This window comes from Symphalangus syndactylus, chromosome 8, assembly GCF_028878055.3.
Source record: "Symphalangus syndactylus isolate Jambi chromosome 8, NHGRI_mSymSyn1-v2.1_pri, whole genome shotgun sequence".
NCBI lineage: Eukaryota > Metazoa > Chordata > Mammalia > Primates > Hylobatidae > Symphalangus > Symphalangus syndactylus.
Window position 1 is genome coordinate 24,133,294 of NC_072430.2, and position 116,840 is coordinate 24,250,133.

At 43.1% G+C, this 116,840-nt stretch overlaps 1 protein-coding gene and 1 long non-coding RNA gene across 3 annotated transcripts; one reads left to right on the forward strand and one right to left on the reverse strand.

Annotated features, from left to right (window-relative positions):
• The first annotated feature begins 1,580 nt into the window (after positions 1-1,580).
• LOC134737288 (uncharacterized) lies at positions 1,581-38,927 on the forward strand. 2 transcript variants are annotated; one of them, XR_010122019.1, is made up of 3 exons: positions 1,581-2,579; positions 25,315-25,650; positions 38,762-38,927. It is a non-coding gene; the product is annotated as an uncharacterized lncRNA (long non-coding RNA). The 2 variants fall into 2 exon arrangements; XR_010122020.1 differs by having other exon boundaries at positions 25,315-25,411.
• Positions 28,745-77,791, reverse strand: GOLGA5 (golgin A5). Its single transcript, XM_055288354.2, has 13 exons — positions 77,509-77,791; positions 74,399-74,972; positions 64,976-65,203; positions 62,419-62,638; positions 61,554-61,677; positions 60,176-60,379; positions 55,503-55,673; positions 52,199-52,327; positions 47,426-47,524; positions 38,741-38,966; positions 36,898-37,003; positions 35,100-35,163; positions 28,745-29,343 (listed from the first exon to the last, which is right to left on the reverse strand). The coding sequence occupies exons 2-13, from the start codon at positions 74,940-74,942 to the stop codon at positions 29,263-29,265; spliced, it is 2,196 nt and encodes a 731-aa protein (XP_055144329.1). The 5' UTR covers positions 74,943-74,972; positions 77,509-77,791; the 3' UTR covers positions 28,745-29,262.
• Between the last annotated feature and the right edge of the window lie 39,049 nt (positions 77,792-116,840).

Below are 116,840 nucleotides of genomic sequence, written 5' to 3' on the forward strand. Positions count from 1 at the left end.
TTAACAGCTCCCATTGGTGTTATACATTTGCTACAGTTGTTGAGTCAATATTGTTACATAATTATTTCTTAAAGCCCATAGATTACCGATTTCTTGCTCTTCTTTTAATCATGGTAAAATATACATAACATAAATTTTTGCCATTTTAACCATTTTCAATTGTACCATTCAGTGACGTTAACTCACTGAATGGAGTGAGGGAAAAAACCAATCCTCTGTCATTCTACCTCTTAAAAAATAAAAGAAATTGCGATATTCTCTTGAGTGGGGGTATTGCAATATTCCCTTGAGTAGGGGATATCACAATTTCTTTTGTTTTTTAAGAGGTAGAAAAGACATAACTCAGTTATGTCTTTATTAGCAGCATGAGAGAACGGACTAATACAATTTCTTTTTAGCGTTCAATAATATTTCATCGTCTGGATACATCACAGTTTGTTTATTCAAAAATGAGAAATTTTTCTTGATAAAGAATTATGTTAAATTTTAGAAAATGAGAAAATCTAAGAAAGAAGGGAAAAAACATTCGCACTGTTGTGCAACCATCACCAGGATCCATCTCGCAGATTGAAACTCTGTATCCATTAAACAAAAGTTCCCGCAGGCTTCACTCTAGGTGTACATTCTGCAGGTTTGGACACATGCATAATAACTTGTAGCCACCATTACGGTATCATACAGAGTAGTTTCACTGCCTTAAAAATCCTCCTAATCATTCCTCCTTCCTCCTGCCCAAACCTCTGGCAACCTGATCTTTTTTTTTTTTGAGACATAGTCTCGCTCTGTCACCCAGGCTCGAGTGTAGTGAGGGGATCTCGGCTGACTGCAACTTCCCGCTCCTGGGTTCAAGCAATTCTCTTGTCTCAACCTCCCAAGTAGCTGGGATTACAGGTGCCCGCCACTTGCGCCTGGATAATTTTTGTATTTTTAGTAGAGACGGGGTTTGGCCATGTTGGCCAGGCTGGTCACAAACTCCTGACCTCAGGTGATCCACCCGCCCTGGCCTCCCAAGCAACCTGATCTTTTCACTGTCTCTATAGCTTCGCCCTTTCCAGAATGTCATATAGTTGGAATCATACAATATGCAGCCTGCTCAGGCTGGCTTCTTTCACTTAGCAATATGAACTTCAGGCTCCTTCATGTTGTTTCATGGCTTGATGGGTACATTTCTGATAAGGTTTGGCTGTGTCTCCGCACAAATCTCACCTTGAATTGTAATAATCCCCACCTGCCAAGGGCGGGGCCAGGTGGAGATAATTGAATCATGGGGCTGGGTATTTCCCATGCTGTTCTCGGGGTAGTGAGTAAGTCTCACGAGATCCGAAGGCTTTATAAACGGGACTTCCCCTGCACAAGCTCTTTTTCCCACCACCATGTGAGACATCGTTTTGCTCTTCCTTCATCTTCTGCCGTGATTGTGAGGCCTTCCCAGCCATGTGGAACTGTGAGTTCATTAAACCTCTTTCCTTTGTAAATTACCCAGTCTCAGTTCCGTCTGGGACTAATACAATTTCTTTTTAGCGTTCAATAATATTTCATCGTCTGGATACATCAGTTTGTTTGTTCAAAAATGAGAAATTTTTCATGATAAAGAATTAAGTTAAATTTTAGAAAATGAGAAAATCTAAGAAAGAAGGGAAAAAACATTCGCGCTGTTATGCAACCATCATCAGGATCCATCTCGCAGATTGAAACTCTGTATCCATTAAACAAAAGTTCCCACAGGCTTCACTCTAGGTGTACATTCTGCAGGTTTGGACACATGCATAATAACTTGTAGCCACCATTACGGTATCATACAGAGTAGTTTCACTGCCTTAAAAATCTTCCTAGTCATTCCTCCTTCCTCCTGCCCAAACCTCTGGCAACCTGATCTTTTTTTTTTTTTTTTTTTTTTTTTGAGACAGAGTCTTGCTCTGTCACCCAGGCTGGAGTGTAGTGAGGGGATCTCGGCTGACTGCAACTTCCGCCTCCTGGGTTCAAGCAATTCTCTTGTCTCAGCCTCCCGAGTAGCTGGGATTACAGGTGCCCGCCACTTACGCCTGGCTAATTTTTTGTATTTTTAGTAAAGACGGGGTTTGGCCATGTTGGCCAGGCTGGTCTAAAACTCCTGACCTCAGGTGATCCACTCGCCTCGGCCTCCCAAGCAACCTGATCTTTTCACTGTCTCTATAGCTTCGCCCTTTCCAGAATGTCATATAGTTGGAATCATACAATATGCAGCCTGCTCAGGCTGGCTTCTTTCACTTAGCAATATGCACTTAAGGCTCCTTCATGTTGTTTCATGGCTTGATGGGTACATTTCTGATAAGGTTTGGCTGTGTCTCCGCACAAATCTCACCTTGAATTGTAATAGAGCCCACCTGCCAAGGGTGGGGCCAGGTGGAGATAATTGAATCATGGGGCTGGGTTTTTCCCATGCTGTTCTCGGGGTAGTGAGTAAGTCTCATGAGATCCGAAGGCTTTATAAACGGGACTTCCTCTGCACAAGCTCTTTCTCCCACCACCATGCAAGACATCGTTTTGCTCTTCCTTCATCTTCTGCCGTGATTGTGAGGCCTCCTCAGCCATGTGGAACTGTGAGTTCGTTAAAACTCTTTCCTGTATAAATTACCCAGTCTCAGTTATGTCTCCGACTAATACAATTTCTTTTTAGCGTTCAATAATATTTCATTATCTGGAAACAGCACAGTTTGTTTATTCAAAAATGAGAAAGTTTTCATGATAAAGAATTATGTTAATCTTTAGAAAATGAGGAAACCTAAGAAAGAAGGGAAAAAACCAATCCTCTGTCATTCTACCTCTTAAAGACCATACTGTTAATACTCTGCTATATTTCCTTCTAGTGTGTGTATGTGCATGCACACATGTATATGCATGAATGTGTGGACATCATTTTGGCTTGACTTGTAGCTACAGTCACATGGACAGAAAATTTTTGATTCTTCTTTTTTCATTAATTATCACTTGAAGTCCCTTCATACTGTAAATTCTTCATAAGCATTTTTTCTTGTGCTTTTTTTTTTTTTTTTTTTTTTGAGACATGCTCTTGTTGCCCAGGCTGGAGTACAATGGCACGATCTCGGCTCACCGCAACCTGGGTTCAAGCAATTCTCCTGCCTCAGCCTCCCAAGTAGCTGGGATTACAGGCATGTGCTACCATGCCCAACTAATTTTTTTGTATTTTTAGTAGAAATGGGGTTTCTCCATGTTGGTCAGGCTGGTCTCGAACTCCCGACCTCAGGTGATCCGCCCACCTCGGCCTCCCAAAGTGCTGGGATTGCAGGCGTGAGCCCCTGTGCCCGGCCTTGTGCGTTGTTTTAAATGTCTGCAGTGATTTCCCTTGAGTGGGGATATCACAATTTCTTTTATTTATTTATTTATTTTTTGAGACGGTGTCTTGCTCCATCGCCCAGGCTGGAGTGCGGTGGCGTGATCTCGGCTCACTGCAAGCTCTACCTCCCGGGTTCACGCCATTCTCCTGCCTCAGCCTCCCGAGTACCTGGGACTACAGGCACCCGCCATCACGCCTGGCTAATTTTTTGTATTTTCAGTAGAGACAGGGTTTCACCATGTTAGCCTGGATGGTCTCGATCTCCTGACCTCCTGATCCGCCCCCCTCGGCCTCCCAAAGTGCTGGGATTACAGGCGTGAGCCACTGCGCCTGGCGGATATCACAATTTCCTAACCATGCGTTTGTTTCTGGACTTTGGGGCTGTTTTCAATTTTGTGCTAATATAAGTAAGTTTATCCTGAGCTCTTGGTCCTTAACTAGTTGTATAGATCCCCTCCCTCCACCCTTCCACTTGCTAGGAAGTAGAGTAGCTGAGACAGAGCATGAATGTTTTTAAGACATCCCCAAGATTTCTTTCTTTTATAATACTTTTTTTTATTGTGGTGGAAAATACATAACACAAAAGTTACCATTGTAAACCATTTTTAAAGGTGCAGTTCAGTAGTATTAAGTATATTTACATTGTCATGAAACAGATCTCCAGAACTTTTTCTTTTTTTTTTTCTTTTCTTTTTTTTTTGAGATGGAATCTCACTCTGTCGCCCAGGCTGGAGTGCAGTGGCGCAATCTCGGCTCACTGCAACCTCTGCCTCCCAGGTTCATGCCTTTGTCCTGCCTCAGCCTCCCGAGTAGCTGGGACTACAGGCGCCCGCCACCATGCCCGGCTAATTTTTTGTGTTTTTAGTAGAAACGGGGTTTCCCTGTATTAGCCAGGATGGTCTCGATCTCCTGACCTCGAGATCTGCCCACCTCAGCCTCCCAAAGTGCTGGGATTATAGGCGTGAGCCCCCACGCCTTGCCTCCAGAACTTTTTCATCTCGCAAAACTGAAATTCCATATCCATTAAAACAGCAAGTCCTTGGCTGGGCGCAGTGGCTCATGCCTGTAATCACAGCACTTTGGGAGGCTGAGGTGGGTGGATCATGAGGTCAAGAGATTGAGACGGGTAGATCACGAGGTCAAGAGATTGAGACCATCCTGGCCAACATGGTGAAACCTCGTCTCTACTAAAAATACAAAAATTATCTGGGCATGGTGGTGCGCGCCTGTAGTCCCAGCTACTCGGGAGGCTGAGGCGGGAGAATGGCATAAATCTGGAAGGCGGAGGTTGCAGTGAGCCAAGATCTTGCCACTGCACTCCAGCCTGGCAAGAGAGCAAGACTCCATCTCAAAACAAGCAAGCAAACAAACAAACAAACAAAAACAAAGGAACCAAACCAGCAACTCCTCTTTTCCCCCACTCGCCCAGCCCCTGGAAATCACCATTCTACTTTCTGTTTCTATGCATTTGACTATTCTAGGTACCTCATATAAGTGGAATCAGATTGCCTTCCACTTAGTGTTTGTTATTTTGTGACCGGCTTATTTCATTTAGCATAGTATCCTCAAAGTTCATCCATGTTGAAGTATGTGACAGGATTTCTTTGCTTTTAAAGGCTGAATAATATTTCTGCTGTGGTCTGAATATTTTGGTACATCCCACCGCTGCCAAACAAAAATTCATATGTTGACACCTGATCATGAATGTGATGGTGTCAGGAAATGGAGCCCTGGGGAGGTGATTAGGACATGGGGGCAGAGCCCTCATGAATGAGATAGTGTCCTTTATTAAAGAACCCCAGAGGGACTCCTCACACCTTCCAACATGTGAGGATACAGCAGGAAGATGCCATCTATGAACCAGGAAGTGGACCATCATCAGACAGCTCTTTTGCCTGCCACCATGCTGGCACCTTGATCTTAGACTTCCCAGCCCCCAGAACTGTGATAAATAAACTTCTGTTGTTTAAAAGGCACCTAGTCTAAGGTATTTTGTTCTAGCAACCTGAATGGCCTAAGACAATTCCATTGTATGTATATATCACATTTTGTCTACCCACTCATCCATCAGTGGACATGTGTGTTTCTTCTTCTTTTTTTTTTTTTAGACAGAGTCTCATGCTGTTGCCAGGCTGGAGTGCAGCGGCACAATCTCAGCTCACTGCAGCCTCTGCCTCCCGGGTTCAAGTGATTCTTCTGCCTCAGCCTCCTGAGTAGCTGGGATTATAGGCATGCCACCACATGCGGCTAATTTTTATATTTTTAGTAGAGATGGAGTTTCACCAGATTGGCCACACTGGTCTTGAACTCCTGGCCTCAAGTGATCCACCCACCTTGGCCTCCCAAAGTGCTGGGGTTACAGGCGTGAGCCACCGTGCCTGGCCATCTACCTCTTGACTAGTGTAAATGATGCTGCTATGCACATGGGTGTACAAAATCTGCTAGAGTCCTTGCTTTCAATTTTTTATAATATATATCCAGAATTCAGTTTGCTGATGTGTTAGTCCATTTGTGCTGCTGTAACAAAATACTGAAGACTAGGTAATTTATAAATAATAGGCATTTATTTTCTCAAGTCCAAAGTCAAGGTGCTGGCAGGTTTGGTGTCCAGTGAGGGCTGCTCTCTGCTTCCAAGATGGTGCCTTCTTGCTGGATTCTCACATGTGGAAGACAGCAAAAAGGCACAAATGCTGCATTCTCACATGGCAGAAGAGATGGAAGGGCCCAGCAGTTCTCTGGAGCCTCTTTTATAAGGCCATTAGCCCCATTCATGAGTGCCCTGCCCCCATGACTTTATAACTCCCCAGAAGGCCTCATCTCTTAATACCACCACAGTGGGGACTAAGTTTCAACATGAATTTTGGAGAGACACAAACATTCACACCATAGCAGCTGGATCACATGGTAGTTCTATTTTTAATTCTTTTTAAAAGAAACTTCACACTGTTTTCCATGGCACTGCACCATTTTGCAATCCTACCAACAGTGCACAAGTGTTCCAATGTCTCCACATTTTCCCTAACGCTTGTTATTTTCAGAGTTTTTTCTTTTGTGACGGGGGTGGATTTCCTTTTCAGAGCTGGAAGGGATCATCTGGTCAGTGATTCCCAACCTTTATGACTTTTTGACTTTGGACCCATGTTTCAAGAGATTTTTGCCTGTCAAACAAATTTTACCAAGAAGATTCATTCTTCTCTTTCTTTTTTTATTTCTTGAGACAGACATTTGCTCTGTTGCCTAGGCTGGAGTGCAGCGGCGCAATCTCAGCTCACTGCAACTTCTGCCTCCTGGGTTCAAGCGATTCTCAGCCTCAGCCTCCTTGTAGTTGGAATTACAGGTGTCTGCCACCATACCTGGCTAATTTTTGTATTTTTAGTAGAGATGGGGTTTCACCATGTTGGTCAGGCTGGTCTCAAACTCCTGACCTCATGATCCGCCCACCTCAGCCTCCCAAAGTGCTGGGATTACCGGCGTGAGCCACTGCACCTGGCCTCCCACTCAGGTTTCTGATGTTGGCCTCCTGAGTTGAAAACCTGCTGGCAGAAGGGATGGGGCTGTGGGTGTGGCCTCCATGCACAGAGAGCAGTTGGGCTACACCCCCCCCCCCCGCCCCGGGACTCGTGCCCCTGTCCTGCCCGCATCCAGCCTGCTGTGCCCAGGGGAGACCCAGCCCTCCATCTGCTGCCCCAAATAGGCAAGCTGCTCGCCCTCTTCCTGCCAACTGAGCATCCTAATTACACAATAAATACTAATTGCCCATGACTAGGCTCTTCCACAGTTGCAGACATTAACCAAAGTCACACCTAACAAGGCTCACCATTAATTATCTGTGATCTCTGCTCCAGAATTTAATTGCGCTTTGGCAGAAATACCAATCCATGTAGGATGACTGAGGAAATAGAGCTTGCAAAGATGCCCTCTTCTCATCAGGTGGCCTGGCAAAGCTGCTCCAAGCCCCCGGGATTTTCCCAGTGCATACAAGGAGATACCAGGGAAGGAAACAGATGCCAGTGCCTGCTGTATGCTGAGAAAAACGAGGCATTGTCAAATATATCATTTCATCAAATCCTTGCAACCACTGCAGGAGAAGGGTCCCCACTTTACCGGTGAGGAAAACTCAGAGACCCAGTGACTTGCTAAGCAATTTGCAGAGTCGGGCCTGAGTTGCAGGCCCGTCCATTTCCACTGCTTGTTGCTGGAGGGACAGTCTTCATGATGTTTTTTCTGTAATCTTGAGCTTATGTAGTGCTTTTCTTTCTCCACAGCACTAAAAAGAATTATTACATCTTGGTCACATGTGTGTTTATTAAGAAAACAAAACAGTGAAGTATCTGAAGCCTAGAAAGCTTGTGATGTACACACAGCCACACACCCAGGTTCACACTCTCAGTGTCATTGTCAGGAAGGCAATGGAGTAGGTGGGTAAGAGACTGGCCCTGATGTTAGGCTACCTGGTTCAAGTCCTGTCTTTATCATTGACCTGGCTTTATCAAGGCAACCTCAGTCAGGTTAGTGGCTCTCCTCACCAATGGCACTTAACTGTTTGGGTAGTTAGAAAGATCAAATGATATATTTATAGGGCATGGCACCTGGGACTTTTCATAATTTCCCCAAGATTTCTTCCTCTGGAGCCATACCACACTAGCTTGTGGCCTTTATTTCAAAGTCACTTTGATAAATGTGGGGGTAAATGGCCCCAGCGATTCATGATTCCCCTCCCTGACTTTTTGTAAGATGGTTTTTTGGCTTCTTCCATGAAGAGGTAGAACCTGTTTCCCGACCTCTTGAAGCTGGGCTGGCCTTACACTTTGACCAACAGAATGAGACAGAAGTGACAATATGCCAGTTCCAAGCCTGGTCTTGCAGTTTTCCTCACTCTCTTGGAGCCCTGCCACCCATGTGAACAAGCTCAAGCTAGCCTGCTGGATGGTGGGAGACACATAGCCTGTTACCCCATCAACTCCAGCCAGTGGCCAGCCAACTCAGATGTATGGGTAAGGCCACTTAGATCAGTCAGTATCCAGCAGACCTGCCAGCTAACTGTAGACCATGAATAAGCCCAGCTAAGATCAGCTGAGCCTGGTCCAGATGAACAGATTGTCCTACTGACTCATGAGCAATACCATTGTTTTACATCACTGAGTTTGGAGGGATTTTGTTACACAGCAGTAGCTAACTGATATTGCCATTTATGTAACTTATTCTCAGGCAAGAATGGTGATGGGGCACAGTATGGTTCACATTTCACATTCCCTACTGCTCAGGCTCGGGCAAAAGTAGATAGCCCAGAGCAACCTGAAGGTAGATCATGGGAATCATCCTTCTTATTCTCCCAGAATCTGGTATAACTCACTTCAAACAACCATTTCTTTTTTTGGTCTGAAAAATGTCTTTGTTTCATCCTTATTCTTAAAAGATACTTTTGCTGAAAATAGAATTCTAGGCCAACAGTTTATGCTTTCTCAGACATGGAAGGTAATCATGCCCTGTCCTCTGACTTCCATTATTGCTCATGAGAAGTCAGCTGTTAGTCTCACTGAAAGCAGTCTCTCTTTCCTCCTCGGCTGCTTTAAAGATCTTCTCTTCCAGGTGCGGTGGCTCACACCTGTAATCTCAGAGCTTTGGGAGACCAGGAGTTTAATAGCAGCCTGGGCAGCAAAGCAAGACTCCATATCCACAAAAATAACATTTAAAAAATTAGCCAACATGGTGGCACAGGCCTGTGGTTCCAGCTGCTTGGGAGGCTGGGGTGGGAGGATTGCTTGAGCCCAGGAGTATAAGGCTGCAGTGAGCTATGATTGTACCACCACACTCCAGCCTGGGTGACAGAGAAAGACCCTCTCACAAAAAAAAAAAAAAAAAGGAAGGAAGGAGAGAGACAGAGAGGAAGAAGGAAAGAAAAGAAAAAGAAAGGAAAGGAAGGAAGAAAGGAAAGAAGAAAGGAAGGAGGGAAAGGAAGGAAGGAAGAAAGAAAAAGAGAAAAAGAAAAAAGAAAGAAAAAGAAAGAGGGAAAGAAAGAAAGGGGAAAAAACTCGTTCTCTGTTTTTGTGCAATTTCATTATGATTTGTCTATACGTGGATTTCTTTTTATTTATTGGACTTCTTAAATCTAAAGTTTGATTTCTGTGTTAGTTAAAATAAGTAATACTAGCTGCTGTAACAAACAACTTCCAAATCTCAATGACATAGTAGAATAAGAGCTCATTGGGTGATCATTAGGTGGCCAACTATGCAACTGTCTTCTGAACAGGCGGCCTAGGGACCTAGGTGCCTTCCATCTAATGCAGGGGTTTTCAACCTGGAGTCTGCTGCTGGATCTGTGGGAAGCCCATAAATAGAATTTAGGGAGTCAATTAACTTAAATGGGGGAAAAAAATTACATTGTTACTTTCTTTACTCTCTAAAATTTAGCATTTGGCCAGGTGCAGTGGCTCACACCTGTAATCCCAGCATTTTGGGGGGCCAGTGCAGGTGGATCACCTGAGGTCAGGAGTTCAAGACCAGCCTGGCCAACATGGTGAAACCCGTCTCTACAAGAAATAAAAAAATTAGCCGGGTGTGGTGGAGGCGCCTGTAATCCCAGCTATTTGGGTGGCTGAGGCAGGAGACTTGCTGGGGGGCAGAGGTTGCAGTGAGCCGAGATCGTACCACTTCACTCCAGCCTGGGCAACAGAGTGAGACTCCATCTTAAAAAATTAAATTAAATTAAATTAAATTTAGCATTTTATATAATTATGAATGTAGACAACAAACCACAATTTTATGCCTGTGAATTTGTTACCAGTGGAAATTGCAAATATCTTAAATTATTGTTTACATTTATTTACAACTTTGAAACTATGGTAGTATTAAACCTACCAGGGAATTGCATGTAATCAAAGTCTTTCTGTCCATGGACGCCTGGTTCAAAGTAGCTAGCCCATTACTGGGCAACTCAATACTCAATAATCATTCATTCAAAAATGGTGGCATTGTGTCTTTCACATTGGTGAGCTAGTCCTCTGCTGTGTCCAGTATCTTCTATCAGTGATTGCTGATTGGTCAGCACATGGAAAGGAAGAGAGTCAAGACCACTGTTTAATGTTATAAAAGCAAATTAAGAGCAGCCCTCACCCTGATATGTCTTTGAAAAATACTATTTAACTTTAACTTTACTACATTTTAAATGAATGGTCTTGTTTTTTAATGTGTTAATAGAGACGTGTATATGGTTTTTTTTTTTTTTTTGGTCCTTTTTTTCTCTTGGATGTCTGCTTCTTTTTCCACTGAGTATCTCATTGCAGTTATTATACTTTTTATCTCCAGAGGTTCCATTTGATTCTTTCCCTTTTTTCTGACCATTTCTTTAATAGATTTTAAACTTTCCTAAACATCGTTTCAAGCTCATATCCTGCTATAAACTAAATGTTTGTGTCCTCCCCAAATTCATATGTCGAAGTCCTAATCCCTGAAGTAATGGCATTTGGAGGTGGAGACTTTGGGAGGTAATTAGGTTTAGATGAAATCATGAGGATGGACCCCCATGATGCTATTAGTGCCCTTATAAGAAGAGGAAGAGACAACAGAGCTCTTGCTCAGTCTTTGCCATGTGAGGACACCACAAGAAGGCAGTTAGCTATCTACAAGTCAGGAAGAAGACCCCCACCAGACACCGAATCTGCCAGCATCTTGATCTTGGACTTCCCAGCCCCCAAAAATGTAAGAAATAAATGGTTAAGCCACCCAATGTATGATATTTTGTTACAGCAGCCTGAGCTAAGACATATCCCTAACACCAAGAATAATGCCTGGCAAATAACAGGTGCTCAATAAACAGGCGCTGGATGAAAGAACACCTGTTACATGGTATCACGTGTGCATGAAGGCGGGGGGCCAATGGAGGGGAAAGTGCAGGCCCTCCTGTTGAGGACTCCACAGGGCTGAGGCAGGTGCAGCCACACTCACTGCTTACCATCTGTGGTTTCCTCATGTATAAACAAGGGATAATAATTATGTTTCCTTCCAGACAGTAGTGGGGAAATTGATTATGAATCACAGCAAACATTTATAACATTGCCTGGCAGAATTTACTAAGTGTATACTCATTAGTATACTATATATTACTATAATACCAGTAACTATTTCATTTTTGTTACAGTAATTGTTGTTATACACCAGGCCCTGCACTACACACACATCATCTTACTGAAACCCTTATAACCACCCAAAGCAATGGACATCATTAGCCACATTTAACATGAGGAAATGGAGGCTGTGAGAGGCTAAGTAACTTGCATTTGTTCAAAAAACAGTAGCTATAGTGATTATTATGTTCCTAAGTACTGTAAGAGTGAGAGCAAGTTCTGTGAGGGGTGAGGAGAAAAGGGTGGCTTTCCATAGGAGACCACATGTGATGCTGTCCCTCACACAGAGTTGCTTCATTATCCTCCCCTCTAAGCCTCCATTACCCTGTGGCCTGGGCAGCTTTGTCCTGCACAGATGGGGTCAGCACTGTTGAGTGACATGTCCAGGCCCCCAGCACAGTCAGAGCCCAGGTCTGTATGACAAGATGAGGCTCCCTCCCTGCCCAGGTGCCTTGGCATACTCAGCAGTGGAGACACCAGTGGCCTTTCAGAAACCAAACACGGCCTGGAGTGAGCCAAGGCAGTGTGTGGAGTGGGGTGGGGGTGAGAGAGATGAAGGCATGGGCAACCTTGGCAAAGCAAGCAGCAGGAGGGCTGGGGACAGTTCTGGGTAGGAGGGGCCCTGGCCAGGTGCTCTTGGGGAAGGAGACTGATATGGTTTGGCTGTGCCCCTATGCAAATCTCATCTTGAATTGTTACTCCCACAGTTTCCACGCATTGTGGGAGGCACCTGGCGGGAGGTAATTGAATCATGGGGGAAAGTCTTTCCTGTGCTGTTCTCACGATAGTGAATAAGCCTCATGAGATCTGATGGTTTTATAAAGAGGAGTTCCCTGGCACAAGTTCTTCCTCTTTGGCTGCTGCCATCCATGCAAGACATGACTTGCTCCTCCTTGCTTTCCACCACGATTGTGAGGCCTTCTCAGCTATGTGGAACTGTATGTCTATTAAACCTATTTTTCTTCCCAGTCTTGGGTATATCTTTATCAGCAGCATGAAAAAGGACTAATACAGAGACTCTGCCCTGGAGGTGCAGGCTGTGTAGAGGAATTCGTGGGGAGGGATCTGAACCTTGCACCCAGCTCCCAGGCTGCAGAGCTCAGCGACCCTCTGGGCTGGAACAGGCGTCTCCCATTTCCTTCAGGGTCTGTTGGGCCCCAGCTGAGTTTCCATGACCTCCAGCAACTCCAGTCTTGGTGTTTTTTGTTTTGTTTTAAGCAACTACAAAATGCTTCCCATATGTTGTTTCCAGTTTCCCCAGGAATGAATCTCAATTGGGCTTGGAAGCCACGGAAAAGGCGATCTTTACCTAATATGGCTGCAATTTCAAACTTCCTGTGGAGCATGAGACCAAACTGCATCAGAGCAGGATTCTGCACACTTAAAGATCATCCTTTGTCAGGCCACAGAACCTCTGTCATATACAGGGACAAAGGGTGAACGTTCACAGAAATGTTCATGTCCCAGAATTCCGAAAGGTGCTTCCCTAAGCTTCCACTTCTCACCAGTGCAGAGGTTGAAGCTCTTGGGTATTGAGAGGGTTCGTCCCCTGGTACCCAGCTGGTGGTGCTCGCGGGGGTGGGGGACAGTGTTGCTGCCTCTGAAAACTGAGTTCATTGAGCTCCATCCATGACTATGCCCTAGATGTGTGTCCCTGCCGGCCTTTGTCACCATTCATGTGATGGAAGGACCAGAAGCCAGGCACCCTGCAAGGTGCTGGGGACACAACGATGATCACAATGCAGTGCCTGCCCTCAAAGAGCACCCAAGTGGTGAGGGCTACAGCCAAGGAGATGCCTCCAATGTGGGTGATGGGAGTGGGGTGGAGGGTTATCTGCCTGGGTTAGTGGAGCGCACCGTGGTTTCTTGTTGCAGTCTTTACTTTTCCTTTCCAGCAGGCATCGCAACCCATCGCATTGGAAATTGCACATTTATCTGTTATTTAATTTGCCTCCTCCCCTTAGCTATGAGCTCCCTGGAGGGAGCGACAGATTCTGTTTTGTGCGTGACTGTAGTCCTTGTGTCTGGCACATGCTTGGCACATGGCTAGTACATGGTTGGCTTCCAGGACACTTTTGGATAATGAATGAATGAATAAAGTTGGGGGGGTGGTGAGCATGGAACGAGTGTGTAGCCAGCAAGGGTTTGGGGGTGGCGATGTGGTGATTGAGCTAGGATAAGACTAAGCCAGTGAGGAGGATGCTTTTCAGGTGCATGTGACGTGGATGGGTGGTTATGGCATGAGAAGCTGGGGTGCTTGGGTGAGGCTGTCATGAGAACCCTGTGGTGTTGCTTTCTCTTCATAGAATGCTCTCATTTGCATTTCAACCCATCCATTTGAAGTCTTTCTCCCTTTCAAAACCCAGGTTGAATGCTGTTCCTCCCGACAGCCATGTTAACCCTCAGAATGAAGTACTTAGGCTGAGTTGGGGGGATGGGGTCCCACTACCTGTGGCTTATGCAACTATGGAATGGGAACTGGAGGCTTAAGTCTTGCCTTGGTCCTGTTCTCCCCTGTAGCTGTTTTGCCATGGGTAGGGGGAATACATGTTCCCCTGGGAGCCCTTGGGTCCTGAGAGAAGAGGGTGCAGCAGGTGCTGACTGGTGGTGGGGCTTTGGACCTTCGAGCCTCATTTGCTGGTGATGACTTCAGCAATGTGTCTGCCACAGGACGATCCATGCCTAGGAGTGACCATTTTGTCTCAATTTAGTCCTCCCACTCCTGGATCACGCTGTGCATATTATCCATACATTAGGAGAACATCAATAGTATTTGCTTAGTTCCTCTTTTGCTGAGTCTTCCCATTATAAAATAACCTGATTATATAAAACATGCTCAAATTATCAACAGGAGACATGATATTCAGCCTGACCCGTTAATCAAAGACATGAATATTCCCTAAGGAGAACCAAGCTGTCTATGGATATGGATTTGCAGAGCTGCCTCTTCACCTCTCCTTGTTGTTGTTGTTGTTTTTTTCCTATTTTTTAATTACAATGCTACTGCTGGTAAAAGAGCACTAAGAATCTGATTCACTTCTGGTAGGTGGGCAAATTACCACAGTCTTTCTGGAGGGCAACTAGGTGATTTGCAAAGAGAGTCTCAAAAGTATCTCCACCCTTTAACCCAGTTATTCTAGAATGTATCCTAAGACACTCATTCTCGATTCAAAACAAAATTTTATGCACACAGCCTTTTATCACAGTATTATTTTGAATAGTGAAAGATTCTTACTCTTCAGAATACTCATTATCACTAAAATAGTGAAGTTGTAGTCCAACCACTTCATGGAAATATTATGAAGCAATTTAAACTGGTGGTTAGCAGCCTTAAAAATTGTGTGGAAGATTCTAAAGTGAGGTCCTTGGATTCTAAATACCATTCTTGGCTGGGTGCAGTGGCTCATGCCTGTAATCCCAGCACTTTGGGAGGCTGAAGTGGGTGGATCATTTGAGGTCAGGATTTCAAGACCAGCCTGGGCAACATGGTGAAACCCCGTCTCTACTAAAAATACAAAAATGAGCTGGGCGTGGTGGTACATGCCTGTAGTTCCAGCTACTTGGGAGGCTGAGGCACAAGAATCATTTGAACCCAGGAGGTGGAGGTTGCAGTGAGCTGAGATCACACCATGCACTCCAGCCTAGGTGATAGAAGGAGATTCTGTCTCAAAAATTAATAAGTAAAATGGTGGTTAGCAACCTATAAAATTGTATGGGAGATCCTAAAGTGAGGCCCTTGGATTCTAAATATCATTCTCTGCTAAAAGGAATCACAGGGCTTTCTGCAGAAATGGCTGATTCCAGGTCCAGATAAGGGAAGAACTAGATTTGATTGGAACATCTTGGCATGCAAAGAAGCAAAGTAAAGAAAGCAAAGAAGTGCTTGAAAACTAATGGGGAGAGATCAGGCCACAGGTTGAAGAGGCTCCCACTGGCCAAATCTGGGACAATTTAAATATCAATAATGGCTGGTGCAGTGGCTCACATCTGTAACCCCAATACTTTGGGAGGCAGAGGTAGGAGGATTACTTGAGCCCAGGAGTTCAAGACCAGCCTAGGAAACATAGTGAGACCCCATCTCTACAAAAAAAAAAAAAATAGCTGGGTGTGGGGGTGCACGCCTGTGATCCCAGCTCAGTTGGAGGGGGGGATTGCATGGGCCCGAGCTCAGTTGTTGAGGGGAGGATTGCATGGGCGGGGGGTTGAGGCTGCAGTGAGTCATTATCACGCCACTGCACTCCAGCCTGGGCAACAGAGCAAGACCCTGTCTCAGAATAAATATCTACATAAGAATAATGAGGATAATGATTTTAACATATTTAATTTAACAGAAAATCTGTAAGTACATAGTGATAGTATTTTTATTTTTATTTTTATTTTTATTTTTGAGACGGAGTTTCACTCTTGTTGCTCAGGCTGGAGCGCAATGGCGCGATCTCGGCTCACTGCAACCTCCGTCTCCCGGGTTCAAGCGATTCTCCTGCTTCAGCCTCCTGAGTAGCTGGGATTACAGGCATGCACCACCACGCCGGTTAATTTTGTAGTTTTAGTAGAGATGGGGTTTCTCCATGTTGATCAGGCTGGTTGCAAACTCCTGACCTCAGGTGATCCACCCGCCTCGGCCACCCAAAGTGCTGGGATTACAGGCATGAGCCACCGCACCTGGCCATGATAGAATTTTTAAAAAGGGGGAGTAGAGAGAGAAAATAGCCAACTAACAATAGAAGGAATGATGATAGAACTAGAAAATCACCATTTTGCATCTAAAATAATTCAGACAGGGATCACCAGTGCATTCTAAGATTGCCGAAAGTTTGTTAGGGAATAGGAAATTTGCAAGGTCTCAAGGTGTCACACATTTATTGACAAAAGAGGGGAAAATACATCTTTATAACAGAGATAACTAGAAGAAACCATTTTAACCAAGTGATCAAAGTTAGCATCACTGACATTGCATGCCTCTTGAAGTGACATAGTGATTCAACATCACCTATGTAGTATTCTTTCCAAAGTGTTGAACTTGAATCTAATCACAAAGAAATAAACAAATTCTTAGGTTATAACTGGCTCATGCTCTTCAAAATATCAACATATAAAGGACAAAAAAGGGAAGAAAGAGAGCTGTTCTAGATAAAGGAGACAGAAGAGAATGATAATCCAGTGCAATCTTGGGTTGGATCTTGGATCAGAAAAAAAATTAAACATAGCTCAGAAAAACATTTTTTGGATTGTTAGAAAAATTTAAATATGGACCATATATAATATCATTGCACAATGTTAGATTTGTTGGATGTGTTAATGATTTTGTTGTTATATAGGAGGCTACTTTTATTCTTAGGTCCAAGCTGGAATATCCTGGGATGAAGTGTCATGAGGTCTATAATTCACCTTAAGTTATTCAGAAAAAAAAAAGAATAGCTGGGGTAAAATGTTAACAATGAAGTCTAAGTGAGGGGCATATGGATGTTCATTGTGTTATTTTTTCAACTTGTCTGTAATTTTTTTTTCTTTTGAGACAGAGTTTTGCTGTCACCCAAGCTGGAGTACAGTGGCACAATCTCAGCTCATTGCAATGTCTGCCTCTCAGGCTCAAAGAATACTCCTACCTCAGCCTCATGAGTAGCTGGTACTACAGATGCGTGCCACCACGTTCAGTTAATTTTTTAACTTTTTTTTTCTGTAGAGACAGGGTTTCATCATGTTGCCCAGGTTGGTCTTGAACTCCTAGGCTCAAGCAATCCACCTGCCTTGGTCTCCCAGCATGCTGGGATTGCAGGCCTGAGCCATTCCACCTGGCCTTCATGTTTATTTTCATAAACATGTTAGAAAGTTTATGGGAGGTATTTACTGTAATACTGTTATATTGTTACATCAACAATGGATACATGGATATGTATCCAAATGAATATGCAATTCCATATTCCATTGTATGCAATATGAAGATACATATCCATGATCTGGATGGCTGCTGTTTTAATTCAGCTTCTGTTCCACCTTCTCCACCCGGCAGCATCCTTATTTTCTTTCTTCTTTTTTTTTTGAGATGGAGTTTTGCTCTTGTTGCCCAGGCTGGAGTGCAGTGGCATGTTTGCAGCTCACTGCAACCTCCGCCTCCTGGGTTCAAGTGATTCTCCTGCCTCAGCCTCCTGAGTAACTCAGATTACAGGCATGCCCCACCACGCCTGGCTAATTTTTTTTTTTTTTTTTTTTGTACTTTTAGTAGAGATGGGGTTTCTCCGTGTTGGTCAGGCTGGTCTCCAACTCCCAACCTCAGATATCTGCCTGCCTCCGCCTCCCAAAGTGCTGGGATAACAGGTGTGAGCCACTGCTCCCGGCCCCCTTATTTTCTTTTAGGGCTCAGCTCTCCCCCTTTTGGCTCATGAGGTCTAGATAGGGCATATGAACCACATCCACCTGTCCCCAGGGACTGGTAGGCACATGTCTTAAGTTAGTCCAACCAGACCCAACAGATACCAAGCCCAGGGCTTTTTGCTGGAAATACTGGGAAAAGGCAGCATACTTTTCCCCTGAGGCCACCGAGCTGACTGGATGTGAACTAAATGATGTGGTCATCTTTGGGAAGTAGCTGCCTGTGAATTAAGCTGACACAACAAAGAGCTGAAAGGAGAAAGTTTGCAGTGTTTGAGCCACTGAATGTAAACATACGTGAAGTTAGGTTAAACTGGGTTTCCCTGCCAGTGTCAGTTGTGTATTTCCTACTTAAAACCTGAGGAGTCCTGACCACTGCAGAATGGAAATGTATAGAAAACATAGTTTCCTCCCACCGCATAACGAATCACCTCAAGTTCAGCAGCTTTGCTTAAAACAACACACACTTATTATCTCACAATTGCTGTGGGTGAAGAATCTGGGCGTAGTTTAACTAGGTCCCTGTTTTTGGTTTCACAAGGCCACAACTAAGATGTCAGCCAGGCCTGTGGTCTCATCTGGAGGCTCAACTGGGAAAGAATCTGCTTCCAAGTTCATTCAGGTTGCTGGCAGAATTCCTTTCCTTGCACTTGTATTACTGAGGGCCCGGCTTTCTGCTGGCTGTCAGCTGGAGGCTGCCTAAGGCCCTAGATGCTGCCCATAGTCTTTTGCCACACGGGCTCCCCAGCAGGGCTGCTCACTTCATCAAGCCAACAGGAAGGGTCCAGCCAGCGAAGATGTAATCCTCTACAACATAATATAACCATGAGCCTGACAGCCTATCACCTTTGCCATAGAATGTAACCCAGTCTTAGGAGTGACATCCCCTCACATTTGCCATATTCTATTGGTTAGAAGCAAGTCACAGGTCCCATGTGCACTCATAAGGAGGGAATTACATGAAGGCATGACCAGGAGGCAGGAGACTACTGGAGTTCAAGTAAGGGTCTGTTCACCACTGATGGGATGGGAAGAATCCACTTAGCAACTGCTACACCTGCCCTTACCCACTGCTAAGCACTTACTTACTACTTGTGAGTACTAAGTAACGTACCCTGGTATTTATCCCCGTTCTTCCTAATTTAACAGTAGTTATCACTGGAAAATGGGAAGAAGGTGCAGTGCTGAAGAGCACTAGAACTTTCTGCTCTGCGTATGGTATTGTTTGGGATCTTTACAGTGAGCATGTATTCATGTGTTATGTAATTTAAAAATGCAATTGAAAATGAAAATCGTATATTCAGTATGGCTTCAACTAAAAGCTGCTCTCCCTCCACTTCCAGACCTTCCTACATACATACACATTCACAATTGGAAAAGAAAAAAAAAAAGACTGGAAGGAAACAGGCCAAATGGGACAATTTATTAGTCTGGAGTGTTGGGTCTATGGGTGAATATTTTCTTTTTTGTGTTTCCCACAGTTAAGGAATATAATTCAAATAATCAGAAGAAAAAACTCCAAGTGATTTGAAATACTTTTTGGGTCCAATTTTATGGCCAAAAATAAAGAAAACCCTCTTGTTTACCTTCTGCAGAAAGGCAATTTCCTGCTTAGGTGGCTGATGAAGTGTCTGTTCCAAGATCTCAAAGAAATAAATCAGATGTCAGCAGGGAACCCACACCTGCTTCCTCTCACGCTGATAAAGAACAATTAACTCTCATTAGAACGTATCTGGCTTTGTCCCAGAACTAAGCATTATTTGAAAAAATTGGCAGGTTTTCTCCCTGCCTAAAAGCTACTGGAAGGTCCTAGTCAAGATGAGAAATAGAAGATTCTGTGCCAGACAGATTTGATACACTGACATGTTTAGTAACCAAATAGGCCAAACCCGTGGCTGTGTGAAAACAAACAAAACATATGCTTGATCTCATTTCTACTGCTAATTGGAGGACCTTGATGGGTCTTTGGATCTGTCTGCTTGTCTGTAAAATTATAGAACTGAATATGAGGAGCTTCTATCAGAGCTGACTGAAGACCACACTTGTAGTCAAACAAACAAAACAAAACTATGAAAATTAGGAATTAGGTTTATTAGACTTGCTGCAGCAAGGGAGACCGTGTACTCAAGAACATCTCAGTAACGGAAGATGATAGGGGCCTTTTTTTTTTTTTTTTTCCCCCAAGAGATAGGGTCTCCCTCTGTTGCTCAGGTTGGAGTGCAGTGGTGTGACCATAGGTCACTGTAATCTCAAACTCCTGGGCTCAAGCAATCCTCCCACCTCAGCCTCCCAAGTAGCTAAGACTACAGGTGTGCACCATCACACTAGGCTCATTTTTAAATTTTTTGTAGAGACATGGTCTCACTGTATTGCCTAGGCTGGTCTGGGACTCCTGGACTCAAGTGATCCTCCCATCTCTGCCTCCCAAAGAGCTGGGATTATAGGCGTGAGCTGCTGAGCCCAGCTGACAGGGGCTTCTTAAAGGGTTTTTGCTTGTGTTGGAACATTGTGAGGGAGGATAAGTAATGGGGGCCAGTTCTGAGATGGATGTTGTTGAGAAGCAGGAGCAATTTGGTGACTGAGTAGCTCAATCATTGTTATCTAGGAGGGTTAAAATGGGGGCTTGAGTTGTTATTGGCAAAGGAGCAGCAGTTGTTCAGAAAGGGGCAATGCTTACTAGAAGAAGGGAGTGTTTAGTAATTTTTGTGTTCCCAAGACTGGCCTTGTCAATGTCTTGTTCTGAGTATTGTTTATATTCTGCTGGACACATGGTTGATTGTCTAGCAGGGCCATTTTTCACTATCTCAGCTTCATTCGACTTTATAAACATGCCATCCAATAAAACTCAAATTGGAATGTACTTTACAGCTTAGAAAATGTTCTTTTTCCCTATGGGGGACTTCTTTGTGATGGTGGCATTTTCTCCATTTTTAACAACAAGGAAATTGAGGGTCAGAGATGGTAAGTGGCTTCTAAGGACCACAGCTACTTAAGCCATCAAGTCAGAAAATAGTAGCATTCAGCTCTAATTTAGTCCTGGTTTTGAAAATTGTTCATTTGACAAATCTGTACTGAGTACTTACTAAGCTCCTTGCACTATTCTGGGCTCTGAAGAGACAACTGTGATAGAGTTCAAATGTCAAGCTTGGAGTCCCGCTGGCAGGGTGGAAAGGGAAGAGGCAGCCCCGTGAAGCACAAGGACTGTGATGAGGGTGCTGCAGGAGCTGCTCACCAGGGAGGGATGCCACGCCCATATTCTACGGCTGCTGTAACAAATTACCACAAACTTAGTGGCTTAAAACAACACGAATGTATTATCTTGCAGTTCTAGAGAGCATAAGTCTGGAGTGGGTCTCACTGGGCTAAAATCAAGGCGTCAGCAGGGCTGCATTTCTTGTGAAGGCTTTAGGGGAGAATCGTTTCCTCATCTTTTTCAGCTTCTAGAGGCCTCCTGCAGTCGTGGCTCAGAGCCCCTTCCTTCTTCCACCTTCATGCCAAGAACGGCATTACTGCAACCTCTGCTTCCCTTGTCACATCGTCTCTGCTTCTTCTGCTTCCTTTTCCATCTTTTAAAGGATCCCCGTGGGTTAATTCAGGATAATCTCCATATTTTGTGATCCTTAACCGTATCGGCAACACCCCCTTTGCCTTATAAGATGACATATTTACAGGTTTCAGTGACAGGGGCAAAGAAGGGCACTTGCATCTTTGTGGGGAAGCATCATTCTGCCTACGAACACCAAGGCTACTATTTTTTTCTTTTTGCAGGGAAAGATGGAGTTCTGATTTCACAAAGTGGCATCTATGCTGACATTAGGAGGGGACAAAAGCCAAGAAGGGAAGGTCTGGAGGAAGGGAGAAAGCTTGGTTAGTGCACTGGTGGACACACTGGTCAGCTATTGTTAGCTATTCCTAATTTCAGGAATCCACAAAAGCAAAGATTTACTTTTCATTCCAGCCACATGTCCACTGTGGACATGCTTCATTCCAGGGCCTAGGCTGAAGGACAGCCCCTATCTGGGACATGCTAAACTCATGGAGGAGGAACAAGTTAGGTATCAAAGCCACAGATGACTCTTACAGCTTCTGCTGAGGAAGGGAACTGTTCCACTAATATTTCACCACTAATATTTGGCTGGTGAGTCAAAGCAAGTCAGGTCATGTGGCCAAGGCTGATATCAGTGGGACAGGAAGTAAAATCCTCCCACAGTAAGAGGCAGTGAATAATCAGAATAGTAATAGACTAGCATAGTGTGCGTCAAAGCAAGTCAGGTCATGTGGCCATGGCTGATATCAGTGGGACAGGAAGTAAAATCCTCCCACAGTAAGAGGCAGTGAATCATCAGAACAGTAATAGACTAGCATAGTGGTCAAGAGACAAGGGTAGAATGAGATGTGGGGAGTGGCTTGAAAATCATGGGGTAGTGAGGGCCAGGTCATGCATGACTTTAAAAACCAGTTTCCTCTTCACAATAGCCAAAATATAGAATCAACCTAAGTGCCTATTTATGGATGAATGGATAAAGAAAATGTGGCATATACACACAATGGAATATTCCTCAGCCATAAAAAGAATGAAATCCTGTCATCTGTAGCAACATGGATGGAACTGGAGGTCACTATGTTCAGTAAAATAAGCCAGGCACAGAAAGACAAATATTGCATGTACTGACTCATATGTGGGAGGTAAAAAATTGGATCTCATGAAGATAGAGAGTGGACTGGCAGTTACCAGAGACCAGGAAAGGTAGGGGGAGGAGGGAATGAAGAGAGGCGAATTAATGGATACAAATACACAGTTGATGGAATAAGACCCACTGTTTGATAAATCCATAGGGTGACTATAGTTCACAATAATCTATTTTACGTTTTTAAATGGCTAGAATATTTAGAATATTTCTAGCATAAAGACAAATATGGTGATGAATGTCCCAATGACACTAATTTAATCTTTACAAATTATATGAATGTCTTAAATTATCACATGTACCCCAAAAATATGTATGTTATTTATTGATTTAAAATTTTAATAAAAATAGAATGTAGGCTCCATGAGGGCAGGAAATAGGTCTCTGCCTTATCATTCTAGCCCAGTGTTTCTCAATACTTTTTTTCATTATTACTACACCAATACAGTCTTTTTTATTTTTTTTGAGACAGGGTTTTGCTCTGCTGTCCAGGCTGGAGTGCAGTGGCATGACCACAGCTCACTACAGCCTCAACTTCCCAGGCTCAGGTAAACCTCCCACCTCAGCCTACTGAGTAGCTGGGACTATAGATGCATGCCACCACAACCGGCTTTCATTCTTTTTTTTTTTTTTTTTTTTTTTTTGTAGAGATGGGGTTTCACCATGCTTCCCAGGCTGGTTGTGAACTCCTGAACTCAAGCAATCTGCTTATCCTGGCTTCCCAAAATACTGGGATTATAGGCATTAGCCACCGTGCCCAGCCCACACATACAATCCTAATACCACAGATATACTGTTACATACCACATGCATATCTGGGCTCTTTATAGATAAAAACAGTAAGATATCTTTACCCTCCTAGGGAATTTAACCCCCTTGGGAGTGACATCATCTATGTTGAGAATATGTGTTCTAGTCCTAATTAAGTAAGTTTTAATATGACTTGTGCCATGTTTATGAATTAAAGCAAATTGCTAGTAGTTAAGTTTATTTGAAGGTGGTGTCTTTGGAAGTGATTAGGTCCTGAGGATGTATTATGAATGGGATAAGTGCCCATAAAAGAGGCCCCAGACAGGAGAATGGTGTGAACCTGGGAGGCGGAGCTTGCAGTGAGCCGAGATCGTGCCACTGCATCCAGCCTGGGCGACAGAGCGAGACTGTCTCAAAACAAAAACAAAAACAACAAAAAAGGCCCCAGAGAGATCCCTCGCCCCTTCTGCCATGTAAGATTACAGTAAGACTGTCTAAGAGGAAGAGGACCCTCACTAGACACCAACCCCGCTGATGCCTTCATCTTGGACTTCCCAGTCTCCAAAACTGTGAGAAGTAAACCTGTGTTGTTGATAAGCCAGTCTATGGTCTTTTGTTATAGCAGTCAAAACAGACTAACACAACTATGAACATCTATGGCCAGCAGTATCTTCAGGCCATCTTTTGCTTTTAAATTCTTACGGCTTTTCCCATTTTGGGGGAAGCCCTGCCAAGCGGCCCGATCTAAATCCACACTATTGTCAACGTACCTAGCCAGTTACAATTTCTCTTCTTTGCTATGGTTTTAGAAACCAGATGAGCTGTATAAATAGGATAGATGCTGAGTGAAGGTCTAGGAAGCTCTAAAGACTTGTGCATTAGCTTAGTGCTTTGCTCGATTCAATGAAGTTCAATGAACATCAAGTGCAGGCCAATTATGTGCCAGAAACTGTTCTAGGTACTGGGGATACAATAGTGGCTAAAAAAGTAATGTCATTCCCCTCAGGGGATCAGAAAGGTCTGAAGCCATTTCAGCTTATGAGTTCTGGCAGCACAAGAGCGGTGATGCCAGGCAGTGAGTCACGCTAAGGTTGGTCAAAGGATGGAAGATGTTTGCCTTCAGACACGAAGGGCTCTACTCTTGATTTCATTTTTTGGTTTGTCCCTGACTTGAATAAAGATGAGTTGACTGTGAACGTGGAGACCAAAAGTTTTTGGGGAATCTACAAATTCACTGATTTGGTGTTCTTAGTACATAGCAAAGTACCTCTTCAGGTATAGCCTGTTCTCCACAAAATGAATTCTTACTATTCAGCATTTGCATGTGGAACAACTGCAGTCTGTAGATGCCCAAATGTAGATTTTTAAAGGTTTTCTCTGTTAAAGAAGGTAGTGGTTCAGGGGCAGAGGGGGTTACCAAGCAGAAACAAAAAGCGATTTTTAATACAAAGTCCTAACGCTGGCCTACTGGTCCCTACAGGGTTGGCTCCACCCTCCTCCTCTCCTCCACTTGTCCCCTTCCAGCCACTCTGGCCTCCCTGCCAGTCTAGTTCTTGAACACACTAAGCACGTGCCCACTCAGAGGCTTCGTGCTTCTTGCTGAACCTACTGCGTAGAAATCCCACCCTGTGTTTCACATGGCCACTTCATTCAGGCCCTGCCACTTCTGCAGAGAGAACTTTGCTGGTCACCCTCCAACCTACTCTACACCTTCGCCCCATTCTATTTTTTTTCATACACTTAACGCTGAGTGACGTGACGTGTACGTTTGTAGTCTTGTCTTTCCCACTTCAGTGAAAGCTCCGCAGGGGTAGGGACTTTGTTGTTGACCACTCTATCCCCAGTTCCAGTACACAGGGTCCTCATAATTCCAATTACTTTGCAGTCTTAATAGTGGTTTAAAACAAAATTATTTCACTACCCACTTTTTTCCTTGAGACATCTTCTATAAATAAGCCTTCCATATGTAGCATGTTTGTTGCTCAAGTGTGCTTATGAAAGAGTTTCACTTATTTTGAGGTGTTTGTGTCTTTATTGTTCTGGAAAGCAGATCGCCGATTAGAAGTATGAAGTTTGGGGCCAGGCGCGGTGGCTCATGCCTGTAATCCCAGGACTTCAGGAAGCAGAGGACAGCACATTTACCTGAGGTCAGGAGTTTGAGACAAGCCTGGACAACATGGCAAAACCCCATCTCTACTAAAAATATACAAAAATTAGCCGGGCATGGTGGCAGACACCTGTAATCCCAGCTACTTAGGAGGCTGAGGCAGGGAGAATTGCTTGAACCTGGGAGGCAGTGGTTGTGGTGAGCTGAGATCGTGCCCCTGCACTCCAGACTGGGCAACAGAACAAGACTCCGTCCCCCGCCCACCAAAAAAAGAAGTATGTAAGTTCAGAATCATTTAATTCATGTTCTTCTCATTCAGGAAAGAATAGGAATACAGTATCAGTCTCAATGTGTACAGAACAGCCACTAAGACACCCTTCTCATGTATTTCTTTTTTCTGGCCAATTAGAGCCTGAAGTCCCTTAGGTCTTTAGTCCTTAACTACCCCTTAGGCTTTACCAGTCCTTTCCTTCTACTTCCTACCAGACCAAGACACCCATACCAGCCTTTTCCAACACTCAGCTGGCCTCTTGCACCAGGGAGCTGGAGTCCAGCAAGACATATTTAAGTAGCTTCCACCTCCCTGCCCCACAGGGTGAGATGGGTCTTAGTTTTAAGGTAAAGCAGACCTGCCCTGACCAGACATTCTATTCCCTCATTTACACAGCTAACAGGGAAAGCCTATTTCCACCATATTTTAATAAAATCCATGCTTTTTCTTTGAAGTTTTTGTTCCATAGCAAAAAATATGGCATTTTCTTTTTATTTTTTAAAAATACGTTACCCAGGCTGGTTTCAAATTCCTGAGCTCAAGCAATCCTCCCACCTTGGCCTCCCAAAGTGCTAGGATTACAAGTGTGAGCCAGCACAACTGGTCAAAAATGGTATTTTTCGGTAAGCACAAAGTCTAGAGAAAGGGAAATTTTAGAATAATCTTATTTTCCAATTGACACCTATAAATAAAAAGCAGTACAAGAGCTCTGATAATATGTATGTGTAAATATATGCATACAATTTACAATGTCTTTAAATAAATACATTGATTTGAGAAGGAAAAAAACTCCACTCTCATGCAACCCCTTTAATTAGGTCGAGAAAGTTTTGTGTCATCTGAGGATAAGTGAATGGTAGCACTTTAAAAAACTGCCTAGTTTGTTAGTAGTCAAGGTTCCTGAAACTGAAACCCAATTAAATATTTAAGTAACTGCAGAAAAACAATCCCGGAAGCACACTGTCAAACTATTTTCAAAGCCAAGAATGTGTAAAGACCGAACAAAGGATTTAGAGACATCTCAACAAAAGCCAGGAGGACATCCATGGAGATGGAAAGTCTGGCAATATCTGATGATGAAGCCTGTGCTGTTTTCTGTTTGAAGTTTGTAACCTGGTTTTAATCACTTTCCAGAAATATTTCCAAATTAGAAGAGAGGGAAAAAAAAAAAACCCAAACCTTTAAAATATAGTAACAAGGCCAGGCGTGGTGGCTGACTCCTGTAATCCCAGCACTTTTGGAGGCCGAGGTGGGCAGAGGACCTGAGGCTAGGAGTTGGAGACCAGCCTGGCCAACATGGTGAAACCCCATCTCTACTAAAAATACAAAAATTAGCTGAGCGTGGTAGCACATGCCTGTAATCCCAGCTACTCGGGAGGCTGAGGCAGAATTGCTTGAACCCAGGAGGTGGAAGGTGCAGTGAGCCAAGATCGCACCACTGTACTCCAGCCTGGATAGTGTGGGACTCTGTCTCAAAAATAAAATATATTCACAAGACTAAACTTACTTTATTCTGTTTGAGAGCAGCCCTGACTTAACAGCTTAGACAGTGATGGGCTATCACACCTGAGTTAAGACTGTGCCGTTAAGTCCTGGACAGACTTAAGTCATGTGCCTCTACCTCCAATCCCAACATCTGCTTTCATATGATGGGGAACTTTCTGCATTTTTCACCCATGCCAAGTTGAAAAAAAAGGCCCAAACACACCTAAGATGACCTTTAAAACTTCATTTTCCGATGAAAAATAAGAAACACATCTAATAGTGTACCAGAGCTTCTGAAGAATTTACAGGGCTTCTATGTCAATTAAAGTCACGATGGAGACACATTTAAAGAGCAGAAACTTCAGTCACGCTTTCGGTGAGGCACCAAGCAGACTTCCAAGATGTTCCCCTGACAGGAAGGACTATACCCTTGCACAGCCCAAGATCCACATATATTAATTACCTATGAAGAGAGTAGCCGGGTGACAGAACAACTTAACAATTCAGACATGTAGGGCCAGGTGCAGTGGCTTATGCCTGTAATTCCCACACCTTAGGAGGCTGAGGTGGGAGGACTGCTTGAGGCCAGGAGTTTGATACCAATCTGGGTAACATAGTGAGACCCTGTCTCTACAAAAAAAGAAAAAAAAATTAGCCAGGCGTGGTAGTGCATGCCTGTAGTCACAGTTCCTTGTGAGCCTGAGGTGGAAGGACTGCCTAAGCCCAGGAGTTTGCAGCTGCAGTGGGCTATGATGGTGCCCCTGCACTCTAGCCTGAGTGCCAGAGCAAGACCCCATTTCTAAAAATTAAAAAAAGAGAAAGTTTAAGTTGGAGGATGTATAGATATAAAAATTAACTCAACATGGATCGTAAACTTAAACGGAAAGCCTAAAAGTATAAAATTTCTAGATGAAATGGTAGGAGAAAATCTTCGTAACCTTGGGTTAGGCAAGTTTCTTTGATAGGAACACAAAGTATGAACAAGAAAATTTAAAAACTGACAAACTGGACACCTCAAAATTTAAAACTGCTCTTTGCTGGGTGTGGTAGCTCAAGTCTGTAATCCCAGCTACTCGGAAGGCTAAGGCAGGAGGATCACTTGAGTCCAAGAGTTTGAGGGTGCAGCTAGCTACAACTGTGCCACTGAACTCCAGCCTGGGTGACAGAATAAGGCCCTGTCTCTTTAAAAAATAACATGAAGATGAAAATGAAAGTCAAAACAGATAATACATTGGACCCAATGTAAAAGAGACAATGGACATTTTCTTTGAAAATGTCTCATTTCGAGAGTATCTCTGCACTAGAGTACCTTAAAAAAGCACAGGTTGCTAAGGCAGGTTTGATTCCTAAACGCTACAAGCAGGGGTTATGAGTATCACAAGCTAACTCAACGTATAGGCTGGAGAAAAGGAAAAAGGGAGGAGGAAGGCAATGAGTGAGTGAATAAGAATCCAAGGAAGACAGCACAGGGAGATGGAAAGGGCAGGACAGGAGCATCCATTGGGAAGAAGTGGCAAACACTAAGAATTACTTACAAGTGACTTCTGCTTTCTGTCTGGCTCTACTCACTAAAGTCCATCTGGAAAGGTCTTGTTTAATGGGGATGAAAAACCATTATTTTATAAAAGGAAAATGCATATTTTTCTTTTATTTATGTATTTATAAAAAGATTTACACCAGTCAGGCCTGTAACATGTACAAAGTAAATCTCTCTTTGCAAAGTTAAATACATGAAAATCCAAAAGCAGACTGAATTATAAAAAAAAAACCTTTTTTATTTTTGTCACTAAATACAATTAGTTTCCCTGATTATAACCCATAATCAATGTCACCTAACATACAGATGGTCTGTACAGAGGTGAACAACCCCAGCGTCTTTCTCTACATATATATTAGGACCACTAAACTCAGAAAAAGCAGAGCCGAGCTTGTTAAATTACTGTTCTAGAAACTCTTACCATTTAAAGGAAATTGGAAGATTTAGGTAGAGTACTTATATAATAACTTAAAAAGTTAAAAGCTTGTAGTGATAAAATAATCTTGTGCACTGTTCTCAGAAATTTTAGGCAGTTGGCCTTCTTGCAGATCCCAAGTCTAGAAAAAGACAACCAATCACTGCAACAACTGGGCTTGGTTCATTTGCCATATGGTTGGTCGTGGTGCATTTCTGGTGTGTAAGTCAACAGAACAATCATGACCCAGAGGTGAAGCAAAGCCTAGAAAAAGAAAAAGCAATTTGTGGATTAGCCAATAAACCAATCTTTACCAAAGGCCCACTGTACACTGAGGGTAGGCAATATGTCTTACCTGCCTCTGTATCCCTTATGGGACACACATGAAGGAATGAATGAAAGAAACAACCAAATGAGCTCAGTGCAATGGAGGGTAATAAAGACTTGCTACTCCTACAGAATTCAGTTGAGAGGGGTCAGCTCTGAACTTCAACACATTCAGAATATGCACGTGTATGCAAAATAATCAGGTGATTATAATGCAGAGTGATTAAAACTGCTAGATACACATGAAGTTGTTTAGAAAACACTTTTAAAACAGTTATAGTTGGTATTTTGAAAGAGAGTTTAATCAATGTTCGGTGAAGACGAGATGGGAAAATATTCTAAACAGGAATAACGTGTCAGGTTTCAGAGGCTGACGTAGGGCCCAGAACACGATTCATAGTGACAAATTTAATTCCCTCATGGTAGTACTGAAATGATACGAGATTCCATCATTAAGCACCTCACCACTTTGTAGTGTGCCAGAAATCACATCTCATGGGCACCATCTCATGACAGTGCCCGTGTTACTCATAATCACTAACACCTGGGACATCAACCCCTCGGGGCATATGCTGAATGCTTTCTGATGCCATTCAATTTTTTTTTTGTACTCCCCACACTTTCCTTCTTAAAAACTTATTATGGTCTGTCTCTCTCTCTCTTTCTTTCTTTCCCAGGCTGGAGTACACGCGTCCGGCTCCCAGGACTCCCCGGCAATCCCTGGCCTGGCGAGCAGGCTGCCTGGGATTGCCGCCGCGCGCCACCACCCCTCCCTGGTTTTTCTCCTTTGGCTGGAGGCGCGGTTTCGCCATGTCGGCCAGGCTGGTCTCCAGCTCCTGACCTCGAGTGCTCTGCCCGCCTCGGCCTCCCGAGGTGCTGGGGCTGCAGACGGAGGCTCGCTCACTCGGTGCTCGGTGTTGCCGGGGCTGGAGTGCGGTGGCGTGGTCTTGGCTCGCTGCAGCCTCCGCCTCCCAGCCGCCTGCCTTGGCCTCCCAGGATTTTGGGATTACAGCCTCTGCCCGGCCGCCGCCCCATCTGGGAGGTGAGGAGCGTCTCTGCCTGGCCGCCCATCCCCTTGGTTATGAGGAGCTCCTCTACCCGGCCGCCTCGTCAGGGAGGTGAGGAGCGCCTCTGCCCGGCCGCCACTTCGTCTAGGAAGTCAGGAACGTCTCTGTCCGGCCGCGCATTGGGATGTGAGGAGCGCCTCTGCCCGGCCGCCACTTCTGGGGTGTGAGGAGCCCCTCTGCCCGGCCGCCCCGTCTGGGAAGAAGTGAGGAGCGCCTCTGCCCGGCCGCCCCGTCTGGGAAGTGAGGAGCCCCTCTGCCCAGCCGCCACCCCATCTAGGAAGTGAGGAGCGTCTCTGCCCGGCCGCCCCGTCTGGGAAACGAGGAGCGCCTCTGCCTGGCCGCCCCTTCTGGGATGTGAGGAGCGCCTCTGCGCGGCCGCCCCGTCTGGGAAGTGAGGAGTGCCTCTGCCTGGCCGCCCCTTCTGGGATGTGAGGAGCGCCTCTGCGTGGCCGCCCCATCTGGGAAGTGAGGAGCACCTCTGCCCGCCGCCCCGTCTGGGAAGTGAGGAGTACCTCTGCCTGCCGCCCCGTCTGGGAAGTGAGGAGCGCCTCTGCCCGGCTGCCCTTTCTGTGATGTGAGGAGCGCCTCTGCACGGCCGTCCTTTCTGGGATGTGAGGAGTGCCTCTGCCCGGCCGCCCTTTCTGTGATGTGAGGAGCGCCTCTGCCCGGCTGCCCTTTCTGGGATGTGAGGAGCGCCTCTGCCCGGCCACCCCGTCCGGGAAGAAGTGAGGAGCGCCTCTGCCCGCCGCCCCGTCTGGGAAGTGAGGAGCACCTCTGCCCGCCGCCCCGTCTGGGAAGTGAGGAGCGCCTCTGCCCGGCCGCCCTTTCTGTGATGTGAGGAGCGCCTCTGCCCGGCCGCCCTTTCTGTGATGTGAGGAGCGCCTCTGCCCGGCCGCCCTTTCTGTGATGTGAGGAGCGCCTCTGCCCGGCTGCCCTTTCTGGGATGTGAGGAGCGCCTCTGCCTGGCCGCCCCGTCCGGGAAGAAGTGAGGAGCGCCTCTGCCCGGCCGCCCCGTCCGGGAAGTGAGGAGCGCCTCTGCCTGGCCGCCCCTTCTGGGATGTGAGGAGTGCCTCTGTGCGGCCGCCCCGTCTGGGAAGTGAGGAGTGCCTCTGCCTGGCCGCCCCGTCTGGGAAGTGAGGAGCCCCTCTGCCGGGCCGCCACCCCATCTAGGAAGTGAGGAGCGTCTCTGCCCGGCCGCTCCATCTGGGAAGAAGTGAAGAGCACCTCTGTCCGGCCGCCCCGTCTGGGAAGAAGTGAAGAGCGCCTCTGCCCGGCCGCCCCGTCTGGGAAGTGAGGAGCACCTCTGCCCGCTGCCCCATCTGGGAAGTGAGGAGCGCCTCTGCCCGGCCGCCCCGTCTGGGAAGTGAGGAGCGCCTCTGCCCGGCCGCCCCGTCTGGGAAGTGAGGAGCGCCTCTGCCCGGCCGCCCCGTCTGGGAAGTGAGGAGCCCCTCTGCCCGGCGCCACCCCATCTAGGAAGTGAGGAGTGTCTCTGCCCAGCCACCCTGTCTGGGAAGAAGTGAGGAGCGCCTCTGCCCGGCCGCCCCGTCTGGGAAGTGAGGAGCCCCTCTGCCTGGCCGCCACCCCATCTAGGAAGTGAGGAGCGTCTCTGCCCGGCCACCCCGTCTGGGAAGAAGTGAGGAGCGCCTCTGCCCGGCCGCCCCGTCTGGGAAGTGAGGAGCCCCTCTGCCGGGCCGCCACCCCATCTAGGAAGTGAGGAGCATCTCTGCCCGGCCGCTCCATCTGGAAAGAAGTGAAGAGCACCTCTGTCCGGCCGCCCCGTCTGGGAAGAAGTGAAGAGCGCCTCTGCGCGGCCTCCCCGTCTGGGAAGTGAGGAGCACCTCTGCCCGCCGCCCCATCTGGGAAGTGAGGAGCGCCTCTGCCCGGCCGCCCCTTCTGGGATGTGAGGAGCGCCTCTGCCCGGCCGCCCCATCTGGGAAGTGAGGAGCGCCTCTGCCCGGCCGCCCCTTCTGGGATGTGAGGAGCGCCTCTGTCCGGCCGCCCCATCTGGGATGTGAGGAGCGCCTCTGCGCGGCCGCCCCGTCTGGGAAGTGAGGAGCGCCTCTGCCCGGCCGCCCCTTCTGGGAAGTGAGGAGCGCCTCTGCCCGGCCGACCCGTCTGGGAAGTGAGGAGCCCCTCTGCCTGGCCGCCACCCCATCTAGGAAGTGAGGAGCGCCTCCGCCTGGCTGCCCCGTCTGGGAAGAAGTGAGGAGCGCCTCCACCCATCCGCCCCATCGGGGAAGTGAGGAGCGCCTCCGCCGGCCGCCCCGTCCGGGAAGTGAGGAGCGCCTCTGCCTGGCCGCCCCGTCCGGGAAGTGAGGAGCGCCTCTGCCCGGCCGCCACCCCATCTAGGAAGTGAGGAGAGTCTCTGCCCGGCCGCCCCGTCTGGGAAGTGAGGAGCACCTCTGCGCGGCCGCCCCGTCTGGGAAGTGAGGAGCACCTCTGCGCGGCCGCCCCGTCTGGGAAGTGAGGAGCGCCTCTGCCCGCCGCCCCGTCTGGGATGTGAGGAGCGCCTCTGCCCGGCCGCCCCATCTGGGATGTGAGGAGCGCCTCTGCGCGGCCACCCCGTCTGGGAAGTGAGGAGCGCCTCTGCGCGGCCGCCCCTTCTGGGATGTGAGGAGCGCCTCTGCCCAGCCGGGAAGTGAGGAGCCCCTCTGCCCGGCCACCACCCCATCTAGAAAGTGAGGAGCGTCTCTGCCTGGCCACCCCGTCTGGGAAGAAGTGAGGAGCGCCTCTGCCCGGCCGCCCTGTCTGGGAAGTGAGGAGCCCCTCTGCCTGGCCGCCACCCCATCTAGGAAGTGAGGAGCGTCTGTGCGTCCGCCCCGTCTGGGAAGTGAGGAGCGCCTCTGCCCAGCCGCCCCTTCTGGGATGTGAGGAGCGCCTCTGCCCGGCCGCCCCATCTGGGAAGTAAGGAGCGCCTCTACCCGGCCGCCCCATCTGGGAAGTGAGGAGCACCTCTGCCCGGCCGCCCCTTCTGGGATGTGAGGCGCACCTCTGCCCAGCCGCCCCGTCTGGGATGTGGGGAGCGCCTCTGCCCGGCCGCCCCGTCTGGGAGGTCTACCACGGAGGCCAGAAGCAATGTGGGGGCTGGACGTGGTGGCTCACGCCTGTAGTCCCAGTACTCTGGGAGGCCGAGGCGGGTTGATCACTGGAGGTTGGGAATTCGAGACCAACCTGGCCAACATGGCGAAACATATGAAAAATGCAACTGACCAACCAAGCGACAAGAAAACAGGTCTACCCTGGAGTCATACTCTAATTTTTTCTATTTTCCTCCCTTTCTGATCCTTTATCCCACTTTCTTTTTCTTCCTCTTCCTTCTCCTTCTTCTTTGTCAAATAGAGGATTGAGTTATTATCATTGATCCATAAAAAAAATAAAAACTTATTATGCCAGGTGCAGTGGGTCACGCCTGTAATCTCAGCACTTTGGGAGGCCGAGGTGGGCGGATCACTTGAGGTCAAGAGTTCGGACCAGTTTGGCCAACATAGTGAAAACCCATCTCGTAAACAGAAAAATTCGCTGGGTGCAGTGGCGCACGCCTATAGCCCCAGGTACTTGGGAGGCTGAGGCAGGAGAATCGTTTGAACCCGGGAGGCGGAGATTGCAGTGAGCCCAGATCATGCCACTGCACTCCAGCCTGGGTGACAGAGCGAGACTCAGTCTCAGAAAAAAAACAAAAAACAAAACAAAACAAAACACAAAACCTGTATTTAAAGGAATAACTCTTCCCTCTAGTGGATCACAGAGAAATTTCTTTTTAAAGAAAATAAATTTCATTTTGTTTTAAAGAAATTTCTTTTCGAGAAAACAGCCCATCTTAATTCAACCCAACTACTTTTAGACATACCCACTCCAAATAGTTAGCAGCCTTTTTAGGCACACAGTACACACAAAATGGCATCCCAAACTACTGTAACCATTTTACTAGAGGTAAGAAATCTGGGAGAAAGTAAATCAACCTTGAGGCTCTTTTAGAAAATAAAGCAAAACACATGAAAACAATTAAAGCAACTTGGCAACATCAAGATAAAAAATTATTTTGTATTCAAATTGTTTTTATCATTAGAAGGGCTTTAAAATGGAGGTAACTATTAGACTGTGTTTATTTGTAGGAAAAGCCTTTGAGGAATTTTATGCTAGACATAATGAATTGTCAATTTATACTCTACCAAAAGAAATCTTAATTACTAAAACTGAGTTCTCTCTTTCCAAACTGTCTGCTGGCTTGGTGCATTGGTGCATTCCTGAAATCCCAGCACTTTGGGAGGCCAAGGTGGGAGGATCACTTGAGCCCAGAAGTTTGAGACCATCCTGGGCAACATGGCAAAACCCTACCTCTACAAAAAACACAAAAATTAGCTGGGCATGGTGGTGCACGCCTGTAGTCCCAGCTACCTGGGAGGCAAAGGTGGGAGGATGGCTTGACCCTGGGGGGTAGAGGCTGCAGTGAGCCAAGATTGCACCACTGCACTCTAGCCTCAGCAAAAGAGCCAGACCCTGTTTCAAAAAAAAAAAAAAAAAATTGATTGCTAAAACATCAGTAAGATCAGTAGCCAAAAATCAAACAAACAAACAAACAAGTTAAAAATCAAGTGCAGCATTGTTTTTTCAAACAAGTTTACTTACCATATATATAATTACAAAAACTCGCGCTGTGGGGTATCTTCGGAGAAAAATTCCCAGGCGAATACTGTGTAGACACAGGTGTGGGGGAGAGCGGAGAGGGGAGAAGAGAGTCACAGTCAAAACAAATCTTCCTGCGGTAATGTCTAATGATGCTGATAAATTTCACTCATTTAAACTATTGATGTGGCTACCACAGAACAATTTTTATAGCAGACTGTTAAATGATTACTTGAAATAATAATATAGAAATGTCATAGAGATAAACAAATACTTTTATCATTATTTGGGGCTTGGCTGTGAAACTTCAGCACAGGTATTTCTCTTAAATCTATAGGCACAGTTGTAGGAGGCAAACTTGATCCCTCTCTAAATCTTTTTTTTTTCTTTTTTTTTTTTTTTGAGATGGAGTTTCGCTCTTGTCACCCAAGCTGGAGTGCAATGGCGCGATCTCCGCCCATGGCAACCTCCGCTTCCCGGGTTCAAGCAATTCTCCAGCTTCAGCCTCCCGAGTAGCTGGGATTACAGGCATGCCGCTACCACCACGCCTGGCTAATTTTTTTGTATTTTTAGTAGAGACAGGGTTTCACCATGTTGGCCAGGCTGCTTTCAAACTCCTGACCTCAGGTGATCTGCCTGCCTCAGCCTCCCAAAGTGCTGGGATTACAGGTGTGAGCCACCGCGCCCGGCCTAAATTTTTTTTAGCGGAATTAAAGAAGTTACGAAAGATAAGGTGGGTGTCAACTATGTGACGGGAAAAAAAGAGTCTGGTTGGCATTAACCTGCAAATAGCTAATCTAGAAGCTTTTGTATAGATACATGCTTCTAAAAGGTACAAAGCTATAAAAACTCATGCATTTGAATAAATAGTTTGGAAGCAATATGATGTCCAGATCTATTACGCCTCTGCAACATTTTTTTCCCTATCAAGACAGGTACACATAGAAGCAATACCCCTTTCTGCTTCTTTCATTGCCACTAGCACAATGTCTTGCACATAGGTTCTCTAACAACTACGTATGTTGAATAAAGGAACAGTTGAACTAGATGTGCTTAATTTGGACATAATGGCTATGGCATCCTAGTTCTGAGGCTTCAGTCATCTTGGTATATCATTCTTCTTATTTTTAATACAATAGCTCAATTCTGACACAAAAAGGTACAAAAAGATTATTATGCCACAAATCATTAAAACTTTTCATTATAAACACTACAAAGAAAAAGGGTACAGTAGGTTATTTACACAAGAATCTTATCAAGGCTATATGTAAACTATTAAAATATTTTTTTGATAAGGTAGATGTCTGCTAATATACAAAATTTACATATACATAAACAAATTTTGTTATTTATATAAAATATATAATACAATGAGTACTGTTCAGTTATATATAGTAGCATCTTTTATTCTAATAGCATGATAAAATTCTGGGATAAAACATTCAAATGGATACTTTTACATGAAGTAGAGGCTTTCTCAATAAAATTTAATGAAGTTTTTAAAAACAGAATTTATTATAGAAAGAAGAGATACAGTCAGGGTTAATCATCTTCAATAAAATGTAGGCATTGGCAGACCTCTTGACCTAATCTGATGACACTGAAATATCATGAAAGGAATAAGTCACTTTGTGAAAGTGTAATAAAACTAAAATAAAAGTGTATGTAAGTGTAAAATATCATGAAAGGAGTAAGTCACTTTAAATATAGACTCTGACTGATGGGAGTCACTATGATTGAAACCCTGAAAAACATAAAAACAGCTGATGGTCCATCACTCATCCCTACTGGCACTGCTTACCTGAACTGATCAATTGAACTAGCAGCTTTGCGAACTTTTCCGTACATTCCTGCCAGATTAGTTTCTGTGTCATTAAAAAGAACAGGAACATTTCGCAGACGAGTGCCTGTTTAAATAAGAAAATAAATTAGTGTAGTGACATAAAAATTAACTAAGACAATTATAATTGGAAATACACTGTATTACATGTGGGAGGAATTTTCAAGGGCAACTTTCTAAGCATCACCCCAAAGTAGATGAAACTATAAAGAAAGGACAGATAAATCTGATGACATTAATGTTTAAACGTCCATATCCATAAGAAAAAATTTTAAAATAAGAAAATGATTTTAGCAAAAATTAAGAAATTTACAAATACTAAGCATTCACAAGAGTCAATATTAATGGGCCCTTTGTTCCTATGCGAGGAGGAGTGAGGCCGGGTGGTCTTTCTATGAAGCAGAGGACTCCCAAATGTGTACTCCAGCCCAGAGGCTTCATCCTTTGCCAGACTCATCCAACTGCCTATTCGCTTCCATCCGGATGTCTAACGGGCACCCCAAAGCCTGCCTAAGACTACAATTCAGAGTTCTTGTCCTAGCTGTCAACATGCCTCAGCTGCCATTTCCCTGTCTCAGGACATCACAATTCCAATCCTTCCATCTGCTCAGGCCAAAACCCTTGACTCCTTTCTCTCAAACTCCGTATCTGATCTGCCAGCATATTCTGTCATCTCACCCTTAAAATAAATTCTCAATCCACCCTCACAATCCCACTCAGTTCTAGACTACCATCTCTCACATGGACTAATGCAATGGCTACCCACCCACCTCTGGCCTCCTCTCGCCCTGTCTCCCTGCTTCCACTTTTAGCCCTGTGCAATCTATTCTTGACACGGCAGTCAGAGGCAGCCTATTAAAGTGCAAGTCAGATCAGTCCCCCCTCTCAAGATCCTTCAATGGCTTCCTACCTCATTCAAAGTAAAAGTCCCCATACAGGCCTCAACGGCCTACTCCAAGCTCTCTGGATTCATCTTACACAAGTGTCTTCTTCACTCAGTCTACTCCAGAGGCCCTGGCCTCCTTGCTCTTCCTGAAACATGCCAGGAACATGCCTGCCTCAAGGCCTTTGTGCCTGCTCTTCTTTCTGCCTGGAACACTTTTTTTCTATGCCTCCTCATTGTTCACTATCTTACCTCTTTTGGGACTTTAAAGAAGTGACACTTTTCAACGAGGTCTTCTTGATCGCCCTATTTAAATTACAATGCCATCCCCATACCTGGCACCCAGTATCTCTTAAACAATTTTTTTTTTGTTAAAAGAAATAATTTAAAGCCAAAGAACTGAGAAATTTGCTGAATGACAATTTGTAGACTTTACGAAGTCCCAAGATTAAAAATCTGATCTGTTGATGCTTATACTATCTTACACATTATTTTTTAATTACGTATGTTGGGAATCTATAGATTTCTTTAGATATGGTTATGTGAACTATGTATTAGCTCTAATACTCATAACTATTTACTGGAAGATTATTAAAGCTAATCTTGTTTCAAGTGTCCCGAAAGCTCTTCTCTACTGAACTCCTCACCTTGTCAGCATCATCTTGTTAAGTATCTCAGACATTTCAATATAATTATCAATCCTCAGACTACTTTCCCCAAGTCTAATACCGGTGAGGAATATTAATTAGTCCATTATCCAGTTCACTAACAACAATACTAAACAGTACATGGCCCAGGTCTTATATCAGAAAATTGAGTCCTTCATTGCATGAAGTTTCTTTCAAATAAAAATGGTCTTTCTGTAATTTTTCAAAACCATGTTTGAATGAAATGTTCTTTTGAGTTTCCTTTTTTGATTACCTTCACCATTGTCAATTCCAGACATATTAATCGAAGACCCATTACTACTATTTCCAGAGGCGGAGTTCATCTGCTGTTCGAGGCGCTCCAGTTGAAAGACCAGGGAGTTCTTTTCTGTGCTGAGACTCTCCAGCATGGTCTGTTTCTGGATGAGAGTCTCTGTTAGCTGATGGAGTCGATTTTCTAACTCAGACTGACTGCTATTGCTTAAAGTTTTATTGGTAAGCTGAAAGAGAAAGTGTTCACAAAATTGTTACATAAAATGAAAGTCATACAATACAGAAATCACACTACTACATTTTCATAAGTAAATTGTGGCATTCATTGATTTCTCAAAAGTCTATACTGACTCAATGTCTACAGAAGTGATTTTCAAAAACTGGGGTCATGAAATCAATTTGGTGGGTCAAAATCAGCATTTTAAAAAATGTAATAGAATAGAATGGGACATATTCTGATGTTTATGTAATACATAGTATATAAAAGTATAATTTTGTGAAACTCCTGTTTCGGTTTTGTACATGTAAGTGCATGTGAGTATTGGGACACGATGTAAACTGTGAGGCATCATGGTCAAAATATTTCAAAGCATGGGTTTAGAGGACACAATCCACACTTTTCGACAGGGATTCAAAAGCCTCTGTCATTCAACAGTTGCGGTGCAGTGCAAAGATCACACTCTGAGGTTTTCATCCCTGCTCTGCAATTTTCAAGCTATTTGACTTCGGGTAAATTGCTATACTTCTCTGAATCTGTTTCCTCATCTGTAAGTGAAGATGACAGCACCTGTTACACATGGTATTTAGGGATAGTAAATGATAGTTGTCCTAGGAGGATCTGGCTGAAAGCTGGTACTTAACGAGTTCCTTCATTCCATCTTCCATCTGGTCTTGTCTGTCTCCATCTCCCTCTACTCTCATCCAGCCTTGGCTATGCTGGCCACGTTTCCTCTGTTTGGAAACTCAGTCCCCTTCTCTTATCTAGGCTCCACCTGCCTTTCTTTCTTATAAATCCCTTACAGCACTCCCCACAAATTAAGCACACCACAACAAACAACTACCAGATGAAATTATGTTGAATATAAACTACGGTTTACTACTTAAAAAAGAATGCTCCATTTTAAGATTGCACTGTGATCCCCTAATCAACATACTTCATACTCTTTGTTTAAGTCCTCTCTAATCACTCTAGCCCAGGTTAATCTTAGCCTTCTTGGTAAGTGTCTTGGTATTTATCAGTCACTCCGATAACGCTGTTTTATGGGAGTCAATTTCGCCTCCTCAATGAAACTGTAAGTCAGCCTCATGAGGGCAAGAATCATTGTCTACATCAATACAGTTTTGAAAAAAGTTTGATCTAAGTTTAAAACCCCAGCTCTGACATTTCCTAGCTACAGTATCTTGGGAAAGCTATTAAATCTGAGCCTGTTTCCTTGTTCATAGGATACGATGCTTACTTAAATTAACATATAAAACACCTAACATGGTATCTGTCATATGGTAGGCACTTAAAAAATCAGCTTCCTTTCTTATGAATCCTTTACAGCACTCCCCACAAATTAAGCACACCACAAGAAGTAACTACCAGATGGAATTTTATTGAGTATAAACTAAGGTTTACTATTTTTAAAAGAATGCTCAATTTTAAGATTGTACTATGATCCCCTAATCAACATACTTCAAGATTTTTTAATCAAGGTAAAATCTATATAGTGAAATACCCAGGTATTAAGCATAAAATGAATTCTGACAATATTTGACGGTATAGCCAACATCCAGATCAAAAGAAAGAATGTTTCCATCACCCTAGACAACCACTATTCTGGTTTCTATTACCAGAATTTAGTTTTGCCTATTCTTGAATTTCCTATGAGTGGAATCACACAGTATGAATCCTTTTGCATACGGCTTTAAAAAAAAAAAATTCATCTGAGTTGTGTTAGTTTGCCGAATGGTTTGCAATTTGTTTATCCATTACCTGCTGATGGACATTTGGGTTGTTTCCAATTTGGGCTATTTATGAACAAGCATGTTATACATATTCACGTACAAGTCTTCTGGTGGTTGTACGCCTTCATTTACACTGGGTAAATATCTAAAGTCACAGGTTAGATGTATGTTAGCCTTATCAGAAACAGCCAGTTTTCCAAAGTGGTTGTGCTGCTGTGCACTTCCACCAGCACTGGGTGAGAGTTCCAGCTGCACCACATCCTCACCAACATGTGCTACTGCCAATCATTTCCATTTCAGCCATTCTAGTGCATGTGTAGCAGTATACCTTAGTGATGACTCTGAGCACCTATTCACATGCTTATTTCATCATTCATATACAGGCACACCTCAGAGATAATATGGGTTTGGTCCACTGGAATAAAGTGAATATTGCAATAAAGTCAGTCACATGAATTTTTTGGTTCCTCAGTGCATATAAAAGTTATATTTAGGCCAGGTGTGGTGACACACGCATGTAATTCCAGCACTTTGGGAGGTCAAGGTAGGAGGATTGCTTGAGCCCAGGAGTTCAAAACCAGCTTGGGCAACATAATAAGACCCCACCTCTACAAAAAATTTACAAATTAGCTGAGTGTGGTGGCGCATGCCTGTAGTCCCAGCCACTCGGGGAGCTGAGGTGGGAGGACCACTACAGCCTGGGAGGTCGAGGCTGCAGTGAGCTGTGATTGCACCACTGCACTCCAGCCCAGGTGACAGAGCAATATCCTGTCTCCCAAAAACAACAACAACAAAAAGCTGTATTTACAATATACTGTAGTCTATTAACAGTGCAGTAGCATTATGTCTAAAATAACAATGTGCATACTTTAAATCAGGGCTGTCCAATCTTTTGGCTTTCCTGGGCCACACTGGAAGAATTATCTTGGGCCACACATAAAATACACTAACACTAATAATAGCTGATGAGCTAAAAAAATAAAAAAAATCAAAATCACAAAAAAATCTCATAATGATTTAAGTTTACGAATTTGTGTTGGGTTGACTATGGGTTGGACAAGCTTGCTTTTGTTTTTGAGACGGAGTTTCACTCTGCCGCCCAGACTGGAGTGCAATGGTATGATCTCACCTCACTGCAACCTCCACCTCCCAGGTTCAAGCGATTCTCCTGGCTCAGCCTCCTGAGTAGCTGGGATTACAGGTGCCTACCACCATGCTCGGCTAATTTTGTATTTTTAGTAGAGACGGGGTTTCACCATGTTGGTCAGGCTGGTCTCGAACTCCTGACCTCAGATGATCCACCTGCCTCAGCCTTCCAAAGTGCGGGGCTTATAGGTGTGAACCACCATGCCCGGCCCAAGCTTGCTTTAAATAAACATGCTAACCATCATTTGAGGCTTCAGTGAGTCCTAATCTTTTTGTTGGTGGAGAGTCTTGCCTTGATGTTGATGGCTGCTGACTGATCAGAATGGTAGCTGCTGAGGGCTGGGGCGGATATGGCAGTTTCTTAAAATAACAACAAAGTTTGTCACATTGATGGATTCTTCCCTTCATGAAAGATTTCCCAGTAGCATGTAATGATGTTTGATAGCATTTTACTCACAGCAGAACATCTTTCAAAACTGGAGTCAATCCTTTCACACCCTGCCAGTGCTTCATCAACTAAGTTGATGTAGTATTCTAAATTCTTTGTTGTCATTTCAACAATGTTCACAGCATCTTCACCAAAAGTAGATTCCATCTTAAGAAATCACTTTCTTAGCTCATCAGTAAGAAGCAACTCCTCATCTGTTCAAATTTTGTTATGAGATTGTGGCAAGTTAGCCACATCTTCAGGCTCCATTTCTAATTCTAGTTCTCTTGCTATTTCTACCACATGTGCAATTACTTCCTTCAATGAAGTCTTGAACTCCTCAAAGCCATCCTTGAGGGTTGGAATCAGCTTCTTCCGCACTCCTGTTAATGTTGATATTTTGGCCTCCCATGAATCACAAATATTCTTAATGGCATCTAGTATAGTGAATCCTTTTCAGAAGGTTCTCAACTGACTGTGCCTCAAGATCCAACTGAGGAATCTATGGCAGCAATAGCCTTATAAAAAGTATGTCTTAAGTGATAAGACTCGCCAAGCACAGTGGCTCACTCCTGTAATCTCAGCACTCTGGGAGGCTGAGAGGGGAGGATTACTTGAGCCTAGGAGTTTGAGACCAGCCTGGGGAACATAGTGAGACCTCATTTCTACAAAAAATAAACAAAAGTAGCCAGGTGTGGTAGCTTGCACTTGTAATCCCAGCCACTCAGGTAGCTGAGGTGGGAGGATCGCTTGAGCCCAGGAGGTGGAGGTTGCAGTGAACCAAAATCACATCACTGCACTCCAGCCTGGGTGACAGAGTGGGACCTTGTCTCAAAAATAAATTAACTGGCCAGGTGCAGTGGCTCATGCCTGTAATCCCAGCACTTTGGGAGGCTGAGGCAGGTGGATTGCTTGAGGCCAGGAGTTGGAGACCAACCTGGCCAACATGGCAAAACCCCATCTCTACCAAAAATACAAAAATTAGCCCAGTGTGCTGGCATGCACCTGTAATCCCAGTTACTTGGGAGACTGAGGCACAAGAATTGCTTGAACCCAAGAGGCAGAGGTTGCAGTGAGCTGAGATCAGGCCACTGCACTCCAGTCTGGGCAACAGAATCAGGGTCTGTCTCAAAAAATAAAAATAAATAAATTGATTAATTAAATAATGAGACTTGAAAGTCAAAATTATATCTTGGGCTGCCAAATGGATATTGTATTAGCAGGTATGATTTCATAAACAATGGATGAAACAAAAATGTTTTCATAAACAACATTAATCTCCTTGTACAGCTCTATTAGAGTTCTTGGGTGACCAGGAATGTTGTCAATAAGCAGTAATATTTTAAAAGGAATCTTTTATTCTTAGCAGTAGGTCTCGACAGTGAGCTTAAAATAGTAAACCATGCAGTGAACAGATGTGCTGTCATCTAGGCTTTGTTGTTCCCTTTACAGAACACAAGCAGCACAGATTTAGCATCATTCTTAAGGGTCTTAGGATTTCCAGAATTGTAAATGAGCACTGGCTTTAACTTAAAGTCACCAGCAGCATTAGCCCCTAAAAAGAGTCAGCCCATCCTTTGAAGCTTTGAATCCAGGCAGTGACTTCTCCTCTCCAGCTATGAAAGTCCTAGATAGCATTTTCTTCCAATGGAAGGCCGTTTCATCTACACTGAAAATCTGTTGTTTAGTGCAGCCATTTTCACTGATGATCTTAGCTAGATCTCCCAGATAACTCGCAGCAGTTTCTCCATTAGCACTTGCTGCTTCACTTTGCATTTTTACATTTGGGAGATGGCTTCTTTCCTTACGCCTCATAAACCAAACCTCTGCTAGCTTCAAACTTCTCTTCTGCAGCTTCCCCACCTCTCTTAGCCTTCATAGAATTGAAGAGAGTTTGGGCCTTACTCTGGATTAGGCTTCAGCTTAAAGGAATGTTGTGGCCGGTTTGAACTATCCAGACTTTCTCCTTGTCAGCAGTAAGGCTGTCTGGCTTTCTTATCATTCGTATGTTCACTAGAGCAGCACTTTTAATTTCCTTCAAGAACTTTTCCTTTGCATTTAAAACTTGGCTGACTGGTGCAATAGGCCTAGTTTTTGGCCTATCTTGCCTTTTGACATGCCTTCTTCACTAAGCTTAATCATTTCTAGCTTTTCACTTAATGTGAGAGACATCTGACTCTTCCTTTCACTTGAACACCTAGAGGCCACTGTAGGTTTATTAATTGGCCTAATTTCAATATTGCTGTGTCTTAAAGACTAGAAAGGCCTGAGGAGAGGGAAAGAGATGTGGGAATGGCCAGTTGATGGAGCTATCAGAACACACACATTTATGGATTAAGTTCACTGTCTCATGTGGGTGCAGTTTGTGGTGCCCCAAAAACAATTACAATAGTTACACAAAAAGTCACTGATCACAGATCACAACAGATATAATAAAAAAATCAGAAATATTGTGAGAATTACCAAAATGTGACACAGACATGAAGTGAGCATATGCTGTTGGAAAAATGGTGTGGACAGACTTGCTTGATGCAGGGTTGCCACAAACTTTCAATTTGGTAAAAATGCAGTATCTGCAAGTTGCAATAAAGAGAAATGCAATAAAACAAGGTGTGCTTTTTTCTTCTTTTTGGAAGGGTCTATTCAAGTCTTTTACCTATTTTAAAGAAATGGCTGTGCACCTTATTATTAAGAGTTCTTATCCTGGTTATAAATCCTTTATCAGACATATATATATATATATACATATACAGAGAGAGAGAGTAAATATTATCTCCCAGTCTGTGCCTTACCTGTTTTTATTTTTATAATCTCTTTTGATGAGAAGAAAATTTTAATTTTTATGAATAGCAATTTGTCATTTTCTTCTACAGTTAGTGCTTTTTGTATCTTCTCTAAGAAATCTGTCAGCCTCAAAATTGCAAAAAGATTCTCCTATACTTTCTCCTAGAAGCTTTATGGCTTAGGCTTTGCATCATCTCAAATTAATTTTTGATAACTTTGCAAGTCTAATTAGGGGATAAAAATAAAGGTTCATTTTTTTCTCTGTATGTTTTCATCTGCTCCCATGCAATAATTTTCTTTTTTTTCTTTTTTCTTTTTTTTTGAGATAGAGTCTGGCTCTGTCTCCCAGACTGGAGTGCAGTGGCACAATCTTGGCTCACTGCAACCTCTGCCTTCTGGGTTCAAGTGATTCTCCTGTAGCTGGTATTACAGGTCTGTACCACCATGCCCAGCTAATTTTTTTGTATTTTCAGTAGACACAGGGTTTTGCTACGTTGGCCTGGCTGGTCTTGAACTCCTGGCCTCAGGTGATCTGCCCACCTTGGCCTCCCAAAGTGCTGGGATCACAGGCGTGAAAAATGAAAAAACATTCAAACTGGCAACCTATTTTTTTTTAACCTACGTGCAGAAAGCCCAAAAGTACTAAGATAAGCATAATTCTTTATTGTTCATTCAGAATAAATCTTAACTCACTGCAATTGTGTGATTTTTTTTTCTTTTTTTGGCAATGTATTAAGATGCTGATCTCTTTTCAAATTGTACAAGTCAACTTAATTCTATGGGACAAAGGTTTTGCTCTCTTCTAATTCGATGAAAAACCTTTAAGAGAAATCCTCCTATGGTTAATTCTTTCTTTTTAAGAAACAAAAGTCTCTCTCTGTTGCCCAGCTAGAGTACAGTGGGGTGATCATAGCTCACTGCAGCCTCGAACTCCTAGGCTCATGTGATCCTTATGTCTTAGCCTCCCAAGCAGCTGGGACTTACAGGTACGTGCCACCATGCACCTAATTAAAAATATTTTTTTGGAGATGAGGGTCTCGCTATGCTGCCCAGGCTGATCTTGAACTCCTGACCTCAAGTGATCTCCCTGCCTCAGCCTCCCAACTAGTTAGGACTACAGGCATAAGCCACCCTATGGTTTTTTTTTTTTTTTTTTTTTTTTTGAGACAGGGTCTCACTCTGTCACTCAAGGTGGAGTGTAGAGGTGCACTGAGAGCTCACTGCAGCCTTGACCTCCCAGGCTCAAGTGATCCTCCCATATCAGCTTCTGAGTAGCTCGGACTACAGGTGTGTGCCACCACGCCTAATTTTTTAATTTTTTGTAGAGACAAGGTCTCACTATATTGCCCAGGCTGGTCTCCAACTGCTGAGCTGAAGAGGTCCTCCTGCCTTGGTCTCCCAAAGTGTTGGGATTTCAAGCATGAACTACCTCACCTGGCCTAATTCTTGATTAACAAAAATGGTGCAATACTTCAGATACAGTAGGTACTCAATCAATATTTAGTAAATATAGAAATGTTTAAGGATTAAACCAATTGGTGGTTTTTGCTCCTTCTTTTGACTTTCTACTAGCACATCATGTGACCATTTGTAAGTATTCCATGAAACAGGCAAGGGAAGAAGGGAATGCTCAAATCAATGAGCTGTTCTCAACTCTTATAAAAATTAAGACAAAATGTTTCAAAACATTTAAAATTATGGACTACTATCAAGTCTGGAAACTTAAAAGACCAAAATTATTTGACTTTTCATAGTTCAAACTAAGCCATTAACTAAAAAATAAAGAATCAATCTTTATGTAAATTATTTAAATGATTATTAAGTCCATTAAATCAATCATCTAAACCTAAGGAAGGAAAGGACAACTATGATTACAGGGAACGTGAATGTATGAGTCTATCAGCTAATGATAAAGGCTTTGGTAAGTCTGGGTGGTAGGCACATGAGCGTCATTATTTTCTGTATGATTTATATTTTCAGGGTTAAAAAAGATCTTGGTGACTTTATGGAAGACTGATCAATCATTAATAGGAAGATTTATCATTAGATTTTTCTTAGGAAAATAAAATCACAATTATGAACCTGGCAATTAGCACAACCACACTGATGTCAAAAGGTCTGAAATTTCGGGGTAATTTTCATCTACTTGGTGACTTTGGCTACAAGATACTTCTATAAGAAGCAAATCATAGAACAAAGCAAATGTAGACTCAAATGGCATTAGATGAAATTTCTATACCAGGTTGAAAAGAACTTATGTCACCACTGTTACAAAAGAACTCAGGTGAAAACACGGGGAAAGGTCTTACTGTGTCCTTTTTTAAAAAATGTAGCTTTTCCAGTGGCATCTTTTCACAAGTTGTGAACAGTGATTCATACCTGATTCCTGAGTTTTTGAATTTCTTCTTCTCGATCTTTAATTCTGCTTTGCAATGTGTTCTTTGTTCGATAAAGATCTTCTTCTATATAGTGGAACTCCTACAAAGTGAGGCACAAACAAAACAGAAGCGAAATAAGTGTCCCTATTCCATCCTCAGTACCTAAATCAGTGCCTGGCAAACGGTAGACAATCAGTATGTGCAGAACATATAACTCAGTATATAACTGAGTTTATAACAGAGTGTATTATATAATGAGTATATAACTAAGTGAATAACAGATGGGTCTGATGAAAAGCTGGCACTTCAGTATGTATTGTAAACAAAGGCCCATAATAAGTAATTATTAACAGTGTAAATAATCAGAAAACAAAAAAAAAATGTTTATCTTGTAGTAATGAGTAAGAATGGATAATCTCTTCAAGAATCTCAGGTATATAGCATTAATATGACAACAAACTGGAAAAAATATTCATAAAATCTATGATAAAGATCAATATAGTGTTCACAAAATAGATTAAAAACACAAACCAGGAACATTTTAAAAATAGGCAAAGTACGTGAGACAAAGAAAAACAATAATTCAGTAAGGTGGCAGAATATAAAATACATAAAAATCAATAGTTTTATATAAAGCAGTTAGAAGATACGAGAAAAAGGCCCCAAGAAATAATAGTAACAAAAACAAATTTAACAACAGATGTGTCGAGTACATATAGGGTACAAAAAATACTGGAACATATAAAAAGTCATACCATATCCTTAGGAATACAACATCATAAAGATGTCAATTCTCCTCTAATTCATAAGTCTGACATGATCTCAACAAAAACAAAAGCTGTTTTTTTTTTAAAAAAACTATGTAAAGTTATTCTAGAATTCATATGGAAAACTGTAAGAAAGAAAAGCCAGGTTGAGCACAATAGCTCACAACTGTAATTCTAGCACTTGGGGAGGCTGAGGTGGGTGAATTGCTTGAGTCCAGGAATTCAAGACCAGCCTGAGCAACAGAGTGAGACCTCATCTCTACAAAATATAAAAAAATTAGCCAGGCTTGGTAATGCGTGCCTGTAATCCCGGCTACTCAGGAGGTTGAGGTGGGAGAATTACCTGAGCCTGAGGAGGTTGAGGCTGCAGTGAGCTGTGATCGCACCACTGCATTCCAGCCTGGGTGACAGAGTGAGACGCTGGCTCAAAAAAAAAAAAAAAAAAGGGGAAAAAGAAAAGCCAGAAGCTTTGAAAAAGAGAACGGGTCATAAAGATATTAAAACATATAAAATCTCAGAAATTAAAAGCAATATGGCACTGATGCATAAACAGACAAACTGACTAATGGGAGAGAATAAAAGTCCAGAAGCAGATCTAGATACCTTGAGAATTTAGGACATGATAAAGGTGACATCTCAAATCAATAAACTATTTTAAAAAATGATACTAGGAAAAAAGTAGCCATATGGAAGAAAATTAGGTTGGATCTGTAGCTCATCTCACACATCAGAGTAAATTCCTAATAAATCAAAGATTTATATGCAAAAATCAAACCAAAAAAGTACTAGAAGAAAACTACAGAGGCTAATTTCCTTATAATTTCACAAAGAGGAACACTGTGACTGAAAATCTAGAAGCCTTGGTAGAAAAGAATGACAAAACTGACTACATAAAAATCAACTTCTGGCTGGGTGCAGTGGCTCACACCTGTAATCCCAGCACTTTGGGAGTCTGAGGTGGGTGGATCACTTGAGGTCAGGAGTTTGAGACCAGCCCTTGGCCAACATGGTGAAACCCCGTCTCTACTAAAAATACAAAAATTAGCCAGGCATAGTGGTGAACGTCTGTAATCCCAGCTACTCGGGAGGCTGAGACAGGAGAATTGCTTGAACTCAGGAGGTGGAGGTTGCAGTGAGCTGAGATCGTGACAGTGCACTCCAGCCTGGGCAACAGAGCGACACTCCATCTCAAAAATCAACTTCTGCATGGCAATAAAACAAAATAAAAACCCTATGCAAACTAAAAGACAAATGACAAGCTGGGAAAAATTATTTGCAATTCATATTATACACAAAAGGCTAATCTCCCCAAAAAGGCTAATACCTCCAAACTCATTAACAACTGCACTAATGCACTGTTCATTTGTACAATGGATCACTCAGAGACAGCTCAGAATCTAAGAGTAAAGCACATGCCAATCCAAAAATGTGTCCAAATCACTGAAATACAATGTAGAACAGAGAAGAAGTAACTGGAGTTACTAAGTACCTTCAAAAGCTTTACACTTAACAGTGAAGACAGTGAAGAGTAAAGCAGCAGTTCAGGAGTTGTCTGAATAAGTAAAGGTGATATGGCAGCACACTGCTAGAGACTCTGTTAAACATTTAGCTCAAGTTGTTCATCACACAAATGGAAAAAAATCAAGAGAGGTGAGAAAAGAGATTATGAGAAAGGTAATTAGGGTAGGAGAATCACACTTTACAGGTTTGTCTGATTTCTTTTAAGCTCTAGGCAAGTACAAAACTTAAGGTTGATATTACTTTAATTAATAAGAAGCACTAAAGGACTCTTCAATTGCAAGATTAAACACTTTCCATCTGGAACATCTGATTACTAAATAAATAGCCCATAGCTACATTAAGCTCCATTTTCTTCTACTTAACTCCCTCATTTTAAAAAGGCACTGGGAAGAGGTATGGTAAAACCATCTGCCATAATAAAATGAAAATTATCTCATTAAGCATCAAGAACATTAAATTGTTGCCTTTTAATATATAATAGTGCCTTGAATAAATTAAAATGCAGTTTCTGAAAGGACAGCTAATCTAATAACTAAATTATCTAAAACTGCCTATGACATACCCTGCAGGTTGTTACTTGGTGAGTTTTTCACTGAGTACTCAGGAAACAGAGTTGAATTACAACTTTTATAATAAAAAACATTTCTCTGAGAAAAGAACCAGTTTCAGAAGTAATAAATCCTAATGAAAAACATCTTTAAAGAATTTAAATACACAAAGATGGAAATGCTAACAGTAAAGAACTGAGAATTATAAGAATAGTTTTCTGTAAAATAAAGAGAATAGTAGTAATTTACTTGTGAGTAGGAAATAATATGTACTAAATGCCTAAAACAATGTTGTCACTTAGTAAATTAGTGATGTTATTAACATTATAGAATCTTATTCTGAAAATGTGGCTATGTTTAACTCTGTTAATATTGAAACTATTATATGAGTACATTAAAGTAAAATAATTTGGCTTGGGAACATGCAACTGCTAATTGAACAACGAAATATAATTTTAAACATGATTTGTTAGAAGAGTCTGTATAAGACATTTTTCTCAAGCAGAAAGAACAGTTAATATGGCACTAATATTGCATCTGTATTTTTATTAAATAATATTTACTGCTGTTCCTAGAAAGCACAAATGCAATAAACTATGAAAACCAACTGATGAATATGTTTTGAAGCTTTCTATACTAGGAGACATAACAAAATACAGACAGGGTAATAGAAAGCATTCTGGGCTCAGAAACAGGAAATCTTGGTTCTATTCCATCTTTAATTAGTTGTACCAGGCAAGTGCCATTGCCATTCTGTGCCTCCATTTCTCATCTGTTAAAAAACAAAAATCAAGGAGGATGGTGTAGGGAAAAGAAAGAGAGATCAGACTGTTACTGTGTCTATCTAGAAAAGGAAGACAGAAACTCCATTTTGACCTGTACCCTGAACAATTGCTTTGCCCTGAGATGCTGTTAATCTGTAACTTTGCCCCAACCTTGAGCTCACAAAAACATGTGTTGTATGGAATCAAGGTTTAAGGGATCTGGGGCTGTGCAGGATGTGCCTTGTTAACAAAATGTTTACAGGCAGTATGCTTGGTAAAAGTCATCACCATTCTCCAGTCTCGATAAACCGGGGGCACAATGCACTGCAGAAAGCCGCAGGGACCTCTGCCCTGGAAAGCCGGGTATTGTCCAAGGTTTCTCCCCATGTGATAGCCTGAGATATGGCCTCATGGGATGGGAAAGACCTGACCGTCCCCCAGCCCGACACCCGTGAAGGGTCGGTACTGAGGATTAGTAAAAGAGGAAGGCCTTTTGCAGTTGAGATAAGAGGAAGGCCTCTTTCTCCTGCCTGCCCATGGGAACTGAATGTCTCAGTATAAAACCCAATTGTACATTTGTTCTATTCTGAGACAGGAGAAAAACCGCCCTGTGGCGGGAGGCGAGACATATTGGCAGCAATGCTGCTCTGTTAGTCTTTACTCCACTGAGATGTTTGGGTGGAGAGAAGCATAAATCTGGCCTACGTGCATATCCAGGCATAGTACTTTCCCTTGAACTTATTTGTGACACAGATTTCTTTGCTCACATCTTTTCTTGCTGACCTCCCCACTATCACCCTGCTCTCCGAGTGCATTCCTCTTGCTGAGATAATGAAAACAGTAATCAATAAATACTGAGGGAACTCAGAGACCGGTGCCGGTGCAGGTCCTCCGTATGCTGAGCGCAGGTCTCCTGGGCCCACTGTTCTTTCTCTACACTTTGTCTCTGTGTCTTATTTCTTTCCTCAGTCTCTCGTCCCACCTGAAGAGACATACCCACAGGTGTGGAGGGGCAGGTCACCCCTTCAGATGAGATGGGAAGGCAGGAAGAACTTGTAGGGTAGTAACCCTGAGCCCATACTCTAAAAATTTCAGTAAGCTGCTTTCCTGGGAGGTCTCCTCATATGACTGCTAGAGGACAGAGTCTCAGAAGTCATCAATCTCAAATCCTGACCTGTTTCAGTCGCTCCAGTTCTGTCTCTAGTTCTTGTTTGGATGCTTTCTGCCCAGTTATTTGGTCGTGCAGATCCTGTAACTGTTCTCTTGCTGATTCTGCTTCATTAACTTGCTGTGCCTCCATATCCTAAAGAGAAAAAGCTTGAATGTAAAAGCAATAATTAACATTCAGTTCAACATTTATTGAGCAATTATTATTTTTTTTTTTTTTAAGAATCGGAGTCTCACCGTCACCCAGGCTGGAGTGCAGTGGCACAATCACAGTTCATGGCAGCCTCAAACTCCTGGGCTCAAGGGGATCCTCCCACATCAGCCTCCCAAGTAGCGGGACTATAAGCACATGCCACCAGGCCTGGCCTAATTTTTTTTTTTTTAGGGATGGGATATGGCTTTATTGCACAGGTTGGTTGCAAACTCCTGGCCTCAAACAATCCTCCCACAGCACTGGGATTACAGGTGTGAGTCACACAACCTGTCTACCATGCAATTACTACGTGCTGGGCTCAAGAGGCACTGAAAAATAAAGGTGAATGAGACATGGTTTCAGCCTATAGGGAGCATATAACCTGACACCTTCATTGTCTACTATGGCTAACAGCAGAATGAATGGGGTGCTACAGCACATAAGCCATGTGGTTTCATGAGTATCAGCAGAGGCTCACTGGGAGACTTATATCTTTACTCAAAAGCTAACAGTTTCAAAAAAAATCGGAAACATTAATAGCACAAAGGACTTCACTTCACTGCATTAGTCCCCTGAAATTGCAGGTTATAATTAGTTTTGGTGTGCATCTGTTCCCCAGTAATCAACATATGATAAGAATAAAACTTGTCTCGCATATCACCAGAAGTTGGCATATAATTTTCTTCTTTTAGCTTTATTGCTTTATTACTATTATTGGTTTTTACATGTTCTCGTGTTTCTTACTCTCATTTCTTTAAACTCATCTTCTGGATTTCCTGTCAAATCTCCTAGTAGCAAAAACATGGCTCTAGGTTTCTATATTTTCCCCAAATGGGTTAAGAATGAGTCCACTCATGTGGCACAACAGGAGATTAAAATCAGCATCTTATTTTTGCTTTTTTATCTTTTGGCACATTCTGTTTCATACTCATCATCACAAACCTTGGAACTTCACATGCTGTTTGAAAGAACCAAGACTAACAACATGCCCAGGTAATCACAGTGCAATCCTCTGAACTCACACAACATTGTAGATTTAGAGGAAAAAGCAATAATGACAACTATTTTTTCCCTACCTTTGAGTTTTCAGGGTTAGCAGAAGGTAGATTAATCTTTGTCATCAATTTGACTACATCGGGCAAACTCTTGAGAGGCAGGCAGTATTCACAGTGGTCAAAAACACGTCCTGGAGTTAGACTAGGTTCTAATCCTGGCTCTGCCACTTTACTAGTCTTGCGGCAAGTTACTTTCCTTCTCCATGCCTAAATTTCTTCAACTATAAAATGAGAATATCATCATCTCCCTCACAGGGTTATGGTAAGGAATAAATGTAAGGATATATGTTAAGTGCTCTGTGCAGTATCTGGAACATACGTGCTCAGTAAACAATAGCTATTGTAATTATTTACAATTCTTCATTTTATTAGACCTAATACTTATTATACATTGCATAAATTTTGAGAAGGGTAAGAAAATGGGTCAATGTCATTAATGATGCTGATATATTAAACAAATATTTTTCATAATCGCACCAAAAAGATGTGAACAGATATGAGTAAGTTTAGCATCTACCCAATTTCTAAGTTTGCAGGACCAAATTCTTTGGAATTCAAATTCACAGATTAAAAAAAAAATCCTACTTTAATGAATAACAATAAATCCAGAAATAATAGCAACTATTATTTTACTGAGGGTCTATTACATGTCAGAAACAATGCTAGGCTCTTTATATATTCTCCCTTATTGTCAAGAGAACCTTTGTTTACCTGCATTCTATAGATGAGAAAATTAAAGCTCCTCAAGATGAAGTGCCTCGTGGAAGCAGCATCTGTTAAGTACCAAAGATGGAATCTATCCAGATCTGTCTGCTATTCAAATCTATGCTCTAGACAAGGTATCCTATTCTCACAACTTCCACGCTTTCTTTCATAGTTCACAAGTCTCACAATGTGCAGAGTTAATGCATGGATGAACATTCTTTACAAAAAGTTTCTTTTAGAAAAGGAAGCTCGTTATGCTGCACTTTATCTTCTCTCACCTTCAGAGACTCCTTCCTATGATATTTATGTCAAAGACCCCGTAGTTTAAGTAAAATAAATGGCCCAACTTTACTTTTAAATACAGTAATTATACATAAACTATAAATTATAAGGATAAAACTGTAATTAGAAGATCATCCCTGAGCTCATACTAATATCAAAAAACATCTCAGCTTCACATATGAGCTCAAATCTGATTTGCTTTTAACCACTAGAATGTAAGATCTATAATTATGAAGATCCTGTTCTAACTCCAAACCTAGGCACATGGCAAGCACTTGGTAACTATTTGTTGAATGAATGAATCTGTTTTTTATCACCATAACTTAATGGTCAACTTATGGATTAGAAACCCGGTCCGGCATGGTAGCTCACGTCTCTAATCTCAGCACTTTTGGAGGCCGAGGTGGGCGGATCACTTGAGGTCAGGAGTTCAAGACCAGCATAGCCAACATGGTGAAACCCCATCTCCACTAAGAATACAAGAATTAGCCGGGTGTGGTGGCGCATGTCTGTAATCCCAGCTACTCAAGAGGCTGAGGCAGGAGAATCCCTGGAACCTGGGAGGTGGAGCGGAGGATGCAGTGAGCCAAGATCACGCTACTGCACTCCAGCCTGGGCAACAGAGCAAGACTCCATCTCAAAAAAAAAAAAAAGAAAGAAACCTACTGCTTTAGCCCAGCATGGGCTGCAATAGCCCTGCAATCCCAGCACTCTGGGAGACTGAGGAGGGAGGATCACTTGATGCCAGGAATTTGGGACCAGCTTGGACAACACAGGGATACCGTCTCTACAAAATACAAAAATTAGCTGGGTGTGATGGCATGTGCCTGTAGTTCTAGCTACTCAGGAGCCTGAGGCGGGAAGACTGCTTGAGCCCAGGAGTTCGAGGCTGCAGTGAGCTATGATCACACCACTCCAGGCTGGGAGACAGAGCAACATCCTGTCTCCCTAAAAAAGAAAGAAAGAAACCTATCGCTTTAGTAATGCTGTTTCCCCAGAATACAGAATCCATCACCTCTCAAACTATTAACACCTGAGGGTAAATGGTGTCTAAGCTGAACCACCATGAATCTTACCTGTAATTCGGATCTGAGCTGATGTATCTGACCCATCAGCTTCTGTATTTCCTCCCTCTGCATCTCTTTCTCATGCCGAAGTTCTTCCAGCTCCATGCTATTGGCAGTGCTGCTATCTAGGCCTTCAAAACCAGAGCCTTCCTTCAAGCTGTTAATCAATTTTTCCTTAGACTATTATAAAAGAAGAAATATGTTTAAGCAAAGCAGAGATTAGTTTGTATATTGAATATCATCTACTATACAGAAAATAACCCACTAAAAAAACATTCCATTATCTCCATGAAAGAAAGTCCAGATTTTCTTAAATCCCTAAGGATAAAAAACACAACAGAGCCTTGCTGTATAATGTCCTTGGACTTTAGCCTCACAATCATGGTAAAGTTGAAAACTTGTTATGAATAAGATTTTCTTTTTTTCCAGCTGGGCGTGGTGGCTCATGCCTGTAATCCCAGCACTTTGCGAGGCCGAGGAGGGCGGATCACGAGGTCAGGAGATTGAGACCATCCTGGCTAATACGGTGAAACCCCGTCTCTACTAAAAATACAAAAAAATTAGCTGGGCGTGGTGGCGGGCGCCTGTAGTCCCAGATACGCGGGAGGCTGAGGCAGGAGAATGGCGTGAACCCGGGAGGCGAAGCTTGCAGTGAGCCAAGACTGTGCCACCGCACTCCAGCCTGGGTGACAGAGCCAGACTCCGTCTCAAAAAAAAAAAAAAAAAAAAGATTAAAAAAAATTGTATTTATTTATTTGAGACATGGTCTTGCTATGTTGCCCAGGCTGGTCTTGAACTCCTGGCCTCCAGGAATTCTCCTGCCTCAGCCTCCCAAAGTGCTGGGATCACAGGAGTGAGCCACCACACCTGGCCAAACAAGACTTTTCTCACATTTTCTTCTCAGAGTTTTTATTTTCCATCACATTCTACCCAACAAGTATTTATTTGGCATGGTGCTAAGTGTTCTGTGCAATAAAGATAATGTCTCTCTCTATAGATAGTACCCTCTGCCTTACAAACTAAAAGAGAAGTTACAAGTATCCAGCAGAAGGCAATCAACACAAGTAGAGAAAAGGATATGGTCGGATTACTTGCAGAGTTCTGAGAGGAAAAACCACTTCTGGGTAAGAGGAGACTTTAAGAGAGCATAAATGTTGGCCTTGAAATATGGGTAGACTTTTTTAAAGTGCAGAGAGAAACAGAGAGCAAAGCATAAAAATGCAAAAGCACAGAAAGTCTGTAAGAAACTATTGTGAGATGCAGCTCAGGTAGTATTTTAGGATCAGTTTGGAAGGGCTCCAGATCTCAGGCTAAAATGTTTTAATATTATGTAGCAGGCTAAAACAAATTACCAAAAAGTAGAGAGAGGAGTGACATGACTAGAGATGCATTTTAGGAGGCTAACCTGGCAGTGCTATGAAGAAGATGCTCACAAATGATGGTCCATGGGCCTGTTTTTATACAGCCCGCAAGCTAAAAATTGTTTTTTACATTTTAAAAGGATCATAAAAAATAAAAACAAAGAATATGCGATGGAGACTACAGGTAGTCCACACAGCCTACAATATTTACTATTTGACCCTCTCAATGTTTTCTGACCCCTGAGATAAAAGATGAGCTTGAAGAAGAGATTTGACATACAAAGACTGGTTTATAAAGTCCTAATTCTAGACTAGGAACAATAAGGACCAGCAGCTTTCACGTTAAATTAAAATATTTTAAAGTCATTCTCCTCCATCAAAAATAATTTTTCCCTTTCTGGGTGGTAGGATTATGGGTTATTTCCATTTCCTTCTTCAAACTTTTTTGTATCCTTCAAATTTTCTATAATAAACATGATCATTTATAACATTTTAAGATTTTTTTTAATAAAAAACCAGAAACCTCCCAATCTCATTCCCCCATTTAGCTACTGTCCTCGTGTCCATGGTCAAGCACCCTGACTCTGTGTCTTCAGCTCCCAGCACACCCCGGAACTCTCTGTTGAGAGGTCCCCAGGGACCTCCTAGTTGCCAAGTTCAGGAACTTAGCTCAGGACTCGTCACATCAGAGCCGCCTGCCGTGGTTGGTGATCATGCACCACTCGAAACTCTCCCTCTGCTTGGCTTCAGGATGGCATAAGTCTCCTCCTGGTTCTCTCCAATCTCTGACCACTCACCTTCTCAGTATTTTTCTTTTGCAGGCTATCCTTTTGCCCAATTGGTAAATGCTGATGTTTAAGACTGTGTTTTTAGACCTCAGCCGTTCTCCCTGTTAGGTTACACGTCACTCTTGGCTAATCTTACCTACTCTCCCAACTTACTTCTAATTACCTTTCTAACATTGTCACCTCAATGTTGCATCAATTTTGCATACTTACCATAATTCGTCATACTCTCCTTTAACCCTAACGTGTTCTCTTTCCTGTTTCCCCTTTTATTAACACAAGGAAACATCATTAATACACTCAAACCAAAAACCTGGAGTCATCCTAGATTCCATTTGCCTTTTTCCCCCATCCTTCCAGTTAAATCTCCACGTATCATATATTCTATCTCCCACATCTCTTAGCTGTCCCCTGCCTGCCATCCTCACTGCCACAATCATTATTTGTTACAATCACCTCTTCACCATCTACATGCCATTGATGTCATCATGCCACCCCTTATCACTTCGACGTTTTCAATAATGTACCGAGTACCAGGCACTGTGCTGGGGATACAATGATGAACAAGACAGAGGCCCAAATCTCCCCTAACCTTTTCATCAGGCTGCCACAGTTCTCACACTCAAACCTGACCATGGCTTCTGCCTGTCGTTGAGCTTTATGAGTCTTTTGCCTCCCATCTCTGAAGACGTTATGTTCCGGCAGTATGGAACTGGCTGCAGTCCCTTAAATATGCCATGTTCTCTCTGGCCCCCTTGCTCTGGCACAGGTTGTTCTCTCAGAAATCTCTTCCCTATCATGGGTCTTCCTATTCATCTTTCAAGTTTCTCTTTATACCACATCTCCTCAGTCCAGTGATCTTTGACAGCCTCAGGCAAGTTTTAAGGGATTCTTCTCTCAAGCTCCCATTATACTGCATCAATAATGTTATTACATCAATTATCTCAGTTTCTTTCCACTAAAATGAAAGTTTTCTTAAAGGAAGAGGACACATCTTTTGAGCTTTGCATCCTCTGTGCCTAGTGAGTAGTTAGGTGCTCAATAAGTAACTTTTCAATGAATTAACTAATTAGGGTGATACAAAAAAGTACTTAGGAAGAAGAGTTTGGGGAGGAGATGAATATGATACTTCATAGAAGTAGCATTAAAAAAAGGTATTCATAGCCATTAGGAGTTTGAGACTAAAGGAAAAAGGTAAAGTAAAAAATGACCCTAGGTTTCAGGCTTTACTGCCACATGGCAGTAACGTTGACCAAAACAGAAGAATGAGGGAGAAGTTGGTCTGGGAGCTGAACGCCCCATGCCTGCACAGCAGGCAGCTGGACACTGAGGCCAGGAGGTCAGGCTTGGAAACATGCTTGAAGTCATATGCAGGTGGCTATTAGAAGCAGAGTCAGCATATGGCAATGCAAGGTAAGAAAGGACAATGAAAGAGGGTTCCAGACAGAGCTTAGGAGGACTCTGACTCTTTGGAGATTGGGAAGAGGGCCTAAGAGAGACAGAAACAGCAGTAGAAAAGGACAAAAAGAGAGCCAAGGAGATGCGAACAGCATAGAACGCAGGAGTTCCAAGAAAAGTGGGAGGGTTAACAGAGCCAAATGTTCTACCAAAATACAAGGTATGGAGACTAAGAAAAGGACAGAGAATATTTATTTAGGTCATCAAATACTTTTGAGAAGAAACTTCAGACATGTAGTTGGAAAAGAAGGAGATAAGAGTTAACAAGTTCTACAAAAATGAAGACAGCATGTAGACAACAATTCTGGTAAGTATGACGTTGAAAGAGAGGAAGATAGGGAAATAGCGCAAAGTGGTTACAAAGCTAAAAGAGACTGTTTTTCTCTTAGGCAGGAGTCAGAGATCTAGTCTTCATTTTTCCACTAAGTAACTATGTGCTCTCGAGTAAGCTGAGCCAGAAGGCGGCAGCAGCAGAGAGGCACACACAGGAAGGAAGGGCATAGATTTACGGAGAAAGGGCTTACACATGAGATGGGAAATGGAATCAATGCACAGGCAGGAAAATGATCCTAGAAAAAAATGAAAGGACATGTTTTCCCTCTGAAATGAGGGGCAAAGGAAAGAGAATTCAAAAATGACATTAGATGACAGCAGTCTTTCTTAGTAAAGAAGAGGGTAAGGTCACCTTAGATCTGAAGGAGGGGAAAAAACGCTGGGTGAGGCAATTCTGAGAACTGGATGAGTCCTAAAGTAGTTGCTGCAAAAATTCAATAGGAGATCAACAAGGAAGAATAAACAGCTGCTCAACAACAAGCATTAATATCATCACAGTGAGTAACGTGACAGGTTGAAGACCTGAACTAGGTAGTGGCAGAATGAATTTTTTTTAAAAGAAGTGGTAGGAACAAGAAACACTGCATCCTTTTAATAAAATTTCTAAAGCAGAGTAAAGCACCTAAAGCTTGCCAATCAGACGAACACGAACAAAGCACCTCACATAGTATCTACACAGAGTCTCAAAGTGTCTTTCAGTTAACTCGCACATCTTAAAATCCAAAAGTGTATATTTCATGCTTACTTGGAGTATTCTAGTAGCTTTTTGCTTGTAGTCAATTAATTCCTGCTTAGAGGACTCCAAGTTCAACTTATACAGCTTGACTTGCTGCTGCAGTTCATCAACCCTCTTCTTCTCATCTGAATATTTTCTTTCTGCCAGTGTAATTGCTTCTGCTAAATTCTGACGTTCCATTTCCACTTTATTAAGGCGTGCAGCAAACTCACTCTGTGACAAATTTTTATATCATAATTATGATATCATTTAGCTTTGAAACATATTTTATAACCATCCATTAGGATATCTTATGGGATTTATTAGCTCAGCCAAACAACAGGGATGGGAAAAAATTATTAATTTGTTAGGAGCTAAAGTATAGGAAATCTAAGGTTGTGGCTCCCAAACATGGCAATGCATTAAAATCAACTAGGAAGTTTGTTAAAAAATACAGCCATCCAAGGCCTTTCCCAAGCTTACTAAATTGGAATTTTCAAGATGGGTCTGGGAATCTGTTTTTTAAGAAATTTCCCAGGTGAACCTGGTCACTTGGATACTAGGTCTGGTCTGATACTAGCTGATCAAGTGCTTCCAATTTAATAAGTAAATAAATAAGTGTAAGTTACACCATATTTTAAAGAACCAGTATTCAAAAAATAATGTAAAATATCTCATTAATAACTTTTAACATTGACATGTTGAAATGATTAATACTTTGGATATACTGTGTTAAATACATCATCAAAATTAAGAAGCACACACTACCTGATATTTACTTTCAGGACTGAACTACTTTCACTTGTTGAAAAGCTAGCCCAGACCAGTGGTTTGCAACTCTGACTGCTCATTAGATACACTTGTGACTCTTGTAAAACCACAGTGCCAATACCTAGGCCCTACCTCATACAAAGGAATGTGACTGCGTATGGAGCTCAGGCAGCACAAAGTATCACACAGGTGATTCCCATGTGTAGACAGGGCTGGGACTGAACTAGATGCAAAAATTCATCTAAGAGTAAAACTCTTTACACATTACATACAATTTTCTCCTGAAATAAATGAGCCAGATTAATCTGGAATCAGAAAAAGCTTAAATTGATAAAAAATATGATCCCCCAACCATTAGCATTTAATCAAACAATGACAATGATTGTTGCAAAAATTAAGTAAAAGATATATATCTCTAATGCACATTAACTATTTTAACTGTCTCTCAACACATAAAATTAAATAAATTTAGCAAGGATCAAGCTAAACTTTCAGATATCTGATTTTTGTCACAGAAACAGAATTTTCTGAAATGCACTGCAGAATTGTATTAAAGAGTTAATGTGCTATGAAACAGCATAAAGTCATTTTTTCCGTGTCCAAGTAACAATAGGAATCTGCTGTCTCCCATTCTAACCTGCATCTGTTTATAGCTCTCCTGCTCTCTCTTCAGAGTGGCATCCGCTTCATGCAGTCTCTCCTGAAGAGTCTGCAGAGCTTGATTCTGCAGGCTATTACCTTCACTTTGATCCTGTATTATTCTAAAGGAAAACGCATCATGTGAAATAACTCATGTCCACAGTGTACAAGTGATAAGGCAGAATAATTTTTAGAGCATCAGCTTGTTAGTCAAGCACAAAAAAGATAATTTGACTGAAATATTCTTAGATAAATCTCTCCTTTCTAATGGATTACAATCTGTTTTTAGGCATCAAAACATAAGTACACACCATATAATGAAAAGATTAATGACATTACAAATGCTTTTAAATTCACAATTTTCTAACAATGCATCTCAAGGTTCAAACAATGAATCGATTTTATGTTGTTGTTGTTGTTGTTGAGACGGAGTTTCGCTCTATTTGCCCAGGCTGGAGTGCAATGGCACAATCTCGGCTCACTGCAACCTCCGTATCCTGGGTTCAAGTGATTCTCCTGCCTCAGCCTCCTGAGTAGCTGGGATTACAGGCATGCGCCACCACCCCTGGCTAATTTTTTTTTTGTATTTTTAGTAGAGATGGGGTTTCTCCATGTTGGTCAGGCTGGTCTCGAACTCCCAACCTCAGGTGATTCACCTGCCTTGGCCTCCCAAAGTGCTGGGATTACAGGCTTGAGCCACCATGCCCGGCCAATGAATCCATTTTAATCATACACATTTCTAACACTACCAAAAGAAATATTCCCTCTTGTAAATTTCCAAGAAAGCTAAGTTTCATAAGAGGATACACTACAATGTTTACCATTACTTGCTCATTTTTTTCATTATTCATAGAATCACCTACCGTGATTTTTCACTCTGTAAGGCTTCTAATGCTTCTGTGCGAGTACTCAGTAGCTGGTCAGCTTCCTGGAGTCTCACTTTCAGCACAGCCAGCTGGGAATCCTTTGCAGCCACAGCTTCAGTCAGGTCATCTACTTGGGCTCGGAGTTCTCGAGTCATTCGATCACTCTTTGAATGGTCAGCATTCCACTTTTCAACTCTTGCTCTTGCTTTGTTTAATTCTATAAAAAATTTTAAATTTCTCTTTACAAGCAAAACCAAACACATTTTTCTCAGAGCACATATAGTTTCTACTTTGAGTGCCTTTAGTACTTTCCCTTTTGACAAAATTAGGAGCTTACATATATTTTCAATTTTCTTTGCCCCAATGGGTCATCCACTTTTCAAGGGCAATATTCACAACTAGATTATAGTTAATAGATTAGAAAGGGGCATGAAGCTAGCTGCTCTTCTACAATGCTGTTTGTATATCATAAAGCATCTGGGAGCTGAAACTAGTATTAATAGATAGCAGAGTATATTTTGTAAAGTTCTGCTAGTGACAGGGGAAGGAATGCAAATCCAAATCAAAGGTACACCCCAGTAAGTACAAAACAAAACCTAAACACGGAAAAGAATCTATTCCTTTCAATTACTGTTGCAAAAAGATGTTATTCTTTTGACCTGGGAAATCAATGCAAAAAGAGCAAAGTCGTGCTCTATTTCAGAATACAATGGCATTTCCACACCCTCACATACACATAATGTAATTACAGTTAGCCACCAAAACATTTTTTAAATACTGAATCAAACTTTATAGGGTCTCAAAGCTTTTTTTTTTTTTTTTCTGTGAGACAAACCTTTCTTAAAGAAAAACAAAACAAAACAAAAACAAAAACATGAGACAGAGCCTCACTCTGTTGCCCCAGCTGGAGTGCAGTGGCATCATCATGGCCTGTGACTCACTGCAACCTCCAACTCCTGGGCTCAAGCAATCCTCCCACCTGTCTCCAAAGTAGCTCAGACTACAGGTGCACACCACCACACTCAGCTAATTTAAAACAAAAACAATTTGTTTTTTGTAGCCCAGGGGTCTCATTCTGTTGCCCATGCTGTTATTGAACTCCTGGCCTCAGCAATTTTCCAATCTCAGCCTTCCAAAGCGCTGGGATTACAGGTGTGAGTCACTGTACCTGGCCAAACAGCTCTATTTCTATGTCTAAATTATTCTGGGTAAAGTAAAGCTTTTTCTAAAGTCAGCGTGACTAGTGAGTATTTTGTTGTTGTTGTTGAGATGAGTCTCGCTCGGTAGCCCAGGCTGGAATGCAGTGGCACGATTTCTGCTCACTGCAACCTCCGCCTCCTGGGTCCCGGGTCCCGGTTCAGGCAATTCTCCTCCCTCAGCCTCCTGAGTAGCTGGGATAACAGGCACGTGCCATCATGCCCAGCTAATTTTTTTGTATTTTTAGTAGAGACGGGTTTCACCATGTTGGCCAGACTGGTCTTGAACTCCTGACCTTGTGATCTGCCTGCTTCAGCCTCCCAAAGTGTTGGGATTACAGGCTTGAGCCACCACGCCTGACCTAGTGAGTCTTAAACTATCTCCCCTTTCCTCTCTTCTGGACTCTATCCATGGCTTGGCAAAACTTTTCCCACCATCCCCTCACTCCTTTCTAATAAGCCCCAGGAACCAAGGCAGCAATTTTGTCACTCTTATTTTCTTCTCAGCCACACTTACAATAACATTCACATCTTCCTCAGTAACTACCTCAGTAATGAGATTATTTCCTTCTTAATTACCTATTTCTGAGGAACCTGAGGTTTTCTACTCTAGGGCCACCTCACTGCACAATTCCCAAGGGCACTGAACTGAATTCCTTGTACATTTTATGCACCCTAGAGCAGCAATACTGCAACTCTATTAGTGCCTACTACTTTGTTTAATGGAACAGCTTCCCTTGAAAGTTCAGAATAAATGAATGAACTAGACTACTACTAGTTTGTTCCTCTCAGTTCTTCAATTTCATGGTTCTTAAAGGATGACCAAAGAAGCGAATACTCTTATGTTTTGGGTTGGTGGGAGGATGACCGGTCCTATTTCCAAATCTGGGCACTGTTTTTCTATGAAAACATCATTTTACAAGTCGCATCTAATTTCTCACAGTTTAAATGTAAATATTTCTAACAGTTTAAAGTTTTTAAGTTTGTTATTATTTTATTTTTGTTTATTTATTTATTTTTGAGACTGAGTCTCGCTCTGTTGCCCAGACTAGAGTGCAGTAGCGCGATCTCGGTTCATTGCAACCTCCACCTCCCTGGTTCAAGCAACTCCCCTGCCTCAGCCTTCTGAGTCGCTGGGATTACAGGTGCCTGCGACCATGCCCGACTAATTTTTTTGTATTTTTAGTAGAGACAGGGTTTCACCATGTTGGCCAGACTGGTCTTGAACTCCTGACCTCAGGCAATCCGCCCGCCTCGGCCTCCCAAAGTGCTGTGATTACAGGCACGAGCCACTGCGTCCGGCCTTAAGTTTATTTTTAAAAGTTAAATTCCTAATCCTGAACAATTTAAGCCTCTACCTTCTTGAGTCTCTTTGGATCTTTGAAGTAACGAGGCCATTTCTTGATTTAAAGACTGAACTTCATTCCTCAGCAGCTGATTCTCCAGTCGAAGGTTAGATAGTTCATGTGATTTGCCATCATCATTAGGTGTTGGGGTGTGGTCAGGGCAGGCAGCATTTGATGACGCATTTTCCTTTGAAGATTCCTCTTGACCTTCATGGCTAGAATCTGAGTTATTGGCAGCTTCTGTAAAAAAAGAATACGTTTTTGTTACATTGGTGTGTTCATTACATATGCGTTAACAACCTGCTTTGGTAGGATGCTCAAGTTGACTGCTACAGCTAAAACACCATAAAAACTAAACAAATTCTCAGCTAGGCGTAGTGGCTCATGCCTGTAATCCCAGCACTTTGGGAGGCTGAGGCAGGCAGATCACCTGAGGTCAGGAGTTTGAGACCAGCCTGACCAACACAGTGAAACCCCATCTCTACCAAAAATACAAAAATTAGCCAGGTGTGGTGGCACACACCTGTAGTGCCAGCTACTCAGGAGGCTGAGGCAGGAGAATCACCTGAGCCTGGGAGGCCGAAGGTGTTGCAGTGAGCCAAGATTGCACCACTGCACTCCAGCCTAGGCAACAGAGCGAGACTCCATCTCAAAAAAAAAAAGTAAACAAATTTTCAGTAGTCTTCCCTCTGATTAAATTTCATTCTCATAAATGGGGCATATGGACCTCTAAGCATCCTCAAGTCTGGATACACTGAATGAATGGCAACAGACAGTACAACACCGTTCTGGGGAGAACATCAGAGATCATTTGAGTGGTTGGGTTCAGGTAAAATGGGTCTGGATTTCCTTTTGTCTCCAAAATGTTTTTGGAAAAAAAAAACCAGGAGAACTCTCAAACACTGAAAAATTCGGAAGGCACAACAGAGTAGCTGCAGGTTTCAAGGCAAGAAGAGTAATAACAGGTCACTGCAATTTTTTTTTTTTAATCAAACTGGAATCTAAAATGTCTTACTCAAAGAGATAGAGACACATGAATTCAGATTAATCTTGTTTTTGTTACTAAATATAATGCAAGTATACTTTTAAATTACTCTAAAAATTATGTGATGAAAATGAACTAATATCTAAATAATAAAACTGACTAAAACAATCAGTATATGGGTAAAAGACTTGATACTTTATAAGGTTATATAAACAAATATCAATAATCAAATGAAAAAGTTCTGAACATCTTTAGTCATTAAGGAAATAAAAATTAAAATCACAATGAGAACCAACAGACACCCCCTAGAATGGCTAAAATTAAAAACACCAAATGTTGATGACACTGCAGAGCAACTAGACCTCTCACTGCTGGTGGAACTATAAAATGGGACAATCACTAGGGGAAAAGGTTTTACAATGTCTTACGAAATTAAACACGCAGCTACCGTTTCACCCAGCAATTCCACTCCTAGGGATTTATACAAGAGAAATGAAAACATTTGCCCACAAAAAAGCAAGTATAAAAATGTCTATAGCAGTTTTATTCACAATAATCCAAAACTGGAAACAAACCCAATGTCCATAAAAGAGAACAAATAAACTGTGGTACAGCCATATAATAGAGTACTACATAACAATAAAACAGAATAAAAAAAGAACAGTAACAGGGTGGGGGGAGGGACAGCATTAGGAGATATACCTAATGCTAAATGGCGAGTTAATGGGTGCAGCAAAACAACATGGCACATGGATACATATGTAACAAACCTGCACATTGTGCACATGTACCCTAAAACCTAAAGTATAATCATAAAAAAAAAAACAGTAACATGGATGAATCTCACTAACAGTTCAGTAAAGGAAGCCAGATTAGAAAGTATATATACTATATGATTCAATTTATATGAAGTTTTAGAACAAGCAAAACTAAGGAGAGAAAAATCAGAGCACTGGGTGCTTTCACGGATGGGGTGGGGAGATTAACTGGAAAGAAATATGAGGAACTTTCTGGGGCAAAGGAAATCTGTATCACGGTAAATGTGTGGGTTACACAAGTATTGCCATTTGTCATATAGCTAAGATTTGTGTGCATCTTAATATATGTACATTTTACCTAAAAGAAAAAATAACCAGAAAAAGCTAATAATCAAGTGGGGTAGGGAATGGGTACCTAAGACATGACTTAAAAGTGGGAGTGTTGGCAGGGCGTGGTGGCTCATGCCCGTAATCCCAGCACTTTGGGAGGCTGAGGCAGCCAGATCACAAGGTCAGGAGTTTGAGATCAGCCTGGCCAACATAGTGAAACCCTGTCTCTACTAAAAATACAAAAAATTAGCTGGACATGGTGGCGGGTGCCTGTAATCTCAGCTACTTGAGAGGCTGAGGCAGGAGAATCGCTTGAACCTGGGAGACGGAGATTGCAGTGAGCCGAGACTACTCCACTGCACTCCAGCCTGGGCGAAAGGCGAGACCCTGTCTCAAAAAAATAAATAAATAAATAAATAAATAAATAAATAATTACATTTTTAAGGTGATAAAGGTGTGAACATTTGCTTTTAAAGTATTTTTAGAGTAAGAAAATGAAATGTTTATAGAAAAAACGATATAAGATCTGTGATTTGCTTCAAATTAATTGTGCGGAGGGTGCAGGTGAAGAAAGTGATGGGAAATGGGAGGGTATATATGAAACATGAATGGCCATGAGTGATTACTGTAGTTGGATAATAGGAGGTCATTACTTTCTATTTTGGTGTGTTTGAAATTTCTAAAATAAAGATTTTAAAAAGAAATGAAGTAGGCCAGGCATGGTGGCTCATGCCTGTAATCCCCACACTTTGGGAGGCCGAGGAGAAAGGACTGCCTGAGTCCAGGAGTTGGGGACCAGCCCCGGCAATACAGTGAGAAGTCGTCTCTACAAAAAAATTTTAAATAATATGGCCGGGCGTGGTGGCTCACGCTTGTAATCCCAGCACTTTGGGAGGCCGAGGCGGGCGGATCACGAGGTCAGGAGATCGAGACCACGGTGAAACCCCGTCTCTACTAAAAATACAAAAAATTAGCCGGGCGTGGTGGCGGGCGCCTGTAGTCCCAGCTACTCGGAGAGGCTGAGGCAGGAGAATGGCGTGAACCCGGGAGGCGGAGCTTGCAGTGAGCCGAGATTGCGCCACTGCACTCCAGCCTGGGTGACAGAGCGAGACTCCATCTCAAAAAAAAAAAAAAAATTTTAAATAATATAAAAAATAAAATATTAAAATTCAAAAAATAAATTAAGTATATAGCCAAATGTGGGATGATATCTAAGGCAGTATTCTGAAGGAAATTTATAGCCTTGGTTACATTAAAGATGAAAGGCAGGAAGGAAGAAAACTAATGAGTTGTATATCCATCTTAAGAAACTACAAAAACAGCAGAACAAACGCAAAGAAAGCAAAAATTAACAAAAGAGGAAATAAACATATCAGAGAGGATCAGCATAACCAAAGTGGTTCCCTGGGACAGATATAAACAACATTAGGCCATCAAATTTTAAAATGTACGCAATACTGAAATCTATTGATTGCACAATACTTATTGTGCAGTTTATTGCATGTGAATTATACTTCAGTAAAACTGTTTTAAAAGGCAGGCATTTAGCGCAGTGCCAGAAACAGGGTAAGGATTCAATATATGCCAGATACTGATATTCTTCACACAGTATGCATGATCAAGCATTGGTTTCTGCAGGGTTGGTATGAATAACTAATGTCTGGTTGCATTGAAAGTTTAAGCTGTGACCCCTTCATTATTTTCCTGAAATTAAAAAAGTATAACCCCTCAAAATGTATATGACATTGACAAATTCTTGGGAAAAAAAATGTAACTTACTAAAAACAGATTCAAGAAGAAATGAAAAGCCGACTGAATCAATAGTTAAAACCTTTCACTAAGAATACCACAGATCCTGATGGTTTTAGCACAGAGTTCTAGCAAACATTCAGGAAATAAATAATCTCAGTCTTATACCAATTAATTAACACAACAGAAAAGGAACACTTTCCAATTCATCTGATAAGGCTAATATAACTGTAATACTAAAACCTAACAATATCGCAAGTCGATTTCGCTTATAAAATAAATGCAAAAGGTTAGGTGTGGTGGCTCATGCCTGTAATCCTAGCACTTTGGGAGGCCAACACAGGAGGATCCCTTGAGCTCAGGAGTTCAAGACCAGACTGGCAATATAGTGAGACCTTGTCTCTACAAAAAATGAACAAAATTACCCAGGCATGGTGGTGTGTGCCTGCAGTCTCAGTTACTACTGAGGCTGATGTAGGAGGATTGCTTGAGCCTGGGAGATTGAGGCTGCAGTGAGCTGAGATCCCACCACTGCACTCCAACCTGGGCGACAGAGTGAGATCCCGTCTCAAAATAATAATAATAAATAAAAATTAAATTAACTACATAAATGCAAAAATCCTAAAGGGAATATTAGCAAACTGAAAGTTAAGTTTGGTTTTATATTTGAAAGTATCAGTTGGAGCTCGAGCTAGGTGCAGTGGTGCGCACCTGTATCCCAGCGAGTTGGGAAGCTGAATTGGGAGGATTACTTGAGCCCAGGAGTTTGGGGCTGCAGTGCACTATGATCATACATGTGAATAGCTGCTACATTACAGCCTGGGTAACATAGCAAGACCCCATCTTTAGTAAAAATAAATAAATAAAAATAAAAATCAACTCAAAAAATCAATCAATTTGTATACTATATTAATATTAAAGAAGAAAAACTATATTATCTCCAAGGGTAGAGGAAAAAACATTGCTAAAATTCAACATGATAAAACCTCAAACTAGACATTTATGGGAACTTCCTTAACCTAATAAAAAATATCTATGAAAAACCTAATGTAAAATCATACTTAGTGAAATAAAGTATTCCCTCTAAGACAAAGAACAAGATACAAAACTGGTTGTTGAGTCCTAGCCAATGAAGAAAAGGATTTTTTAAAAGATAAAAGGGCTAAGAAGAAACAAACTGTCATTATACACAGATAATTGTGTTGTTGAAAATCTAAATTTATGACCAGAAAAACATGAAGATTAAGAGCTATCTAGATTGCTATGTATGTACACACAAAAAACAACAAAAAATACACCAGCAATAACAAAGCAAAACATTTTAAGGAATACCACATATAATTGTTTCAAAAAATATATACTACTTAGGAATAAATCTAACATAAAGTATATAAGATCTTTATGGAGAAAAACAGTAAAATTCTAATGAAAGACACTACAAAGTATGTTGAAATTATACCCCATTGGTGGATAAGAAAACTCAATATAGCAAAAGTGCTGACTCTCACCAAACTGTCTATATAGAAGCAATGAATTCCCAATAAAAAGACCAACAGAGTTTTTGTGAATCTTGATAAGCAAATCCTAAAATGCATATGGGAGTGGAAAAGTCCATGAATAGCCAAAACATTTCTGAAGAAAGACCACAAGGTGGAAGAAGCTACCCTATCAGTTATCAAGACACATAAAACCACATTAATTAAAACGGGGTGGCACTGGCACAAGGATACACAAATAAACCAATAAAACAGAATTAAGTGGCCAGAAACACACTAATGAATACTTGATATATAAGACAGGTGGTACTGCAAATTGGTAGGGACAAGAGACTCTGTTCCATAAATGATGCTAGAATAGCTGACTTCCCTATGGCAAAAAAAAAAAAAAAAATGGAATTGAATGCCTACCGCACACTATAGAAGACAATACAGAAAAATATCTTTTATGATCTCAGTGTAAGGAAAGATTTTCCAAGACACAAAAAACACAAGCTACATGCCATCTACATTAAGAACTTCTATTCATTGAGGTACCATAGACAGAGGAGATGGGAGAAACCAAGATAAAACTGGAGGAGGAAAATAATGTAGAATTTAGAGTATATAAAGAATGCCTATGAATTAAGAAGAAAAAAGACAATCTAACAGAAAAAAAATTGATAAAGACTTGAGTAGACACTTTCAGAAAATGAAACTTGAATAGTCAAATATCGGAAAAGATCTTCAACCACACTAGTAATGAAGGAAATAATATCAACCAACGACAAATCTGATTAGCAAAAAGTAAAAAGTCAAATTGAAAATAAAAAATGTTGGTGAGAATGTGGAGCAAAAGAAGTTCTTAACCACAGCTGGTTAGAGTATAGATTGGCACAACCTCCGCAGAAAGCCACTTTGGCATTACTAGTGTAGCCGAACATTGTTAAACCCTACAGCTCGGCAATCCCATTTCTACACACTTCTAGGCATCTCAGGACATTGGTTCTCAACTGGGATGATTTTGCCCTGCAAGGGACATTTGGCAATTTGTGGAGACATTGTTGGTTGTCACAATTGGGGGTGCTACTACCACCTAATGGGTTAAGAGGCCAGAGATGCTACTAAACATCCTACAAAGAACAGGAGGGCTTCCCACACTACTGAATTAATTTGGCCCAAAACGCCCGGTTGCGAGGTCCTACCCAGGAGAAACAATTTTTATAACTCCTGTGTATTATAACCAGTTCTAATTCATTTCCCTGACAACGAGGCTCCCTTTAGGTCCATTCTTTATAATTAAATGCAACTTGTTTTCTTTAAAAGTACAAAAATAAGCCATGTCAACTCTTGACTTAAAGATCTCTACTAGCATCACACTGGCTATCGCAGTCACTTTCAACTTTTATTGGCTAAGAACCACCTATAGAACAACAATAAAATCAGATGCCCTGGCCCCATCCCCAGAAAATACGATTCAGGAAGCCTGGGAAGGCACTCAATAATTCATTTTTAAATTAACAACACACAAGTGATTTTAAAGTCAGTTGTTCAGGGATCAATCTTTAACAATGATCTATAGGAGTAATGGGTTTAATTGCATAAACAGTATGACACAAGGGCCTTCACAAACAGGTCCCAACTTTGTTTGCTAGCTACATTTTCATCACCCTCCAACTCACTCAGTGTTTCCAACTTTCTTACAACGTTCTCTACTCTACTAACCCCTTAAAGAGTCTGTTCTCTCTGCCGGGAATGCTGTCTCTAACTTCTTTTTTTACCTGGCATACACTCCTGTTCATTCTTTAAGACCCAGCTAAAAATACAGACCCTCTGTGAATCCTTTCTGAATACCTTAGGCAATTAGTTACTTCCTCCTTCATACTTCCACAACACTCTGACCATACTTAACTGCTACATTTACTAGACCACAAGTAAATTATCTCTTTACATGTCTAGCTCACCTACTGGACACTTCCATATCCTTGCACCTAGTAGGTTCTTTGTGTAATTAATTGAAAGATAGCTGAGAAGAAATTGTGGAATGTGTGAACATATCAACTGCTACTGCCTGATCCTATTTTCACGACCCCAAACCTCTTCTTCTATACAAGTTTTTGTCTTGAAAATACAAGAAACATTTTATTCACTAACAGCCAAGACAATGAAAGAAGCTATAACATCCAGGAACATGACAAACTTCCATCAATAATCAACTCTATAAAGAATCCTTGGCTGGGTGTAGTGGCTCACGCCTGTAATCTCAGCACTTTGGGAGGCCAAGGTGGGCAGATCACTTGAGGTCCAGAGTTCAAGACCAGCCTGGCCAACATGATGAAACCCTATCTCTACCAAAAAATACAAAAATTAGCCAAGGGTGGTGGTGCACACCTATAGTCCCAGCTACTTGGGAGGCTGAGGTGGGAGAATCGCTTGAACCCAGGAGGTGGAGGTTGCAGTGAGCCAAGATCACGCCACTGCACTCCAGCCTGGGCGACAAAGCGAGACTCCGTCTCACAAAAAAATAAAAAATTAAAAAATTAAAAAAGGCCAGGCACAGTGGCTCATGCCTGTAATCCCAGCACTCTGGGAGGCCGAGGCGGGCGGATCACGAGGTCAGGAGATCAAGAGCATCTTGGCTAACACAGTGAAACCCCGTCTCTACTAAAAATACAAAAAAAAAAAAAATTAGCTGGGCGTGGTGGCAGGCGCCTGTAGTCCCAGTTACTTGGGAGGCTGAGGCACAAGAATGGCATGAATCCGGGAGGCGGAGCCTGCAGTGAGCCGAGATCGGGACACTGCACTCCAGCCTAGGTGACAGAGCAAGACTCCGTCCCCCCCAAAAAAAAAAATCCCCATGGCCAGGCCATGGTAGCTCATGCCCATAATCCCAATGCTGTGGGAGGCCAAAGTAGGAGGATCATTTGAGCTCAAGACCAGCCAGAACAACACAGTGAGACACTGTCTCTATTAAAAATAATTTTTTAAAATTAGCTGGGCACAGTGGTGTGCACCTATAGTTCCAGCTACTCAGGAGGCTGAGGCAGGAGGATCGCTTGAGCCTGGGAGGTCAAAGGTACCACAAGCTGTGATAGCACCACGGCACTTAAGCCTGGGCGATAGAGCAAGACCCTGTCTCAAAACAACAAAAGATTCCCTGCAAAAACCTATTATCAAGTTTTTTGCCTTTTTTCTATTTTTATCTTTGGAGACAGGGTCTCATTCTACCACCCAGGCTGGAGTGTAGTGGTGCAATCTCGGCTCACTGCAACCTCGACCTCCTGAGCTCGAGCAATTCTCTTACCTCAGCCTCCCAAGTAGCTGAGACTACTGGCATGCACCACTGTGCCTTGCTAAGTTTTGCATTTTTTGTAGAGACAGGGTTTTGCTATGTTGTTCGGGCTGGTCTCAAACTCCTAGGTGCAAGTGCTCTGCCTGCCTCAGCGTTCCAAAGTGCTGGGATTACAGGCATGAGCCACCATGCCCAGCCTATTGCTATTTTAAAAAAGTTAGTAGGTACTTGAATTAGCCACATTTACCATGTTAATCTCATTTCACAGGAAAGGTGTACTTTTAGAGGTAATCTCACAGGGAATTAAACAATTGAAAACAAGAATTCTAAGCTCTTGCTTCACTACTAGGTCAATGCCTTCAACTCTTCAACTTGGATCAAAGTTCAGTCTCTCAGCTTTATTTGTGGAGGATGTGGGGGGAAAAACACACAAAAAACACAACCCAGAAAATACATGAAGTACTGTCTCCTGCCATTTTTATAATCCTAGTAACAAAAAGATATCAACTGGGATAGTCCCTGATCCAAACTGACACGTTTTCTTTCATATTTCAAAATTTTCTTTTTTTAATCTTAAAATGTCTTAGAGAATCAAATTAGAAATACTTTGTTAGATGCTGAGTGGGTAAAGTTGCCCTCCAGACAACATTAAGTCCCTGCTACAACTGTCTATTGACTAATAGTAGTCAATGATGTCTCCTTTGGTTACACCACACATTTGCAGAGAGTCTGCCCTTACACCAGTGGAGACAGATCCCATCACAGCAGATGAGAAACACCATCAGATCATATGATGACACATTCAATTTGCTTAACTCTAAAAGAAATAGAGGACTGATTAACTACCGTGGGTTTGGCTCCCAAAAGAATTTTCTTCAGTGGTTTTGATGGTGGTTACACTGGGGTTCACAGAACTGACACTTGATGTCCGAGAGCTCTGAAAGACAGGTGTCTTGACTTTTTCCTTTTTGATTTCCACCCTCCCGGTAGGCTCCTTCTGTGAACTATTAAGAAAATCAAACAGCAGCTCATCATCAGGTTCTGACTTTTTTCTTCGCACAAATTGGGATGAAGGCCTAGGAACAGATGCATTTTCAACAGGATGAGAGGCCTCTACTGGTGTCCGAGATCCTACTTTCACATTTGCAGTGCCGGCTAAGATGGTGGCTTTTTGATTTCGAATGTTATCAGCTGCTGATGAAATATACGTAGATTTAGGTCCAGTCTGATATGTTAAATCTGTATTTTGCTGGTGAAGTTCAGTATAGTCAGTATTTTTGCTATATGTGTTGCTGGCATTGTCTTTCCTACTGAGAGCCGTTGCAGCCCCTTGATCAACTCGGTTTAAAAGATCTTCTGCCTTTCCAGCAAGATCAACAAACCAAGACATGATGGCAGCAGGATAATCCTATTGGCAAACCTGTAAAAGGGACATAAAATGATCAGTGTGGCATAATGGCAGAGTATGATAAATGGTTAAGACCAGACTCTGGAGTCAGGTAGTCCTGGGTTGAAATCCTAACCCTACCTTTTACTAGCTAGGTAACCTTGAGCAAACTACTTAAATAAGGCTGAGAAATCTTATCTAGAAAATGGGGGGAAAAGTGTACTTACCTTATAGGATGGTTTTATGATGAAATAATATATAAAAAACACTTTGCAAAATGCTTGGCACATAATAAGCACTAATTTTAGTGGCTGCTATTTACCATTATTACAACTACCACTACTGTGTTATTATTACTATTTTAATGAAGGGCAAATCTTAATGTAGCAAAAGCATCTGTTATGGGCTGAATTGCATCCCTCCAAATTCCTTTATTTAAGTCCTAACCCCTAGACCTCAGAATGTGACTGTTTTTGGAAATAGGATCTCTAAAGGGATAATTAAAATGAGTCATTAGGGTGGGCCCTAATCAAATATAACTGGCATGTCCTTCTAAGAGGAGGAAATTTCAACACAAACAGGCATACAGAAAGGACAGAGGGAGAAGGCAGACATTTGCAAGCAAAAGAAGTAGGCCTCAGAAGAAACCAACTCGGCCAAAACCTTGATCTTGGACTTCAAGTCTTCAGAGCTGAGAGAAAATAAATTTCTGTTGGCCCAGCCAATTAATCTGTGGTACTTTGCTACAGCAGCAAATTAATACAACATCCAAACAGCAAATAACCAATATGGCAAAATTCCAGTACAACAAATAAAAATAAAATTCACTGAAGTTTGTTTTAAAGTGCTAAAACTTGAAAAAACATTTCCGTTAAATACAAAAGCTATCTTAATGTTAAACTGCAGCACTATTACATATAATTCAGGTGTGCACATAATTTGTCTAAAGTACATGTTCAATAATTCAAATACTCAATACCTACCATGTGCACATTAAGCTAAGTCCAGAAAACCAAAATTGCATAACCACTCATTCCATACATATATTTGAGTACTTATTGTGTGCCACATCAAAGTAATGAAGGTATAGAAAGGCTCTATAATAAAGTCCACAACCATTTCTAGAATGTGCACGTTGTTCCTTTTGCCAAGAACACTTTCATGGTTAACTTTCTTGTTCTTGGTCTTCACTCAAATGTCATCTGCTTCAGAGTTCTCCTTTCCATCTAAGTTAGGTCAATCATTATCTGCACATACCCTATTCTTTTGCTTCACAGCCCTTCATGTTTTATAATTACGTATTTTTTTTAACATGCTTCTTGTTCTTGGGGAAAGGGGGGCAGTGGCTGGATAAAGATTATGTCTGTTTTGCTCACCAATGAATTCCCAGAGTCTAGCACACAGTAGGCACTCACAAATACTGCTGAGCGGAATTTTTATATGACTGATGCTGTACACAGGTACACATGTATCTTTTATCATATGTAATTTTTCACAGCCACGTTATGTGGTAAACAGCAATATCCTTTTTTTAAAGCAAATGTGGAAAGGGTTTAGAAAGATCCCAGAGTTTAGAGAGCAGCTCAGATACTCAAGTCTAAGTCACCCTAGTGCCAAACCCACCTTTTAACCCTTGCCTCCCTATACCATACAGCTCAAAATCTAAAAAACCTCAAGGAGAAACTCATCCTTTAAATCTGTTCTTTACACATGTGACTATTACATGCCTATGTATTTCGGAGTTTATAAAAAATCAAATGAAAATGGAGATGAAATGCTCTGTAACATACAGAACACCATACAGGCCAGGCACTGTGGCTCACGCCTGTAATCCCAACACACTGGGAGGGCACTTGAGGGCAGGAGTTTGAGACCAGCCTGGGCAACATGGCATGACCCTGTCTCTACAAAAAAAAAGTAATAAAAAATCAAAACACACTCATTAATTCTTTATATTTTGCCTCCCATTTTAAAATTAATTGGGCTTTAAAACATACCATGCAATTGCTACTAATGTTGCAATTAATGTTGATTACCTAATTAAATACTTGGGCCCTGGGCAAACATCTCAAAGACACAAAGGACTTCAGAGGCACCCGTCAATTCCCCCGGCACTGCCCAGGGGCAGAGAGAGTGCGTGGGATGGGGATGGGTCTGCAGAGGGCGGTGGCAGGGCCTGCTTCGAAGGCCAGGCGTCAGCACAGAGGGAGGGAGGCTGGAGGTCAGTCGGTCAGGCCCAGTCGGCAGAGCCCTGGGGTCTGTCAGTTTGGGGAATTTCAGGTAAGCGAGCAGAGACCCCCACTCCGCTCCCCACCCATCTCGTTCCGTGCGGGAAGAACGGCCAGGCCAGGCAGGGGTCAAGAGAAAGGAAGACAGAGGAGGGCAGTAAACGACGTCGGCTGAAGCCCAAGGAGTCTCTCCAGTTACCCTCCTCAGCCCCCAACAGGGCGAAGACCAGCGCGACCCGAAAGAAGACGGAGACCAGGGTCTCCCCTGAAGGGACTGCGCCCCCGCTCCTAGGACCGTTAATACCCCCGTCTCGTCCAGTGGGCCCTCGCCTCCGCCTCACCTGAGGACTCCGGAAAGGCTGCACCACGGTCTAGTCGCCGTTCTGGGCCGCGCCCCCTCGGCTGCTGGCCGGGAGGGGGCCCAAGCTCAGCAAACCTCCTCCTCGACCAGCCGGGGCCCTGGACCGCTTCCGGGAGACGTGGAAGGGGCGCGAGGACCCCAAAACAGAGTGGCTTTCGAGCTGCCTGCACGGCAGGGAGCCGCGAACAGCCTCCTGCAGGCGACTCAGGCGGTGGCGCCGGCGGCTACGGGGTCCTCGCGCATGGCCACGCCCCTTTTCCGCCCGCGGCAAGAACAGGCGCGGCGCAGGGCCTGCGTGCGTGTGACGTGGCTCGCCGCCGGTGGACGGCCCGCACGCGGCCAGCACAAAGTGAAATGCCACACCCACAAAGGGCGGGGCCTTACTGCGGGCCACGTGGGTGACCGAAGGCGGTGCCCAGCCTGGAAGGAACCCGCGGCCTGACTTGGGCGGGGCTTGAGACCCGGGTGGACCGGCTAGACTTCGTGTTTCTCCCTTTCCTCACCATCTCCCAAGTTTTACAGACGAGAATGCCAGAGGTCCACGGCAGAAGGTGGAAATAAGAAAACATGATCCGGATTGCATGGCGCTTACTTTATAGTGGCAGAGACAGATACTACATAACAGTGAATGGACAAGACAATTTCAGGGCGTTACCAGAGTTGTAACGACAAGAAAACGGGGAAAAGTGACTGGAGGCACGGGAGGTACTTTAAATCAGGTGGTCAGGGAAGGTCTCTCTGAGAAGATGATATTTGAGCTGAGACCCAAAGGATGGAAAAGGCAGTACTGTGGTTATGTTATGCATACAGTTCATTGACTATCTGAAATAAGTCTAAAATCCACATTCACTAATTCAAATACTCAGCACCCACTATGTGTACAGGATTGGGCTAACTTGGCCCTAATGACAAGCCTACAACACAGTTCCAAGTCTCAAATCTTTGAGTTGAGGAAAGTAAGGCTCAAACAGTTTAAGTAACTTGTCTAAGATCATCTGTCCTAAAAAGGAGTCCACATTACTCTAAAGCCTGTGCCCCGTAGACTCAAAGCTTTATTGTCTCCAAATTAAATATTGGAAGTAATTACAGCTCCTGCTTTTCTTGCTCTCAGGTGAGGTTTAGCCCAGTATGGTGAAGAGAAAAATTTTCAGCAGCACCAGGAGGTGGTAATCATCATAATGGCATCTAACATTTGTCAAACCTTTTATTAAGTGTAGAATACTGTGTTAAGCATTGCCTGTGCCTCACCTCATTTTAATCTCATGCATAAGGAAGGTACTATTATTCTCTGGTAGGTGGTATTGTTGTTCCTAACTATTAAGTTGCTTTTCCAGTTAAGGATTACACATCATCGCCCGTTGCCATGCGACTGCAGTGCGTCCTGTAGGAGGAGCATTCTTTCCAGCCTCACTGATGTCAGGCTTGATTGTATGATCTTCTTTTGGCCAATGAAATAGGAGCAGGGGGTCTTTCTGAGCAGAAGTATTAAGAGTTATTACGTATTTCAACCAGAGAAATTTTTCGTTTCATGAGAATAGTCTGTGTCAGATGGGGCTGCTCTTTCAGCCTTGGTCCTGGAAGAAAAAGGTGATGTGAAGCAGCTCACATCTGAGATGTCACATGAGTGAAATATAAACTTTTGCTGTTATAAGTCACTGAGATTTAGGGTTGTTTTTTACACAGCCCTACCTAATAAAGTCAAACTACTATTAATATATTAAGCCATTTTACAGATGAAGACAATGAGATTCGATGAGGTTTAGATACTTGCCCATGGTCACATAGAAGCAGAAGTAGAACAACTGGGATTCAAACTTGGGTCAGTGTGACTCTAGAAACAGTGTTTTAATTGTCGAAGGGATAAGAATGAAAGAAGTTGAGGAGGAACCAATCTTCCACTGTATTGGATGAAACCTGACCTGAGAGGAAGAAAAGCAGGAGCTGTAATTACTCCCAATATTTAATTTGGAGACAAAACTTTGAGTCTAAGGGCACAGGCTTCAGAGTAATGTGGACTCCTTGTTAGGACTGATGATCTTAGACAAATTACTTAACCTGTTTTTTTGGGGTTTTTTTGTTTGTTTGGTTGGTTGGTTGGTTGGTTTTTTGAAATGGAGTCTTGCTCTGTCGCCCATCCTAGAGTGCAGTGGTGTGCTCTCGGCTCACTGCAACCTCCGCCTTCCAGGTTCAAGTGTTTCTCCTGCCTCATCCCCCTGAGTAGCTGGGACTAGAGGCGTGTGCCACCATGCCTGGCTAATTTTTTGTGTTTTTACTAGAGACAGAGTTTCACCATGTTGGCCGGGCTAGTCTCAAACTCCTGACCTCAAGTGATCTGCCTGATCAGCCACCCAAAGTGCTGAGGTTACAGGCATGAGCCACTGTGCCCAGCCCTTAACTTTTTGAGCCTTACTTTCCTCAACTTGAAGACTAGGGACCATGTTGTAGGCTTGTCATTAGGGCCAAATTAGCCTGATCCTGTGCACATAGTGGGTCCTGAGTATTTGAATTATTGAATGTGGATTTTAGACTTAATTCAGATATTCCAAAAAAATGGCAATAGGCAGGACCCAAAAAAGAGTGTTTCAAGAATTCCCACATATACCCCCTAAGAAGTCAGCATATAGATGCCTGCCATGCATACATTATTGGGGCCAGGGTGGATTAGCCAGAGAAACAGCACAACAGAGAGAGGCTACAATCTTGCCCAACGGGTCAGAAAATTTGCCCTTTTCTTCCCGCCTCCTCCCTGCCCTAATGCCACCAGTGGAGCTAAAGCCTAGAAAAGAAAGGGGAAGAAGGAAGTCTCTAGTGCTGTAGTGCAACCAAGCTAGTCTGCTCCAGAGATCAGGGGAAAGAACTTTGAATAGAGCTTAAGGATGAAGTTTTAAACAAATGCGGCTATACTGTGACTTCTGGAATGGCAGAGTAAGGAATTCAGCAAATTCTCTTCCCCAAAAAACAATGATGAAATTGGACACACCATTTCAAATTCCTGGAAATCCACCACAGGTATAACATAAATTAAAATGCATTTATTCAAGAAAAACTATTAAACCTTGGGTAACAACAGTGAGAATCTGTGACACGTTACCATGGGGAAATTCCCAATCCCTCTCCTCCAGTTACATGGGAATAGTTCTGTCAGGGCTGCGTAGATGTGAAAACCAGCAGCTTTGCTGCCAGAGGGGGCTGACTTGGTAAGGAGTGGTGCCAGAAAAACCCCATGGCCAAGGAGAAAGGTTGATTGGGAATGCCAACATCACAATTACCTGGGCTGCAAGACTGGTTGAGCAAACAACTGATTAGAAAGCCTGCTGGAAGTTTAGCAGTGAGATCCAGGGAATCAGATAGCCATAGTGGGCTTTGGCGATGTGCTTATGGTCTGGAAGGCTGTGTCAGTTCAGGAGAGTCTGGCAAAAGCTCCAGCCATCTACTCAACCCTGGCGGAACATGAAGCCTTGCACAGAGGCAGAGGAGACACAGGAAAACAAAAGCCAGGGAAGCCTTGCAGAGATGCAGAGGAGACACAAGAAAACTCAGCAAAACAAAAGCCAGAGCAGTCTTGTAAATTACCTGAATTTTGAATGTTCTTCAACCCATTTAGATGACACAGGTCCATCAAGAAACAGTAGAAGTCTTACTGGCTTGAGGTGTCTAATTACCACATCTGATCAATCATTGACTAAATTCTAAGCTATGTTGACCTTGGTGAAAACCTTAGAAAACCAACCTTAGAAATAAACGTAAAAGAGAAAAAAATAAAACTGAGCAGAAACATCAATGTCAACACACTATGGAAGAGAAACTATGCAGAATTAGTCCAGGCAAGTCACAAAACAAATGTATAAACTAAGAAAAACAACAAAAAACACCGTCTGAGAGGCACATCAAAACACAAGAGTTGCTACACTATATTATCTAAATTGTCCAGTTTTCAATTAAAAAAAAGCAGACATGCAAATGAACAGAAAAATTGACCATACACAGAGGTGAAAATCAATATAAATGTTGTGAGATGTTGGACTTAGCATTTAAGGACTTCAAGGAAGTTACTCAACCATGAGATCAAGTCTCACACAGCACATCTACTCTATTTTAAAAAAAAGAGAAAAAAAATATGTCCAAAGAACTAAGTGAAAATATGACAGCCAGCTGTGGCAGCTCACACCTGTAATCCCAGCACTTTGGGAGGCCAAGGCAGGAGGAATGCTTGAGCTCAGAAGTTCGAGACCAGCTTAGGGAACATAGTGAGACCCAGGCTCAAGCAATCCAAAAACAAAAACAAAAAAATTACAAAAATGCTTCATAAAATAGGGAATATCAGTAAAGAGATAGGGATTATTTTAAAAATCAATGGAATTCTAGAATTGAAAAGTACAATAAGTAAAAAATAAAAAATTTCACTAGAGGAGCTCAATGCAAATTTGAGTGGGCTGAAGAGACAATTAGAAAACTTGAAGATAGATCAATAGAATTTGTCCAATCAGTATAAAGAAAAAAGAATGAAAAATGAGGTGATTCTCAGACATCTGTGTGACATCATCAAATATGCCAACATGTATGTAATGGGAATTTCAGAAGGAGAGAAGGATTGGGAGGAGGGGGGATATTTGAGGAAAAAAATGGCCAAAAACTTTCCAAGTTTGATGAAAACATTAATCTGTACATCTAGGAAGCTCAATGATCTTCAAATAGGACAAACACAAGAACATTCAACCTGGCACATAACAGTCAAGCTGTTGAAAGACAAAGAAAATCTTAGAAGCTGTAAGAGGAAAATGACTCATCAAAGATAGAGAAACAAGAATAACAGCTGACTTCATATCAGAAACAATGAAGGAAGAAGGCAGTAGGATAACATATGTAGAATCCTAAAGGGGAAAAAAACTATCAACCAAGAATTCTATTTCCAGAAAAACTATTCTTCAAAAATGAAGGCTACGTAGAGACATTCCCAGATAAACAGAGAGTGAGAGAAGCTGTGGCTAGTCCTATAAGACTTGCCCTATAAGAAATAATAAAGAAAATTATTCAACCTGAAAGGAAATGACACCAGGTGGTAATTCAAATCTGCATAAAGAAATTAAACAGAGCAGAGTGTTAAATACTGAAACAAGTCTGTTCTAATTACTAAAAGTGGCTGAAAATTATGGAAGCAGGCAAGATGTCATCAAGGAAACTATGGCTCAGAGGAAAAAAATGGGAATTGATATAAATATCTTTGAGAATTACTGAAAGAAATTAAACCATTTCCTGTCAGGGCCCCCAGTGAGTTGAGGCTACCTAATAAGCAATTAAACTAATATCTCAGAGTGTTTCCCTCCTCCAGCAGTGGAAACATAAGCTCCTTTTTGGGAATGACTCCTCTTCTGAGTCTCCCACTTAACTGGGATCACAACTGATATACTCTTTCTTCTACCCTATACTTCTTCGTAACATTTACACGATTGTAATTATATCAGGGAGGGCAGGGACAGTGTCTGTCTTGTCTATGGCTGTTTCAACAGAACCCAGCAAAGGACATGGCACAAGAAGTTACTCCTACATATTGAATAATGAATGGATAATAATGTTTGGTAAATTGCGATAGCATGGAAAAGAGGCAGAAATCAGATGAACTGGTTTTTATTTGGCTGTTAATTACCCTCAAGTAACTTAATCTTTCTGACCCTCAATTTTATTATCAGGAAAAAAGACTGTACTCAACTAGAATATATCTAGGCTAGAAAGTAGGAAAACCTTGGTTCTAACTGTGATTCTCTAGTTTCTAGCTATGGGAACTTGAGCAAACCTCTTCTCTTCCCAGGCATCATTTATTAAATGAAGATATTGAACTAGAATTAGGGATCACAAGTCTGCAGCCTCAATTAATTGCTTTTGTTCTGTTTGTTTTGTTTTGGTCACAGCACAGTGTTTAATTTCACTCTGTTGCTCAGGCTGGAGGGCAGTGGTGCAGTCTTGGCTCACTGCAGCCTCAACCTCCTGGGCTCAAGTGATCCTCCCACCTCAGCCTCCCAAGTAGCTAGGACTACAGGCACATGCTACCATGCCTGGCTAATTTTAATATTTTTTGGTAGAGACAGGGTTTCACCATATTAACCAGGCTGGTCTTGAACTACTGAGCTCAAGCAATCCACCCACCTTGGCCTCTCAAAATGCTGGGACTACAGTTGTGTGCCACAGTGCCTGGCCAAAATTAAGAATTTCTGTTCATAAAAATTAAAAGAATGAAATGAAAGCCACAGACTGGGAGAAGGCATTTACAACACATATATCTGACAAAGGACTTATATCTAGAATATAATGCACTCTTACAAATCAAAATTTTTTTAAAAATCCACCTAATAAGAATGAGCTAATAAATAAACACTTTGCAAGAGAAAATATCCAAAAGCACATGAAAAGGTGTTCCACATTATTAGTCATCAGAGAAATGTGAATTAAAATTATAATGAAATACATTTGCATACCCACCAGAATGGCTAAAATGTAAAAAGATGGAAAATTCCAGGTACTGATGAGGACATAGGGCCACTGGAACAGGCATACATTTCTGAGAGGAGTGTAAGTGATAGGACCACTTTGGAAAACATTGGCTATATCTGCTAAAATTAAACAGACGCCTACTCTATGACCTAGCATAGAGTTACCCTATGAGTCAGTAATTCTGCTCAGGAGAAATGAATGCAAGTATCCACCCAAAGACATTTATTTACAAGGATGTTCAAAGCAGCTTTATTCATAATAACGCAAACTGGAAACAACCCAAATGGTAATAAACTGGTGAATGGATTACAAAATTGTGGTATAGCTCTACAACACGATACTTCATACCAATGAAAAACAAGAAACTGCAACACCATAGATGAAACTCATAGGTATAATTTTGACTTAAAAGAAGCCAGTCCAAAAAGACTATAATTCTATTTCTCTGCAGGTCAAGAACAGGCAAAGCGAATTTGTGATTACAGAAGTTATAATAAGGCCAGGCATGGTAGCTCACTCCTGTAATCTCAACACTTTAGAAGGCTGAGGCAGGAGGATCACTTGAGCCCAGGAGTTCAAGACCAGCCTGGGCAATGCAGGAAGACCCCATCTCTACAAAAAAATTTTTTAATTAACCAGGCATGGTGGTATGTGCCTGTAGTCCCAGCTACTCAGGAGGTTGAGGTAGGAGGATTGCTCGAGCCCAGGAGTTTGAGGTTGCAGTGAGCCGTGATTGCGACACTGTACTCCAGCCTGGGTGATGGAGTGAGACTCTCTCTCAAAAAAATAAAATTAAAAAAAAGAAAAGAAGTTATAGTATCAGTTATCTCTTGGGAGGGCAGATATTGACTGGGAGTGGTCAAGGTGGAGGTGCTCATGGTCTTCTACATCTTAACACTGGTATTGATTATAGGTGTAGATACATATGTAAACATCCATCCAACACTATACTTAACAGTTGCTTACATATATCATGTTATACTTAAAACAATTTCAAAAAAATACATACCTTTAAGAAGGCAGTTCCACTTTTAAGAAATTACCCTACAGATATACTCACACTTATGCAAAATGACATATATGAAGTTATTAATTACAATGTTGCTTATAACAGCAAATAACAAGTTAAATGTTAATTGATTTAAAAGTCTTGGTACATTCTTCCAGTGGAATATTATGTGGCTGTTTTTAAAAAGAAACAGGATCTCTTATGCAAGGATATGAAAAAAACTCCAAGATCTTAAGAATATATGTTAAATTAGAAAAAAACACAAAAGGAAAATAATGGTGTATATATTGTGATTTTGTAATTGCCTGACGGTTTCTTCTTGCCCACTGCACAGATTTACTGAGACAGCAGTATTGCAGTAGAGAAAGAGTTTAATTAACACAAGGCCAGCCAAGTGGAAGATGGGAGCTTATTACTTGAAATTAGTCTCCCTGAAAATTTGGAGGTGAGGGTTTCTTAAGGATAGCTTGGTGGCCTGGGGTCTAGGGAATGAAGGCTGTTGACTGGTTGGATTGTGGATGAAATCATAGAGGGTCAAAGCTATTGTCTTGTGCTGAGTTATTTCCTGGGTGGATCACAAGACCAGTTGAGCTAGTTTCTTGGTATGGGTTACAGGTCCGGGTGGCACTGAGAGGAGTTAGCCAGCTTGCCTTAGGTAGACAGCAAGGGAAGGGTCCCCAGAGAGCCCCCAACCCACAGGGGATGACCTGTCTCATCCCCACAAAACAGAAAAAGCAGCCTGGGAAAAAAATCAAGCTGCAAGCAACAATAAGGGAACTAGCACAGAGGGTTGTGCCTGGAGACATGCCTGGGGCTGCACAGAGAGGAGAACCTCCAGCCCATTCAGATAAAAACTTGCACAAACCTCTGGCTCACTCAGATAAGGGAACAAGGCCTGACATAGAAATGCCTTTGTTCTTTTCATAATCAGTGGGCTCCTGGGAAAAAGTTTCTTCTCCTTTTTTGGGCATGAACACAGTGGGCTCTGGTGGGTTCTGGTGGGCACTTTCCTTTCCTTTTTGGATTGTGAGACTGGCCTCTATGAATCATCACTTCAGCCCCTGATTGGTCCCAGGCCAAGGTCCTTGGGCCAAGCTGAATCACTTTCTCCAAGATAGCCCACAGACTAAGCACATTCCTTCCCCTTCCCAGTTTATAAAATCCCTGGACCCCAGCCTCATAGTGGGCAACCCATTCAGGCTTCCCTCTCTGCTGGCGGAGAGCTTTCGTCTTTCGCTTATTAAACTTTCGCTCCCACCTCACCCTTGTGTCTGTGCTCCTTAATCATCTTGGACGTGAGATAAAGAACTCCGAGTGATACCTCACAGGAGAGATCACTACACTGTGGTGCGTTGGTGAGACTACAACACCACCAGCTGGTCCATCAGAATACAGGGTCTGAAAAATGCCATCAACACCAATCTCAGATTTTAACAATAGTGGTGGTGTCTACAGGAGCAAATGGGGAGGTTACAAATATTGTGACCTCCAGAACAATGGCTAGTTATAGTTTAACTACACTTATATCTTAGCAGGTGTAGGCCCCTCCCATAATACTAATCTTACGGCCTTTCATTAGCTTTTCTTTTTTTAACTTTTTTTTTTAATTATTGTTTGGTTTTGCTTTTTTGAGACTGGGTCTCACTCTGTTGCTCAGGTGAATGCAGTGGTACAATCTTGGCTCACTGCAACCTCTGTCTCCTGGGTTCAAACAATTCTCCTGCAACAGCCTCCTGAGTACCTGGCACTATAGGCGCCCACTGCCACACCTGGCTAATTTTTGTATTTTTAGTAGAGATGGGTTTTCGCCAGGTTGCCCAGGCTAGTCTCCAACTCTGGCCTCAAGTGATATGCCCACTTCGGCCTCCCAGAGTGCTGGGATTACAGGTGTGAGCCACTGCACCCAGCCAGCCTTTCGTTAGTTTTTAAAAAGTGGTTTTAGTCTCTAGAAAAGGAGGGGGTAGTTTACGGAAGGGATACTATCATCCTTGATTTAAGGTTAAATTACAAACTAAATTTCTCCAAGAGCCAGCTTGGCCTATGCTCAAGAATAAACAAGGATAGCTTGGAAGTTAGAAGCAAGATGGAATCAGCTATGTCAGATGTTTCTTACTGTCATAATTTTGCAAATGTGGTTGTACTGTCATTTGTGTAAAAATACTTTTTATAGGTAGAGTCTATGTCTTGAAGGACACCTTGTTTGCATCCAGAGAGGAGGGCTTAGCTAGGTAACAGGAGTGAGAGGAAGATTTATTTATTTGTTTATTTATTTATTTATTTATTTATTTATTTATTTTTGAGAGGGAGTCTTGCTCTGTTGCCCAGGATGGAGTGCAGTGGTGTGATTTCGGCTCACTGCAACCTCTGCCTTCCAGGTTCAAGCGATTCTCCTGCCTCAGCCTCCCGAATAGCTGGGACTATAGGAGTGAGCCACCACGCCTGGCTAATTTTTGTATTTTTAATAGCGACAAGGTTTCGCCATGTTGGCCAGGCTGATCTTGAACTCCTGACCTCAGATGATCCACCCGCCTTGGCCTCCCAAAGTTCTGGGATTACAGGCATGAGCTACCATGCCCAGTGGGTTTATTTTTTAATGTATCCTTCTTCGTAAGTACCCTCTGAACTCTGTACTATGAGAATCTTATTTTTGAAAGTAAATAACATTAACAAATTATTTTAAACTTTGAATACCCCAGGAGACAGAATGTATTCTCTATGTCTTCACAGCCCTGCCTCTGTGAATCCTTATACCCCACATTTAAAATATCTGTCCAGCCCCTGCAGGCTTCCTCTAGGGACTTTGTGACCCTCACTAGAAGATTCCTGTGTCTTTCAGCTCCTTGGTGCTGTGATTCTACTTTGCACAGATCTCGAGAATGAAATTGTGAGCCTTTTTGTGCATTTTTATCTTCCAGCAGCAGAGGGCACTTAGTACTTAAAAATATGTACCTTATGTTTGTATGTATGTTGTATAATATCTAGACTGACAAGTAGCATGAGTATTGCTGTATCCTTTCTTTCATAGAGCACAGAGTGTAGTATTTTTATGAATTGACCTTGGATGACCCAAGGGGATTTCATATTCCTACACCTTTTTGGAAGTTCCCCAGATGTGACAGGCCAGTTCTGGTGTTTTCCATATTATCTGGGCTGCTAAACTGCTCCCAGGGATAAATCCCTTCACCCCTGAGCCCCTGATGAACCTCTTGGATCCCCCTCTCTCCCTATCCTCAGCTGCCCATGCCTTTGAAGAGCCCTCCAACCCCCTTATGTCCCCACGTTGGTAGTGGGGCTAGGCAGAGAAAGCGCTTTATGTTGTCCTGGAAATAGCACAAGCCTGGGAGTAAACAAACTATGTTGTGCCTTGCTATGGTGTCATGGACAACCCTCTCAGGGCCTCAGTTGGTGGTTTATAAGGAGTATGTGGGTGATTGCTTCTTATGCCATAAAATTGTTTCTTTTTCTTTTTCTTTCTTTTTTTTTTTTTGAGATGGAGTCTAGCTCTGTCGCCCAGGCTGGAGTGCAGTGGCGGGAACTTGGCTCACCACAACCTCCGCCTCTCGGGTTTAAGCGATTCTCCTGCCTCAACCTCCCGAGTAGCTGGGATTACAGGCTCCTGCCGCCACGCCTGGCTAATTTTTGTATTTTTAGTAGAGACGGGGTTTCACCATATTGGCCAGGCTGGTGTCTAACTCCTGACCTTGTGATCCACCTGCCTTGGCCTCTCAAAGTGCTGGGATTACAGGCGTGAGCTACTGCGCCCCGCCAAAATTATTTCTTTAAAGTGCTAAATTGAACTAAATTTGGCCTGAGGATGCCTCTATACTTGAGTTCTTACATAAGGAACTGCAACCTAACTTGGCACATAAACTAACTGAAAGCCTAACTTAGGAGTATACTTTTGTAACAAAAGTCTCAGCCAATCATAGCAGCAGAGATTCAGTCAGTTACAGGTGGCCAACTGATCAGACCATGTCCAAATAAGGCCTCTCTCTCCAGCTCCATCTTAAACTGCTCTCCTCCTTACCCACATGCTCCAGCCATCCAGCCCTCAGGAACATGGGCCTTGCTATTCTCACTGCCTGGAAATTTACTCTCTGCACCCCTTATCTCCTACGGGGAGCAGTCTAAGGGGCCAATGAGGAAACCACAATGTCTTTTATAATCCAGCCTCGGAAGTCAGAAACCAACGTTTCCACCATATTGTACTAGTTTCACAGACCATCCCCAATTCACTGTGGGAGGAGAATACAGGAGGGCATGTGTACCAGGAGGTGAGGATCTGTAGGGGCCATCTTGGGGCCAAAAATTACAGATAGTTGACAAGTAATGTCTGCGATTTGCTAGAAGATTATCTGGACTGGGGGAACTTGGTGAGGGTACAAATCAGACAAGACTGCTCATCATTGATCAACACTGAGTTTGGCGGATCATTACATATGGTCCTTTACACTGTGCTGCCTACACTGCTACATATTTGAGATTTTTTGTAATAAAAAGTTAAAAACAAAAAAGACAATGTATATAGTGTGGGAGTTCACCTGTTCAGCCAGAGTGGAGCAACTGCTATTCCCAAACCCAAGTTCACCTTTTCACCAGGCCGTATAGAGTATCTGATACACACCTGCCTAGTTGGTCAGAATTAGCTAGAAGTGAACATAATTATTAAGAAAATAAGTTGCAGAAATACGTGTATGATATAATAGCATTTATTTAAAACTTTTAAACCTATAAAATAATACTATATAATTTGTATAGATATTGAAATGCATATTAAGGGTATAAAAATTTACAGGAATAATAAACATTAATTTATTATAGTAGTTACTTCTGGATGGAGGAAGCAGGGACAGACGCCTTTAGAAATATGTTTATAATTTTTTAAGGGTGAGAAACAAAATATGGCATAATGTCATCACTTGATAAAGTTGGTGGTAGGTAAATAGGTGCTAGATATTCTATAGCTTTGTCTCTTTTGTTTGTTTGTTTTGAGAGGGGGTCTCACTCTGTCTCCCAGGCTGAAGTGCAGTGGCATGATTTCTGCTCACCGCAACCTCTGCCTCCCAGGTTCAAGTGATTCTCATGCCTCAGCCTCCTGAGTGGCTGGGACTACAGGTGCACGCCACCACACCTGGCTAATTTTTTTTTGTTTTTTTTTTTTTGTTGTTTTTTTTTGAGACGGAGTCTCGCTCTGTCACCCAGGCACCCAGGCTGGAGTGCAGTGGCGGGATCTCGGCTCACTGCAAGCTCCGCCTCCCGGGGTCACGCCATTCTCCTGCCTCAGCCTCTCCGAGTAGCTGGGACTACAGGCGCCCGCCACCACGCCCAGCTAATTTTTTGTATTTTTAGTAGAGACGGGGTTTCACCGTGGTCTCAATCTCCTGACCTCGTGATCCGCCCGCCTCGGCCTCCCAAAGTGCTGGGATTACAAGCGTGAGCCACCACGCCCGGCAACCTGGCTAATTTTTTGTATTTTTAGTAGAGACAGGGTTTCACCACATTGGCCAGGCTGGTCTGGAACTCCTGACCTCAGGTGATCTGCCAACCTCAGCCTCCCAAAGTCCTGGGATTCCAGACATGAGCCACCATCCCTGGCCTATCTTTCTATTACTGATGGAGATTTGGGTTGTTTCCAGATTTGGAGTAATACTGATGGGAATATGATTATTCATGTATCCTGATGCACATATGCATGAGTTTTCTTCGGTAAATGCCTGGGAATACAATTTCTGCATCTCAGGAAGAGTGCATTTTCAACTTGTCTTTGTAACGCAAAACCAGTTTCCAAATGGGTTGTCCCACTTTATGTCCCCACCAACATGTCTGCACGTATCACTTGCTCCATAACCTCACCAACATCTGCTATTGTCAGACTTTTTACTTTTTGCCAATCTGGTAGGTTTATAATAGGCATCTTGTTTGGGGTCTTTAATCCACCTGAAATGGATTTTTTTGTATATTGAATGAGGTATTTCTTCCCTTCATTCAATCTCTGCTCAAATGTCATTTTCTCAGAAAGGCTTCCCTGAATATTCTATATAATAAATTCCCCGGGGCTCCCATCTCTCATTCTCTATTCCCTTACCTGGTTTTATTTTTCATTAACTTCTGACATCGTATTCTACATTTATTTCTCTTACGTCATATTTATGTGGTTGAGTTATTTTTATTCTCTTGACAGAGAGCAACTGTGGTCTAAAGGCTTTGAGCATATTCATTCTTTCAACTCACATTATAACGCTGTGAGGAGCAGTCCTATGTGGTGAGTCCTATTATTAGCTCGATATTATAGATGAAGAAACCAAAGCCGGAGAGATTAACATGCTCAAAGCCACACAGCTGATAAGTGGCAGAGCCAGGCAATGGCAGAGGGGCCGCTACTTATTTATTACCTTGTTCTCCATTAGAATATGAGCTCCAGAAGGATGAAAGCTTTGTCTGTTTTGCTTACCTCGGTGCCTGGAACAGTGCCTGGCACACAGGAGGTGTTCAGTACATACTTGTTGAATAACTTTGGCAAGCCCCAGTCTTAGTTCTCTCTTAGAGCTGAATGCCATATCTGACACTGATCTGCAGAGGTGTAACAGGAGATTATTAAACCTAGCTGTTTCTCCTTCCCTTGCAAATCATATTGCCTTACGGTGCTTCCTCAATAAAGGTTAAGCCTTTAAGCCTGGGTCACCCAACCTCAGCATGATTCACATTTTAGGCTGCATAATTCTTGGCTGTGGGACACTGTCCTGTTTGTGCATTGGAGGATGTTTAGCAGCATCCATGACCACTACCCACCAGACACTAGTAAGAAACCCCCTTCTCCCGGTTGTGACACTTAAAAATGTCTCCAGACATTGCCAGGTGACCCCTGGGGGACAAAATTATCCCCAGTTGAGAACCACTGAGCTAAACTTTCAAGTTTGTCTTTGGACATGGAGTGTGGGTGGGGGGAGTATCAAAATGTCACAGAGAGGCCGGGTGTGGTGGCTCACACCTGTAATCCTAGCACTTTGGGAGGCCAAGGCAGGCGGATCACCTGAGGTCAGGAGTCCAAGAGCAGCCTGGCCAACATGGCGAAACCCCATCTCTACTAAAAATACAAAAATTAGCCAGGGGTGGTGGTGTGCGTATGTAATCCCAGCTACTCTGGAGACTGAGGCAGGAGAATCGCCTGAATCCAGAGGGCCAAGGTTGCAGTGAGCTGAGATCACGCCAAGGCACTCCAGCCAGGGCGACAGAGCTCGACTACATCTCAAAAAGAAAAACCCACAGAGGAGGGAAAGAGGGACGATATGATCTGGCGATTCTTGCATCCAGCAAGAGAAAGCTTCTTCGTCTTTCTGTGTTGGGGTGGTGGGTGGGAAAGGGAGGTCAAAGTGCAAGGCCCTTCTTTCCTCCTCCCCACCCCCAGGTTCAACTGTGAAAGGAGGAGTTCCTAGGCTGCACATAGGTGCTTAGAGAAGTCCTAGTACGTAGGATTTTCTCTCCACTTCTCAGCATACAGGCCAGGAATCTGCAAGCCCCCCATAGCACAGGCCCACATTCAGGGGGTCATTAAGAAATGGCGGAGGAATGTGCCTAGGCCGGCGTGCAGGTGTGATGGAGGGCAGCCGAGAGAGACCTACACACTCCAGAGTAGTTTGGAGAAGGTGGCTGAGGGTTTCTGGATCCTTGCAAAGCACAAAAGTTCAGAACAAATCTGTGGTGCAGCAGCATGGTGCCAGCAGCAAGTTCCAGTTCAGCACCTTGAAAACCCAAGAGGGACCAGCCAAGCAAGCACCAGGGCCCAGGAACTAAACCAGGCAAGTCTCAAGACATCAGAGACCAGTAAACCTTGAAGAACAGCATGTGAGAAAGGGTCCTCTTCCCACTGCCACGAGGCTACAGAAGCCCACCCTGTCTCCAGATGCCATCTTGGAAAAGAGAAGTGGGAACAAGAAGTGTATTAGCCAGAATGCAGAGTCAGCTACCATGACAGAGACCAAAGTGACAGTGACATAAACAAGATAGAAGGTTTCTCTCTTGTGAAGCATCCAAGTGTTAGCAGTCCAGAGCTAATGGAGAAGCCCTTTAGTGTTGGAGACTCAGGTTCGTTCTCCCTTGAGCTCTTCCATTCCTAGACTGTTGGCTTCATCTGATCTAAGACGGCTCCACACCATGGCACTTTCCAGGCAGCAACATAGAGACTATATGGATATTATCCTATTGGCTAGAACTGAGTCATATGGCTGTACCTGGCTTCAAGTGAGGCTGGGAAATATAGTCTTTAATTGGGAAGCCATGGGCCTGGCTAAAGCTCAGGAGTTCTACCATTAAAGGAAGTAAGGGGGCTGCCAGGAAGACAGCCTGAAAGACGAATCCACTTTTCCAAAGGAATCTGAAGGAAAGTGATTTAAACCAGTGGAATCTGAGCTGTCTCTAAGTGGCAGCTTCAAGTCATCTCCTCCGTATGCCCTGGTCTTTCTCCCTACAATGGTGCTCCAGATCCAGAGAGCAGTTAAAGGAAATAGTGAAACACAATATCTTTTGCAGAGCTGAGGGTTACTTCACATATTTTTAACCCTTTTGAGAGAAAAAAACAGAGAACTGGGTAAAGTTTGAATTGCAGCTCCTCTGTTTCAGAGCACTCAGGCAGGCTGGCAGCTCCCTCTTGGGAGAATAGGAGGGGACAGGCCTCTGTCACCAGCATTAATGGTCGTCCCACAGTAGGTCTAAGGAGAGGCACATCAGCCTTCTAAGGAAGTCTCATGAGTATTCAACAAGTATCAGATGATGACAGAATAGGAGGAGGTTTACGGTAGGTAGGAGACAGGCCTGAAGTCAAAGACTCCACGATCCCAATATTAAAATGATTTTCCCCCTTTGGTATTAGAGGAATAATAAGTGCTCTTGTTTCATTCTTAATACCAGCTCAGAACCTACTAGCAGAGTATTATTTTATCAGCCAATCTTCACGAAAATCTGTGAAGCAGGGACTATTGTTATTCCCATTTTACAGATGAGAAAACGGAACCTCAGAGAAATTAAACAGGAATGACTCAACATCTCTAAGGGAGGTGAGCCTGGAGAGCAGAGGAACTGCGCTGGGCTGGGGCTTTTCTTCCCTAAGGATACTATCGAACATGTTGCATCACCATCAAACATGGTGGAGTATGTTTTTTAGAGGGATGGAGGAAGAAATTCCTGGCAGGTCGTGGTAGCTGATGCCTGCAATCCTAGCATTTTGGGAAGCCAAGGCAAGAGAATTACTTGAGCCAGTATTTCCAGACCAGCCTGAGCAACACGGTGACACCCTGTCTCTATAAAAACACAAAAAAATTAGCAGGGTGTGGTGGCACATGCCTGTGGTCCCAGCCACTCGGGAGGCTGAGGCCAGAGGATCACTGCACTCCAGCCTGGGCAGCAGAGCAAGACCATGTCTCAAGAAAAAAGAGAAAGAAAAGAGGAAGAAATTCCTGACTGCTCTTAATACAGTTATTTTCCAAAAGGGAAACACTGAATTTATATGTGATATATATAATGATCGTGTGTGTGTGTGTGTGTGTGTTGATAAACAGAAGGCTTATTGCAAAATCTGTGACCCACCCAAGGGAAGCCCACAGTTTTCAGACTCACTTCTAGCCACATTGTATGTCACCACCTCTGTTCTGTCTCCTTATACTTCCACTTTTCTCCCCTAAATCACTCTTAATACAGAAACTTGTTCTTGGGAGGAAAAGACTTGACTCTGTGGCGTCAGGGTCAAGTGCAATGAGGTGTGTGCAGATTTTAGCTGCACAAACGGAGAAAAACATTAACGATTTTTTGTTTGTTTCTGTCAAGCAACACTGAGGACAATGAATTCCATACCTTTGCTAAGGTGAACTTCCACATGATATCTTGCAAGACAAATCAGGATATATTAATACTAGGAAGACAGGGACAGGCCATAGGAACTGTCAGAGGCCACTTCCCTAGATGCAAAGCTTGAGATGTGTTGCAAGCGAGTTATGGAGGGCATGCTCTCAGGAGAAACCGAGAGGCGGGGAAGGGAAATGGAAGAGGGCAAAGGAAGATGCTCTGTAAAAACGAAGCTCCAGGAGGAAGTGGGCCTCAGCCTGATCCCACGGGGAGCTCTGGAGCATGGCTGGTACCATAGAGATAGATCCTTCTGCCCAGAGGCAAGAAGTCTGAGCTGTTACAACCCCCGCATCCATCAGTCGTTGGCCAATGAGGCGGGTGTAGCCTCCCAACCATCTCGTATGGAGGTTTGGGGGACAGCTTCCCACAACCAAGAGCAGAATGGGAACCAACCTGAGAGGGGTGCGGAGTGAGCTCATAGCAGCCAACACCACAGCAGGGAAGAGGCAGTGAACCGGCCCAGGACAGAGGACCTGGGCAGGCCACCAAGAGCATTTTCTACACTTGGAGTTATCACAAGAGATGCATGATACTAAAGGCACAGATCTATGATAGGTTTTTCGTTGCATTAACTATTCTATTTATTCATTTTTAAATGGATTTTATTTTCTAGAGCTGTTTGAGGTTCACAGCAAAATTGAGTGGAAAGTTCCATTTTTCTTAAACTCTGTTTAACACAGAGTTCCCATATTCCTCCTCCCACCCCCAGCTTGTTTACAATCAACATCTCACATCTGAGTGGCACATTTACTGCAATCAATGCACCCGCACAGATACATCATTATCCAAAGTCATTAGTATATACGAAGGTTCACTCTTGGTGATGTATGTTTTATGGGTTTTGACAAATGTCCAATGACATGTTCCCACCATTGCAGTATCATAAAGAACAGTTTCACGGCCCAAAAATCCTCTGTGGTCTGCCTATTCATCTCTCCCAACCCCTGGCAACTGCTGATTTTTTTTGACTGTCTCCATAGTTTTGCCTTTTCCAGAATGTCATATAGTTGGAGTCATGTAGTATGTAGCCTTTTCAGATTGGCTTCTTTCATTTAGTAATATGCATGTAAGGTTTCTCCATGACTGTTCCTGGCTTGATAGCTCATGTCGTTTTAGCACTGAACAATTTTTTTTTTTTTTTGTGGTGACAGAATGTTGTTCTGTTACCCAGACTGGAGTGTAGTGGCATGATCTCAGCTCACTGCAACATCTGCCTCCCGGGTCCAAGCAATTCTCTTGCCTCAGCCTCCCAAGTAGTTGGGATTACAGGCGCCTGACACCAGGCCTGGCTAATTTTTGTATTTTTAGTAGAGATGGAGTTTCACCATGTTGGTCAGGCTGGTCTTGAACTCCTGGCTTCAATTAATCCATCCACCTCAGCCTCCCAAAGTGCTGGGATTAGAGGCATGAGCCACCGTGCCTGGCCTCAATAAGGTTGTTCTAAAAAAAGAAAGAAAACCTTGTACTATAGAGCTAACAGGTATAAAATTTAGTTGAATATTCTCTATGGACATTTTTAATAAAAACTTGGGCTTCCAGTCAGGAACATGTCTTCCATTTCTACATAACTTTAGTATCACTCTCTCTTTTAATTTATGCTTTTTATTTTATGCATCCTTGAAAGCTGCCTTCAATCCACTCTGGAATAAATTGGGGGTAAATAAGTAAAGACACAAACGTTTCATCTTTGTATTTCCCAAGTACCTTTAGCCTTGAAAGTCTGAGCAGTTTTACAAGTGCCTTTGCGGTATATATCCAGTAGCAAGAGTAAAACTGAGATTGTGGTGCCATGGTCCAACCCCAGAGGCTGCAAGTCACGTATTCCACTCTGCTGAGCCTTGGGGAAGTACCCTTAGATACCAAGATAAATAGTCAACATCTTTTCCTTTGGACCAGTAAGCACTTTTTAGTCACATGGTAAGTGCAATTCACAGACTTTGACTGCCATATGATGGCGTAGGCTGGTCTAGGTCAGGTGATTTATCCAGATTAGTTCAGCTCAGTTGAGCCAAGCATTTCCCTGAGATCTGTGTCTTGGCAAAGGGCTTCTTAATGTTTTGAGCTGCCCAGACTGTCATTCCCTATAGTGTGCTGATAGGCAGGTTAATAAAGAGTTCTTAGATTCCTGGACTCAGAAGGCACCTTGAGGTGAACAGTGACGGTGGAAACAACATGAACGCCCCAGAGACTGGCTGGGTGACCTTGGGCAGGTAGCAACACAATGGTGGGCCTGGGCCTCTTTCTCATCTTGAAGGTGAAAAGGTTGAACTTGAGGATTCGTAGAATCTCATCCAGCTTTTGCAGATCAGCTGGTCTAGCGCTTCCCAAACTCTTGGATTTTACAGATCAGTATAGTTTCATCAATTTTTAAGAACTGACACAAGGTGTTTACTTTTTACTTTCCTAGGAAGGACAATAAAAATCAACTACTACCGCCATTTTTTATCACATCGTTTCCAGAAGGAAAGAGCATATTAACATAACAACAACCAAAAAAAGGTGCAAGGAAATACCCTCAGCACAAAAGATAGTGCTTGTTAGGACAAGTGGGATGGAACTTTACTTCAACATACACGCTTGCTGTGCACCGGCTCTTTCTTCTTCCTTTTTTTTTTTTTTTTTTTTTTGAGATGGGAGTCTCGCCCTGTCGCCCAGGCTGGAATAGAGTGGTACCATCTCGACGGAGTTTCGCTTTCGTTGCCCAGGCTGGAGTCAATTGCCAATCTCTGCTCACTGTAACCTCCGCCTCCCAGAGTCAAGCCATTCTTCTGCCTCAGCCTCCCCAGTAGCTGGGATTACAGGCATGGGCCACCACACCGGGCTAATTTTGTATTTTTAGTAGAGACAGATTTCTCCATGTTGGTCAGGCTGGTCTCGAACTCCCGACCTCAGGTGATCCACCCACCTTGGCCTCCCAAAGTGCTGGGATTATAGGCATGAGCCACCGCACCTGGCCCCATTCTTCCTTTTTAAAAAGTGCATTATTGAGGTGTTATCTGCATACCATACAATTCACTCATGTTAAGTGTGCAATTCAATAATTTGTAGGAAATTCATGGAGTGTGCAAGTACACTACAATCTAATTTTAGAACATTTCCACCATCCCTAAAAGATCCCTGCAGTCACTCTTCTCCCATCCACCAGATCCAGGCAACCACGAATCTACTTTCTGTCTCTATAAATTCTGCCTTTTCTGGACATTTCATATAATGGTATTATGCATTACGTGGCATTTGTGTCTGGCTTCTTTCATTTAGCATAACGTTTTCAAGGTTCTTCCATGTGGTAGCATTCATCAGTGAGTGCTTCATTCCCTTTTTTTTTTTTAATGGGGTCTTGCTCTGTTACCCATGGTGGAGTGCAGTGGCACGATCATGGTTCACTGCAGCAGCCTTGACCTCCAGGCTCAAGCAATCCTCCTCCTTCCGCCTTAGGAGTATCTGGGACAGGCGTGCACCACCGTGCCTAATTTCTTTTTTTTTCTTGGACAGACAGAGTCTCACTATGTTGCCCAGGCTGATCTCAAACTCAAGAGATCCTGTAGTCTCAGCCTCCTAAAGCGCTGGGACTAAAGGGATGAGCCACTGCACCTGGTGCTTCATTTGTTTTTATGGCTCAATAACATTTCATTGTAAGGATAGACCACGTTTTGTTTATCCACTCATCTATTGATGGACACTTGCTTGTGTATGGGCATTTGGGTTGTTTCTGCTTTTTGGCAATTATAAATATTGCTGCTGTGAACATTTGCATACAAGTTTTTGGGTGGACCACGTTTTCAATTCTCCTGGGTGCATACCTACGAGTGGAATTGATGGGTGTGGTAGGCAGAATAATGGCCCCCAACGATGTCTTCATCCTAATCCTCAAAATTGGTGAGTATGTTACCTTATATGCAAAAGGGATTTTGCAGATGTGTTTAAGGATCTTGATATTTGGAAATTATTTTGGATTATTGGGGTGGGCCCAATGTAATCACAAGGGTCATGATAAGGGAAAGATGGGACAAAACAGGGAATGTGTGAGAGTGATGCAGCTTGAGAATGGCTCATGTGGCCATTGCTGGATCTGAGGATGGAGGGAGGCCATGAGCCGAAGAATGGGGGCGCCTCTAGAAGCTGAAAAAGGCAAGGTAACAGGTGTCCCTGTAGCACTTCCTGGAGGAATGCAGCCCAGCGAACACCTTGAATTTAGACCTTGGGTGAGCCCCATTTTGGGTTTCCAAACTTTAGAATGGAAGATAATGAATTTGTGTTGTATGGAGACACCAAATTAATGGTAATTTGTTTCCACAGTCACAGGGTCATGTAGTAACCTCAACTTTACTTTTACATCACTGACAGACCCATTTAGGAAGGTATCATTGGTTGGGATGAAGGGCACGGTCTGCCAGTGTATAGATTCAAATTCCAGCTCCAATACCTACTGTATGGAAGTACTTGAGTAAGTTACTTAAATTTTCTGTGCCTCAGCTTCCCCAGCTAATAATAATAATACTCCCCTCACACCCTTGTGAGGATTCATGAGTTGGTATATGCTGAGTGGGGCTTAGAATAATATCTGGCATATGGGCAGCCATATACAGAATCATGTGTGTGATCATTACTCACAATCTTCCAAGAGCAAAGGAACAGCAATAGCCTCCCCATGGATGAAACCAAAGCTCTGCTTCATCCTTTCAAAAGATGTTTTCTTCCATCAACTCCTTTCATATCTCAAAGTTCTTAAAACCAGATTTCCCCTAGCGCTCAAGCTAAAGGTTTCAAGAAAGTCCCCTCCCTGGAAAATTATCTGTGACAGCACTTTGCCCAAGCTCCTAGCTGAGGAAGACTCAGCTCTGTCAAAATCTTCTTTCTTTCTTTTTTTTCTTTTTCTTTCTTTTTTTTTTAAGAGACTGTTGCCGATGCTGGTGTTGAACTTCTGGCTTCAAGAGCTCCTTCTGCCTCCTGAGTAGCTGGGATCACAGGCACACACCACCATACCTGGCTAATTTTTTTTTCTTTTCTTTTCTTTTTTGTTTTTTAAAGAGACTGTTGCCTATGCTGGTCTTGAACTCCTGGCTTCAAGAGATCCTGCTGCCTCCTGAGTAGCTGGGATCACAGGCACACACCACCATACCTGGCTAATTTTTTTTTCTTTTCTTTTTCATTTTTTTTTTTTTTGGAGAGACAGGGTCTCACTATTCTGCCCAGGCTGGTTTACCACTCAAGTGATTCTCCTGCCTCAGCCTTTCAAAGTTCAGGGATCACAGGCATGAGCTAACTCACCTGGCCAAAATCCTCTTGACAGATTTTTTTCTGGTTCCCTCAACCACAACTTGCCCAGAAATAACTGCTTAGCCCATGGGCAAGAATCTGACATGTGTTTTTATCCTGTGTAAGCCAGCAGTCCCCAAACTTTTTGGCACCAGGGACAGGTTTCATGGAAGACAATTTTTCCACAGACCCACGGCAGGGAGGGGGATGGTTTGGGGATGATTCAAGCACATTACATTTATTGTGCACTTTGTTTCTATTATTATTACATTGTAATATATAATGAAATAATTATACAACTCACCATAATGTAGACTCAATGGGAGCCCTCAGCTTGTTTCCCTGCAACTAGATGGTCCCATCTGGGGGTGATGGGAGACAGTGACAGATCATCAGGCATTAGATTCTCATAAGCTCTCTTGCATGTGCAGTTCACAATAGGATTTGCACTCCTGTGAGACTGTCAGGCCCCTGGTGATCTGACAGGAGGCGGAGCTCAGGTGGTAATGCCACTGATGGAGAGTGGCTGTAAATACAGATGAAGCTTTGTTTGCTCGCTCACTGATCACCTCCTGCTGTATGGCTGGGTTCCTAACAGGCCACAGAACTGGTCCATATAGGTACTGCTACCAGTCTATGGCCTGGTGGTTGGGGACCCTGCTGTAAGCACTTAGCACATATTGGCCAAATATTCAATGAATAAATGAGAGTTGACCAGAAGAGCCATTTTGCTCCAACTTTGCTCTTTGCTCCAACTTCTGGTGACTTTCTAGAAGAAATGAAATCCCTTTCTGACTTTTGGCTATAGAATTTGGAACTGAAATAACTTTGGAGGTGGTATACCCAGGGACTCTGGTTTTGCAAATGAGGAAGTTGAGGCACTGAGGGAGGTACGACACCTAAGATCGCACAGCAAATTAGCCACAAAGCAGTGCCCCTGGTTTCCAGCCCAGCTACCTCTCTAGATGTTGCTATGGGTAAAAAAGTCTAAGACTCTGGGCTGAATCCAGGCTGACCTTCAGACATCTCCTGAAAGTTACTGCTTATTTGTTGAGACAAGTTCCTTGTCTCATTTTCTTGTATTTCCTCTCCCAAATAAAACTCCTTTTCTGAATTTAGGGTTCAGTAAATCAAAGAAATACTATCAATATTATCTATTGTCTTATCTTCTATCTTCAGGCCCTAATAGGCATAAAAAGACATTGGTAAAAGTCACTATTATTTGTGCCTGGTATCTGGAACCCATGACTTCCCAAACCAGGACTGACTTGCATCAAGAGTGAGACTGATTTGTCAGGTTCAGCAAAAACACTTACGCAAGAATTCACATTAGTTCAAAAATAAAAATAGTTAACATGAGAAAAACAAGATTCCTCTTTTTTCTTTTCTCTGTACGATAAGGCATTTGATTAAGAGTGAGATTGCTGACTGGAAATTTAAAAAGTCAAAACAGGAAGCAGTAAGTGACTAGCAAAGCATTGTATTCAGTAAAACTCTCCTAAATGTCATGCTCGCATAAATGAGTGGCAGAACCTGAATCAACAAAAAAGCTCTGTAGGGTGGATGAATAGATTCAACAGCCATCCTCTTAGGGATGCTTTATGCTAACAAACTCCCAGAGTCCCTTATCGTCCCTTATATCCTTTATTGAAGTAGCTCCTGTCTTCATACTATTCTTACTCTTGAACAAATGCTCTCATGTTACCAAAAAAAAAAAAAAAAAAAAAAAAAAATTCTCTCTACCCAAGTCCTCTAAAAGATCTCTTATTTCAGGTACTGCAGCAGTATGCAGACCATTTGCCCACATTTAAAATATTTTAATTCTTTTTTTTTTTGTTTTATTACATTGGCTGGGATTTCTAGTACAGTATTGCATGGCAATGGGTGTAGTGGCGTTTTTAGAAATAATTTACCTTGTTATCATAAAATATTTCAAATACACAACAAAGGTATGAGTCTGGGCGCGGTGGCTCATGCCTGTAATCTCAGCACTTTGGGAGGTGAGGTGGGTGGATCACTTGAGGTCAGGAGTTCAAGACCAGCCTGGCCAACATGGTGAAACTCTGTCTCTACTAAAAATACAAAAACTAGCCTGGTGTGGTGGCACACACCTGTAATCCCAGCTACTCAGAAGGCTAAAGCAAGAGAATCACCTAAACCCTGGAGGTGGAGTTTACAGTGAGCTGAGATCACACCATTGCACTCCAGCCTGGGCAACAAGAGTGAAACTCTGTCTTAAAAAAAAAAAAAAAAACAGGAAGGAATGGTTCAGGTGCAGTGGCTCACACCTGTAATCCCAGCACTTTGGGAGACCGAGGTGGGCGGATCACCTGAGGTAGGGAGTTCAAGACCAGCCTGGCCAACATGGTGAAACCTTGTCTCTACTAAAACTATAAAAAACATTAGTCGGGCGTGGTGGCACATGCCTGTAATTCCAGCTACTTGGGAGGCTGAGGCACAAGAATCACTTGAACTCTGAAGGCAGAGGTTGCAGTGAGCCGAGATGGTGCCACTGTACTCCAGCCTGGGTGACAGGGTGAGACTCCCATCTCAAAAAAAAAAAAAAAAAATTGAAGAAGAAAGAGCCAGTGCACAGCAAGCACGTATGCTGAAGTAAAGTTGCCATCCCACTTGTCCTAGCAAGCATTGTCTTTTGTGCTGAAGTTATTTCTTTCCATTTTTTTTTTTTTTTTTGGTTGTTGTTGTTAATATGCTCTTTCCTTCTGGAAACGATGTGATAAAAAATGGCGGTAGTAGTTGATTTTTATTGTCCTTCCTAGGAAAATAAAAAGTAAATACCCTGTGGCCGGGCGTGGTGGCTCATGCCTGTAATCCCAGCACTTTGGGAGGCTGAGGCGGGTGGATCACCTGAAGTCAGGAGTTTGAGATCAGCCTGGCCAATATGGTAAAACCCCGTCTCTAGTAAAATACAAAAAAATTAGCCGGGTGTGGTGGTGCGCCCCTATAATCCCAGCTACTGGGGAGGCTGAGGCAGGAGAATTGCTTGAACCTAGTGGGGCGGAGGTTGCAGTGAGCCAAGATCACGACACTGCACTGCAGCCTGGGCCACAGAGTGAAACTCCCTCACTGCACTCCAGCCTGGGGGACAGAGTGAAACTCCCTCTTAAAAAAAAAAAAAAGTAAACACCTTGTGTCAGTTCTTAAAAAAAACTATACTGATCTGTAAAATCCAAGAGTTTGGGAAGCACTAGACCAGCTGATCTGCAAAAGCTGGATGAGATTCTACGAATCCTCAAGTTCAACCTTTTCACCTTCAAGGTGAGAAAGAGGCCCAGGCCCACCATAGTGTTGCTACCTGCCCAAGGTCACCCAGCCAGTCTCTGGGGCGTTCATGTTGTTTCCACCGTCACTGTTCACCTCAAGGTGACTTCTGAGTCCAGGAATGTAAGAACTCTTTATTAACCTGCCTATCAGCACACTATAGGGAAAGAGAGTCTGGGCAGCTCAAAACATTAAGAAGCCCTTTGCCAAGACACAGATCTCAGGGAAATGCTTGGCTCAACTGAGCTGAACTAATCTGGATAAATCACCTGACCTAGACCAGCCGACGCCATCATATGACAGCCAAAGTCTGCGAATTGCACTTACCATGTGACTAAAAAGCGCTTACTGGCCCAAAGGAAAAGATGTTGACTATTTATCTTGGTATCTAAGGGTACTTCCCCAAGGCTCAGCAGAGTGGAACACAAAACTTGTAACCTCTGGGGTTGGACCGTGGCACCACAATCTCAGTTTCACTCTTGCTACTGGATATATACCGCAAAGGCACTTGTAAAACTGCCCAGACTCTTAAAGCTGAAGGCACTTGGGGAATACAAAGATGAAATAGGTGTTGGTGTCTTTATCTAGTTTTTTCCACCCAATCTTATTCCAGAAAGGATTGAAGGCAGCTTTCAAGGATACATAAAATAAAAAGCATAAATTAAAAGAGAGAGTGATACTAAAGTTATGTAGAAATGGAAGACATGTTCCTGACTGGAAGCCCAAGTTTTTATTAAAAATGTCCATAGAGAATATTCAACTAAAATTTTTATACTTGTTAGCTCTATAGTCCAAGGTTTTCTTTCTTTTTTTTTTTTTTTTATCAACCTTATTACGGTCAGGCACGGTGGCTCATGCCTGTAATCCCAGCACTTTGGGAGGCCGAGGTGAATGAATTACTTGAAGTCAGGAGTTTGAGACCAGCCTGGCCAACATGGTGAAACCCCATCTCTACTAAAAATACAAAAATTAGCCAGGCCTGATGGTAGGCGCCTGTAATCCCACCTACTTGGGAGGCTGAGGGAGGAGAATCGTTTGGACCCAGGAGGCAGAGGCTGCAGTGAGCAGAGATTGTGCCACTGCACTGCAGCCTGGGCAACAGAGCAACACTCCAACTCAAAAAAAAAAAAAAAAAAAAAGCTGGGGGCGGTGGCTCATGCCTGTAATTCCAGCACTTTGGGAGTCCAACGTGGGCAGATCATGAGGTCAGGAGATTGACACCATCCTGGCTAACATGGTGAAACCCCGTCTGTACTAAAAAAAAAAATACAAAAAAATTAGCCAGGCATGGTGGCTGGCCTGTAGTCCCAGCTACTCGAGAAGCTGAGGCAGGAGAATGGCGTGAACCCAGGAGGCTGAGCTTGCAGTGAGCCGAGATCCCATCACTGCACTCCAGCCTGGGAGACAGAGCGAGACTCCATCTCAAAAAAAAAAAAATGTTCTTTATTAGATGTAGTATATCCAGACAATGGAATATTATATTATTCAGTGCTAAAAAGACATGAGCTATCAAGCCAGGAACAGTCATGGAGAAACCTTACATGCATATTACTAAATGAAAGAAGCCAATCTGAAAAGGCTACATACTACATGACTCCAACTATATGACATTCTGGAAAAGGCAAAACTATAGAGACAGTAAAAAAAATCAGCAGTTGCCAGAGGTTGGGAGAGATGAATAGGCAGACCACAGAGGATTTTTGGGCAGTGAAACTGTTCTTTATAATACTGCAGTGGTGGGTACATGTCATTGGACATTTGTCAAAACCCATAAAACATACATCACCAAGAGTGAACCTTCATATATACTACTGACTTTGGATGATAATGAAGTATCAGTGTGGGTTCATTGATTGCAGTAAATGTGCCACTCAGATGTGAGATGTTAATTGTAAACAAGCTGGGGGTGGGGGGAGGAATATGGGAACTCTGTGTTAAACAAAGAGTTTAAGAAAAATGGAACTTTCCACTCAATTTTGCTGTGAACCTCAAACAGCTCTGGAAAATAAAGTCCATTAAAAATGAATAAATAGAATAGTTAATGCAATGAAAAACCTATCATAGATCTGTGCCTTTAGTATCATGCATCTCTTGTGATAACTCCAAGTGTAGAAAATGCTCTTGGTGGCCTGCCCAGGTCCTCTGTCCTGGGCCGGTTCACTGCCTCTTCCCTGCTGTGGTGTTGGCTGCTATGAGCTCACTCCGCACCCCTCTCAGGTTGGTTCCCATTCTGCTCTTGGTTGTGGGAAGCTGTCCCCCAAACCTCCATACGAGATGGTTGGGAGGCTACACCCGCCTCATTGGCCAACGACTGATGGATGCGGGGGTTGTAACAGCTCAGACTTCTTGCCTCTGGGCAGAAGGATCTATCTCTATGGTACCAGCCATGCTCCAGAGCTCCCCGTGGGATCAGGCTGAGGCCCACTTCCTCCTGGAGCTTCGTTTTTACAGAGCATCTTCCTTTGCCCTCTTCCATTTCCCTCCCCCGCCTCTCGGTTTCTCCTGAGAGCATGCCCTCCATAACTCGCTTGCAACACATCTCAAGCTTTGCATCTAGGGAAGTGGCCTCTGACAGTTCCTATGGCCTGTCCCTGTCTTCCTAGTATTAATATATCCTGATTTGTCTTGCAAGATATCATATGGAAGTTCACCTTAGCAAAGATATGGAATTCATTGTCCTCAGTGTTGTTTGACAGAAACAAACAAAAAATCGTTAATGTTTTTCTCCGTTTGTGCAGCTAAAATCTGCACACACCTCATTGCACTTGACCCTGACTACACAGAGTCAAGTCTTTTCCTCCCAAGAACAAGTTTCTGCATTAAGAATGATTTAGGGGAGAAAAGTGGAAGTATAAGGAGAGAGAACAGAGGTGGTGACATACAATGTGGCTAGAAGTGAGTCTGAAAACTGTGGGCTTCCCTTGGGTGGGTCACAGATTTTGCAATAAGCCTTCTGTTTATCAACACACACACACACACACGCACACACACACACACGATCATTATATATATCACATATAAATTCAGTGTTTCCCTTTTGGAAAATAACTGTATTAAGAGCAGTCAGGAATTTCTTCCTCTTTTCTTTTTTTTTTCTTTTTTCTTGAGACATGGTCTTGCTCTGCTTCCCAGGCTGGAGTGCAGTGGCTTGATCATGGCTCACTGCAGCTTTAACCTCCTGGGCTCAGGTGATCCTCTGGCCTCAGCCTCCTGAGTAGCTGAGACCACAGGCATGTGCCTCCACACCCTGTTAATTTTTTTGTATTTTTATAGAAACAGGGTCTCACTGTGTTGCTCAGACTGGTCTGGAAGTACTGGCTCAAGTAATTCTCTTGCCTTGGCTTCCAAAAGTGCTAGGATTGCAGGCATCAGCTACCATGACCTGCCAGGAATTTCTTCCTCCATCCCTCTAAAAAACATACTCCACCATGATTGATGGTGATGGAACATGTTCAATAGTTTCCTTAGGGAAGAAAAGCCCCAGCCCAGCTCCGTTCCTCTGCTCTCCAGGCTCACCTCCTTTAGAGATGTTGGGTCATTCTTGTTTAATTTCTCTGAGGTTCCGTTTTCTCATCTGTAAAATGGGAATAATAATAGTCCCTGCTTCACAGGTTTTTCGTGAAGATTGGCTGATAAAATAATACTCTGCTAGTAGGTTCTGAGCTGGTATTAAGAATAAAACAAGAGCACTTATTATTCCTCTAATACCAAAGAGGGAAAATCATTTTAATATTGGGCTCGTGGGGTCTTTGACTTCAGGCCTGTCTCCTACCTACCGTAAACCTCCTCCTATTCTGTCATCATCTGATACTTGTTGAATACTCATGAGACTTCCTTAGAAGGCTGATGTGCCTCTCCTTAGACCTACTGTGGGACGACCATTAATGCTGGTGACAGAGGCCTGTCCCCTCCTATTCTCCCAAGAGGGAGCTGCCAGCTTGCCTGAGTGCTCTGAAACAGAGGAGCTGCAATTCAAACTTCACCCAGTTCTCTGTTTTTTTCTCTCAAAAGGGTTAAAAATATGTGAAGTAACCCTCAGCTCTGCAAAAGATATTGTGTTTCACTATTTCCTTTAACTGCTCTCTAGATCTGGAGCATCATTGTAGGGAGAAAGACCAGGGCATGGGGAAGAGGTGCCTTGAAGCTGCCACTTAGAGACAGCTCAGATTCCACTGGTTTAAATCACTTTCCTTCAGATTCCTTTGGAAAAGTGGATTCGTCTTTCAGGCTGTCTTCCTGGCAGCCCCCTTACTTCCTTTAATGGTAGAACTCCTAAGCTTTAGCCAGGCCCATGGCTTCCCAATTAAAGACTACATTTCCCAGCCTCACTTGAAGCCAGGTACAGCCATATGACTCAGTTCTGGCCAATAGGATAATATCCATATAGTCTCTATGTTGCTGCCTGGAAAGTGCCATGGTGTGGAGCCATCTTAGACCAGATGAAGCCAACAGTCTAGGAATGGAAGAGCTCAAGGGAGAATGAACCTGAGTCTCCAACACTAAAGAGCTTCTCCATTAGCTCTGGACTGCTAACACTTGGATGCTTCACAAGAGAGAAACCTTCTATCTTGCTTATGTCACTGTCACTTTGGTCTCTGTCGTGGTAGCTGACTCTGCATTCTGGCTAATACACTTCCTGTTCCCACTTCTCTTTTCCAAGATGGCATCTGGAGACAGGGTGGGCTTCTGTAGCCTCGTGGCAGTGGGAAGAGGACCCTTTCTCACATGCTGTTCTTCAAGGTTTACTGGTCTTTAATGTCTTGAGACTTGCCTGGTCTAGCTCCTGGGCCCTGGTGCTTGCTTGGCTGGTCCCAAGTGGGGTTTCAAGGTGCTGAACTGAGACTTGCTGCTGGCACTGTGCTGCACACCACAGATTTGTTCTGAACTTTTGTGCTTTGCAAGGATCCAGAAACCCTCAGCCACCTTCTCCAAACTACTCTGGAGTGTGTAGTTCTCTCTCGGCTGCCCTCCAGCACACCTGCACACCTGCCTAGGCACATTCCTAAATTCTCTAAAAATAGCAATTAAGCATAATAGCTTTAAGGTAGGTGGCAGTAAGTTTTTTGGCCAAGGTAGGAATAATGTTTTATATACCAAGCCTTTTGTCTCCATTTTCCATCGTAGGAATAGGACCCCCTGGCATTTAGCGAAGAGTCTATTATATTAACTTTTTCCCAAAGGTGTGAGTGGCATTTTGAATGGAGGAGTTGAATAGTCCTGTTTGCAGACCCCATACAGGAAAGATAATATGTACAATAGTCCCTGTCTCCTGGAATAAGTTGGTGTTTGAGAGATCAGCCAGACACAATCGGCAGGGAGAGCATGCGTGTTTTTATGAAGAATTATGCTGAGGTAGGTAACGAATGGGGAAGAAATTTGAGCTTTGGAGGGGGATACCCAATATCCCTTGGAGAATAAATGTTGAAAAGTATCTTATTGAGAAGATTCAAAGGAGGAACAACAAAGTAGAAGGCATCAGTATATTGAATAAGGTGAGAAGCAGAGGGGTGGAAAGAAAGTAAATCATGAGAAAGAGCTTGACTGAAGTAATGAGGGCTGTCCCTGAAGCCTTGCGGCAGTACAGCCCAGGTAAGCTGCTGGGACTGACAGGTGTCAGGGTCAGTCCAGGTAAAAGCAAAGAGAGGCTGGGGTGAGGGGTGCAGGGGAATAGTGAAAAAGGCATCTTTAAGATCAAGAATGGAATAGTGAGTTGTGGAGGAAGGCATTGAGGACAAAAGGGTGTACGGGTTGGGCACCACAGGGTGGATAGGCAAATCAATTTGCTTGATAAGGCACAGATCCTGAACTAACCTGTAAGACTTGTCCGGTTTTTGGGACAGGCAAAATGGGGGAATTGTAAGGAGAGTTTGTAGACTATAGAAGCCCATGCTGTAGCAGGCGAGTGATAACAGGCTTCAGTCTTTTTAAAGCCTGTTGTCGAATGGATACTGGCATTGAGCGGGGTAAGGGCGATTAGGTTTTAATGGGATAGTAATGAGCGTGTGATCAGTTGCCAGGGAGGGAGTAGAGGTGTCCCATACTTCTGGGTTAAGGTTGGGGGATACAAGAGGAAGACGCGAAGGAGGCTTTGGGTTGGGAAGAAGGATAGCAATGAGGTGTGGCTGTAGCCCAGGAATAGTCAGGGAAGCAGATAATTTGGTTAAAATGTCTCTGCCTAATAAGAGAACTGGGCAGGGGGGATAACTAAAAAGGAGTGCATAAAAGAATGTTGTCCAAGTTGGCACCAAAGTTGGGGAGTTTTAAGAGGTTTAGAGGCCTGGCCATCAATACCCACAACAGTCATGGGGGCAAGGAAAACAGTCCCTTGAAAAGAAGGTAATGTGGAATGGGTAGCCCCTGTATTGATTAAAAAGGGGACAGACTTACCCTCCACTGTGAGAGTTACCCAAAGCTCAGGGTCCGTGATGGTCCAGGGGGCTTCCGAGGCGATCAGGCAGCATCAGTCTTCAGCTACTAAGCCAAGCAGATCTGGGAAGGCGTCAGTCAGAGAGCCTTGGGCCAGAGCTTTAGGGGCTCTAGGAGTGGCTGCTGGGTGAGCTGGGCAGTCTGATTTCCAGTGGGTCCCTGCATAGATGGGACATGGCTTGGGAGGAATCCTGGGCTGTGGGCATTCCTTGGGCCAGTGGCCAGATTTCTGGCACTTGAAGCAAGATCCTGAGGGAGGAGGTCCTGTAGGAATGCCTGACCGCTGTGGCTTCGGTGTTTTGAAGTTTTTTTGTGCTGGAGGTGTGGCTGGGTTTTGTCTCACAGCAGAGGCAAGTAATTGTAACTCAGAATTATGTGTTGCCACTTGGCTGCCTCTTCCTTATTAGTGTACACGTTGAAGGCGAGATTGATTAATTCCTGTTGTGGCGTTTGAGGGCCAGATTCTAATTTTTGAAGTTTTTTTCTAATGTCGGGAGCTGACTGGGTGATAAAATGCATACTGAGAATAAGACAGCCTTCTGGCCCCTCTGGGTCTTAGGCTGTAAAGCGTCCCAGGGTTGCTGCCAAATGAGCCATGAACTGGGCTGGGTTTTCATCTTTACCTTGGGTAGTTTCCTTAAGTTTGTCATAATTAACAGCTTTGTATGCTGCCTTTTAAAGCCCTTCAACTAGGCAGGAAATCATGTAATTTCACCTAGCTATACCTGGGGAACCTGTCTGATATTCCCATCGGGAATCTTCTCAGGAAACTGCCCTGATGCCTTCTTGAAGGTCTGGCTCATGATGCTGGCAGGTGTCTGCATGGGACTGGGCCAGAGAAAATACTCTTTCCCATTTATCTAGGGAGAGGGTAGAAGTTAGGATGACATTTAAGTCACTCCAGGTTAAATTGTAGGACTGAGTTAAATATTGGAATTCTTGTATATATTTGGTGGGGTCTGAGGGGGAAGGAGCCTAACCATTGATTAATTTGGGAAAGGTCTGATAGAAAAGATGGCACATGCACTCTGACAATGCCCTCAGCTCCAGCCACCTCTTGAAGAGGAAATCGTTGGGCAGGTGGAGGAGTATTTGCCACAGAACGAAATTGTAACCCGGGCCAGGTGTGGGGAGGGGAGGTGACAGAAGGGTTATAAGGTGGAGGAGCGGAGGCTGAGGAAGAATTGGGACTTGATTCAGCCTGCCGAGGAGTGGCCGGGGAAGGGGGAGAGAGCTCAGAGGGGTCTGCAGAAAAGGAGGATTCAGAGGACTCTGAGGTTGAGGTAGAGACTGAAGAAACGGATGGGAGAGAAAGAAGAAAGATTTGGGATGAATCGCATTGGAAGCAGAGGCTAGGAACGGACCGATATGTAAAGAATGCCTGGATGTAAGGCACCTCAGACAATTTGCCCATTTTATGACAAAATTACCTAGATCTTGTAGGATGGACAAATTGAAAGTGCCGTTTTCTGGCCATTTAGAGCCATTATCAAGTTTGTATTGGGGCCAAGTGGTGTTGCAAAAGAAAATAAGACACTTAGGTTTTAGGTCAGGTGAGAGTTGAAGAGGTTTTAAGTTTTTAAGAACACAGGCTAAGGGGGAAAAAGGAGGAATGGAGGGTGGAAGGTTGCCCATAGTAAAAAGGTTAGTTCAGAGAAAAGAGGGGGTAGAGACAAGAAGAAAAGGGGGAGGAGTGGTACTTGCCACCCAGGAGAGGTAGTACTTGCCACCAAGGTGGAGGATCAAGGCAGGCGTCCCCGCAGTGATCGAACACCTTTGGAATGCGGTTGAATAATCAGGCAGGCGTCCCCACAGTGATTAGACACCAAGGGAAGACTGTCTTCCCAAGTCCATGACCGGCGCCGGCGTTTTGGGTCCACAGATAAAACACATCTCCGCTGTCTCTACCAGAAAAGCAAAGGAAATGGAGGGAAGGTAGAGAGTGAAGGGTGACGCCGAAATTGAAAGGAGAAAGAGGTTGAGAGATAGCGAGAGAGGTTGGAGAAGAGAATAAAAAGAGGCCGCTTAGCCAATTTAAAATTAGTGAGGTGTTTCTTGGGCTGGTCTGAGGACCCGAGGTCATAGGTGGATTCTCTCATGGAGCAAAGAGCAGGAGGACAGGGGATTGATCTCCTAAGGGAGGTCCCCCAATGCGAGTCATGGCACCAAATGTCAAGCACGTCTGTGTGAAGAAACCACCAAACAGGCTTTGTGTGAGCAATAAAGCTTTTAATTCACCTGGGTACAGGTGGGCTGAGTCCAAAAAGAGAGTCAGAGAAGGGGGATGGGGAAGGGGTTGCTTTATAGGAGTTGGGTAGGTAATGGAAAATTACAATAAAAGGTGGTTATCTATTGTTAGCGGAGGAGGGGGTCACAAGGTACATGGTGGGGAGATCATAAGATTTATTGTCCAGAAGAGGAATGTCACAAAGTTGATTGTTTGCTAAGATAGGGCATGGACAGTCACAATGGTAAACTGTTGTAATTTTGGTTAATCAGTTAAGGCAGGATCTGGGTGTTTTACTTCTTTGTGGTTTTTTGTCTGCTCCAGACTTCTCGGCTCCTGCAGGCCAACTGGATGTGTATGTGCAGGTCACAGAGGTTATAATGGCTGAGCTTTGGCTCAGAGGCCTGACACTCCTATCATTGATACAGGAGTTAAGAAGAAATTACATAGGCAGATAGTGAGGGTATGAAAGTCCTCAGTAAGGTTTTCCTTTTAATGAAAAGCAGCCCCAAATTATTTTCCTTTCTAACAAAGTGGGGCCTATAAAATCGAGCTGCAAACATAGATGCCAGCAGTTGTGCCAATCTTGTTCAAAATAGTGGCTCCATCTTCCCTTCTTTGCCAGCCACGTGTACAGTAAGGAGCAGACAAGATGGCACTGGCCAAGGGGAAAGTTCTTGTGCATAATAAGACTGGGGGAGGGGGAGGTGGGGGGCCAGCCTTCTCCACCCACTCTGTAAATGTCATACCTGATTGAAGCAATCTGTGAGCTCCATGTAAATCAGACACTGCCTCCTCAAGCCTGACTATAAAATCCAGTGCATTCACCACCTGCTAACCTTTTCCTCTGGAAAGTCTCCTCTTTCTCACTAAAGAGAGTGAGAGCTGTTTTCTGTGTCTCTTTCTTTCCCTTTCTCTTGCCTATTAAACTCTGCTCCTAAACTCCTCGTGTGTGTCCGTGTCCTAAATTTTCCTGGCATGAGATGATGAACCCCAGGTATTTATTTACCCCAGACAATGTAGCCACTTCATCATCACATCTCCTTCTCTTAATCTGATCTTCCTGCCTTTCTTTTTAAGAGTCCTTGTGATTTCACTGGGCCTACACCTAGGTAATCCAAAATAATCTCCCATCTCAAAGTCTTCATCACATTGGAAAATGCCTTTTGCCATGGAAGGTAATATATTCACAGATTCTGGGGATTAGAAAGTAGACAATTTTGGGAGGAGGCAATATATGGACTGAGTCCCAGGAACTCGCATTTCTAACAAGTCCCCAGGTGATGCTGGCCCAAGGACCACACTCTGAGAACCACTGGGGTAGGCTAACTACTGTAACAAGTAGCCCCAAAATATATAATGGCTTAAACACAATATTGGTTTATTTCTTGTTCACATAACAGTCCTAGGTAGGTGAACATGTATTCCAAATAATCACACAGAAACTCAAGCTGAAGGAAGTTCTGCTAACTTAACACATGGCTTCCAGGGCCATTTCAGAAGAAGGAGTGTGGAAGAACACAGTGAGAAGTGTTTATGGACTGGGCCTAAAAGTGGTTCCTGATCTCATGGGAATTAAGATTCTTACATTTTATTGGCTGAAACTCAGTCACATGGCCACAGCCAACTGTGCCAATAGCCGAATGTGATCTAGCGATGTGCCCAGGAGGAAGAAGAGAACATAGATTATAATAAGAGATGGCAGTCTCTGTTCCAATGTCAAATACTGTACAAAATATAGAGGGCTCATTATCAACCTCAAGATTTCTCCAAATCTGAGTTTGTATTAGCCTGTTCTCATGATGCTAATAAAGACATACTTGAGACTGGGTAATTTATATAGGAAAGAGGTTTAATTGACTCACAGTTCAGAGTGGCTGGGGAGGCCTCAGGAAACTTACAATTATGGTGGAAAGGGAGGCAAACATGTCCTTCTCCATATGGCGGCATGGAAGAGAAGTATGAGTACCCAGGGAAGGGGGAAGTCCCTTATAAAACCATCAGATCAAGAATAGAATTTTAAAAAAATCAGATCTCATGAGAACTCACTTTCATGAGAACAGGATGGAGGAAACTGCCCCCCTGATGCAGTTATCCCCATCTGCTCCCTCCCATGACATGTGGGGATTATGGGAACTACAATTCAAGATGAGATGGTGGGAACACAGCCATACTATATCAGAGTTTTACTTTTCAAATGGTTGAGGCACTTGTCTAAGAGTGGGAGGACATGTGGGCAGTGTCTGGGGAGGGGAACTGGTGGGGTCCATGGATCAGGGTGGTCCAGAGCTGCCTGGGGCTTCGAGAGGTGGGACACATGATGGGGAAATGCAGCTCCAAAGGTTCTTCCAGTGACAACAGAATACAGGAGCCAAATCTCATCCCCTTTGTATTTATTCAACCCTGCTATAAGCTCTTCGAAATTCCCCATCGTGTGTGCATAGTGCTGACTGCACAGTAGGAATTTGTATTAGTTTCCTATTGCAGTATAAGAAATAGCACAAGTTTACCAGCTTAAAACAATACCTATCTATTATCCCAGCTCTGTGGGTGAGAAGTTCAGAGGAATGCAACTGGGCTTTCTGATTAGGATCTCACAGGCCAAAATCAACAGATTGGGCAGGGACAAAGATTCTCTACTTGATCAAATTTTGGTCAGGCTCCTGAACCTTCTCCTAGGCCTGTCTGTGCTCTTCCTTGTAAAATCCAGTTTTAGTAAGAACCCTGCTAAGTCAGTTTGGCAAGAACCCCTCATCCTCCATATCTGATCACCCTCGATAGCTGATCTATCTGATCAGGTTCCTCATCCTCCCTCATCTTCCAGGTGATGTCCAATAACTTAGACTGCCTTCAGCAAAATTCCTGTTAGGTATGTTTAGCCAGAATCCCCCTTAATCCTGATATTTCATCTTAGTAATTTTTTATCCACTGTCCCCCACGCTTTTTGGTTATTGCTATGGTTTGAATGTCCCCTCCAAAATTCATGTTGAAATTTAATTGCTATTTTGATGATATTAAAAGATTGGGGCCGGGCACTGTGGCTCACACCTGTAATCCCAGCACTCTGGGAGGCTGAGGCGGGCAGATCATGAGGTCAGGAGATCGAGACCATCCTGGCCAACATGGTGAAACCCCATCTCTACTAAAATACAAAAATTTAGCCGGGCATGGTGGCATGCACCTGTAGTCCCAGGTACTCAGGAGGCTGAGGCAGGGGAATTGCTTGAACCCGGGAGGCGGAGGTTGTGGTGAGCCGAGATCCCACCATTGCACTCCAGCCTGGGTGACAGTGCAAGACTCCATCTCAAAAAAAAAAAAAAAAAAAAAGAGAGATTGGAAACTTTAAGAAGTGATTAGTCATGAGGGCTCTGCTTCATGAATGAATTAATGCCATTATTGCAGGAGTGAGTGAGTTCTTGTGGGAATGGGCTCCCGATAAAAGAAGGAAATTTGGTCCACTTCTTTCTGTCTTTCATGCCCACTCACCACCATGTGATGCCTTCTACCATGTTATGTTGCAGCAAGAGAGCCTTCACCAGATGTGCCCTCAGTCTTGGACTTCCCAGCCTCCAGTATCATGAGCTAAATAAATCTTTTTTCTTTATGAATCACCCAGCATGTGGTATTCCATTTTTTGTTTTTTTTGTTTGTTTTTTTCCCGAGATGGAGTCTTGCTCTGTCGCCCAGGCTGGAGTGCAGTGGTGCAATCTTGGCTCACTGCAACCTCTGCCTCCCAGGTTCAAGTAATTCTCCTGCCTCAGCCTCCTGAGTAGCTGGGACTACAGGCATGCGCCACTATGCTTGGCTAATTTTTGTATTTTTAGTAGAGACAGGGTTTCACCATGTTGGCCAGGCTGGTCTCAAACTCCTGACCTTGTGATCCACCTGACTTGGCCTCCCAAAGTGCTGGGATTACAGGCATGAGCCACCGTACCCGGCCAGGTATTCTGTCATAGCAGCAGCAAACAGACTAAGGACAGCTGTAGAGTCCTACTTGCTGTATTTGGAGTTGAGTCCAATCTCTTTCTTTCCTACTGCAAAATCCCATTGCAGCAGTCCCTATATCTCGAGGGTCCTGAATAAAGTCTTCTTTACCATGTTTTAACAAGTGTCATTGAATAATGATTTCTTTGACACCATTCTGGGCTCTTCTCTGGAGGCTCTGGGGAAGAATCCACTTCCAGGCTCCTTCAGGTTGTTGGCTGAATTCCATTCCCTGCCATTGTAAAGCTGAGGGCCCCATTTCCTTGCTGGCTGTCAGTCAGGGGCTCTCTTAGCTCCTTAGGGCTGCCAGTATGCCCGTGACCCTTGTAACTTCAAACCACCAATGAACCTCTCTACTACCAGCAAGAGAAAACTCTCAGCTTTAAGGAGCTCATGTGATTAGAGTAGGCCTGCCTGCCCAGATAATCTCTCTTTTGCCAAAACATGACATAATCACCAGAGTGAGATGTCATCACATTCTGAGGTTTCACCCATTCTCAAAGGGGAGTGTTATTGGGGCCACACTTAGAATACTGCTTACCACAGAGTTAATGTGTATTGATTGACTGGAAATCCTTAAAAAACAACGAGGAAGAAATGGTGTCTCTTCTGTACAGAGGAGCACAGCACACTTCCCTTCCATTCATCATAGCATGGAATTGAGTTGACATATATTCATTGAGCACTGACTATATGACAGGTATTATTTTGAGCATTGGGGGTATAAAAATAAATAAGATAGGCTGGG

What these genes read in the sequence shown, in the direction of transcription:
- GOLGA5 (XM_055288354.2), bottom strand. Translation starts at nt 74,942, where the DNA reads ATGTCTTGGTTTGTTGATCTTGCTGGAAAGGCAGAAGATCTTTTAAAC. An exon ending in AAGCTACTAGAATACTCCAA is followed by an intron (nt 55,674 to 60,175) that starts GTAAGCATGAAA and finishes CTTTTATAATAG; the next exon opens with TCTAAGGAAAAATTGATTAA. An exon ending in AACTGGAGCGACTGAAACAG is followed by an intron (nt 47,525 to 52,198) that starts GTCAGGATTTGA and finishes CTCACTTTGTAG; the next exon opens with GAGTTCCACTATATAGAAGA.